Below are 144179 nucleotides of genomic sequence, written 5' to 3' on the forward strand. Positions count from 1 at the left end.
TAAGGCTGAGATAGACAGATTTTTGGTCTTTTGGAGAATCAGGGGATATGGGGAGCAGAAGGGAAAGTGGAGTTGAGATAGAAGATTAGCCATAATTGAATGGTGGAGCAGGCACGAGAGGCCGTATGGTCTACTCCTGCTCCTATTTCTTATGCTCTTAGGTTCTTAATTCCACTGTGGCCAACTAATTCCTATTCACTTCCATTGTAAGAAATTGCAATGTACCTACCAACACACTTCATGCAGAATCTGCAGCATTTTCAAAAGTTAGAACAATAGAGCATATGTAACTGAAACAACAAACGTACAGTGTTGAGGGTGGGGTGAAGGGGGGAGGGGGGAATCATGGCGTGAGTGTAGTTTTATGAGCCCTTGCTGCAAATGCAGAAACTAGCCCACCTGCAGCACATATTGGAAATTATAACTTCCCCATTGGCCAAAAAAGTACATGCCTGAATTTCTCATATGTTCATTCCCGGGCAAAGCTCTACTTCGAGAGCAGCATCTCATGATTTAGACATATTATGTATCTAAATAAAACCAGATGCAATCAAAGCTCCAAGGCAAACTGAAAGACATTGCGGCACCCTATTCATGCACATTCAACAAAAGAAAGCTCAATTCTTTCACCAGACAGACCTAAAGGTAGATGGTTACATATATCTGGCTCTCAAGAATAAGGATCTGAGCATAATCATAGAATCATTGAATCATAGAATGGCTACAGCACGAAGGAGTCCACTTGGCCTGTTGTGTGCCTGCTGGCTCTCTGTAAGAGCTACTCAGCTAATGCCACTCCCCTGCCATTATGCTGTAACCCTGCAATTTTTTCTCTTCAAATAATTATCAAATTCCGTTTTGAAAGCCACAACTGAATCTGCCTCCACCATACTCTCAGGCAGTGCATTCCAGATCCTAATCACTCACTGCGTAAAAATGTTTTTCCTCGTGTTGCTGCTGCTTCTTTTAGCAATCAACTGAAATCGGTGTCCTCTGATTCTCGACCCTTCCACCAATGGGAACAGTTTCTCCCTGTCTACCCTATCCAGATACCTTATGATTTTGAACATCTCTATCAAATCTCCTCTCAACCTTCTCTAAAAATAACAGCTCCAGCTTCTCCAATCAATCCACGTAACTGAAGTTATTCATCCCTGGAATAACCATTCTCATAAATCTTTTCTGCACCCTCTCCAATGCCTTCAAATCCTTCCTGAAGTATTGTGCCCAGAAAAGGACACAATACTCCAAAGAACAAAGAACAAAGAAAATTACAGCACAGGAACAGGCCCTTCGGCCCTCCAAGCCTGCGCCGATCCAGATCCTCTATCTAAACCTGTCGCCTATTTTCTAAGGGTCTGTATCTCTTTGCTTCCTGCCCATTTAGGGCAACACAGTGGCGCAGTGGTTAGCACCGCAGCCTCACAGCTCCAGCGACCCGGGTTCAATTCTGGGTACTGCCTGTGTGGAGTTTGCAAGTTCTCCCTGTGTCTGCGTGGGTTTCCTACGGGTGCTCCGGTTTCCTCCCACATGCCACAGACTTGCAGGTTGATAGGTAAATTGGCCATTATAAATTGCCCCTAGTGTAGGCAGGTGGTAGGGAAATATAGGGACAGGTGGGGATGTGGTAGGAATATGGAATTAGTGTAGGATTAGTATAAATGGGTGGTTGATGGTCGGCACAGACTCGGTGGGCCGAAGGGCCTGTTTCAGTGCTGTATCTCTAAACTAAACTAAACATTCCTGTATCTGTCTAGATACATCTTAAAAGACGCTATCGTGCCCGCGCCTACCACCTCCGCTGGCAATGCGTTCCAGGCACCCACCACCCTCTGCGCAAAGAACTTTCCACGCATATCCCCCCTAAACTTTTCCCCTCTCACTTTGAACTCGTGACCCCTAGTAATTGAATCCCCCACTCTGGGAAAAAGCTTCTTGCTATCCACCCTGTCTATACCTCTCATGATTTTGAACACCCAAATCAGGTCCCCCCTCAACCTCCGTCTTTCTAATGAAAATAATCCTAATCTACTCAACCTCTCTTCATAGCTAGCACCCTCCATACCAGGCAACATCCTGGTGAACCTCCTCTGCACCCTCTCCAAAGCATCCACATCCTTTTGGTAATGTGGCGACCAGAACTGCACGCAGTATTCCAAATGTGGCCGAACCAAAGTCTTATACAACTGTAACCTGACCTGCCAACTCTTGTACTCAATACCCCGTCCGATGAAGGAAAGCATGCCGTATGCCTTCTTGACCACTCTATTGACCTGCGTTGCCACCTTCAGGGAACAATGGACCTGAACACCCAAATCTCTCTGTACATCAATTTTCCCCAGGACTTTTCCATTTATTGTATAGTTCACTCTTGAATTGGATCTTCCAAAATGCATCACCTCGCATTTGCCCCTATTGAACTCCATCTGCTATTTCTCTGCCCAACTCTCCAATCTATCTATATTCTGCTGTATTCTCTGACAGTCCCCTTCACTATCTGCTACTCCACCAATCTTAGTGTTGTCTGCAAACTTGCTGATCAGACCACCTATACTTTCCTCCAAATCATTTATGTATATCACAAACAACAGTGGTCCCAGCACGGATCCCTGTGGAACACCACTGGTCACACGTCTCCATTTTGAGAAACTCCCTTCCACTGCTACTCTCTGTCTCCTGTTACCCAGCCAGTTCTTTATCCATCTAGCTAGTACACCCTGGACCCCATGCGACTTCACTTTCTCCATCAACCTACCATGGGGAACCTTATCAAACGCCTTACTGAAGTCCATGTATATGACATCTACAGCCCTTCCCTCATCAATCAACTTTGTCACTTCCTCAAAGAATTCTATTAAGTTGGTAAGACATGACCTTCCCTGCACAAAACCATGTTGCCTATCACTGATAAGCCCATTTTCTTCCAAATGGGAATCGATCCTATCCCTCAGTATCTTCTCCAGTTGAGGCTGAATCAGTATTTTGTAAAGGTTCATCATAACTTCTTTGCTTTTGTACTCCATGCCTCTATTTATAAATCCCAGGATCCCATATGCCATATTAATCACTTTCACAACCTGTCCTGCCACCATCAACAAATTGTGCACATTCACTCACAGATCCCTCTGCTCCTGCACCCCGTTTAGAATTGAATCCATTATTTTAGATTGCCTTCCTCGTCCTTCCTACTGAAATGAGTGACTTCACACTTCTCTGCATTAAATTTCATTTGCCATATGTCCACCCATTGCATCAGCCTGTCGATGTTCTCTTGAGGTCTATCACTATCCTGCTCAAGTTCACAATACTTCCAAGTTCTGTGTCATTTGCAAATTTTGAAATTGTGCCCTGTACAGTCAAGTCTAGGTCATTAATATAGAGCAAGAAAAACAGTGGCCTGAATGCTGACCCCTGGGGAACCCCACTATATATCTTCCTCCAGTCCAAAAAACAACCATTCATCAGTACCCTCTGTTTCCTTTCACTCAGCCAACTTCGTATCTGTGCTGCCACTGTCCGTGACTAGCCAGTTATATGACATATTATCATTCGACAGCAAGAAAAGGGACAATATAGATTTGTCTGTGATATTACCAAAAATACTGTTATATGGGGAGGTACTTACCTCTTGTTTTTTTTTCTCAGCTTATCCATTCCTTCTGTACCAATTCTCACTCCTGTCCACCTTCAAAATAAGAATTTCATCTCATTCAGATTTCTTCAGCAGACCTGGAAACCTCACCCAGTTTGACAGTGAATCATCTAGTTGTGGCAGCAGTACCTACAATAAGACCTTGGGAAAAGGTAGATAGGTGGGTCCTAAACAGGTTAGTATATTAATGACATAGGACCAGAAGGTTGATGGTATCACTCAAACAGTAACACTTATTTTTAATCTACCAATTTAGCAAGACATATACTGCACAGTGTTCGTGCATTTGCTGTTAAATGCAAGATCTGTGAGGTTGTATAACACAGCCCAATATTCTGTCGGACACCTTGTGGTTTACAGTCAGCATCCAGTTATCTGCAAGACTCAGCTATTTTGTGTCACCAAACTAGAAATCTTCAAACCAGCGATGCTGACAGCAAAGAAACAATATTAGAGATAATTGGGGCAATTTTAACTTGTCGAGTGGGGAACCCATGGGATCAGATGGAATGCTGATTTTATACTCTGCCCAATGGGGGTAATTTTAATCTATCACTCAAGTCAAGATGCTGATGGGATTGGCTGCAATGTTGTTTTGACACCCTGCCAGATTTTAATCTCCCACGAAGTCAACAAATAATATTGGATGGGGCATAAAACCAGCATTCTACCTGATCCCACAGTGCCCATTTCCCACTCTTTGACTTAGGTTACAATTACTCCAATGGCTCAAAATAATTTTTTTTTCAAATGCTTTAAATATCAAAAACTCTGGAGTATTGGCAAACATCACTTTCAGGGTTTGTGACATCACTGGAACCCCCATAATATGACACCGAGCTGTGGTGTTCTACTCTTACCAGTCCAGTATTTGATACTTAGTACACGTTGTGACTAAACATGAAGACATTTTTGAGCACATTTTAATGCCTGGAATTGTCGAGCAAATGCTTCTCTTGGCTTCCGAGCAGGCAGAAGAACAGTAGACGTCGCCCACTGGGGTGGGAATCCAAAAAAAAAGTCCCAAGTCAAGTAAAAATAGTTATTACTTTTAAAAAGCAATGCAGTCCAAGCGAGAAAGAAAATAACTATTACTAATGTTTTCAGGTTGCAATTGGTAAACCATTGTACTGCAAGTTACAGAAGTGACCTCTACATCAGCCTCTGTGTGATGTATTATGACACATTTTTTGCACATTTGTAACCTAAGTCAATGGCTTACTGATATAGCCCTAATGGTTCAAGTTTGTTTAATACCAATGTTGACGAAGACTGATTTCCTCATCCCAGCAATTTGCACATTTGGGAGCCTAATATGGAAAATTGGAACCTTTTTAACATCCATTCTGACTACCTCCGAGAATGAGCAGCCTTTTTAACTGCATCAAGCTGATAATAAATGCATGGGTAAGTACTTTTAAAAAGTATAGGCTTGCCTTCCTTTTCAAAATATTAATTTTGGTCTGTTATCAGATATCTGTGTAGTGCAGATTCGCTGGGGGTTACATCTGTGAAAGGATTCCCCTTTAGGACTTGTATGATGTCTGCATGAATTGGACTTATCGATGGAATTACCATCTGCTTAAAATTGTAACCAAATATTCAGCACTAAAATATCTGCATAAATGTACAGGTTATGCAAGGTAAATAACAGATTATTACTGGAAGACCTACTCAGAGCTATTGCTTATCAATGCACAACAGAACTACCAAGCAGCAAATTAACAAGGAGAATTGATACATGGGAACATGTTGTGCACACTGACCTTTGGAATATGGGAACACTGAAACAACAATGGGACTTGGTGGCAGAAATTCTCATTCTTCACATTTAAATATGCCCCTTTATTTGACATCAATTAAAGTTTTTTTAAAAAGGCATTGCAGAATGTAGTTTAACAAGAAAATTATTGATCAAATTCTCTATCCTTGAGTTTAGAAGGTCGGGGTGATCTAATGGAGGTATTTAAAATTATGAAAAGGATTCGGGTAGATACAGAGAAACTTTTTTCTCTGGTGAGAGAATCTTGTACAAGAATGCACAATCTTCCAATTAGAAATAGGTTATTTAGAAGCAAAACCAGGAAGGACTTTGGAAACGTAAAGGGGAGTGGAAATGTGGAACTTGTTCCCCAATGGTTGTGGGTGCCAAGACAATTAAAATTTTCAAGACTGTGACTGATAGACTTTTGTTGGGCAAGGGTATCAAGGAACTGAGAGCAAAGGTGGGTAAATGGAATTGAGGTGCAGATCAGTCATGATCTGATTGGTCTACTCCCATTTCCACATGTTACCAGTGGGCTTTAACATGTCCACTGCAAGTATTTTTAAAGACACTATAGGGTATATGTTTTATGGAGCTCCATGCAATCGATGCATATTGGAAATCACAGTGTGCCAGCCAATTTCCAAAAAACTGCAGCTCCAGGTGAAGCCACAAATCACCCTTATGCAAACATCTTTTGTTTCCCAGTTGGTAACACTCTTGCCTCAGCGCCAGCAGGTTTTGGGTTCAATTCCCAGTTGAGAGATCTGAGCACAAATCTAGGCTGACACTCCATTGCTGTCCTGAGGGAATGCTGCCCTGTCAAAGGTGCTGTCTTTTGAATGAGGCTTTAAACTGAGGCCTGGACTGTCTTCTCGGCACTTTTTTGAAAAACAGCAGGGGATTTCTTACAGGTATCCTAGCTAAGACTTATCCCTCAACCAATCCTCCTGGGAGACAGGAGATTGAGGGGAGATTTTATGGAGGTGCACAAGATTATGACTGGTTTAGGCAAGGTAGACAAAGAAAAGCTGTTCCCATTAACTAATCATACAAGGATTAGGGGACATAGATTGATGGTTTTGGGCAAGAGATATGGAGGGATGTGAGGAATAACTTTTTTACACAGCGAATGGTAATGACCTGGAAATCGCTGACTATGAGGGTGGTGGAGGTGGAGATGATCAATGATTTATAAAGAAAATTGGATGGGCACCTGAGGGAAATAAACTTACAGGGCCATGGGGATGGAATGGGGGAATGGGACTGACTGGATGGTCTAGAGAGTCAACATAGACTCAATGGGCTGAATGGCCTCCTTCTGTGCTATAATGACTCTATGGGCTGAATTTTATGCCACCCCAGCGGGTCGGATGGTGGCATGGGGGCGGATGGGGGCAGCATAAAATTGAGCAGAAGGCTCCAGGAGGACTTCCCGCCAGGCTCCCGTCTCTGGCCAACTTTACAGCGGTCGGGTGGGGGGAGGGAAAACGGCCCACCAGCCCGAGGCCAATCAAGGCCCTTAAGTGGCGACTTAATGGCCACTGACGGGCCCTCGCCTGCCTCTACGGGTATTTTACCCATGACAAGCGGACATTATGGGGACGTGAAAGGCCACCCTGCAATAGCTGCCAGCCTTTCTGCGTGCTGGGGGAGTGCCAACCCACCCCTGGGACTCAAGACACCCCTCCTCCCCCCAAATGACCACCCTAGCTTCACCAAGGCAAACTGATCCGCTTGGTGAGGCATGCCCAACTTACCTTCACTCCTGACTCCATGTCGTCGGCTGGGCTGCAGTCCCCGTAGTGGCCACCGCTCCTGGTGGCACTGCTGGGACTACGATCTGCCGGCCCATTGATTGAACGGCAGCTCAATGAGGGGGGACTTCCTCCCTTAAGCGGGTGGATGTCCCGCCTTGGGACAATTAAAGCCCGGGGACCCATAAAATGCGGGATAGATCTCCGGGCTAGATGGAAGCAGGTTTGCCACCGACTTTTAGGTAAAATCCAGCTCTATGACGCTATCTTTTAACTAGAATTTCTGTGCATTATCTCGGCTGTTTGTGGGAACTTGTTGTAGGCTAATTGGCGACCACATTTCCTACATTATGACAGTGACTGTATCCACCAAGTATTTCATTGGCTGTTTAAATGGAACTTTTAATCCTAAAATCATAGAACCAAATGAGGGGACCCTATGGCTCATTTAAATGGTTGGGGTGGACCACCCACCCTGATGATGTGGAGGAGGCGGGCTGCTCATTCCCGGCAATGGCGTCAGGCATCATTGCGCAGGTGCCAATGCCATTTTTAAAGGGCTTCGAGCCCTTCCATTTAACGTAAATTTTTAAAGCTGCAGTGAAATTGAAAAAATAAATAAATTTTTCCTGACCGTCTCCCATCCCCCCAATAACAATGGAAATAATAACCTGACCTCCCCCCCGACCTCCAAAACACTTACCTTGTGCTCCCGACCTTCCCGCGCAAAGTTCATCAACTTTAATCTTTACCCATCCCACCACCTCCTAGACCAATGACATTACTCTGACACTGCTCCCCCCCCCCCCACACTGAGAAACATATTTGCTGCCTCCTCCCCACCAGTGTTCCACCTTAGATCCCCGAAAGGGGATCCAAAGGTGCAGGAGTGCCGACCACCGGCACCAACGTGGCACCGGAACGGATGCGGGAGCGGGTAAGTCCTTTATTCCTTCACTTGCATTTTTAAAAATATGCAGATTTGGCTCCCGTCACCGAGTGGCGGGGCGACCGCCACGAGGCCTTGCCGCCATTGGCAATATCGGGCTGGGCCTTCCCGGCATCGAGGCCCATAGTGGGCCTCTGCCGGAGACGTTTTCCAGCCACCCCCCGCCATGACCCCCGATGTTGAGGGGGCTGTAAAATCCAGCCCATGGAGTTAATGATATACTGCAGAAGGAGGCCATTCAGTTTATCATGCCTGTGCTGGCTCTGTGAAAGAGCTATCCTATTAGTCCTATTACTTAGCTCTTTCCCCATTGTCCTGAAAGTGTTCCCCTTCAACTTTTTATCCAATTCCTTTTTGAAAGTTATTATTTATTGACTATGCTTGCACTACACTTTCAGGTAATGCATTCCAGGTCATAACAATTTACTGAGTAATGTTTTATTTTCCTCATATTGCCTGCAGCATTTTTGCCAATATCTTAAATCGGTGTCCTCTGGTTACCAACCCTTCTGACATTTGAAACAGTTTCTCCTTATTTACTCCATCAAAACTCTTCATGATTTTCAACAGTTCTATTCAATTTCCCCTTAACCTTCTCTGCTATAAGAACAACAAACCCAATTTCTCTGGTATCTCCACATAACTGAAGCATTTCATCCCTGGTACCCCAAATGTAACCCCACTATTTAAGAAAGGAGGGAAAGAGAAACCAGGGAACTACAGAGTTGTTAGCCTAACATCAGTAATAGGGAAAATGCTAGAATCTATTATAAAGGATGTGATAACTGGAGACTTAGAAAATAATGGTAGGATTGAGTCAACAGGATTTATGAAAGGGAAATCATGTTTGACCAACCTGTTAGAGCTATTTGAGGATGTAACTCGCAGAATAGATAAGGGGGAACAGTAGATGTGATGTATTTGGATTTTCAAAAGGCTCTCAATGAGCAAAATTAGAGCACATGGGATTGAGACTTGGTTAATGGACAGAAAACAGCAAGTAGGAATAAATGGGTCATTTTCTGGTTGGCAGACTGACTGGTGGGGTAACAGAAGGATCAGTGCTTGGGGCCCCAGCTATTCATAATCTATATCAACGATTTGGATGTGGGGGACCAAGTGTAATATTTCCAAGTTTGCTAATGACACAAAACTAGGCGGGAACGTGAGTTGTGAGGAGGATGCAAAAAGGCTTCCAGGGGAGGCGATGGCGTAGTGGTATTGTCACTGGACTAGTAACCCAGAGACCCAGGGTATTTCTCTGGGGACATGGGTTCAAATCCCACCACAGCAGAAGGTGGAATTTGAATTCAATTAATAAATCTGGAATTTAAAAAAAAAGCTCGTCCAATGATGGCCATGAAACCATTGTCGATTGTTGTAAAAACCCATCTGGTTCACTAATGTCCTTTAGGGAAGGAAATCTGCTGTCCTTACCTGGTCTGGCCTACATGTGACTCCAGACCCACAGCAATGTGGTTGACTCTTACATGCCCTCTGAAATGGCCTAGCAAGCCACTCAGTTAGGGCAATTAGGGATGAGCAATAAATGCTGGCCTAGCCAACGACGCCCACATCCCATGAATGAATAAATAAAAAAAAAGATAGGCTAAGTGAGTGGGCAAGTGCATGGCAGATGGAATATAATGCGGAAAAATGTGATGTTATCCACTTTGGCAGGAAAGAACAGAAATGCAGAGTATATCTTAAATGGTAAGAGATTGAGAAATGTTAATGTCCAAAGGGAACTGCCTTGTTCGTGAGTCACTGAGAGCAAGCAATTAGGAAGGCAGATGGTATGTTGGCATTTATTGCAAGAGAACCTGAGTACAGGAGTAAAGACGTCTTACTGTAATAAAGCATACAAAATTCTTACAGGGCGTGACAGGGTTAATGCAGGAAGGATGTTTTCCCTAGGTGGGGGTGTCTAGAACTAGGGCATACAGTCTCAGAATACGCGGTAGGCCACTTAGGACTGGGATGAGGAGGAATTTCTTCATTCAGAGGGTGGTGAATCTTTGGAATTCTCTACCTCAAAGGGCTGTGGAGGCTCAGTCACTATGTTCAAGACAGAGATCAATATATTTCTAGATGTTAAAGCAATCAAGGGATATGGGGATAATGTGAGAAAATGGCATTGAGGTAGAAGATCAGCCATGATCTAGTTGAATGGCGGAGCAGGCTCGAGGGGTCTGATGGCCTACTCCTGCTCCTATTTCCTATGCTCCTATGCACCATTTTGCTAAGTTTTCTCTGCACCCTTCCTAAAGTGTGGCTCAGAATTGACCAGAATACTCTATCTGGGCCCTAACCAGTAATTTATAAAGACTTAGTGTTACTATCTTGCTTTTGTACTCTATGCCTCTATTTATAAAGCTAAGGAACCAATTGGCCTTTTCAATAACCTTCTCAATCTGTACAACCACCTTCAAACACTTGTGCATATTTACCCCACTCTCTTTGTTCCGAAGAAGGGTCACTGACCCAAAATGTTAACTCTGCTTCTCTTTCCACAGATGCTGCCAGACCTGCTGAGTGGTTCCAGCATTTCTTGTTTTTATTTCAGATTTCCAGCATCCGCAGTATTTTGCTTTTATCTCTTTGTTCCTGCTCTCCCTTTAAAATTGCACCATTTAGTACATATTGTTTCTCCTCATTCTTTGGATCAAAATGCATTACTTCACACTTCTCTGTGTTAAACTGCATCTGCCATGTGTCTGCCCATTTCACCAGTCTGTCTCTGACCTCCCGAAGTCTGTTACTATCCTTCTCTCTTTTTACTACATTTTTGAGTTTTGTGTCATCTGCAAGCTTTGAAATTATGCCTTGTATACCCAAATCCAGGCCATTAATATATATATTAATATATCCCCCAGACGTTGGTTTTGGCCCAAAACCAACCTCTGGGGGATATCGATACACACTTCACTCCAGTCAGAAAACATCCACTCATCAATACTCTCTACTCTCTGGCCCTTAGCCAATTCTGTATCCATACAGCACTGTCCCTTTAATGCCATGTCTTTAATTTTGGGCATCCCAAAATTATGTAAAGTACTATATAAATGAAGCTTTCCTTTAGGTGAAGCAGAGTTAGAGGGTGGATTATTGGACCAAAATGAAGCAAGCGGAGAAAAGGGAGCAAAGAGAAAGGATGACAGAGAGTGAGGAGAAAAATAGATGAAATGTGAAAGATTTTTTTCCTTCACCTGCCCAAGGCAGTCAGCGTTTGGAGGTGGGTGGGGCTGGTGATTATCTCAGTGGTTGAGTGAAATAAATTTTCTCAGTGGAATAAAAACAGAAAATGCTGGCAATATTCTGCAGGCCAGGCAGCATCTGTGGAGGTAGAAACAGGCTTTTCGGGGTTGGGGGATTATGAAGTTGGAGGCCATGGAGGGAAGATTTCCAGAGGCGATGAGGCCAGCGACAGTCCTGGAGACAATGGCTTGATGTTTAGTAATGGGGACATGTTTAGGTGTAGCTAGGGGGAAGTGTGAGTGAGTCTCTGCTAGGTAGAGGTCAGTATGGCAGACAACAGCAACACCACCCTTGTTAGCAGGTTTGATAACAATGTTAGGGTTGGACCTGATAGAATGGAGTGCAGTAAGTTCAGAGGGAGAGAGGTTAGAGTGAGTGAGGGGAGCAGAAATATTGAGATGGTCGATGTCACCCTAGCAGTTCTCAATGAAAAGATCCTTCATTGTTTTTCGATTCTCTCAGTGGAGTTTTCCATCTGTTGTATTGGTAACAACTGATAACTAATGCACTTTATTCACTGTCTCCCATGTTTCACCGTTCCAAAAGCTTCCAATTTGTTAGTAGTTTTACTTTAGGCTATTTATCTCATCACATGTGGCTTCTAATTTTTTAAGATTTCTACTTGTTCTGATTTTTTAAAAATCCCTCAAACATATCTCAACTTTTCCTACTATCATGTTTTATGACTTTGACTTCAGCCAATTTCAACCACTTTCTTTTTCTACTGATTTGTAACAGTTTTTTCATTGCTACCTATTTCTTCAAACACTCACTGCCCCAATTTTAGAGAGATCTTTTAGAAAGATTTAGAGACCTCATTTTTTAAAGAAGCATACTACTCCGATTTGCAGCCTTCAATTTCTAGAAGCATTCATCTTTTACTGCTCCTCAATTCTTTCTGGCTTTGGTGCTCCGATTTCCTTTTTTTATTAAAAAAAAAGTACAGGTCACGTTCCACTCAAATCAGAAGGTGAGACTGTCACATAACCTTAGCTCTTCAGCAGCACACTTAACATTGGAAAGCCCCAATTATAGCTCTACCTATGGGTGTAACAGATTTTGCAGATAAATGTGGAGAATTTTACAAATAAAAGTGCCATAAAGAACAGTTGACAAGGTGATGGGGAGGGGGTGGTGAGTAGAGGGGAGTGGTAATTTTAACCACAGGTTGGGTAGAACGTTAAAGCTTTAAAAACCTCAACCTGCCCCCAACCCTCCTGAACCTGCCCACTTCTAGTTTTAATGGAGGCGGGACTGGGGGAGGATGACCACCCACTCCCACGAGGTGGAATGGCCACTTAAATATTATAATGAGGCTGCATTCTTCATATTTCACCCGTCTTCCAAGCTTAACCCTGGCTGACTAGGTTTCCCAGGCCTTGGAAAACCCAGCAGCTGAAAGGAGCCAATGTCTGCCTCAGGGAAAAGATAAGTGCCTTTATAGCACTGCATGTGGGCCAGAAGGAACGAGGGTACTTCCTCCAAGCCTACCAAGGTTGCCTTCTTTCCTGACCATCATTGGATCCCACCACCTCACCCTGCCATCAGAACCTATGCCCATCAGGATTTGGAATGATCCCAGGGATTGGGGTCCACTACCCCCAAGATTCAGACACCCCCAAAGCCCCACTAATGGAGCAGCCAGCTCTCTACCTGCTCCTGAGGCTGCAGCCTCCTCCAGAGTATTCCCCACCTGACAAAGAGAGCTCCCAGGGAGCCAAGCCTGTCAATCAGGCTGGCTTCTGGGTGGGAATCCTGCTAAAACTAAAAATGCACGCTGTGATATCAAAACTGCCCTGCATGTGGGGAAATCCAGACCGAACAAAACTCCCTGCTCCCCCTCTCCACCCCGCTTATGGAACCTGTCCCAGTCAATATCGGGGCCAGTTATTTGCAATGCATTTTGGAATGGGACTATTGTGACCCACCTCTAATTTTAATATAGTCAATTAGTTAAGTAAATAAGGTGGATGGAACTGGCTCTCAGAAACAATGGAGAAAGCTTTGTGCAGTATTAGTTGATGAGGAAGAGTTTTCCATTGCTTTTTCTCAATTGGTCTGGGTTTCTGTGTGTTCTTTTGCCTCTTGCCAGAGATTACATGGCTTTCAGGTAGGGCAGGAGTGTATGTATTTCAGTGCAGTTGTGTGGGGCAGGTTGGATGGACTCATTATTCCTTTGTTTGCATATAACTCATTAGCATGCATACATGAAATATTTCTATCCATGATTTGACTACCTTCATTAAAACAGGAATTTCAAATGGACTGATTAATGTGTATGAATAATAATACCCATGATCTCACTATTAGAATTGAAAGATACATTTCATACTCCTAGTGCTGATGCTCAGATGCAGCGCAAGTGAGATGTCCGGTTACAGCATTGCTGCCCTGAATCTGTGCTTCATATTATAACTACAACTCCCCATTGGTTTCTTGGGACCATAGAACTAACCCCAGAGTTCGAGACTGGTGGATTATATTGATGGTATATGTGAAAATAAGTCTTTCCTTCTGTTCTTGCAGTATGGACAAAATGAAGTGTCAAACAAAACCATCGACGAAAGTATGGACACCCAGTCTCTGTCAATAACAAAAACTGAAACTTTGATCATCGAACCATCGAAGGATGTTTTAGAGTCACAGAATAACATAATAATCAATGAAATGCTAGCGTCTCTGTCGGTATTAGAAGAGAAAGAGGCTACTGTGATCAAAAAGCATCGGGCCATGCGTCATGGCAACAAATTCATCCGAAGATTAAGTGAAGTCTTTGAGGTAATGTACAGATGACAAGTCAAAGATACCAATAGCCACTGTTACAGCCTCAGTGCGATTGTTAGGATTAAAACACATGAACTTCCCAGACCAATTTAAAGAATTACACAAGATTTCACATTTTATGACTTATTATAACAACTAAACTAAAAACTACCATTTGTAAGTAGCTCATACTCTAAATTACAGAGAAAGGTATTTACTTCATTTATTGGAACACTTGAAAACCTCCCACCACATTTAAATGTTGCACAATCCTCTTTGAAGTGAAATCTTTGTATCTAAAAGTCCCAAACTCCTCCCAGTTGTAATGGGTTGGATCTCCCAGACCTTCTCAAAGTCAATGTCCTCTTTGCTCACTTTTTCCAAGCACTTTCGACCTGGACTTCCATGAATAAGGCAATCTGTGCCACCCTCTTGGTCTTATCCTTCTCCACAAATCTCAACTTTCAAATCATGTTCAAGCCTTTGCAGCCTTTTGCTGTGTCAGTATCTTAAGAGCTGGTGCTACCTCTCTCTCTCCCCACTGAGGCCACCACTGCTGCTCTTTTATCTTGCAGTCTTCCTTACATCCCTCAGCTTTCTCAAAGTCTGTAGAATTTATCCAGAATAAGAAGATCAATAGTCATTTGTTTTTTCAATATATAGAGCGCACAAGTCTGGCCACAACAGAACCACCTGGGCCTTCCTTTATTTCCAGGTGTTATCAATTGCAATTCATATTTGCGTTTTCAGAGCCACTGGCTTCTTGTTTCCGATCTGAGAGTCTGGGAAAGCAAAACTCAATGTCTGTCAGGTGTTATAAACTTGCATTCTCTGCTTTTCAAAAGAGTCTTTGATCTTGGGTTCTTTGTTGTCCCAGTAACCAAGATTCCTGTCTTTTTTTAAGCAAACTTGGTATGAGGTCACATGTTTCCTCTGACTACATCTTACACTGCATTAAAAATCACAGTTTTCAAAACATAACCATACTACAAAGTCCTGTGTTCCTAACACCTCCCCCCCAAAATAGCAAATTCATTACCGTAGTAGTGATTTTTCTACAACATTGTCAGCATATATGTGACCATTTCCATTATCAATATTTTACACTGAACACAGGTGACAACAATATTTTATATCTCTGACTTGTCACCATTATACCCTTTCTTTAAATTCTGGATACAGGATCGGCAATTGCATTACCCTTTCCTGTAACATGTACAATCTTTATAGTAAATGCTTGTAACATTAAACTCCACTGAAATAATCTGATGTTCTTGGTCTTGAACTTCTCTAAAAACCTTAATGGATTATGTTTGGTGTAAACGGTTGTTTCCCCTTGGCCATTATTGACGTATAATTTGAAATGTTGAACATCCAATATGAGACCTAAAGCCTCCTTTTCAATAGTGGAGTACTTCATTTGTTTCTTATTTAGTTTTCTAGAGAAATAACTGACTGATCATTGAATAGCAGTATCATCATCCTGGAGTAACATTGCTCCTACTCCTGCATCACTGGCAGCACTAGCTCCTTTAAAGGGCTTTCCAAAATTTGCTGCCGCTATAACGGGTTCATTTATTAAAATGGCCTTTAATTTCTTAAATGCCATCTGTCAGGATTCTGTCCAATGGATCTTCATGCCCTTTTTAATAAATTTGTCGGTGGAGTTACTACTGTATTGAAATCATGATCGAACATCCGGTAGAACCCCCACATCCTAGGAATCGTAATATTTCCTTTTTTGTCTTGGGGACTGGAAAGTCTATTATCACCTGAACTTTAGCTTCCTGAGGCAACACTTGACCTTGACCCACTACATTCCCTAAATAGGTGACCTGAGCCTTGGAAAACTCATTCTTTGCGAAGTTTATTACCAACTTGGCTCTCTCAAGCCTGTTGAACAGAGCCTTTAAATGTTCAACATGATCTTCCCAGGTGTCACTGTATATTAACAGATCATCAAGGTACACAACACAATTGCTTAGACCAGCAATCATCGGGTTAGTCAATCTTCGAAATGCAGCTGGTGCATTTCTCATACTAAATGGCATGACCTTACACTGAAATAAGCCATCTGGGGTCACAAAGGCAGAAATTTCTTTAGCTTGATTGGTCAAGGGGACTTGCCAATATCCTTTCAGCAAATCAATCTTGATAATAGAGACTGAATTCCCCACTCAGTCAATACAATCCTCAAGTCATGGGATTGGATATGTGTCTGTTTTAGTTACTGAATTGACTTTCTGATAGTCAATACAAAATCTTTTGGAACCATCCAGCTTGATACTCGCACAACTAGAGAACTCCAGTACTCTGACCGGATTCAATTATATCATTCTTTAGCATATATTAAACCTCTTCTTTGGCCTGAGTCAATTTATAAGGATTGAGTCACTAAGGGTTCTGTTTAATGGGTGTAGCTGTTCTTATATCAACCTCATGAGTAGTTTGACCTGGCTTATCTCCACATACTGCTTTAAACTCTTTTAACAGCTCTGCTATGTCACTTTTATGTTGTTCAGAAAAATGGTGTAGAACTGCATCTAAACTTGCAACACTTCTGTCAGTTTCACCGCAGGGGTTCAGTCTAAGAATTCTCATTCTCTATCCCTTTGTCCAATTCATTGAAAATAAAACTACCTTTATCCTCTCCTTCAGCCATTTACTGGCTTGCGTGGAGCACGACGGTTCAACTATCTTTTCAACATATTCATGCGATACACCCTTTGACTTTTTCACCTGTCTGAGGCACTAACCAAATAGTACACTTCACCGAGTTTCCTCTTAATGAAGTAAGGTCCACTGAACCTAGCTTTCAATGGTTCCCCAGGTAAAGGCAACAGAACTAACACCTTGTCTCCATGTTGAAAACTATATGCCTTAGCTGTTCTATCTTCTTAGGATTTTGTCATTTGCTGAGAATTCTTTCGATGTTTTCTGGACATTTCACCCTAACGTGAGTCCATCTCAAAACTCTGACATATAACCTAAGAGGGTAATTTCCTCTCCCTGTGCTAAAAATCTCACCTTAATGAGCTTAAGGGGACCCCTAACCTCATGCCCATAGATCAATTCAAATGGATTGAAACCAGTGGATTCATTTGGTGTGTCCCTGATTGCAAATAATAAAAATGATATCCCTTTATTCCAATCATGAGGATTCTCAAAACAATAATCCTTTATCATACTCTTTAGGGTTTGGTGATACCTTTCCAAAATACCTTGTGACAGTAAGTGATAAGCGGACGGTTTAAGCTGTTTCACTCCCAGATTACACATGACCTCTTGAAATACCCCTGACATGAAATCTGACCCTTGGTCTGACTGAATTCTTTTGGCAATCCATATTGTTGCGACCAGGTGAGAAAGGTGTCTCGGGGTCCCTTTTCGCCTTCACCTGTCTTCGTCTTACTGTAACAGTGTTTAGTTTTAAACACACTGTGTTTTGAGCTCCCCCTTGGTGAATCCTTGTTCACCGCTTTCCAATTATAAGGCAAAGAAATGAGCACAAACAGGCTTTCTTAGGTTTTAAAGAAGAAAAGTGACATTTATTTAAACTTAATAAACTAATTTGGTTAGTTAACTAATTTGGTTAATGCCTACGGATACACGCCGTGCTCCATGCAAGCAAGCATATGTGATACGCACATGCAAATAGAGACAGAAAAGAGCAGAAGAAAAATAAAATGAAAAGGTTTGAGGCAATCTCTGAAGGGGGTTTGTTACTGTGCTTTGAGCTCACTGTAGAGTCCTTGATTGTAGGTAGTTCTGGCTTTTCGTTGGGGCTCAGTATTCTTCTTAAGCCTTTCTCTCTTGGGGTCTATATGTCTTCAATGGATTCGGAAGCTGGTGAGAGAGATGAGAGCAGACAGGAGAGAGGCCTTTTCCAGTCCAGGAGCAAAGAGCTTTCTCTCTTCAAACACAGTTTCTCCAAATTAAAACTCACCTAGTTGGCCAGCAGGTGATTACATGACCGACTGGTTTGACCAGGTCTCTTTTGTGTATTGGGACAAGGACCGGTTCCTTTCTTCCAACACTGCATGAAAAAAATGTCTTTCCAGCCAGGGGCTTGGCAACCCCTTGTAATAGACCTTCTTTCCTTCCCAGTAACAATTTTAAAATTTAATGTCCATGTGGCGAAATATATGTGCCTCATTCTTGGTAGGTGGGGGCCTGCGTGAAAATATCGAGTGAAACACTGAATTAACTGCTCAATCACAAATTTTGCTGTGATCTTTTTCAAGGATATTGCCTCTGGAAACTATAGTGTGTTGTTGTTGCAGTTGTAGCGTATCTAGAGCATGATTGAGAAAGTCTCGGAGTCTGGATAAGGTTAACTAATAACTCTTTTATTATTTGTACTCTCCTCAAGCCTCCTTAGCTAGCAGCCTTTGTGCTACTACTCTCTTCTTCCAAAGCCCATTACTATGTGACTGTTACATCATAACCCTTACAATGCGAGGAGCTGCTCTCACTGTCTCCATCCTTAGCCCATACATGTCCTTATACTACAGAAACCTAATGGACAAATCCATGATGGTGAGGAGAAACTTGTGACATGACTTAGTTTTGGGCAAGAGTGTGACACGATCCACAAGAACCCAAATAAAAGGTTAGTCAAAAGCAGATATCGGTATTAATGGGGCTGACTTCATTGAAGGCTGTGGCTTCCCAACCAGCTCACATGTATGGCATGTTCTGCAAAATTCAGCCACATCCTTATGCAAACCTGGTCAATAAAAATGCTGTCTTATCCTGAACTGAGTCTTCCGAATACCCATATGACCTGCCACTGGCATCTCATGGGCAATTCTCACAATTTCATGATGGTACCCCGGGGAACAACAACCCGATGAACTCTAACCCAATCCTCATCAGCGGACCTCTGAGGAGGTCCCGACTTTCACATTATTATGTCATTTTTGACTTTTTAACACTGAGGCCTTTTCAGCTTCTGCCTCAGAGCACCCCATTTGAGACAAACTTTTTAAGTCAGGGTCTTCCTGTTGTGTTTCAATCAAAGATGATCTGCTAAACAATTCACCATTGCTAGCCTTGGAGCCTTTTCATCAACATCCCCATTCAAAACCTTGAAAAAAGTTTCAGCCAACCAAACTCACAAATTGTCACCCACAACAACTGATTCTTTCTCATCACTAATCCTATGAGCCTGGGATCTTGTCACAATCTGGGAATATTCCAGGAAATTATTCCTGCAAAACTACAGTTTCAGCAACCTCAACTGGCTTTTCCAAAGCTACTGGAGACACCAATATCTTATCCCCAGCTAAATCTATCCATAACAACAAATCCATCCCTTCAACATGCAAATCAGGGAAGATTCCCACTGTTACAGGACTGGTGACTAAATCAGTAAATTGACCTTTTGCAATGGAACAGATAAATAACCTCTCTCAATTCTCCACACTATGACTTTTGCATTCATTGCACTACTTGGGGGAAATTTCATCCTTTGCTACCATTAATGATTGGGTTGCCCCTGTATCTCTAAGCAGCACAATCGGCTTGGTTGCCTCAAGTGACGAATAGGGGGACAACTTACCCTTGAACACAAAACTTTTATAACCTTCAGGGACCTGATCTATTTCATCAGCACCCAGGGGAGAGCACCTTTGCTCACTATTCAACATTGCCAAAGCCACTGGCTTGTCAGTAGTGCCACCTATTGGAGCATCCTTTTCAGGATAGGCTTTTGGTAAACTATCACAGCTACCAGTTTGCCTTTTAACTTCCAGCATTCTGATTTTATATGCCCTTGTTTATTACAAAAATAACACATTAGTCTTTTTGACTTTTGACTCAACCCTAGTCTCCTGGCTATCTTTCTTAGCACTCTAAGCATTGCCTGTATCCTCTCCTTTACTCTTTTTCCCACTAAAACCAAATCTCTTTTCATTATCAACATTCATACTCTCCAACTGCTCTATAACTATTGCTTCTGTGGGTCAATTTGTAATCATCTGCCATTGCTGTGGCTTTCCTTATTTTATCAACTTTATGTTCTTCCAGGTGGGAACTTATTCCTGAAGGGATACTAGTTTTAAATTCTTCATTTGGACTACTTCCCTAAAGCTTTCAAAGTCTTGCTCAATCCTGATTGGTCTATACCACTGATCAAATATCATTTCCTTCTCTCTAGCAAAATCCATAAATGTCTGATGCTGTTTTCTTTTTAAATTCCTAAATTTTTGTCTGTTAACCTCTGGTATCAATTCATAAGCGTTGAGAACTGCAGTTCTAATCATTTCATAGTCACTTGATTGTTCCATCAAAAGTATTGAACACCTCTAAAGTTTTTTTTCCACTAACACACTTTGCAATAAAATTGTCCAACTTTCATTTTGTCATTGCAACTTCATAACAATTTTTTATAGGGAAACAAAGTACATTTCAATTCCTTCCTTGCTGAGTTTAGGCACTAAGTGAATATTCCTCGCCAAATCAAAACCAGGAGCTAAATTTGATTCTTCCTCAAGCCTACCTGCCACTCCCTGTCCGCGTAATCCAAGATCTTTTCTTTGTCCAGTGCAAATTTCCTGGCTTCTCTTTCTTTTTGTAACTCTCTTTTTCTTTCTCTTCCCTTTCGAGTTCAAACCTTCTCATTTCAAGTTGTAATTGTCTTTCTTTTTCCTTTTCTTCCCTTTCCAATCTCAGCTTCTCTAACACAATTTTGGCTAGTTCCACTTGAACACTAGTGGGAACATCCTCTTCTTTTACCAGCTTCAAGCAAGGAAAGAATTCTCGGATAATCTCTGCTTCCTAGCAAAGGGGCTTATACTAACCCCCACTGTGCTGATATTGCTGCAAAATCGACCTTTCTCCACTTTTGCAAGATACTGAGACTCAGATCTTCTCTCTTAACAAATTATTGGTACTCATGTTGATTTCCCACTGAACGGAGCCAAAGTAACTGTGAAGTGTTGCTTTTTTAAAAATTCTATCAAATTCCAATGTGCCCACTTTACAGCCTCTGAATTTGTATCCCGGGTGAGCCCCCAATTTGTTATGATTGCAGTGAGCCTGTTAACATTAAAACACAAGATATTAGCGCCCCAGACCAATTTACATGACAAGATTTCACGTCTTAAGACCTATTATAACAACTAAACTAAAAACCACCATTAACTAACTAGTACTTTGTAAGTTGCTAATACTCCAAATTACAGAGAAAGATATTTTTTTCACTTATTAGAACACTTGAAGACCTCCCACCACATTTATATATTACACAGTCTTCCCTGAAGTGAAATCGTTGCAGCCAAACATCCCAATCTCGTTCGAGTTGCAATGGGTTGGACCTCCCAGACCTTCTCAAAGTCAATGTCCTCTTTGCTCACTTCTTCCTCGCACTTTCAATCTGGACGTCTATGGTTTCCTTGCTGGTCTTTTCCTTCTCTACAAATCTCAATTTTCAAATCAAGTTCAAGTCTTTGCAGCCTTTCGTTGTATCAGTGTTCTGAGAGCTGGTGTTCTCTCTCTCTCTCTACCTCCTGAGGCTTCCATCACTGATCCCTTCCTCGGTGGTGCCAGCTTCTCCTGGATGGTAAAATGAAGGCACGTGAGTGCTGCGCATCATTCTGAAGATTGGGAACGGATGGGAAGATCGCAGTGGATGACATGGTAATGTATGCAAATAGGTATTTAAAATATTTAAACCAGGGTCCCAATGCAGGGCTTCCCTAGCACTGGGAAGATCGGGCCTGGCAATCCTGTCATTGAGTTCCGTGGCGGCCACTATTGCTCTGATTCTCTGGCTCCTCCCCGCCACGAAACCTGATGTCCGGCTGGGAACAAAATCTGGCCCTTGGTGTGCGGTCATATGTTTCCTCTGACTCCATCTTACACACATTAAAAATCACATTTTTAAAATCATAATCAGGCTACAAAGTCCAGTGTTCATAACACCACACACTACCATTTAATTTGAACTATATATTTTCTCAGTATTGCATATTTATTTTACATCTATATTATATATATATATATATTTACTGGTGAAAATATTGGAAAGTAACCACATGATGGTCACTATTTGAAAGCTACTATTGAAAGGAAAGTTTAAGGCCACAGCTCTGGAGCAACCATGCCTTGCTGTTGATGACAATGTTTATAAAACTAAAAAGCACAATTGAAAGTGTATTTTTGACCTCATGTTAACTGAGTTCTAGATAATGGAATTATGTTTACTTAAGGCATTTAAAGTAGCCTTTGCTTCTGTTCTTGAAGCTACCTAGTAACGAGCGAGGAACAATTGAATTTCTGGACATCAGTGAAGAAGATATTATACCACCTCCTGAACCACGTCCTCAACCACCTCCTCAACCACCTCCTAAACCACCTCCTAAACCGCCTCCTGCACGTCCTGCATCACCTAAATTAACACAGCGGGACCAAAGGAGAGCCAACATCATCACTGAGATCATAAACTCGGAGAAGGAGTATGTCAAAAACCTACGTGACATCCATGAGGTATGATGTGGATGGCAAATGATAAGAAATAATACTCACTCGGTGCTGTTCAATTTGAGCACAAGGGGGGTAATTTCAGGAGCCTGTGCTTCTTCTCGGAAGTCTTGTTTGCTGGTAGCACAGCCTTGTAACATATGTCAATGTTTTCTAAACTCCGTAAAGAAGTATAGAAATATTTTCACTGATGCAGAGGGAAATGAAAGTTCAGGCCTAAATGGGACAAATGCAAGTTGTTGTTGTTAACATGGACTAGACCTAATTATGGGACAGCTTAATATTAGGCACAGATGCAATGAGGGTGTGGTTTCATTTATCTGGGAAAACAGGAAAGTCAGCTAAAAAGTCAAAATCAAAATGTGAGTGCATTTGGGTGAAATTATCAAAAAGATTAATATGGCAAAAGTTGAAGAAACAAGATCAGAAAAATCTTTTGTTACCCGAAGGTACTGTAGAAAGGAACCACACAATGGTCACCATTCTAAAGCCAATTTTGAAAGGATAGTTTAAAGTCCACTGCCTTGGAACAACCATCCCTTGCTTTTATCAAGAACATTTTATAAAAATTAAAGCACAAGTGAAAGTGTATTTTTTGACCTCATGTTAACTAAGTTCTAGATAATGGGACAAGTAGGCAAATTTGTAATTCTGTTAACTCTGGTCTGTTCTGGGTAATGAACCTAAATTTGTCATCTTCCAAACTGAAGAAATATAAATAGCAATTTGGTAGTACAGAACTTGAGTATTGCTGAAAATAGAGACATGTTGTCAAAGCTTTTCATCTTGCACTCATCGGGAAAATCTGCAGGATTACCAATGTAACGGAAAGCAACAACTTTATACTGTTTGAGAAGAGAGTGCTGATTGGTTGGCAAGTGAACTCTGATTGGTAGGGGCATTGCCATGGAGAATGCACCAGTTTATGGTGACTGACAGTTAACTGCCAAGCTTTGTTTGAAATTTAAACCAGGCAGCTTGACTCTGATTGGTCAAAGCATTGCCGTGAGGAATGAACCAGCGAATGGCTGTCACTTATTTTGTTTAGCTGAAACAGGTGCAATGTGTGTAAATGTTCTTTCTGTCTGCAAAGAACAGGGCCCTGTGTATTAATATATGTAGCTTCCAGTACACACAAATGCGCCACACTGCGAGCCCTACTGACAATCTTAAATTGGTTGTCAGCGTAATTCTTAGCGCACCAAGGATTATTTAACAAATGCTATCCAATCACGGAATCACATCTAATGTTGGGCACTGTGTTTTGAGTTTTGCAAGCACGGGCTGTTTGGGTATGGTCTGTACCTTGCCCGTTGCAAACAGCAGAAGGGACATGCGATTGGATATGATCCGCCAGTCTTTGGGACATACGGCCTATATACCTAGCATCACACTGGCATTGAAATTCATATTTGATAGGCAGAAAGTCTTTTTGGCTTGATAGCAAACATCACATGTGTTGCTACTGCATAGTAGCAGTGTGAAACACCTAGATTCACCTGTTGCTCAAATTTTTGGGCTTCTTTACGCTTCTAGGATAATCTGAGGTAGACTGGGCACTTTTCGGGGCCAAAAATGACAGCCATAGGCCTGTTTGCGCGATTTACAGTGAGAAATGATCTGATCAGGGTAGCCATTGTTACCCAGGATGCTTTTAATTTGCCCTATTTCAGCATCAAGCTTGCATGGTTATTTATTTATGATGAGGCCAATCTTGTAGCACGTGGAACTATAAGAATCCCAATGCGTGTATTGACCAGTGAAGGTAGGTTTGCAGCAGACCGTAGTAGAGAACCCCTTAGAAAATCAGCCCTTATCAGCAACCTTGTAAATAAGGCCTGAGCCATTTGCTCACCATGCAAGCATGATGCTGAAATAAGGCGAATCGCTCCTGCCCCCTCCCCACTGGAAGCACATTCACATCTTAGGAGGTCAGGAATTCAGGGGAAGAAGGTCAGGAACTTGTAGAGAGAAGGTCAGGAGCTCTGGGGGTGGTGGCAGGGGCTAGTGTGGGGGGAGAAGGCCTGGAACGGGAGGGGGGAGGTCAGGAACTAGGACAGGGTCAGGAACCCAGGGTTGGGGTGGGGGAGAAGGTCAGGAACTCGGGCGGGGGTGGGGTGGGGGTGGATGCGGGAGAAGGTCAGGAACTCGGGGATGGGGTGGGGGAAAAGGTCAGGAACTCAAGGGGGTGGGGGAGAAGGTCAGGAACACGATGGGGGGTAAGGTCAGGAACTTAGGGGAGGGGGGTGCAGGAGGTCAGGAACTGGGAGGGAGGTCAGGAACCCAGGGAGAGAAGGTCAGGAAGTCTGGGGTGGGAGGTAGTGCAGAAGGTCAGGAGCTCGGGGAGGTGGGGTTTTGGGGGAGGGGGGAGAAGGTTCGGAGCTCGGGGAGTTAGAGTACATAGCAAACAGTGGGCTGGGATAGGGGAAGAATGTGATCCATGTCTAAATGGGGGGGGGATGAGAGGGATAAATGATCCAGATGGGAAGACGGATCCCATTCTATCCCACTCTGATAGACCTGGATCATGTTCTCCACCCCCCTCACACACCATCACCACACCACCTCCAACCCATTTACACCTACACTACCTTTTGCCTCTCCTCCTCCTTCTAAACCTGGATCATGATTTTTACCATGAATGGCAGTGAGTTGATTTCCTGGGAACCTGAATGCCTCAACAGTATCTAATCCACCAATTAGGGTTTAAAATCTTTTATTTTACCATCCAAGGTCAACTATCATTACAATTGCAGCACTCTATGTAAAAGAGGATCTTCAAAAAGCTAACTACAGATCTATTTGGTGCATTCGACCATATTATCAATCGCACATGATTTGCACCTTCCTCAGTCATACTCTTCAATCATAGCAGCATTATGAGCTCTGAAGCCTGCTTCCGTATCTGACAATGATTGCATCATATTACACATTGCAGAAACCATGGGCTGAACTTTTAGGCCTCAATGGGGGAGGGCATGAAGGCAGGTGGGCAGGCAGATAAATTTGTGCCGCTGGCCGGCGAACCAGCTTGCAGGCTCCATCTCACCCCCAGGCCATTTTCCAGGAAGCAGAATGGGGGAAGGTGGGTAGTGGCAGGGCTAGCCAGAGAGCAGTTTAACTGCCTGGAGGTGGCCTCCTGATTGCAGACCGGGGGCCCAGCATTCTAGGCAGGCTTAGAGGCACCCTTGTATAAAAGCAAAATACTGCAGATGCTGGAAATCTGAAATAAAAACAAGAAATGCTGGAAATACTCAGCAGGTCTGGCAGCATCTGTGGAGAGAGAAGCAGAGTTAATGTTTCAGGTCAGTGACCCTTCATCAGAACTGACAGATATTAGAAATGTAAAGGGTTTTAAGCAAGTAAAGCGGGAGTGGGGCAAGAAATAACAAAACAGGTGTCGATAGGACAAGGTCACAGAGAATAAATGACCAGAAGGTATTGGAATAAAGGCAAATGGTATGTTAACGGTGTGCTGAAAGACAAAGTGTTCGTACAGAAAGAGTGTCAATTGACTGTAAAATGAACAGCCCTGGCTCCAAGCACAAACATTAAAAAAACAGCCAAGGCCCCAAACACTTCTTTCAGGTGGAGCAGCGATTTACTTGTACTTCTTTCAACAACTTTCACCGCTGCCTCAGCTTTTCCATTTGACTGGGGATAGTGTGCAGATGATGTGTAGTGCTGAATTTCCCAATTATTTGTGAAGCGTCTGAATGCTTCACTCGTGAACTGAGAGACATTGTTGCTCATCACAATGTCGGGAATGCCGTGGTGACTAAAATGTGCTTTCAGGTGTTCTATGATCTCACTGGTAGGCATTGACGGCAGCTGGGCTAACATTTAGTAGTCTAAATAGTGCTTAACTGTGACAAGATAATCAGTTCCAGTGAGAGTGAAGAGGTCTACCTCAAGCTTCATCCATGCTTTGTCTGGGATATAATGCGTCATGAGGGGCTGTTTATCTTGCTCAGCATGATGAACATTACACACACAGCATTGGCTGATGTGGTCCTTAATCTCATTGTTCATGTTTGGCCGATAGAGCACTTCTCTTGCCTTCCTCAGACTAGACTCAATTCCTTGATGGCTTGCATGGATGCACTTTGGCATCTCTTCTCTCATCTCTTTCAGGATAATGATGCTAATACCTTTGTACAAGATAACATCTTGGGCAGTGACTTCATCTCTGTATGCCCAATACTCTCTTACAAGAACAGGGCTGTTTTGGGGCCTCCCAGCTGCATTTTACTGCACACAGGCAATTAGCTGCCTGGCATTGGGGTCCTTGTCCCAGGACCAGGAGCAGCACTGCAGCCCAAGAAAGGAGATAAGTGGGGAAGGGTCGCCGGGGACAGTCAGGCAGGCCCCAGCAAATGGAGGGGGGAGGTGGGTTGTTGAGTGCAAGAGGGTGGGGTGGGGGGGGGTTGTTGGCGCAGCAGAAGCCTTTGCCGCTGGGGACCTCCGTGGGCCACAGATTGCCCAAGCAGGAGGCCCACCCCTCACAACACCTGCAGCAGGCTGCCTAGTTTTACTGGAAGACCATCCCACGTGATGGTGGCAAGCCCCGCTGCTGGCAAAATGCCAGTGTTGGTGAGATATGGCCCTTAAGTCACCATTAATTGGCCACATAAGGGCCTCAATTTGGCTCTGGGGAGAAGGTCGTTCTTGGCCTTCTGTGCCTCTGGCTAAACTGAATGGCATCAAAAAGGTGACAGGTACTCCACCTCCTGCCTTCCCTTGCAATTTTATTGGACTGCCACCTCCCTGCTCATCTCTTAGAGGGCTGATAAAAAATTCAGCCCAATGTCTCAGCTGGGTTGATGACTTCCAGAGCATGTTGTGCTGTTGCTTCTTGTTGAATCTGGAAGATTTCACATTCTGTACTAGCATCATCAACTTCCTTCAAAGGGAACGCAGCATGTTGGTGATATACATCTGCTTCCCTTGCTTGTTCTTCACTTCCAAGTGATATCTCTGCATATGAACTAACATCCTTGCAAATTGTCATGTAAGCCCCCACCAGCCAAGAATGAGGCACATATATTTCACCACATGGACATTAAAATTTAAAATTGTTGTTGTTAAGAAAAGAAGGCCTATTACAAGGGGTTGTCAAAGCCCTAGCTGGAAAGACATTTTTTCATACTAGCAGACAGTGTTGGAACAAAGGAACCAGTCCCTGCTCCAATACACAGAAGAGACCTGGCCAAACCAGCCGGTCACGTGACCGCCTGCTGGCCAACTAGGGGAGTTTTAAATTGGAGAAACAGTGTTGGAAGAAAGAAAGCTGTTTGCTCCTGGACTGGAAAAGACCTCTCTCCTGCTCTTATCTCTTTCTCATGGAACTGAAAACCACTGAAGACATATGAACCTCAAGAGAGAAAAGTCTCCTACAGTGAACAAGGTTTAAGAAGAATACTGGGCCCCAATGAAAAGCAGGATCTACCTTCAAGCAAGGACTTTACAGTAAGCTCGAAGCACAGTAACAAAAACCCCTCTTCAGAGATTGCCTCAAACCTCTCCACTATTTTTCTTCTACTCTTTTCTGTCTCTATTTGCATGCGCGTATCGCATTTGCATGCTAGTGTGGGGCGTGGCGTGTATCCGTAGGCATTAACCGAATTAGAGTTTAAGTTTTACTAAATTTCACTTTTCTTCTTTAAACTTAAGAAAGCCTGTTTGTGCTCATTTCTTTGTCTTATAATTGGAAAGTGGTGAACAAGGATTCACCAAAGGGGGAGTTCAAAACACAATGTGTTTAAAAACCCTATTACAATAAGACTGGGTGAACTGAGAAAGACCCCGAGACACCTTTCTCACCTGGTCGTAACACAAATGCTTTGGAGCAGATGGAACCGTTTGGAGAAAGATGCGTTGAAGAGGCTTATGGTCAGACTCTACCATCACTTTCTCTCGCCCAAACAGGTACTGGTTGAAATACTCAAAAGCAAAGACATCAGCAAGATACTCTTTCTCGATCTGTGCATAGCGTCGTTCATTTTGCATTAACGGTCTGGATGCAAACACAACTGGTCACCCTTGCTGCATGAGGATGGCTCCAAGTCCTGTTTCACTGGCTTCACACTGCAGGGTGACTTCCTCAAACGGCATCATAGTACCTCAGCACTGTCATCACTAGTTATGTGATGTGAGTGAAAGCTGCTTCTTGTTCTATGCCCCAATACTAATGAACATCCTTTGCAGTGAGTTTGCATAAAGCTTCACACTCTGACAACAGATTGGGCAAGAATAAATCCTACAAATTGTTGAACTGCCTTCACATCTGTTGGTTGCTGCATCTCTGTTACAGCTCACATCTTATCAGGGTCAGGGTGAAGTCCTTTCTCTGTGAGTACAAGCCCTATGTACCTGATTTCAGTCATCTTCAGCTGCAACCTTTTCTTATTCAGCTTCAGGTTCATCTGGTGAGCTCTCTCCAGCAGTCTCATTAGATTGTGATTATGGTCTGCGATGGCACCTTGAATCATATCTCCATATCCATAGACTAGAAGATCATCCATGATCAAAATGCCAAACAGCATGTGTAAACATCTATACCTCCCAAATGGTGTCCAGAAAGTATTCAGAAAGCTGCTGCTTTCATTCAACTTCACCTGCCAGTATCCATCCTTAGCATCTAAGATTGTAAAGACATTTGCCTTGGCAAGTGGAGGCAGAATCTCTGCAATGGTTGGTATAGGATAGTGAGATCTCTTCAAAGCTTTATTGAGGTCCTTTGGATCTAAACACACTCTCAACTTTCCAGGTTTTTTTCACTGCTACCATGCTGCTAATCCAGTCTGTAGGAGTTGTCACTTTCTTGATTACTCTCATCTTTTCAAGATCTTCTATCTTGTCTTTCAGGCAGGCCTCTGGGCAGCTGGAACTCTCCTTGGAAGATGCTGAGTTGGCTTCGAGATGATCTTCACCAGGAAGGCATTCAAGAGCTGTGAACACATCTTTGTAATCTGTCAGGATTTGTACAGCAGTCAATGGCTAGGTGTCATATGAAACACTACCAATCTCTTCTGTTACTTGAAGGATTACCAATCCAAGCTTTTGTCTTGTTTCAGCCGAGATGAGGGGGAGTTTGTTTCGTGTCCACTATCTGGAACTGAAGTTCTTCTTTCTTCCCATTGCATTTGACTCTCAGCTCAGTTTGTCCTCTTGGGGTGAGAATTGCTCCATCATAGAGCCTCAACTTTACCTTTGTTGGCTTCATATTTGGGTTACCATCTTGATCAATTTCACACAAGCATGCGAAGCTCATGATGTTGCACGTAGAACCAGTGTCTATCTGGCGCCTCACATCAGCTTGATACTCTCCTTCTGCAATCATCATTCCAACAGTCACAAACCACTTTCCACCTCAAGACTTGACGTTTTCAACATGTTCTAGTGTGTAGAGTGACTCGTAAGAATCATCGTCCGACATCTCTCCATTAACTATCTTTACAGGCTTGCTTTTCTTCTTTATAGCAAAACATTTGTGTGCAAAGTGGTTCAGCTTATTGCAGTTACAGCACTGCTTTCTCCATGCTGGACATGCTTCCTTTACCTTCTTGTGGTGTCCTCCACAGAATTCACATCCAGTACTCTGGCCTTGATCTTTCTGCAGGCCCTTCTGAAAGTTGTCCCTCCTTTTCATCATTGACTTGTGCTTGGAAGACTTGAACTGCCTCTCAGCATAGTGCACAGCCTCATCAGTTCTCCTATCAATACTCTTCATCTGTTAATTAGCCACCTCAGAGTTTCTGCATATGTCAATACCTTTTTTGAGAATAAGCCTCTCTTCTCAGCAGACATGGTCTCACCGCAGGATTTCTTGTTCCTAAGACAATCCTTTTTTTTATTCTTTCATGGGATGTGGGCATCACTGGCATGGCCTAATTGCCCTTGAACTGAGTGGCTTGCTAGGCCATTTCAGAGGGCAATTAAGAGTCAACCACATTTCTGTGGGTCTGGAGTCACATTTAGGCCAGACCAGGACAGCAGTTTCCTTTCCCTAAAGGACATTAGTGAACAAGATGGGTTTTTACGACAATTGATGATAGTTTCATGGCACCATTACTGAGACTAGCTTTCAATTCCAGATGTTTATTAATTAATTGAATTCAAATTCCACCAGCTACCAGGTGGGATTGAACCTGTGACCCCAAAGCATTAGCCTGGCTCTCTGGATTACCAATCCAGTGACATTGCCACTACACCACTGTCTCCCCCTAAATCCTATCTCTGATAAGATCATCCTTCAGTTGCCCAAACTCAGAAGACTAAGCTAGACGTCTCAGTACAGTAACATACTGATCAATATTCTCCATCTCTTCCTAAACTCTATGTTAAACACACAGCTTGATAAATGACATGAGAAGAGGGTTCAAAGTGGGACTTTAAGGCCTCCAAAATCTCCCAAGTCTTGCTTTTCTTCTCTTCAGTAAGATCTAGGATGTAATACAGCTTGTAAAGCTACTTCCCCACCAATGATAACAAGGTTGCTCCGCTTATCGGTTTGACTTTCTTGTCCAACTCTGTGGTAATCTCATAATTCTACAGCGGAGACTGGAAATATTGCCAATTCCTTTTCAAATCTCCTTTTATTTCCGTAGGAGCAGGTACTGGAAAATTTGAAGCCATAATGACTTACCCAGCTGTCCTGTGCAAAGTTGCAGAGAGGAGTTGTTTTCAATCTGAAACTTTCTCTGCTGAAACTCCATGGGGTCTAATTATTCTCTGACATTTTGCACATCTGCTGTCTGATATACAGCTATCAAAATCTTCTCAAATCCTAGCTATTCACTTCTAATAGCATGTTCCATGTGGTGCATAAAATGGCTGCTGTCAAAAACCTTTATTTTACACATCATGATGTCACAGGTCGTATATGTACAGCAAGCCAAAGTGTACAAAGATATTTATCCAAACACTTCTGACACCAATTTGCCCATAATGACGAGGTCCCATTGCCCCATTGAATTAATCCGCAGCAGGCAGCATCACAATACAGATTCCAGCCAAATTGTTGAGTGTGTCTTGTCCTCTAAGAGGAGCAATCAGAAATCTGGTCCAACCCACTTGTTTTGCAAATAAACACGACCCTTTCTGAAATAAAAGCAGAAAATGCTGGAAATACTCAGCAGGGGGTTCATTACAGCGGTGGCGAGTTAGGCGTTGGATAGCCATTGCTGCTGGGGGAGGTAGGGGGGTCCCTCCAACTGTGGAGAGTTAACGGGCTGAAATTTGTCAGCCCAGAAGAAGTCCCGCTGCTGGAGCCGTAAGTGGGAGCCGGCCTGCGCTAGAGGACAAGCGGACCTTGGGGTGACATTTTTCTGGTGGCAGCTGATTAAGAGGCTGCTGCCGGGGCTGCCATCCAATTGAGGATGGCGGCTTGCACCAACCCTCACCCCCCCCACCCTCTCCTCCCCACCCCCCAAGAGGGCCGGAAGCTCAGCTGCCTCGGTAGCACCACTGCTAGCAGTGGCCACTGCTGAGGCTGCAGCTCGAGGGAGAGGGCACCTCAATACTTGAAGACTTATAAATGTTTGTGAGGAACCCAGCGCCAGGCAGACAGGCAGGTCCTGGCAATTGGCGGGGGTTGTAGGGGGCGGGCAGCAGGGGGAGGAGGTTCATTGCAGTGGCGGTGAGTTAGGCATTGAATGTCATTGCTGCTGGGGTGTCCCTCCATGAGCCATGGAGCACCCATCAAGGATACCACCCCCCCCCACCCCACCCTGGAACCTGCTGGGAGACGGCCAGGTTTCATCTGGCGGTCTCTCAACATGGCGATGGGCCCTCCCGATGTGGGTAAAATGCCTGTGGGAGTGGGATGTGGTCCTGAATTAGACCCATAAGTGGCTCAATTGGCTACTTGCCAGGCAGCCATGCCACTAAGATTTCAGCCACTGGCAATATGATATGGCGGCGCAAAGACGTTGGGCTCCCCTCCCGATGCCTTGCTTCGCCATATTGCCAGCCCTCCCACCTCCCAGCCTGTTTCCAAAGGGCTGGGACAATTCAACTCAACTTTTCAAGTTGATGACCTTTCACCAGAACTGATGACCCTTTCTTACTCATGCATTTCCTGTGCAATTCAATGCTGTCCTGTTACTCAGTCTGTCTTCTTCATTCTCCAATGTGCCCTAAAGCTAAATACTCACCTTTCAAAGGGGCAGCTGTAGATTACTGTACAAGTTTTTCCTTCTTCTTCTTTGGCCTCCTTATCTTGAGAGACAATGGGTAAGCGCCTGGAGGTGGTCAATGGTGTGTGGAGCAGCGCCTGGAGTGGCTATAAAGGCCAATTCTAGAGTGACAGGCTCTTCCACAGGTGCTGCAGAAAAATTTGTTTGTCGGGGCTGCTACACAGTTGGCTCTCCCCTTGCGCTTCTGTCTTTTTTCCTGCCAACTGCTAAGTCTCTTCGACTCGCCACACTTTAACCCCACCTTTATGGGTGCCCGCCAGCTCTGGCAAACGCTGGCAACTGACTCCCTCGACTTGTGATCAATGTCACAGGATTTCATGCCGCGTTTGCAGACGCCTTTAAAGCGGAGACATGGACGGCCGGTGGGTCTGATACCAGTGGCGAGCTCGCTGTACAATGTGTCTTTGGGGATCCTGCCATCTTCCATGCGGCTCACATGGCCAAGTTTTTCCTTAATGGCCCTTTAAAGGTCTTAATGAGTTAAATAGGCCAATTCCAGCTTTTTTCTTTCTTAATTAAAAAATCCTGTTATATAGGGGTTGGAACATTCAGTTGTGCCAAACATAGAAAATGAGGGTGAAATCGGTCACTATTAGTCGTACAAAACTGGCAGAAAGCGAATCGATGGCCCGAGTTACTCTTTCCAGATTCACTATTAGTCTGTTTTGCACTGCCAATTTTACGCCCCTCCCCCCCCCTGACCAATGTGCCTGTTGACACTTTCTTTGAACATTGCACTTCGGTACCACAAACATTTGTTTTCCAACAAGGATTCTCATCTCTGCAGTCCTTTTAATTTGTAATTTTAAATGTGAATTGAGGTCTTCCTGCAAAGTGCAGTGAAACCAACAGGACCAAAACAACTGGCTGGCTGAATGTGTAAAGCAGTTCTCAAACTATTAAGCTAAATCAATCAGATAATCAGTTTCATAGATAATTCAACAAAGCCAATTGACATTTGGTAGGGAGTGTTAATATTCTGACTTAGCACCACTGGCAGGGTGTCGCACCTGGCGGGATCACATGTTGGACATGCACTGCATATGATTTTTTCGACTGTTTCAATGAATATTTGGAAAGACACGCGGAGCTCATGCCCAACTTGCCCCTGGTGGAATGGGCGGCAGTTTAAAGACGGAACATTAATGTGATGGTACTTAATTTTAGCTGTACTGCGACAGTAAGTGCAGGAAATATTCCTGCTGCCCTGAACTTCAGTTGAAACATTGCTATCCATTTCCCCCTTTTCACTCCAGGGTTACTACAAACAGTGTCAGAAAACAAAGGACTTATTCCCTCATGCCCGACTGAAAACCCTCTTTTCAAACATCGGGGACATTTACAAAATGCATAAGAGATTGCTTCAGAGTCTGGAGAAGAAGTACAAGGCAAAGCAACCACACTTGAGTGAGTTTGGCTCCTGTTTCCTTGATCAAGTGAGTGGTGGTGAGCTATACCAATTTTTTTTGACAAGTGTAAAATGCTCATAAATGAGAGGGACTCCAAGGGTGGCTACTGGAACTTTCAAATGAGTTGAAATTTAACTCATTTAACTCATTTAACCTTAACTCATTGTGGAAACATAAAAGTACAAAACAAGACAAACTTATTTGGGCAAAGACAAAATACTGCAGATGCTGGAAATCTGAAATATAAACAGTAAGTGCTGGAAATACTCAGCAGGTCAGACAGCAGCTCTGCAGAGAAACAACAGGTCAGTCTTTCGTCAGAACTGGCAAAAGTTAAGATGTAACAGATTTTAAACAAGTACAGGTGCAGGAAAATGGGGGAGGGGAGGAAAGAACAAAAGGGAAGGTCTGGGAGGAAGGCAGGAGTGATTTAAATAATAAAAAGGAACAATGGTGACAAGCAAAAGACCAGAAGGTTCCAGACTCAATATCGAACTCAACAATTTCCGGTCATAACCATTTCTCCTACTTTTATTGGCCAGCAATTGCTGGTAATGATAGTCCTCTAACTATTTATAGCTCCTCTCGACCCATTATTTGTTTCTTTACTTCTTCCATTATCACCCCCTTTTGCCTTACTCCATCATCCCTTTTGTTTTTTAATCACAGACGTTCCCTTTTGTTCATTCCTCCCCTTCCCCCTTTCTCTGCCTCTGCTGCTGCTTAGAACCTGATACATCTCAAACGTTAGCCCGTTCTGATGAAAGGTCATCGGTCTGAAATGTTAACTCTGTATCTCATCACCATAGATGCTGCCTGACCTGCTAAGTATTCCCAAAATTATTTGGGCATCAGGCCCATTGCTCCCACAGACCACATAAAATTTATTACAAATTCTTACTAACCCATTCAGTCTTCTGAGCAAGGCAAAATGTACGTGAAGCTCAAAGCCGTGTACAGTCTTTCCCTCGCTCCTGAACACGATCAAGTATAACTGCAGGATGTCAATCCCTACATGTCATGAAAAAGGTCCTCTCTTCTTCCTCCTCCTCTTCCATTGGTTTGTAATGCACGTATTAGGGATGTACCATCTTGATGTATAAATGCAAGTTGCTGTTGTTCCATGATATCAGATTATTAAAATGCACGTGCAATTGATAAACCCATCAGAATGCATCACATTAATACTGAGTGAGAAGTACATGTTATGCAGGTATTAAACTAGTATAAAGCATTCATATTTCATTAATCCAGCTACAGAATGTGAAATATTGGGAACTGAAGTACAGGTGGCCCTAGCAGTACAGCACTTCACTGAGGAAATATGCACCATTCTTTTGGATGGCATGAGGCAGTGTTGAAAGAATAAATCTCCAATAGCCAAATGATATTTCAAGCAGAGCAAATTGGTCTTGATGGGGTCATACACTGCATGATGTGTCAGGAACTGCTCAAAAGGATCTGACTTTGAGAGAAACAACAGCATCAGAACAGGCAGATAGGGATATGAGAATAATGAAGGCAATTATGAGTTACCTGCATATAACATGGATGTACATGATAACAAGCTACTGTCAATGATATATTGCTAAATAGCTTGAAAAGAGAATAGTAACCTGAATTAATCAAGTAACCTGTTCGAAATTAGCACAAAGGTAGCAATGAACATTCAAGTGAAGTAGCAGAAGAGGCCATAATTGGAGATAATTTGCGGATGACAAAGATAATTTCCTCACTGTGCATATGCAGAAAGAGTGAGATTACAAATTCAGTCAGGAATATCTTAGATGCATTGCTGGAAAGGTAAAGCAAATTGTTTTATACCATCCACAATGTGACAGAGACAACATTGCGGATTTACATATTCAGTGCAAAATGCACTGTTTGCATGCATGCTGTTCTGCTATTAGTAGAAAAAGGTGGGCATTCAACAGACACAGGAACCTACAGACTGGTGATGGTATTTCACAGATTCAAGCCTTCAATCAAGCCAAGGAGGTATTAATAAATCATAGATGGGAGCGTGTTACAAGGCATGTGTAATGGTGAAAATGGTGGCTCTGACTAAAATTCTGATTTGTACCATTTTGTTTACAGTTTATGATTAAGAAAGATTACATTCACCAAGCATGCGCAGTGATTGAGCACGACGACTGAAAATCACATGCACACTGCTGCAGAAGTATGAATAACACAGCCTTTATGCTCAATATGCCATCTCTCTTCACAAAGCAGCCAGTAAACAGTGCAAAGGGAGCTGGTCCTTCAAATATAGACCTAGCAGTACAGCATCCCACACCATCAACAGTAGCACACAAACACGCATCAAAGGATCTCAAGAGTGATTTTAAGGAGGGTCATAGAGTCACATATAGCATAGAAGGAGGCCATTCGGCCCATCAAGACCATGCCGGCTCTCTGTGAAGCAAGCCAGTCAGTCCCACTCTCTCTGCTCGATCCCCGTAGCTCTACAAGTTTATTTCCTTCAAGTGCCTATCCAATTTCCTCTTTAAATCATTGATTGTCTCCACTTCCACCATGCTCGGGGGCAACGAGTTCCAGGTCATTACCACTCACTGTGTAAAAAAGTTCTTCCTCACATTCCCCCTGCATCTCTTGCCCAAAACCTTCAATCTGTGTCCCCAGTGCTTGTACCATCAATTAATAGGAACAGCTTTTCCTTGTCTAACTTAATCTTATAAACCTGTAGCAAATCTCCCCTCCAATCTCCTTTGCTCTAAGGAGAACAGCCCCAGCTTTTCCAAACTAACCTTGTAACTAAAATCCTCCATCCCCGGAACCATTCTGGTAAAATTTCCTCTGCATCCTTTTAAGGAGCCTCACATCGTTCCTAAAGTGTGGTGACCAGAACAGGGCGCAATACTCTATTTGGGGCCCAACCAGAGCTTTATAAAGGTTCATCATAACTTCCCTGCTTCTGTACTCTATGCCTATATTAATGATACCCAAGATCCCATATGTTTTGCTAACCACTCTCTCAATATGTCCTCCCACCTTCAAAGATCTATGCACATCCATCCCCATGTCCCTCTGTCCCTGCACACGCTTTAGAACTGTGCCATTAAGTCTACATTGCCTCACCCTCTACCTTCTGCTAAAATGCATCAGCTTACACTTGTTTATATTAAATTCCATCTGTCATTGTCTGACCATTCTGCTAGCCTATGTCCTGTAGCAAGCAGTTTGTTGCATCCTCACTGTTTGCCACACCTGCAGGTTTGGTATCATTGGCAAATTTTGAAATTCTACTCTGTATTCTAAGATCCTCGTAATTTATATATAGCAAAAAAAGCAGTGGTCTTAGCACTGACCCTTGGGGAACACCACAGTCTACCATCCTCCAGTCTGAAAAACAATCATTTACCACAACTCGTTGGGCTGAATTTTATTAGCAGCCGCACTTCGCGGTGGGGCGCTTTGAACTCAGCAGCGTGCTCACACGGAGCGGCGGCCGCCGAGAAACCCGCAATATTACGCGTGGGGGCTCATTAGCATCACTGCAACACGCTCCCCCCCCCCCGCCTCATATTACGTGGGTAGAGGTGGGACATCCGACGCAGTGAGGGACCTTTTGATAGCTGTGCAACAGGTGCTGGGGCCTTATTTAAAGCACCCCAGCATCTGCTTCCTGACAACTGTCAAAAAAATACTTACCTCACTGTTGAAGAGTGGGGCTGCTGTTACTCTGGCAGCAAAGCAGAAAGTGCTGGAGAAGCAGGTCAGGCAGCTGGGACTGGCACAGGATGAAGGCATTCTGCCAGCTGCCTGGAAAGCAGGCACAGATTTGCATGAATCGTTTCTGGTGAAAACATACAAGCTGCACGTTGATTGAGTGGAAGCCCTTGCGGTTTACGTATTCAGCTGGTCACCCGGCGGGAGCCTTGATGGTCGCATAGGTGCAATATATGATCCCTTGCACCTGTGGGAATCCCGTGAAGGAGCAGAAACCAGTGGCCTGGCTTTCAGAGTCAGCCGTGAAGCGGATATAGTCACCAGCCCTCTGGAACAGGGCATTGGTGACCTTCCTGATGCAGTGGTGCTCTGCTGACTGTGTGGCCCCTCAAATGTCTCCGGTGGGCTCCTGAAATGATGCAGTGGTGTAAAGCCGCTGTCACTTTGAGGGCCACAGGAATAGGATGTCCCCCAAAGCCCCTGGGCTGCAGGTCATCATTGAACCTGCAATGGTGTGTGTCACTGCCTCTCTCGACATCAGCAGTTGCCTCTGACACTGGCTCTCTGACATCTGCAGATATGTCATGTGGGATCTGTAGAGGCATGGAGTTCTGGAGTAGAGAGCTCTCCTTGGGTGCTGCTGCTCTTGACCAGGGGCCTCTATGTGTGCTGCAACTGTCACTTGGTTTTGACTGCAGCGCATATGGATCCTCTCAAGAAGTGCATCAATGAACATAGGGTGAACGATCCCCATCTTCAAGTTGCAATTCAACTCGGTTCCTTCAATTCTTCGAAGGTTCCTGACAGGGCAAAGATTGATGTTGAGTGGTACATCAGGTGCTTCCATGCAGCAGCTATGTGGCATGGCAAGGCATTGCCCGCCTTAGCTCCCACTAAGAGTGGCACCGCATGATCACATAAAGATTGTACAAGCTGCATCGATTGGCCCACCAGGCATATAAGCTTCACACGCCTACAGTCTCTGGCACTCTCCCTACATACAAGGTGACTCGAGTGCCATTGCTGCTTCACTGACAGAGGCAATCAATGGCACAGAGCTGCCAACCTTCACGGAGGGTGGAATTGCAGTGGCTCCCTACACGTCTGCAGACGAGACCCCTGTAATCACCCCTCCCTCCTCCCTTCCAGTATGCAGAGTGAGACTCCTGAATATGTGGACTTATCTTCTCTGGCGAAAATTTCTGCTTCTGATGACCCGTTGGCTTTTTTGTTCGTGAAAGGGACAGCACATGACGGCCACCCGTTCAGCGTAAAATGTGGAAGTGTGGAGCAAGAGGCGGTGGGCTGCATAATCAGGAGAGGTAAGTTCCATTTTGGATATGGTAATTGGGGTAACGCCACCGAGTGGCGGGGAGAACCACACCAACGCACACACATGAGAAAAGACAGAGATTAAAATATACCATGCATTTAGGTCTTTTTGAAAAAAGTGTTCCATTTGAAACCTTGTTTGTTTTCCCGGGAGGAAAATTTAAATGATGCAGCCTTGTTCTTCCTTTTTCTCCTGGTTCCCAGGAATCAAACTTTAGAGAGTTTCAGGTGGACCGATGCTTTGCTGCAGGCTTCTTTGGTTAAATCTCGGTTATAGTCCAATGATGAAGATCCTGTTTCAATCTCTCAAATGGAGAGTTTTCGAAGGTCACCTTTTCATCTCTGCCTCTAGGTAGTTTTTTAAAAGATAGTATTCGACAGGATCCTCTTCGTGGCTAGAACAGATCTCTCTCAGCCTCCTGACTGCTGGCTTTCTGACTCCTGCTCTGCTTCCTGCCCAGAAAAGTTTTTTTTTAGAAATAAACCTTATCAGGTTTGGTTTCTGTCAGGTGATCAAAGTTTCTCTCCCCTGGTGTTTTCATAACGTGTCTCTGAATGTATCGCCGTTGTTAGACAATGGTGTTAGAATATTGCTGATCTTGATAGAGTGTTGTTTGGCCACACCTATTATCCTGAGTTTGAGTCTGGAAATTCTGAGGGCTGAATGTTATGGGCGGGGTCAGAAGCGGGGAGGTCCATAAATTCACGAAAGTTGGTGGGGGGCAGAGGGCCCATCTCTGCCCCATCACCAAGCAATTTTGCTGGGGGCGGGATAGGCCGACGACGGCCTTCCCACCCAGAGGCCAATTGAGGCCCTTAAGTGGCCTATTAGTGGCCATCTACGAACCTCTTCCCTCCGATGCTGGGATCTCATCTGCGTTTGGGTGGGGGGCTGCCTCTGCCACATGGGGATCTGTGGCTCATGGAGGACCCCCACTGGCAAAACATACAGCTCCATGGACCCCTCCCTCCCACTGTACTTCACAGCCACCCTTCCACCCCTCCTAGATGGGGCCTTCTGGATTGGCCCTGGTGACCCCAGGCTGAACCCTGCCTTTTCAGCCCAGTGCTGGGAGCCCTGCCTCCTCCACAAAATCCAGCCCTCTATGTATGTAAAGGTCATTGTTACTCCAACTGATTGAAAAAGGTAGCCATTAACATTGAATGGTCCATTAGTATTTATAATGTTTTCTTCAAGGCTGGTCCAGACATGATGATGGGTTCAATCTCCAGCAGTCACTATGTATATTTGCAGTACAGGAGTGGTCACCTGACCTATTACTTCGTTTTGACTTGTAGAAAAAGTGTGTCTATTTTGGGAGGTTAATTCCTCAGTTCATATTTATCGTTCATGATTGCATGAGCATGATACCTCCCCACAAAAAGGGAAAAAATGAATTCCTTGGTATTTCATTTTCTGTTGTTGTTTGTTGTTTTTAGAATTAATGAAAAGTAAAAACACATGATAACACACATCTACACATATTCATCACATGCATTCCTTAGATTTACTGTCACGAGCCTTTCACAGTTTACTGGTGGCACATTGTTTAAATTCTGGACAGTGCATCTGCAATGGCATTGTTTTTCCTAGCTATCTGTGTGATTTTCAAGTTAAACGACTCTAAGAGTAAACTCAAACAAAAACAAGAAATGCTGGATTCACTCAGCAGGTCTGGCAGCATCTGTGGAAAGAGAAGCAGAGTTAACGTTTCGGGTCAGTGACCCTTCCGAAGAAGGGTCACTGACCCGAAACGTTAACTCTGCTTCTCTTTCCACAGATGCTGCCAGACCTGCTGAGTGAATCCAGCATTTCTTGTTTTTGTTTCAGATTTCCAGCATCTGCAGTATTTTGCTTTTATCTAAGAGTAAACTCCATCTGACAGCCTGGCATTGTTAACTTTGAAGATTTCCAAGACGGTTAACGGGTTGTGGTCAGTTTATATCAGAATTTCCCTGTGTCCGTGTTTAACATAGACTTCCAAATGTTGAAGGCCGAACAGAAGTTTCAATGCTTCCTTTTCAATGGTGGAATATTTATGTTGATGTTTATTTAATTTCCTTGAAAAATAGCCAACTGACCTCTCGATGCCTGAGTCATCTTCTTGGCATCAGGCCGCTCCTGCTCCTACGTCGCTTGTGTCAATACCCACATTAAAGGATCTGTTAAAATTTGGGGCTGCCAATATAGGTTCATTTGTTAGAATTGCCCTTAACTTTTCAAAAGCCATCTGGCACTGTTCTGACAGCACTATCTTAGCACTTTTCTTTAATAAGTCAGTTAAGGGTTCAGCTAGGGTGCTGAAGTTGGGAAGAAACCGCACATTCCCAGGAATCACATTATTTCTCTCTTGGCCTTGAGAATGGGGAAATCTACCAGGGCTTGTACTTTTGCTGCCCTTGGCAACACTCGACCTTGGCCTACAATATCTCCTAAATAGGTCATTTTGGCTTTGGCGAACTTGCTTTTAGCTAATTTGGCCACTAGGTTAGCATTTTGTCGACCCTTAAATAGTGCTTTTGATGATCCCGAATGCAAAAAAAAGCTGAGATTTCTTTGGCTCGGATAGTAATGGGGACTTTTCAGTATTCTTTTAATGAATCAATTTTACTGATGGAGGCGGAGTTGCCTCTTGGTCGATACAGCCTTCAATTTGAGGAATGATTATGAGTCCGTTCATCTTACTGCATTAACTTTGCTGAATTTTATGTTGCCGCCGCTGTAATCGGCGGTGGCCGTAAAAATGCGGCAGCTCATTTACATGGCCAGGCAGACCACCCCGCCCTCCCGATGATGTGGAGGGGGCGGGTGATCCATCCCCAGCAACGGTGTCAGGTGCCACTGCGCAGGCGCTGACGCCATTTTTAAAGGGCTTCGAGCTCTACAGTAGAATTTAAATTTTAAAGGGACATTTGTTGGAAAAAATAAAATTTACTGATCTAGACCTTGTTCCACCCTACCCCAACAACCATGCACTTAATTCCTTGCCCTCTGCCCCCCCAAAATACTTACCTTGTGTACCTGACCCCCCCCAAAGTTGATAAACTTTTATCTTCAACCCCTTCCCACCATCCCCTCCACCAATCATATTAGTTTGACCCCACTCCCCCCCACTCCCGCACTGAAATACTTACCTGCTCCCTCCTCCCCACCAGTGTCCCGCATCAGATCTCTGAAATGGAGATCCGAAGGTGCAGGAGTGCCAGCCACCGGTGCCAATATTGGATGGGGATGGACGGCGGGAGCGGGTAGGACATTTATTCAGCCATTAACATTTATTTAAATATTCAGATTTACCTTCCGCTGCTGAGCGGCAGAGGGCCGCCATGAAGCATCGCCACCACCGGCAATATGGGGCCGGGCCTTCCCGTCGTTGAGGCCCCTGGCAGGCCTCTGCTGGAGGCTTTTTCTGCCCCCCACCCCCCGCCACAACCCCTGATGTCAGGGGTCTGTAAAATTCACCCCAGAGTCTTTTTGAGCTGCCAGATTTGGGGACTAGTATAATAGATGAGCTCCAGCTGCTCTGACTGTACTGAGAAGCTTTTTATGTTGCCTGATGCAACATAAATGAAATGCATGGAGTTCATTGATTGAAGATCTCAAACAGGTTTATTAACAACTAACAAGTATATACAGTGCAGAGCTATCTATTTACTGGACTTGCCTCTTGGTGTTACAGTAACAGGGTGAGTTTGGCTGGCAGTCACATGACTGTGTCAAGGTACTTGGTTCGTTAGCATACTAAGATCTTCAAGGGACATCACACAACATCCCCCTTCTTTCCAAAGATCAGTCTTGTATGCTAAAAGGAAAAATGTATGAAATTAGATAACATCAAAATTAATTACATAGTTATAGAGAAGATGAGCTTTGCATGTACAGAGGCTCAAAAGTCCATATATCATCTCGGTGGTTTGACAACTTGTGCTTGGGAATTTGTGTCTCATCTGTTGCTGTTCTTTCCGAAGTTTTCCCCTCTCTGCATTCAATTTCTGTTGCTCTGCCTTTAACCTGCTAACATACTCTGTTGCTTTTCTCAAGATGACCACTTTTGATGCCTTGTCATTCTTGGAAAGCTCCGGCATCTCATCTCGAAGAGCCAACAGACAATGCTTCAACTCATTCCTTCTCTGCCTCTTCAGGACATTGTGTGTCCTTCGCCTCTCCTCATCCTCTGCATCTGAAGGCTTGGGTCTCAAGGTCAAGGACTTGATGGGGGAAGAGTAATTGGCCTCATGGAGATACCTGTCCGTTCTGGCTCGTTGTGATGCTGGTGGTTCTCTAGAGAGCAGAAGTGAGGACGCGGTATAATTGTGCTGTTGCTGGGTTTCCAGGCTGCACCATTTGATGCTGGCCAGAGTCTGTGAGCGGGTTCCAGTCCTTGGAGATTTTGCCTTGACAATGCTCTCGTGGATAGTTATGATGTTAAGGTCCTTAAACACTGGTCGTCCTGCCACTGCTGGTCTGCTCATGTCTCTAGGTAGAACGTTTGTGGTTTCCATAGCTTGCCATAGCTGCATTGCATTGTTAATGTGCCACTGCACGGGATGGGTTACCCATTGTATGCAGATAATTTGGTAGTTGTCGGTTGTGTCATTGATCTCCAATGACTCCGGTACATATCTTTGAGGATTCGGACTGGTAGGATATTTGCACTAGCGCTGGTGTCAATCTTGACCTTGAGTGTATGTTTCCCAGCTTTCTTTGGGCATATGATGTTAATAGTGGCTAAAGCTTCCAGTTGCTTGACTTCGTCAATGTGATGTGTCAGGTTCACAATGTGGGATGCCGGTTCATCTTCTGACTGAGAATTACTTCTCTCTGGGTCTTGCCTTAGGTCTGCTTTACTGTGGACCTCATGTATCGGCTTGCATTTACGTAGGTCTCTGGCGTTTTCTTTGCGGCTGCTGCCCTAATGCCGCGCCTGTTGCTGGTTTGTTTGCTTCCTACCATGGCTTCTGGCTGCGTCTTTAGAGCCAAATTTCCTTGCATAGGCAGGTCCAGTGTCCTTTTGCACCGCACACCTTGCACAGGTCATGAAATGCAGGACAATTTTGCCGTGAGTGGGACAGACAGCACCTACCACCCATCTTGTTTGCTCTTTTCGACCTGGTTGTGGTGCCGATACAACTGGCTGCACCTAGTGTTTGCAGGTGTTGTTTCTAGCTACAATGACTTTGTATTTCCTGACATCCTCCAGCAGTGATCATTGTTGTCACCTTTATTTTTCCCCAAGAGGTCTTTCTGAAATGTTTCAATGGATACAATCACCAGCTCCAATATTCGGTCTGACAGCTCAGCTTCTGAAAAATTACCCTCGTTGCCCTTAGTTCGGCATCTACTGATGAACTGGTCTATTGATTCCTGTGGCTGTTGTCTGTCGGACATCAATTCCAGGCAGTGAATTCGGAAATTCCCTCTCGATTGGGGCTGATCTTCCAGCACTTTTCACATCTTTGCAGGATCTTTCTGGTCTTGTTCAGATGATGCAGACATATTGATTCTGTGCAATCCCTCATTTTCAATTGCTATCATCATTTTCTGGTTCTACAATTACTTGGTCTGTAAAGTATAACTGCATTCTTTGTTGCAACCGTTTGAACTCGGATAGGATACCCAAGGCTTTCCAGTTCATGCTGGGAAAATTGGTATCCATGTTCCCTCTGTTCTTTTGCTCTAAACCTTACTTTAGGACCTGATTCTGTGACGCTGTACTGCTTTTCCTTTTTAAAAAATCCTCTGCTCTGTAGACTGGCTGCTTTGATTGACAGCAGCAGGTGTTTAGCAGCGCTTGTCTGTTTATCTAGCGTTCAGCCTCTAGTCTGTCTGTTTATACAGCTGTGCAATAGGTATTTCAAGTGTTTTTTTTGCTAGAGTCTGTTTATACAAATCAATAGGCAATTCTTCATGCTTGAGTTGTTTTCTGAGTTTTTTTAAACTCTGGATGAGTGAATGAAAGCTCTTCACGCTGGAGTGATTTAATGGATTTCTTTCTATAGCTCTAGCTGCAAGCTGCATGAATGGAGGCTTCCCGCCTTTTCACTGTCGGGCGCCTCCTGTAATGGTGACGACCTAATCAGCCAGGGGGAGCCTTTGAAAGAATCAAACTGCATAAGATAGGGATTGGGTTCTCCCTTTTTTTTTTCTCTTACTGAGCCTTTAAAAAATCAACTTTGCAAGCACCTCAAAGCTTTTTTTGTTCAGTGGGGATTCTGACTCACCTGATCGCAGTGACCGATTTGCAGCCCGTCACTCAGCACTCTGCCCTCTACGGCTTGAAATAAGTGTTTTCTTCACTGTTTGAGCCAGTATTTCTTTGAAACTTTCTCTCTTTTAGCTGGAGGAAGGTAGATTTTTAAAGCTGTTTTCCTGTGGTCCTCAATCTTGGATCCTGTGTTCTCACCACAGCTGCCACCATGTAATGAGAAGCTTTATATGTTGTCTAATACAACAAAAGTGAGATGCACTTAGTTCAGTTGATTGAAAATCTCAAACAGGTATATTAACAGCTAAGTATATACAGTGCAGAGCTATCTATTTACAGGATTTGCCTCTTGGTGTTACAGTAGCAAAAAGGAAGGCTGGCAATCACATGACTGTGTCCTGGTACTTGGCTCATTAGCATGCTCACAGCTTAAAGGGACATCACTTTTAAAGGCAATCACAAAACACTGACTAGGTTCAATTAGATCATTGTCTAGCATATACTGTATTTCTTTGTGGACTTGAGCCAATTTATCGGGCTTAATCTCTATGGGTCTTGTTTTATAGGTGGGGTCTTTTCTACATCTACATCATGATTTGTTAAAGAGATATGACCAGGTTTGTCCCTCCAAACTTCCTCAAACTCTTTTAGCAGTGTCAGTAGGTCCTTTCTTTACTTGTCAGTCAAATAGTTAAACACAGTCTCTAGTCTTCCTAATGTTTCTGTGTTGTCCAATTTCATAGTAGAGGGTTCAATTTGGGAATTTTCTGTGTTCTCTTCTTCCCCTAGTTCTTCTTCACTATTGTTTCCTTCCTCCACTGTTCTCACTGCCTGCCATACATTCACTGCTTTGGCCTGTTCCCAATTGTAGTAATTCTTCAACATATTTATGTGGCACAGCCTTTGCTTCTTTCTCCAGTCTGGGATGTTAATCAGGTAATTTGCTTCACTGATCTTTTTCCCAACAATGTACAGGCCACTAAATCTTGCATTCAGGGGGTCGCTGTGTAATGGCAACAGTACCAGTACCTGTTCCCCTGGTTTAAATGCTCGGGCTTCAGGATTTGTGTTTGTCTGCATTTTGTTACGACAGGTGAGAAAGGCGCCTAGGGGTCTGTTACTAACTTCACCTGGCCTTATTGTAACAGGGTTTAATTTTAAGCACACTGTGTTTTGAGCCCCCGCCCCCTCACCCCCCCCCCCCCATACACTTTGTGAATCCTTATTCACAACTTTCCAATTACAAGGCAAAGAAATATGCATAAACAGGCTTTCTTTGGTTTAAAGAAGAAAAGTGAAATTTATTAAAACTTAGACTTAAACTTTAATACAGTTGATGCCTACGGATATACGACGTGCCCACGCTAGCATGCACATGTGATATACACATGCAGATAGGGACAGAAAAGAGAAGAAAAGATAAAGTGGAACAGTTTGAGGCAATTTCAGAAGAGTTTCTTGTTTACTGTTCTTCAAGCTCACCGTATAGTCCTATTGTAGGTAATTCTTGCTGTTTCGTTGGGGCCCAGTATTCTGCTTAAACCTTGTTCACGTAGGAGGCTTTTCTCTCTTTGAGGTTCATGTGTTTTCATAAGATTCTGTTCCCTGAGAGATGAGCAGGCAGACAGGAGAGGGTTCTGCTTCAGTTCCAGGAGCCAGGATTTTTGAGCTCAAATCCCTTGTTGGAAGTTCAATTCTCAACAGCCAGCTAGTCATGTGACTAAAACTGGTCTGACCACTTCTTCTATTGTTGTGGATTCTGTTATCTTAACGGTCAACCTGGAATGTTAGCTCCCCCCACCTTCAATGTCTGGTAATCAAAAGTTGGTTGAATGGGTCAGGAGATGGTCCTTTATCCCTTGTTATAACTCTGCTAGTTGCTATGCAAATATCTTTCCAGTCAGGGACTTGCAATTTTAAGTTTTAATGTTTGTGTGTGGTGAAATCTATGTGTACCTCAGTCTTGGCAGGTGGGGGGTTTGCCTGACACCTCCACACCCAAGGGAATGAAATGCAATTTGAAGAAAAATGTGCATTTCATTACAGGGTTTGAGAGAAATATAAGGTACTGAAAGAAAAACCATGCATTTCTCTCATTCATTTCCATTCATTCACCAATCTTAAAGCTTTTAAAATGGTCTTTTCTAGATGCCAGGGCAGCTTTAATTTTCCCTTTTTTTCGTAGGAGAGTTAGTAGTGGGCGGATCTATCGTGAACTCTGAGTCATGCAGACTTTCGACTTCAGGGGATGGGTGATTCCCTTTTCCTCTGACTGTGGGGCCCAGTCTTTGTTAATCTACCTTTTGTTCTCTGGGACACTCTTACCTGCAGGTATTTGTGCAGACTTAAATGCACTCTCCTGTGACATATCGACTAGGAGAGGCATCACCCTCACGGTTTCTGAGCCCCCTACATATCTCTCTTTGTCTCTGCAGGTTCCTGTAAATGCTGTTTGCAACTCTGGTGTGGTGCTTCTAGAGTCTGCATTTACATAGGAGGATGTGGGGTCTAACTTTTCACATTTCTCGGGGTTGGTTGCCTGGACAGTAGGTGTTTTTATCTGGGATTCGTCCCAGACTTCCTTTAACCTGCCCTTTTAGTCACTTTTTCCCCTTCTCTTTCTAAACTTTTGCCACCTGTGTGCCTGCCTGTCCCCTTTTGTTCTCGGCAGGGGACCCTTACAGTTCACCAGCCCTCTGCTGGCGGGTCCACCTAACATCGGTACAGGACTTAGGGGAGCAGGTTTCACTGTAGATTGGGGTTTCCCCTCAACCTGGCACATGTGGCAACTCCTGCAGTATTCCACCACATCTTTGTGGAGTTTTGGCTAGTCAAGCTGCTGTCTTATGCGGGCTTTGATCTTTTGTATACCGGCATGTACAGCCACTGTAGTCTCGTGGATCCTTCTTAACATTTCTCTCCGGTACTTCTGTGGCACCACTAACTGGTGAACAACTGCCCACTCATTGCTCTCAGATCTGTGAGAGGAACTCCATTTCCTCATCAGTACCTCATTCTTTAAATAGTAGCAGTCAGGGACTCCCTCTGCTTCACTTTCAGACTGGGCTGCCTGTGCTAACTCTCTCAATATTGGGTCGGCTCATTGAGCCTCACCTAGGGAAAATCCATTTAATTCATTCCCTGGCTCTTATAACTTTCCAAAGAAAGTTTTGGCCAGGCAGCCCTTATGGTCATCTGGCTGCGGTGTCAATGCAGTGTCCTCTGGGGGATCTGTTTTGACCATGGCCTGACCCGCTACACATTCAGGGAAACTGCAGGGAATTGTCTCCTGCCACTGCCCTGTCTCTCTGACCTCCTGCGGCCTTTCTTTCACTCCTGGGGGGGCTACCACCTTCACCCCCGCCAGATCATTACCTAGGAGCAAGTCAACCACGTCCTAAGGCAAACTAAGGACAATCCCTACGGTCACTAATCCTAAAACTAGGTTGCACTCCAGGTGTACCCAGTATACAGGTACAGGCATACACTGCCTTCCAATACCACTATTTTGGTGTTCACTGCACTCCCTGGGGGAAAAGTTAGGCCCTTTCCCAGTAAAAGGGATCTCGTTGCCTCTGTATCCCTGAGAATCACTATGGGCTTGCTTGCCCCACTCGAGGGGTATGGGGTTACTTTCCCTTCAAACACAAAACTCTGATAACCTTCAGGAATCCTATGAACTTTTCCTGTACCGGCCATAGTAAGCTTCCCGGGTTGCACTCTTGCTGCAGTTAAAGCCACAGCTTGTTCTGTGTTTTCCATCAGTGTCCCTTCTTCACTAATTTCCCCTTTAGTTTCCAGCAGTCAGCTTTTAAATGCCCTGCCTTACTACAAGGGAAGCACACAGATCTCCAGGTCTCACTCTTGCTCACAGCACCTTCCTTTTCGGCTGGAGGAGGACCCCTGGTGTCTCCTGCTTTCCTTTCTCATCCAGGACTGCCTGTGCAGATATCACCTTCCCACCCTTCATCCTTTTCGGATTTGTGGGTGTAATTAGGAAAGGTTCTCCCCTGGGAAACCGACATAAATTAAAGCAAAGCCATCAGCCAGAACGGCTGCTTGCCGGGCACTCTGAACCCACTGCTCCTCTACATGGATCTTTATGGAAAGTGGCAGACAGTTTTTAAATTCCTCTAACCGAATTAATTTTCTGAGAGTGTCATAGCTGAGCTGTATTTTAAGAGCCCTCAGCCACTGGTCAAAAGCCAGCTGCTTACTTCTTTCAAACTCCAGATAAGTTTAATTGGCTTGCTTTTTGAGGGTTCTAAACTTTTGGCGGTAGGTTTCAGGTACTAATTCAAATGCCCCGAGGATAGCATTTTTGGTCAGTTCATAATTTGATGAACTCTCATCTGGCAGCAAGGAATAAACCTCATAGGCTTTTCTTATTGCTTTGCAATAAGACAGACCGGGTCTCAGCTTGCTATTTTAGCTACCTTTCCAGTTTCTCAAACGACACAAAGAATGCTTCCACATCCTGCTCATTGAATTTTGGAATTAATTGAGCGAGTTTTAGCAATTTTGTACTCTGCCCTGAATTATACTCCTCCATATTGGCCATGCTTTCACTGGGGTTACTCTATTGCCCCCTAGTCAAGCCGCTTCAGCTCTTTCTTCTGATTCTTTCTGGAATATTCTTTCTCTCTCTCTCTCCTCTCTCTCTCTCTTCTCATTTACTTTTCTGTCTTTGTTTTTCTTCACTTTCCATCTGAAAGGCTCTTTCTTTCTCCCTTTCTCTTTCCTCAAATTCAAGTTTCCTTTGTTCCAATTGTATCTTTGCTAACACGACCCTGTCGGATTCTGCTTCTAACACTGCTTCAGCTTCTTCAGATTCAAGGAAAAAATGGTTGGCCACTAGCCTTAGAAGTTCAAACCTCCTAGCCTTGCCATGTACATGATCCCACGCTGCTCAGCCAATTTTCTCAACTCCTCCATAGACAGAGCTTTTAACTTATCCAAATTTACTTCACCCTGGCTTGGAGAGCTACTAGCTTCAGTTGCAGACATGTTAGTATTTAATCACACACAACCACAAGAAAACCTGTATTAATTTTGCTCTTTTTTGATTGGGAACAATTTGGCTTCCCATTTCTAATTTGTCTTTTTTGTCTGTGGGTAAAATTCCAGATGCTGGCACCCACATTTCTGTTATGACCAGGTGAGAAAGGTGTCGAGGGGTCTTTTACTGTCTTCACCTGGTCTTATCGTAACAGGGTTTAATTTTAAACACACTGTGTTTTGAGCCCTCCTTTGTGAATCATTGTTCACAACTTTCCAATTACAAGGCAAAGAAATATGCATAAACAGGCTTTCTTTGGTTTAAAGAAGAAAAGTGAAATTTATTAAAACTTAGACTTAAACTCTAATACAGTTGATGCCTACGGATATACGACGTGCCCACGCTAGCATGCACATGTGATATACACATGCAGATAGGGACAGAAAAGAGAAGAAAAGATAAAGTGGAACAGTTTGAGGCAAAAAAAGAACAAAGAAAAGAACAAAGAACAGTACAGCACAGGAACAGGCCATTCGGCCCGCCAAGCCTGTCTAAACTAAAACCTTCTGCACTTCCAGGGACCGTATCCCTCTATTCCCATCCTATTCATGTATTTGTCAAGATGCTTCTTAAACGTCGTTATCGTACCTACTTCCACCACCTCCCCCGGCAGCAAGTTCCAGGCACACACCATCCTCTGTGTAAAGAACTTGCCTCGCACATCCCCTCTAAACTTTGCCCCTCGCACCTTAAACCTATGTCCCCCAGTAACTGACTCTTCCACCCTGGGAAAAAGCTTCTGACTATCCACTCTATCCATGCCACTCATAACTTTGTGAACCTCTATTAGGTCGTCCCTCCACCTCCGTCGTTCCAGTGAAAACAATCCGAGTTTATCCAACCTCTCCTCATAGCTAATGCCCTCCAGACCAGGCAACATCCTGGTAAACCTCTTCTGTACCCTCTCCAAAGCCTCCACGTCCTTCTGGTAGTGTGGCGACCAGAATTGCACGCAATATTCTAAGTGTGGCCTAACTAAAGTTCTGTACAGCTGCAGCATGACTTGCCTACTTTTATACTCTACGCCCCGCCCGCTGAAGGCAAGCATGCCGTATGCCTTCTTGACTACCTTATCCACCTGCGTTGCCACTTTCAGTGACCTGTGGACCTGTACGCCCAGATCTCTCTGCCTGTCAATACTCCTAAGGCAATTTCAGAAGAGTTTCTTGTTTACTGTTCTTCGAGCTCACCGTATAGTCCTATTGTAGGTAATTCTTACTGTTTCGTTGGGGCCCAGTATTCTGCTTAAACCTTGTTCATGTAGGAGACTTTTCTCTCTTTGAGGTTCACGTGCTTTCACAAGATTTAGTTCCCTGAGAGATGAGCAGGCAGACAGGAAAGGGTTCTGCTTCAGTTCCAGGAACCAGGAGCTTTTTGAGCTCAAATCCTTTGTTGGAAGTTCAATTCTCAACAGCCAGCTAGTCATGTGACTAAAACTGGTCTGATCACTTCTTCTGTGTTTGTGGATTCTGCTATCTTAGCAGTCAATCTGGAATGCTAGCTCCCCCCACCTTCAACGTCTGGTAATCAAAAGTCCATTTTTGGTTGAATGGGTCAGGGCATCGTCCTTTGTCCCTTGTTATAACTCTGCTAGTTACTATGCAAATGTCTTTCCAGTCAGGTGCTTGCAATTTTAAGTTTTAATGTTCATGTGGTGAAATCATGTGTGCCTCAGTCCTGGCAGGTAGGGGGTTTGCCTGACAATTTACATGTTTTTCTCAGAGGCTTTAAGGTGTTCTTTCACCACAGCACAGGCTTTAGCATAATTTAGCACTGAGGTTTCCTCCCTTTGATCTAGAAATTTTTGTTGATCTACTTAAGGGACCTCATCTCTTGTCCATATAGCAATTCAAATGCACTAAAGCTGTTCGGTGAATCTCTGGTGGCGAACAGCAGAAAAGTGAACCCTTTATTCCAGTTGTGGAGGTACTCACAGTAATCGGCGCTGATCTTGCTTTTTGGGGTTTGCTGGTATTGTTCCAGAGCCACTTGTGATTGTGGGTTATATGCTGAAGATTTTAGCTGTTCGATACCAAGGCTATGTATGACTTCTTAGAATACCCTGGACATAAAATTACATCCTTGATCTGATTGGATCTCTTTGGGCAGTCCGTAGCATGTGAAAAACTGTGTCAGCCCCTTGACCACGGCTTTGGCTGTAATTTTTCTTCAGGGTATGGCCTCTGGGAATCAGGTGGCCATATCCATAATTGTTAGGAGTTATTGGAAACGTGTCCCAGTTTTGGATAAAAGTCCTACACAATCTACCAGAACGCTACTGAAGGGTTTTTTGAAAGCGGGTATGGGTATTAATGGAGCAGGCTTGATTGCACGTTGTTGTTTCCCAACCACTTGGCAGGTATGGCAGGTCTTACAAAATTTAACCACATCTTTGTGGAGATGAGGCCAATAAAAGTGTCGCCTGATCTGGGCCACACTTGCCCAGCCATTGGGGTTTCATGGGCAATCTTCAATATTTCCCTCTGATATTTGGGAGGAACTATAATTCGGTGGGCCACTGTCCACTCCTCCTCTGCAGGTCACTGTGGAGGTCTCCAATTTCTCATCACTACTCCATTTTTAAAGTAATAGAATTCAGGCACTCTTTCTGCCTCTGCCTCGGAACAGGTAGTCTGCGCTAAGCTTTTTAAATCAGGGTCTGCCTGCTGAGCTTCAATCAGGGAGGGCCTACTGTACACCTCCCTCTTCTCTCCCAAATCTCTGAAAAAACTTTCAGTCAGCCAGACCACTGGGTCATCTGGCTGCATTTCTGGTTCAGCTCTCCCTGGCTGAGCTTGCTTAGCCATGGAACTGGTTGCTACACAGTAAGGGAAGATTCCAGGGACTTCCTCCTGTAGCTGTTCCATCTCCTTGGCCTCATTTGGCCAGTTTAAGGCTACTGGGGAGGCTATCCACTCTACCTCCAAACAAATCATTACAGAATAGCAAATCTATTCCAGCCACAGGCAGATTAGGGACAATCCTTATTGTAATTGGTCCAGAGACTAGGTCACACTCTAAGTGGACCCAATATTGGGGTAAAAACATGAACCGCCTTCAATGACTTGCATCGGAACCTTTGCATTCTCCATGCTCTCTGCTGGGAAGGTTATGCCTTTATCCAGCATGAAGGATTGAGTGATTTCGGTATTCCTGCAGAGGAAAATTGATTTTCTGCCTCATTCGAGGGGTACAGGGACACCTTTTCATTTAAAACAAAATCCTGGTAACCCTCAGGAATTTAGTCTATTTCTACTGCTCCCATTCTTAGAGGGGTCACTCACTGTGGTTAGGGCCATGGTCTGATCTAACTTGCCACCTATTAGGGCACCCTTTCCTGGACTGGCCTTGTGAACCCCAACAAAACCCACTGGCTTCCCCTTTAATTTCCAGCAGTTGGCTTTCCCATGCCCTGCTTAACTGCAATGGGAACACACAGGCCTGTGGAAAGCATTCCTACTCTCTGCACTTTCTTTCCTGACTTGTGGAGAGCCTCCCGCATTCTCATGCTCCCTTTCACTAGCACCCCATGTTTTGTCACTATCCCACTTATTGTCCTTCCTGGACCTCTAAGGGTTATGATATAAGGATTTTCCCTGATAAAAGGTCTACGTGTAAATTTATAGTTGTCTGCCATTGCAGCGGCTTCTGTCACCCTTGTGACCTTTTGTTCCTTGATATGGCTCTTATTATTAACTGAATACTATTTTTCAATTCTTCTAATAGAATCACCTCCTGCAAATTCTCATATGAGCAGCTTTATTGAGTGATTGAAAACCATGTGTTTAACTCTCTCAAATACAATAAAGGTTTGAGCAGGTCTTTTCCTAGCATTTCTAAATTTTTGTTGCTATGCCTTAGGGACGAATATATAGGAATTTAAAATAGCAGTTTTAGTCTGTTCATAATCGAAAGAGTTTGCTTTTGACAATATGGAGTAAGCTTCACAAGCTTTCCCCACTAACTTGCCTTGTAAAAGCAGGGTCCAATATTCTTTTGGTCATTTTAACCTGATAGCAATTTTCTCAAAAGAGATAAAATACGATTTGACCTCATCCTCATTAAATGTTGGCACTAATCATGTCACATAGCATCAAAGCTTTGCTCCGAATTTGAATCGATATTTGAATTACTGGTGGCCTCCCCACCTTGCACTGTTGGCCTTTCTAACTCAGACTGTCTCACCTCTCTTTGCATTTCTCTTTGCATTTGTCTTTCCTCTTTTCCTTTTTCCTTTTGTGCCTCTCTGCTGCTTCTCTTTGCATCTGACACACTAATTCCAATTTTCACATGGCAAGGCCCCTTTCCACTTGAATTTTAGCTAGTATAACTTCATCAGTTTCAGGTTCCATGCCTGTTTCTTCTGGTTCTGGGGAAATTTTAAAATGACTAGCTAGATTTTTGAGGATCTGTTTTCCTTGCTTTTTGCCTTAAAGTTATTACCACCTGGGCAGCTACAGCTTTTAAGTCTTCAATATTTAATGAATTTAATGCCTCCTATGATACCTCTCCTTGTTCTACAAACGCTTTGGCGTTGAATGTGGCCATGTCTTAGGTGTTTTAGTACAGTAAAAATAATATGAGAAAACCTGCTGATTTTTTTTTACAATTTTAGGGATCAATTTTCATCCTGTTTTCAAATCAGTCGTTCAATCTGATGTTTCAAACTCCTGGCTCATGAGCCCCCAGTCTGTTACAGACGGTTGGAAAAGGTGGTTTCCCTTTTCACCTCTCAACTGACCACAGACAGTGGTTTTTTTTTTATTAGAATTGCATTTTAACCCTTGAGCATTTTAAGGGCCAATAAACAGACAAATAATAGGTTTTTTCATAGGCTGAAAGAAAGATTAAACAACCCCCACCCCCTCCAAATTCACAACTTTACCCAAAGACACATGCACACACCAGAAAAGATATAGATTAAAAGATAGCATGCATTAAGGTCTGGTGTTGTTTTAAAAAGAGTTTGTTGTGAAACCTTGTTTATTTTCCCAGGAGCAAAACTTAAACAATGCAGTCCTGTTCTTCCTTTTCCCCTGGTTCCCTGGAGACAAGCTTTGGAGAGCTTCAGGTGGACTGATGCTTTGCTGCAGATTTGTTTGGTTAAATTTCAGTTACAGACCGATGGTGAAGATTCTGTTTCAATCTCTCAGATGGGGAGTTTTCAAAGGTCACCTTTTCGTCTCTGCCTCTAGGTAGCATTTTATTAAAGATTGTATCAGGCAGGGTCCTCTTGACTGGAATAAATCTCTCTCAGCCTCCTGACTGCTGGCTTTCTGATTTCTGCTCTGCTTTTTGCTCAGAAGAGTCTTTTTTATAACAGAAAATCTTATCAGGCTTGGTTTCTGTCAGGTGACCAAAGTCCCCTGGTGTTTTCATAAAATGTCCATGAATGCGTGGCTAATGTCAGAAAATGGTGTTTCAATGTTGCTCATCTTGATAAAGTGGTTTCTGGTCACGCCAATTATCCTGAGTTTGAGTCTGGAGACTTTATGTCCGCAAAGGTCAGTGTTAGTTCAACTGGTTGAAAAAGGTAGCCATTAATACTGAATGGACTATTAGCAGTTCTAATTCTTACTTCAAGGCTGATCCAGGCATCACGATGTGTTCAGTCTCCAGCAGTCACTATACATATTTGCAGTATGGAAGAGGTCACCTGACCTCTTACTCCATTTTGTCTTTTAGCAAGTGTGACCATTTTTGGAGGTTAATTCATCAGTTCACTTTTATAGTTCATAATTGCTCCTTGCGTAAGCGTGACACTAAGCAGTGTAGGAACTGTCATAAAATATTCAGTTATCTATTTCTACAGTTCTCTTCTAGTCCAATTTTTATCTAGATCCATTTTTAAGGAATGAATTGACAGCTTTTCCTGAGAGATTGCTCTACACCATGAATAAAATCCACAGAGCAAAATCAAGATTTGTTAATTATGTACGATTCAAATTCATTTGGCTGCTTGTGACAACATTGTGGATGCATCTCAGTACTTTAAAGATCTGGATTATGTCTCCTGTCAATTTCCCAATGCAGACTAACAACTTGGGCTTTCTTCCAACACTCCTTTTGGGGTTCACAACAAAGATGCAGTTGCCATAAGCAGAGCTGTACCTCCTATGAGCTGAAATATGCAGCCTTCTGAATGTCATGCATGGGATATGATGGCACAAGTACAATTATTATTCTCTTATTACTGGACATCCATACATGTTATCCACCACATAGCCATGTCCACTCCAAAGGATAGAAAACACATTGTCCGAATCCATAGTTCATTCTAAAAATAAAATAAGTTTTATTCATTGACAAAAAATCAATATAGTATACAGCAAACAAGGAAATGCAATGTTTTAATTCCACAAAATCCAATCGTATCTGAAAATAACAATTCCTAGCTTCTTGTAGCAATTTCGATGGCCAGAATTTTTCGTTGGGCGGGAGGCCGTAAAGTCGATGGTGAGCCTGCCTCCGCCGGGCCTGGAGAGCCAGACCAGGTTTTTTCGCTCCCAGGCCTTTAATTAGTCTTGGGCAGGACCTCCACCTCCTTGAGGCAGGAAGTCCCACCTAATGGAGCTGCTGGCCAATCAGTGGGAGGGCAGCTCTTAGTCCCAGCAGTGCCACCGGGGGCGGTGGGCAGAGGTCTTCACGTGCCAGTTAATTGGCCACTTAAGGACCTTGATTGGTCTTGGGCGGGTGGGCAGGCTGTTTCTCACTGCTGCCGTCCTGTGTAAAATTGCAGCGGGGGTGGGAGGAGGTCAGGAACGGCCCCCCCACCTCCCACTCTGTTTTATGTATCCCCCCCCCACCAGCCCACTCATTTGGGAAGTGTAAAATTCCGACTGATATCTTTTTAACTGAATCTTCAACTTATTCATCTTACTTGCTAACAGGCATAGAAATAGGCACACAAAACATCAGAGATAGGCAGCAGGAGTGTTTGGCTAATTCTGCAACCTGTGTTTCCTTTGAACATAGCTCCCCACTTGGACCAGTAGGGTTGGAAATGTAACTTATAATACTTTGAAATCCAAATTATGAGCCAGCAAATCCTTTTAGACATACTAGGCCTTCAGGTGCAAACTACAAGGATTGATGATGGTCCAAAGGAAGAAAACACATTATACAATGCTATTCTCAACAATACTGGCAAGCAACATCACAGCAATACACATCCCAGAGGATGTCAGCCATTGTCCCAAAGGACCATAGGTATCTCTCCCCATTGGAGAGACAGCTGGTGGTGTATAGCTTGAGGGTCACCACTCCTCAAGTGTGGGGGCAAGGTGAGGAAGCAGGCCTCCATAAACTACAACAGCTGGCACAGGGATTGTACCTGTGCTGTTGACATTGTTCTGTCTCATACATGAGCGGTCTAGCCAACCAAGCTAACCAACCCCCCACTACCCCACCACACACCCCAGAGGCTGTAATTGGATTTTAAATGAGGTAACTGGGTTAGGTGAGGAAGAGCAAGTGCCAGAGCAGGAGCAGGCCACATGGCAGCCATTAATGGCCCTTTCTGAGTTATGGCAATACCATGAAATTGGGCAGCTACATAATGTTCCTTTGGCTGTCAACAGGAAAGGAGATGCGAGTGTTGGCCTTGCTGACCAGTCCATCAGTCATGTGTCTGATAAGCCACTGGCACTCAGCCCTGTGGTGCAGAGTGACTGTAGGTGTCCTTAGAGTTACGTAACATTGTTAGCACAGAGACAGGCTTCAGCCCAACTGGTCTGCATCAGTTCACAGCATAGCAATGCAATGGCCTCTCTGGTGACCCAGAGTCTGTTCTTGATTACAGCCAGATATAATTGGTGGTATAATTACAAATGCAGCTAGTATTACTCTAGTACCTGGCCTTGTTTTATCTTTCACCTCAAGCACTAAATATTGTAACTGGGGTATTTTAAAAGTATTGCACATCATTAACGTTAACTTGCCTTGCCAATCAGCATGGAGCTCTGCAGCTTGTATTTTAGACCCCTTGGGCGGATGTGAAATTCTAGCTTTTAATGTCCATAACATTTCAGTTATGGTTTACTATGATTTTGTTCTTTCTTTTTACATAGAAAACATAGAAACATAGAAAATAGGAGCAGGAGTAGGCCATTCGGCCCTTCAGGCCTGCTCTGCCATTCATAAAAGATCATGCCTCATCATCTAATTCAGTACCCTGTTCCCGCTTTCTCCCCATATCCCTTGATCTCTTTGGCATTAAGAAATATATCTATCTCCTTCTTGAATATATTTAATGACTTGGCCTGCACTGTCTTCTGCGGTAGAGAATTCCACAGGTTCACCACCCTCTGAGTGAAGAAATTTCTCCTCATCTCAGTTCTAAATTGCATACCCCGTATCCTGAGACTGTGACCCCTGGCTCTGGATCCCCAGCCATCGGGAACATCCTCTCTGCATCTAGCCTGTCTAGTCCTGTTAGAATTTTATAGGTTTCTATGAGATCCCCTTCATTCTTCTAAACTCTAGTGAATATAGGCCTAGTCGACCCAATCTCTCCTCATACGTCAATCCTGCCATCCCAGGAATCAGACTAGTAAATTTTCTTTGCACTACCTCCATGGCAAGAACATCCTTCCTCAGATAAGGAGACCAAAACAGCACACAATACTCCAGATGTGGTCTCACCAAGGCCCTGTATAACTGCAGTAAGACATCCTTGCTCCTGTACTCAAATCCTCTTGCAATGAAGGCCAACATACCATTGGCCTTCCTAACTGCTTCCTGCACCTGAATGCTTGCTTTCAGCGACTGGTGTATAAGGACGCCCAGGTGTCGTTGCATCTCCCCCTTTCCCAATCTATCACCATTCATATAATAATCTGCCTTTCTGTTTTTACAACCAAAGTGGATAACCTCACATTTATCCACGTTATACTGCATCTGCCATGCATCTGCCCACTCGCCGAACTTTTCCAAATCACATTGGAGCCTCTTTGCATCCTCCTCACAGCTCACATTCCACCACCCCCACAGCTTTGTGTTGTCTGCAAACTTGGAAATGTTACATTTAGTTCCCTCACTCAAGTCATTAATATGTATTAAGAATAGCTGGGGCCCAAGCACTGATCCCTGCGGTACCCCACTAGTCACTGCCTGTCACCTGGGAAAAGACCCGTTTATTCCTACTCTCTGTTTCCTGTCTGTCAACCAATTCTCAATCTATGCCAGTATATTACTCCCAATCCCATGTGCTTTAATTTTGCACACTAGCCTCTTATGTGGGACCTTATCAAATGCCTTCTGAAAATCCAAATACATCACTTCCACTGGTTCTCCCTTATCTATTCTAGTAGTTACATCCTCAAAAAACTCCAGTATTAGAATTTTTTTTTTAGAACATTACAGCGCAGTACAGGCCCTTCAGCCCTCGATGTTGCGCCGACCTGTGAAACCATCTGACCTACACTATTCCATTTTCATCCATATGTCTATCCAATGACCACTTAAATGCCCTTAAAGTTGGCGAGTCTACGACTGTTGCAGGCAGGGCGTTCCACGCCCCTACTACTCTCTGAGTAAAGAAACTACCTCTAATATCTGTCCTATATCTATCACCCCTCAACTTAAAGCTATGTCCCCTCGTGTTTGCCATCACCATCCGAGGAAAAAGACTCTCACTATCCACCCTATCTAACCCTCTGATTATCTTATATGTCTCTATTAAGTCACCTCTCCTCCTCCTTCTCTCCAACGAAAACAACCTCAAGTCCCTCAGCCTTTCCTCGTAAGACCTTCCCTCCATACCAGGCAACATCCTAGTAAATCTCCTCTGCACCCTTTCCAAAGCTTCCACATCCTTCCTATAATGCGGTGACCAGAACTGCACGCAATACTCCAGGTGCGGCCTCACCAGAGTTTTGTATAGCTGCAGCATGACCTCGTGGCTCCGAAACTCGATCCCCCTACTAATAAAAGCTAACACACCATATGCCTTCTTAACAGCCCTATTAACCTGGGTAGCAACTTTCAGGGATTTATGTACCTGGACACCAAGATCTCTCTGTTCATCTACACTACCAAGAATCTTCCCATTAGCCCAGTACTCTGCATTCCTGTTACTCCTTCCAAAGTGAATCACCTCACACTTTTCCGCATTAAACTCCATTTGCCATCTCTCAGCCCAGCTCTGCAGCCTATCTATGTCCCTCTGTACCCTACAACATCCTTCGGCACTATCCACAACTCCACCGACCTTCGTGTCATCCGCAAACTTACTAACCCATCTACACCCTCTTCCAGGTCATTTATAAAAATGACAAACAGCAGTGGCCCCAAAACAGATCCTTACGGTACACCACTAGTAACTAAACTCCAGGATGAACATTTGCCATCAACCACCACCCTCTGTCTTCTTTCAGCTAGCCAATTTCTGATCCAAAGCTCGAAATCACCTTCAACCCCATACTTCCGTATTTTCTGCAATAGCCTACCGTGGGGAACCTTATCAAACGCCTTATGCCTTACCAGTAGATTTGTTAAGCATGATTTCCCTTTCGTAAACCCATACTGACTTTGTCCAATCCCATTTGTGCTTTCCAGGTGTTCTGCTATCACATCCTTTATAATTACTCTAGGCATTTTCCCCACTACTGATGTAAGGCTAACTGGTCTGTAATTCCCTGTTTTTTCTCTCCCTCCTTTTTTAAATAGTAGGGTTACACTTGCTGCCCTCCAATTTGTAGGAACTGCTCCAGAGTCTATCCCTGGGGATTTGTCAGCCATTAACCCCATTAATCCCATTTTTCTGCATCATTCAGTTCTACCAAAGAGACCAAAGAATAATTGGGAAAAAAGAATCCAAAAATACGAGGAATCTCACCCTCTACCTCACAAACATCACCTAAATCTGAACCACTTCAGCTCATCTGCTGCTGAAACCATTATCCATGCATTTGTCACTTGCAGATTCAGCCAATATGGAATTGAGATTGGTAGCTCCTGTTGTTTGGGTGACAGGTGTGCTGTTTGGGAACCAAATTGGCGTCCATGACACATGCGCACCCTTATGGGGCAAGTTGCACCGATACCATATTGGTGAGGTGTTACGACTTAGGTGGGAGGAGTGACGGTTAATTCAGTCCCAGTTCTGCACAGGACACAACATATATTTAAATTTCCCCACTTAGCGAAACAATCATATACTCTACTTTTCCCCAGAATAAAGCACACCAACCAGGTTTCTTTAATAAACAAAATTACCTGTTTATTATAAACTAAGTGTTAACCAATAATGAAGTAAACCATACATACAAATTGAAATGATAAAACCCCTTGTGTATCCTAGCCCTCACACACACACACATATACACAACCGGTTAATGGGGAAAATAAAAGGGATTTTTCTTTACAGCTGTTACAAAGAAATAGAAGGAGTAAAAGAAAACACTTAGGCTGAAAAGAAGGTATGGAAGGAAGTCCTTTGTTTCAGTGAAGTGTCCCAAAGGTGGACAGCTATCAATGGGATCTTCCTAGAACAGTTCTTTCCAGGCGCTGTTGATGATCAGTTTGGGCAGGCTTCTAAGAAATGCAGCACAGAAAGCTCCAGTCAGGCTTTACAGCAGGAAGCAGCAACAAGGATTATCTTAGGACTTATAGCAGCAATGTAGCAGTAAAGGTTTCTTTAAATGCAGGAGGAAATAGTAAATACTCTTGATACAGGAATGCTTTTCAAGAGAGAAAGATATCATTTGTCTTCTCCTGGCAGGCATGCAGCAAGTGACTTTTCTGTAACAGTTCAAAATGAAACCAAAAACTGTTCAGAAGCAAGTTTCATGACAACCAGATATCTTGGCCTGTCACCTCTCTTCAAACCAAAACAACCCCTGCTGTTTTTATCTGAAAACAGATGCCTTCCAGTAAGAAACAAAAACAAGAAATGCTGGATTCACTCAGCAGGTCTGGCAGCATCTGTGGAAAGAGAAGCAGAGTTAACGTTTCGGGTCAGTGACCCTTCTTCGGAACCCGAAGAAGGGTCATTGACCCGAAACGTTAACTCTGCTTCTCTTTCCACAGATGCTGCCAGACCTGCTGAGTGAATCCAGCATTTCTTGTTTTTGTTTCAGATTTCCAGCATCCGCAGTATTTTGCTTTTATTTTTGCCTTCCAGTAAGACTTGTTTAATAGCCAACACCAGGAACCTCTGTTGACTTTTTTTTTTAAAAACCCACAAAGTTCAGTAATCTCTTTAAAATTCCAGATGAATCAGTGTCCATGGTTCAAATATAAGTTCTTAAAACATATTTTACAAAAGAAACAGAAGAAATCTCGTAACAGAGGGCATTCAAGCTTGAGCAATGAATTATGCTTGAAGTATGCAGAGGCGACAGATTATAATGTCAATCAGTGCGCAAGGCTGATTTGACGTCATGGGTACCCTTTGGACCTCAATGCTCCAGCTAATGACCTGTCTTAACCTCACACAGCTGGACACGTATTCAGCAGCAGGAAGGACCCCCGCTGGTTTATTCTATTATTGGTGATGTGCCTCCTGTTGTATCTTGACTCTGGCTCACTGGTAGGGTTCTTCATAAGAGTAAGCAGCAAGGTCTTCAGAGGGAAGCCCTTGTTTCCCAGGAGCTAGTCACTATGTGGAGGAGAGAACATTTGCAGGGAATGTGATTGCTGCGGAATGCATTAATCATGGCACCTCCCTGGATATCAAGTGCAGATATGCCTGATGACCTCCTGGTAGCCACAAACTAGCTGGACACTGAGGGAGTGGAATTGTTTGTGAATGATGAAGACCCCTGGCTGATCTGAGGGTGCCTTGATTGTCACATGCATGCAATCAACGACACCCTGCACTTGTGGGAATTTGGTCACTGCAGTGAAGCCAATGATCCTACGGGTTTGACTGGCCTCATCCATGGAAAAGTGCACATGATTGGCAGCCTTGGAAAACAAGGGCCAGCAGATAGCGAGATCCTGGAGATGTCTCCAGCAGCTCTCTGAAAGAAGACAGAGGAGAAGAAATTCAGGTTTGTGGTGACCTTGACCCCCACGGGCAATGTGTACCCACCTGGTCCACTGGGTAGGATGTATTGTTCCAGGAGGGTGCAGATATCAACAACACAACAATCTGCCTTGAAAGTTGAGCCGCCTGAGGGACTGTTGCTTTGCCATGTTAAGGAAGCTCATCCTCTGTCTGTAGACCCTGTGATGTGGTATGGCTTGCTTTGAGCTGGAGCTATCTGCCCATTCCTTCTGTCCTATGGAGTGACATGTATCGGCGGAGAAGGCAGCTGCTTTTGTTGTCATAGCTACTGCTGGTGCTGCTTATGCCATTGCAGCTGCTCCTGCTGCTCCCTATCAGAGGTACATAAGTTGCTCCCATGCTACAATGATGGAAGTTGAGATGAAGCTGAGTATACTCCAAGGCACTTGAAAATAACTCCAAAAAAGTTGAAATTGACACTCAAAGTAGTGATTTCAGGCTCACGTGACTAATCATGCAAGCATGTGCCTTTCACTGTGCCTAACCACAAGCCTCGTAATTTCAGTCTTTAACGTCTTCCTAGGATGTCAATTTCATTAAGCAATCCCTCCCTACTGCGCACTTATTTGGTATCCCTGGCGAGATGCAGAGAGCTAGGGGAACCCATGAGCTGGCTTTTAATGGCAGGGTTAAATTCCAAGTTAATTACCTATTTGAATACTTTAATGACTGCATGAGGCTGCCCTCTTGCCTACAAACCTCCCCATATCAAACCCGGAAGTGGGTGGGATCATGTTGGGTTCCCAATCTGGTGCCACTTTACGGGGATTTAACCCCACACCTGCACCTGCGCCCGCATCCCTTTGGCAGTTAAAATACTGCCCTTTCAGAGTAGAAGACACAAAGAGCATGCCAGAAACAGTGGGAACCATAGGGTCTAATGAGAGGGAGAAACCTATTTAATATTAGTAAGGAAAAAGTACTGGAGGAATTAATTGGACTGAAAGCCAGCAAATCGCCTGGACCTGATGACTTACATCCTATGGTTCTAAAAGAGGTAGCTGCAGAGATAGTAGATGTGCTGGTTGTGATCTTCCAAAATTCTCTGACTGATGTCAGGATAATTGGCCTGTAGTTCCCAGTTTTCTCTCTCCCTCCTTTCTGGAATAGCGGTGTTACATTTGCTCGCTTCCAATCCACTGGGACTATTCCAGAAAGGAGGGAGAGAGAAAACTGGGAACTACAGGCCAATTATCCTGACATCAGTCATCAGGAAAATCTGGAATCTCTTATTAAGAAGTGGTAACAGGGTACTGAGGAAATAATGAAGTTATTGGGCAGAGTCAACATGGTTTTATGAGAGTACGAGCCTGAGGAGAAATGGTGCTGGAGATGCAAAAAAGTGACAGCAGGGCTTAAGCAGGAGTCAGAGAGAGTGAGCCTGTGGGAGTCAGAGAGAGCGAGCCTGTGGGAGTCAGTGAGAGTCAGTGAGAGCGAGCCTGTGGGAGACAGTGGAACCCAGACAGAGTGAGCCTGTGGGAGTCAGAGAGAGCGATCCTGTGGGAGTTAGCGGGACTCAGAGAGAGCGAAGCTGTGGGAGTCAGCGGGAGTCAGAGAGAGCGAAGCTGTGGGAGTCAGCAGGAGTCAGAGAGAGCGAGCCTGTGGGAGTCAGCAGGACTCAGAGAGAGCGAGACTGTGGGAGTCAGTGGGAGTCAGAGAGAGCGAGCCTGTGGGAGTCAGCAGGACTCAGAGAGAGCGAGACTGTGGGAGTCAGTGGGAGTCAGAGAGAGCGAGCCTGTGGGAGTCAGCAGGACTCAGAGAGAGCGAGACTGTGGGAGTCAGTGGGAGTCAGAGAGAGCGAGCCTGTGGGAGTCAGGGGGACTCAGAGAGAGCGAGACTGTGGGAGTCAGTGGGAGTCAGAGAGAGCGAGCCTGTGGGAGTCAGGGGGACTCAGAGAGAGCGAAGCTGTGGGAGTCAGCGGGAGTCAGAGAGAGCGAGCCTGTGGGAGTCAGCAGGACTCAGAGAGAGTGAGCCTGTGGGAGTCAGTGGGAGTCAGAGAGAGCAAGCCTGTGGGAGTCAGCGGCACTCAGAGAGAGCGAGACTGTGGGAGTCAGTGGGAGTCAGAGAGAGCGAGCCTGTGGGAGCCAGCGGGACTCAGAGAGAGCGAGACTGTGGGAGTCAGGGGGACTCAGAGAGAGAGAGCCTGTGTGAGTCAGTGAGACTCAGAGAGGGTGAGTCTGTGGGTGTCAGTGGGAGTCAGAGAGAGCAAGATTGTGGGAGTCAGGGGGCCTCAGAGAGAGAGAGCCTGTGGGAGTCAGTGAGACTCAGAGAGGGTGAGTCTGTGGGTGTCAGTGGGTGTCAGAGAGAGCAAGATTGTGGGAGTCAGGGGGCCTCAGAGAGAGATAGCCTGTGGGTGTCAGTGGGAATCAGAGAGAGCGAGCCTGTGGGAGTCAGTGAGACTCAGAGAGGGTGAGTCTGTGGGTGTCAGTGGGAATCAGAGAGAGCGAGCCTGTGGAGTCAGTGAGACTCAGAGAGGGTGAGTCTGTGGGTGTCAGTGGGAATCAGAGAGAGCGAGCCTGTGGGAGTCAGTGAGACTCAGAGAGGGTGAGTCTGTGGGAGTCAGTGGGAGTCAGAGAGAGCGAGCCTGTGGGAGTCAGCGGGACTCAGAGAGAGCGAGACTGTGGGAGTCAGCAGGACTCAGAGAGAGAGAGCCTGTGGGAGTCAGTGAGACTCAGAGAGGGTGAGTCTGTGGGTGTCAGTGGGAGTCAGAGAGAGCGAGACTGTGGGAGCCAGCGGGACTCAGAGAGAGCGTCTGTGGGTGTCAGTGGGAGTCAGAGAGAGCGAGACTGTGGGAGTCAGCGGGACTCAGAGAAAGAGAGCCTGTGGAAGTCAGTGGGACTCAGAGAGAGCGAGACTGTAGGAGTCAGCAGGACTCAGAGAGAGAGAGCCTGTGGGAGTCAGTGAGACTCAGAGAGGGTGAGTCTGTGGGTGTCAGTGGGAGTCAGAGAGAGCGAGACTGTGGGAGCCAGCGGGACTCAGAGAGAGAGAGCCTGTGGGAGTCAGTGGGAATCAGAGAGAGCGAGACTGTGGGAGCCAGCAGGACTCAGAGAAAGAGAGCCTGTGGGAGTCACTGAGACAGAGAGGGTGAGTATGTAGGTGTCATTGGGAGTCAGAGAGAGCAAGACTGTGGGAGTCAGGGGAACTCAGAGAGGGTGAGTCTGTGGGTGTCAGTGGGAGTCAGAGAGAGCGAGCCTGTGGGTGTCAGTGAGACTCAGAGAGGGTGAGTCTGTGGGTGTCAGTGGGAGTCAGAGAGAGCGAAACTGTGGGAGTCAGCGGGACTCAGAGAAAGAGAGCCTGTGGGAGTCAGTGCGAGTCAGAGAGAGCGAGACTGTGGGAGTCAGCAGGAGTCAGAGAGAGCGAGCCTGTGGGAGTTAGCGGGACTCAGAGAGAGCGAGACTGTGGGAGTCAGTGAGACAGAGAGAGTGAGTCTGTGGGTGTCAGTGGGAGTCAGAGTGTGCGAGCATGTGGGAGTCAGCAGGACTCAGAGAGAGCGAGCCTGTGGGAGTCAGTGAGACAGAGAGGGTGAGTCTGTGGGTGTCAGTGGGAGTCAGAGAGAGCGAGCCTGTGGGAGTCAGTGGGACTCAGAGAGAGCGAGACTGCGGGAGTCAGCGGGACTTAGAGAGAGAGAGCCTGTGGGAGTCAGTGAGACTCAGAGAGGGTGAGTCTGTGGGTGTCAGTGGGAGTCAGAGAGAGCGAGCCTGTGGGAGTCAGCGGGACTCAGAGAAATAGAGCCTGTGGGAGTCAGTGGGACTCAGAGAGAGCGAGACAGTGGGAGTCAGCGGGACTCAGAGAGGGTGAGTCTGTGGGTGTCAGTGGGAGTCAGTGAGAGCGAGCCTGTGGGAGTCAGTGGGAGACAGAGAGAGCGAGACTGTGGGAGTCAGCGGGACTCAGAGAGGGTGTGTCTGTGGGTGTCAGTGGGAGTCAGAGAGAGCGAGCATGTGGGAGTCAGCGGGAGTCAGAGAGAGCGAGACTGTGGGAGTCAGTGAGTGCACTTTGAGAACAAAGCAATTAAAAAAGAATTCAAGGAAAAATGTTACAGGACAGCAGCTAGGTGATTGGTTGTTCAGAAAGCCTGGAGATGAGGAGTGTGTGGCTGAAAAGTTGAGGGACAGAGCCGCAGAATAGAGTGAGTGTGAGTATCAAGGAGCAATGCAAAAGAAAAACTATCATCAGCATGAACGGGTAAGTATAACAGTAAGTGAATTAATCAGAATATTAGCAAAGAGCAGATCTAGAGGCATTAACTAAAATGAGTACTTTAAACAAGGTATCAACTCGATTATAAAAGACGGAATAGAGCTTTTTTTAGACTATGGATGGGCATCTGAGACCTATTGCTTGCAATTCCTGTGCCACATGAGAACTTCAGGACATTCCATGTATCTTGGGGATCATATGTGTTGGAAGCATCTCCAGCTGCTTGAGCTTGAGCTCAGGATTTCCGAGTTTGAGAGGCAGCTGGAGTCACTGCGGAGCATCAGAGAACAGGAGAGTTTCCTGTACCTTATTTTCCAGGTGATGGCCACCCTATAGGCAGTAAGAGTTCAGGACAGCAGATGGCTGGCCATCCAGAAGAAAAGGTGGGAAAGCAAGCTTTGAGGAGGATGCAAAGAGTGTGCAAAGGGATATAGATAACTTAAGTGAGTGTGCAAAAAATTGGCAGATGGAGTATAATGTGGGAAAATGTGAGGTCGTCCACTTTGGCAGATAGAATAGAAAAGCAGAATATTATTTAACTGGAGAAAGACGGTAGAATGTTGCTGTACAGAGAGACTTTGGTAACTTGGTAAATGAATCACAAAAAGTTAGCATACAGTACAGCAAGTAATTAGGAAGGCAAATGATATGCTGGCCTTTATTGCAAGGGGAATGGAGTATAAAAGTAGGGAAGTCTTACTACAACTCTACAGGGCATTGGTGAGACTGCAGCTAGAGTACTGAACGCAGTCTTGGTCACCATATTTAAGGAGGGACATACTTGCATTGGAAGCAGTTCAGAGAAATTTCAGTAGACTGATTCCTAGATTGAGGGGTTTGTCTTACGAGGAAATGTTGAGCAGGTTGGGCTTGAACTCATTGGAGTTTAGAAGACTGAGAGGTGATTTTATTGAAACATATAAGATTCTGCGGGGGCTTCACAGTGCAGATCCTGAGAAGATGTTTCCCCTAGTGGGGGAATCTAGAACTAGTGAGCACAGTTTCAAATTAAGGGGTCTCCCATTTAAGACAGAAGTGAGGAGGAATTTCTTCTCTCAGAGGGTCAATAGTGTTTAGAATTCTCTTCCCCAGAAAGCAGTGGAGGCTGACTCATTGAATATATTCAAGGCTGAGTTAGACAGATATTTGATTGACAAGGGAGTCAAGGGTTATGGGGGGCCGGCAGGAAAGTAAAGTTAAGGCTGCAATCAGATCAGCCATGATCTTATTGAATGGTGGAGCAGGCTCGAGGGCCCGAATGGCCTACTCCTGCTTCTATTTCTTATGTTCTTACGAGGAGCAAATCTGCAGGGAAATCACAGAGATGTGGAAGAACTAGTGAGGGACTTTAATTAACCAGATATCGATTGGGATAATGCTAGAGTAAAGGGAAAGGAGAGGGAGGAATTTCTGAAATGTGTTCAGGAGAACTTCCTTGACTAGTATGTTCTTGGTCCAACTAGGAAGGAGACATTGCTGGATCTGGTGCTGGGAAATGAGGTGGGCCAAGTGGACCAGGTGTCTGTGGGAGAACACTTGGGTAAGAGTGATCAGCATATCATCATGTTTATATATAGAAGAACAAAGAACAATCCAAAGTAGAACTTCTAGGGAAGAGGCTAACCTCAATGGGATGAGACGAGATCTAGCCAGAGTAAAATGGAACCAAAGAATGACAGGAAAACGTGTCATTGAACAATGGGTGATCTTGAAGGAGGAGTTGTTTCAGGTACAGGCTTGGTACATTCCTTAAAGATGGAAAAGCAGGGAAACCAAAACCAGGCATCCTTGGATGACGCGGGAGATAGAATATGATGAAACAAAAAAAAGATGTATGATGCTAGTCAGGTGAATTCTTCAAGCAAGAACCAAGCCGAGTACAATAAGTTGAGAGGGGAAGTGAAGAGGAAAATAAGACTGGCAAAGACGGAATATAAAAATAGAATGTCATTTACTGTAAAAAGGAACCCAAAAATATTCTATCAGTATGTAAGTAATAAGTGGGTAGTAAGAGGCAGGGTGGGCCCTATTAGAACAAAGAACAGTACTGCACAGGAATGGGCCATTCGGCCCTCCAAGCCTGCGCCGATCTTGATGCCTGTTTAACCTAAAACCTTCTGTACTTCCGGGGACCGTATCCCTCTATTCCCAACCCATTCATGTATTTGTCAAGATGCTTCTTAAACGTCGTTATCGTACCTACTTCCACCACCTCCCCCGGCAGCAAGTTCCAGGCACTCACCACCCTCTGTGTAAAGAACTTGTCTCGCACATCCCCTCTAAACTTTGCCCCTCGCACCTTAAACCTATGTCCCCTAGTAACTGACTTCCACCCTGGGAAAAAGCTTCTGACTATCCACTCTGTCCATGCCACTCATAACTTTGTAAACCTCTATCATGTCGCCCCTCCACCTCCATCGTTCCAGTGAAAACAATCCAAGTTTATCCAACCTCTCCTCATAGCTAATGCCCTCCAGACCAGGCAACTTCCTGGTAAACCTCTTCTGTACCCTCTCCAAAGCTTCCACGTCCTTCTGGTAGTGTGGCGACCAGACAAATTGGTTGATATATACTTAGTGGTGCAGGGCAAGGCTAGAATACTTGATGAGTATCAATATCTACTAAGGAAATTGATGCTGACAAAACATTGGTAGAAGATGGTAGATGTAATGGATGGAGTGAAGATTGATAGGAAGGATGTATTGGAAAAGGTGGCTATGCTTAGAGTGGATAAGTCGCCTGGTCCAGATGGCTTGCACCACATGTAGCTAAAGGAAATGTGAGCAGAGATAGCGGAAAGGCTTCACCTAATCTATCAAACCTCCCTAGAGACGAGGGACGTACCAGTGGATTGGAGAGTGGCAAATGTGACACCCTTATTCAAGAAAGGGAGTAAGGACATTCCTCACAACTAGAGGCCAGTTAGTTTAATATCAGTAGTGGTCAGGTTTTAGAAGCAATAATCAGGGGAAAAAAATCAACAGACGCTTGGAAAAGTTTGAGTCAATTAAGGATAGCCAGCACAGATCATGCCTAACTAATTTAATAGAATTTTTTGATGAAGTAACAGAAAAGGTTACTGAAGGGAATGCAGTTGTCTATATGGATTTTAAGGATGCATTTGACAAAGTACCACTTAAAAGGCTGGTTACCAACACTGAAACTCTTTGAAGAAGAAAGATGTAGACTGTAGGAAGATATCAATGGACTAGTCAGGTGGGCGGAACAGTGACAGATGGAGTTCAATCTGGAGAAGTGTGAGGGAATGCGTTAGGGGAAGACTAACAAGTCAAGGGAATACACAACAAATGATAGGATACTGAGAAGTGTAGAGGAACGGAGGGACCTTGAACTGCATGTCCAAAGATCACTGAAGGTGGCTGGACAGGTAGATAAGTTGGTCAAGAAAGCATATGTGATGCTTGCCTTTATTAACTGAAGCATAGAATATAAGGGCTGGGAGGTTATGCTGAAACTGTATAAAACACTAGTTAGGCCACAGCTGGAGCACTGCATGCAATTCTGGTCACCACACTATATGAAAGATGTGATTGCACTGGAGTGGGTACAGAGGATATTTACGAGCATTTTGCCTGGACTGAAGAATTTTAGTTATGAGGAAAGATTGGATAGGCTAGGGTTGTTTTCTTTGGAACAGAGGAGGTGAGGGTAGACTTAACTGAAGTGTATAAAATTATGAGGGAGTCTAGAGAGATAGAGGGGATCGGAAGATCCTGTTCCTCTTGGTTGAGGGGTCCATAACAAGGGGACATAGATTTAAGGAAGAGGTAGGAGGTTTAGAGGGGATTCAAGGGGAAATTTTTCACCCAGAGGGTGGTGGGGATCTGGATCTCACTGACGGGATGGTAGAGGCAGAAACCCTCATAACCCTCAAAAAATATTTGGAGATGCACTTGAAGTGCAGGCAACCACAAGGTTACAGACCGAGAGCTGGAAAGTGGAATTAGGCTGGATGGTTACTTTTAGGTTGGCACAGTTATGATGAGCCAAATGGCCACCTTCTTTGCTGTAAAATTCTATGATTCTATGGAATAGGAGGGTCAGTGTCAGCTTGGATAAAAATTGGCTTAAGGACAGAAAACAGCAAATCATAAATGGTTGTTTATCAGACTGGAGGAAGGTAGACAGTGGTGTTCCCCAAGGTTCAATGCTATGAATACCACTTTTTTGATATATATAAATGACCTGGATATTGGAATACAGGGTAAAATTTCAAAATTTGCCGATGATACCAAACATGCTGGACAGTGGGGATGATACCAATTGACAGCAACAAGACATGGATAGATGTTAATGGTAGGTTAATTATGTTGTTAAAGATACACAAGTAAAGGGCATTGTTTAATTAAGTGCTTTGAGTGGATGTAAGGACAGCCTGCTGGGACATGGGAAAGGAAGGCAGGAGGCAGGAGGCAGGGGGCAGGGGTATGTAATGCTGCATTCTGTGAATAAACCCACGATCAAGAAAAGGATTTGTGTCCAGCCTCATTGTTCACCATTTGGTTTAGATCCATATAACAATAGACAAGAAGAATGGGCAGACAAGTGGCAGATGGAATACAGAAAAGTGTGAGGTGATGCATTTTGGCTTAAGGGATAGGGAGAGGTAATATTGGTAAATGGCACAGTTCTAAAGAGTGCACAAATACAAAGGCAACTGGGGCTTTTTAAAAATTCATTCATGGGATGTGGGCGTCATTGGCCAGGCCAGCATTTATTGCCCATCCCTAATTGCCCTTGAGAAGGTGGTGGTGAGCTGCCTTCTTGAACCGCTGCAGTCCATTTGGGGTTGGTATACCCACACTGCTGTTAAGAAGGGAGTTCCAGGATTTTGACCCAGCGACAGTGAAGGAACGGCGATATAGTTCCAAGTCAGGATGGTGTGTGACTTGGAGGGGAACATGCAGGTGGTGGTGTTCCCATGCATTCGCTGCCCTTGTCCTTCTAGTTAGTAGAGGTTGCGGGTTTGGAATGTGCTGTCTAAGGAGCCTTGGTGCATTGCTGCAGTGCATCTTGTAGATGGTACACACTGCTGCCACTGTGCATCGGTGGTGTAGGGAGTGAATGTCTGTAGATGGGGTGCCAATCAATCGGGCTGCTTTGTCCTGGATGGTGTCGAGCTTCTTGAGTGTTGTTGGAGCTGCACCCATCCAGGCAAGTGGAGAGTATTCCATCACACTCCTGACTTGTGCCTTGTAGTCAGGAGATGAGTTACTCGCCACAGGACTCCTAGCCTCAGACCTGCTCTTGTAGCCACAGTATTTATATGGCTACTCCAGTTCAGTTTCTGGTCAATGGTAGCCCCTAGTTTAGTTTTAGTTTAGTTTAGTTTAGTTTAGTTTAGTTTAGGATGTTGATAGTGGGGGATTCAGCGAGGGTAATGCCGCTGAATGTCAAGGGGAGATGGTTAGATTCTCTCTTGTTGGAGATGGTCATTGCCTGGCACTTGTGTGGCGCGAATGTTACTTGCCACTTATCAGCCCAAGCCTGGATATTGTCCAGGTCTTGCTGCATTTCTACACAGACTGCTTCAGTATCTGAGGAGTCACGTATGGTGCTGAACATTGTGCAATCATCAGCGAACATCCCCACTTTTGACCTTATGATTGAAGGAAGGTCATTGATGAAGCATCTGAAGATGGTTGGGCCTAGGACACTACCCTGAGGAACTTCTGCAGTGAGGTCCTGGAGCTGAGATGATTGACCTCCAACAACCACAACCATCCTGTGCATAGATCTTTAAATGTGGCAGGACATTGAGAGAGCAGTTAGTAAAGCATATGGGATCTTGGGCTTCATAAATCAAGGTATTGGGCTGAATTGTATTGGTGCACCGCAAATTACAGTGGCGTGCTTTGAAATTGACGGTCTTCCCATGTGCAGCGGCTGCCGCTGAGCCCCCGTGGTACTTTGCACGGGAGCTCATTTAAATGAAGGGGTGGAATGGCTCCCCCCAATGACGTAGAAGGGGCAGCTGATCCAACCCCGGCAATGGCGTCCGGCACAACCGCGCAGGCGCGGCGCCATTTTTAAAGGGCTTCAAGCCCTGCAGTAACATTTGAAATTTTAAAGGGACATTCATCTAAAATTTGTGTTTAAAAACTAAATAAATGCTGGAATCCCCTCTCCAAACCCCACCACCCCTCCTCCCCACAATGTTTGTTTTTGGGCGTATCCCATCCAAAATAAAATTTTTAAAGGGCTTCAAGCCCTGCAGTAACATTTGAAATTTTAAAGGGACATTCATCTAAAATTTGTGTTTAAAAACTAAATAAATGCTGGAATCCCCTCTCCAAACCCCACCACCCCTCCTCCCCACAATGTTTGTTTTTGGGCGTATCCCCTGAACCTCATTAGCTTTGCCCTTCAAACCCTTCCCACTATTCTCCCAGCCAATGAAGTAAATTTGCTCCATTCCTCCCCACCTCCCGACCTGAAAATTAAACTCCTCTCCCCTCCACACCAATGTCTCGCCTTGAATCCCCAAATGGGTATCGGAAGGCATGGGACTTCCAGCCACCGGCTGGAATATCGATGTGGGACGGCCGCCTAGGCCAGGTTAGTTAATGATCATGTATTTGCATAAGTTTTATTAAACAAGTGAAGGCATCGCCACACTGAGTCCTTGCCGCCACTGGTAAAAGGCGGCGGGGCCTTCTTGGTGTCCGGAGTTGTGGTGAGCCTCTCCCGGAAGAATTTTCCGGGTCCCACCGCCACAACCCCCGATGCGAATGCCTCATAAAATTCAGCCCATTGAGTACAAAAGCAGGGAATTTACGCTGAACCTTTGTAAATCTCTGGTTAGACCCCAACTAGAGTATTGCGCCCAGTTCTGGCCACCACACTTTCAGAAGGATGAGATGGTCCTTGAGAGGGTGCAGAGGAGATTTATCAGAATGGTTCCAGGGATGGGGGATTTTAGCTGCAATGTTAGGTTGGTGAAGCTGGGATTGTTCTCCTTGGAGCAAAGGAGATTGAGGGGAGATTTGATAGAGGTGTATAAGATTATGACAGGTTTTGATAAGGTAGCTAAAGAAAAGCTGTTTCCATTAGCTCATGGTACAAGGACCAGGGGCACAGTTTTAAGGTTTTGGGCAAGAGATGCAGGGGGATGTGAGGAAGAACTTTATTGCACAATGAGTGGTAATAATTTGGAACTCCCTGCCTACGAGGGTGGTGGAGACAATGACTGTAAAAGGAAATAGACTTGCAGGGCTGTGGAGATAGAATGGTGGAATGGATTGACTGGATTGCTCTACAGAGAGCTGGCATGGACTCAATGGGCTAAATGGCCTCCTGCTGTGCTCTTATGACTCTGTTTGACAAATTGATTGCAGAGCTTTTTGAGGATATAACTAGTAGGGTAGATAAAGGGAAGAGTGGAAGTAGTATATTTGGATTTTCAAAAGCATTTGTTAAGGTCCCACACAAAACTTGTTGCACAAAATTAAGGCTCATGGGGTTGTGGATGATACATTAGCATGGATGGATGATTGGTTAAAAGACAGAAAGCAGAAAATAGGGGCAAGATTTTCCCTGCGCGCTTCTGAATCCTGCTGTCAGAAGCGTGTACTGTGTGGGAAACAGTCACTCAGATTTTCCTTGGACTGGTTAATTAATAGCCAGAGGGCAGGCTCACTGTCTAATTAAGCACAGTGGGTGGGCTCTTGAAGCTGGAGAGGCAATCAGTGGCCTTCGAGCTTGAAAGCAGCAGCAGGATGCTATGGCAGGTAAGTGAGGCAGAGGGCGCTTCAAAATGGAGGCTCCCTCTCTCCAACCTTTTCAAAATTTAAATTAAAAATGGCCTTTGCAGCCAGGCCACCACTCTTGTTGGGGGGGAACCCCTCTATAGGGTGACCTGCAACTGCTGCTGCACCCAGGCAGGCAGAGAGGGCCTCTAAGCCTACCTGGAGTGCTGGCCTCCTAGTCTGCTCCCTTTAACACGTGTTTAACTGGATCAATTGGCTATCAGGAAATATGGGAAGGGATGGAGCCCGGAAACTGGCATGAAGGCTGGCATTGCAAAATTATGTGCCCGTTCACCTCCATTCCCAGCCCCGGCATCGACTAAAAATTCAGCCCTAGGAATAAGCATATCATTTTCAGGTTGGCAGGCGGCAGGCTATTAAGAGCGGGATGCCACAGGATCAGTGCTGGAGCCTCAGCTATTTACAATCTATATTGATGACTTAGATGAAGGAACCATATGTAATGTATACATGTTTGCTGACAATACAAAACTAGATGGAAAAATAAGCTGTGAGGAGGCCGCAAAGGACAGGATTTCACTGTGCGGATGGGAAATGGAAGTCATGATCGTTTCTGGGTTCTGAATCCACCCCTGGGGGAAACAGTCATTGGCCCCGAGTTTCACGGAGCGCCCCCTTAATTGGCATGAAGCTGTGTTTAGCAGCCAATTAGCGGCCGCGGGGGCAGGAACGGAGGCGGGACTGCTCAAGTGCAGGCCTGATTTAAACACACCACGGCAGCCATCACTGCAGCTGTCATTTGAGTGCTCTAACTTCAGCTTGGAAGAAACTGTATGGTGAGGAAATTGGAATGTCTCAGGAGAGACAGAGGCCTGGAACCCGGGCAGGGTAGTCCTTTGATTTATTGATGAGGACCTGGAAGTCCTCCTGGAGACCGTAGGGAGAGGAGGGAGGTTCTATTCCTGGAGGGTGGCAGGAAATGGATGGCCATCCAGATGAAGCAGCCTGGAAGGACATAGTTGATACATCAATAGAAGCTGTGTGTTCTGCAGAAGTTGGATCCAGTGCTGCAAAAAGTTCAATGACCTGATACACTTTGACAAGCTGAGTGGAAATGGCCAAGATTGCAGATGAGGAGGAAGTCAGCCATAGCAAGATGGCTATTTATGGTGGAGATGGTGATTAGAGAGAGCAACATGCTCATTAAGGGGGAGCCTTGTACTCCACCCTGCTTGACAGCAGACAGAACACTGAGTGGCATTGGGAAGTCTCTGCTCTCCAAGGTTAGCTCTCATGATCTCTTCTTGTGTCTCCCACGGATGCAGACGTCGAGGCAAGAAGACCATCTCCCTCACCATCACCAGGCCAAGAGCAGCAGCAACAAAGCTACAAAGAAGAACCATCACACCTTACATGTGCACCACCCATCAGCGCAGATACAGTCACCTTGGTGGGTCCTCGTGTGCGGTTAGATGGGGTGTCATTGGGTAAGCAGCACAGCACAAGTGTCTAGGAGGAGGTGCCAGAGGCAGAGACTGAGCTCCTCTGTCCATCTTCTGTGGGTAGTTCCCCTCAGAGGAGGAAGATGGACACAACGCTGATCAGCTGGGCACAGTTGCATGCCTCAGGAGTCACAGGAAGACCTAAACCAACTGAAGGAGATGTGCTCCAACATGTCAGAGTTCCCTGAGACAGTGCAGGGTTGTAGGCTGTGAATGGAGGAGTCCATCCAGCTCATGTGTGCCACAAAGGCTCAGTGCTTCGAGCGCATGAGCTCTTTCATTGAGAGAGTAGCAACCTCATGGAGAGCCATATGAGACAGGACCTGGAGTGCATGCAAGAACTACATAGTGACATACACAGGCTGCATGCCACACAATTTAGCATGGATCAGTCAGTGGCGCTGATGGTAGAGGGATATCTGGAGGAGATGCCAGTTGTGCCCCAGCTCCCCTCGAGGCATCCAAAACGCCAGCCAAAGGCTAAGGATGTCACTGAGGAGGATGAGGGTGCAACGTTTCACTGGGCACCATCATCATCTTCAGCCTTCTTGGCCCCTCTGATAGAGGGAGTAGCTGTGCAGCAGGGCCCTGTGATAGAGAATGCCCCTGCAATGATTCTGGTGCAGCAGCCTCTGGAGATGCCCCCACACCAAGGACAATCACCACGTGCATCTCAGCTGTAGGCAGACAAGTGAGCAGGCTGCTTCCACCTCCTCCAAGGCCACAAGGGAAGCACCCGGTTGCAGTGGCCAAGTGTGAAGGCCACTGTGTCATACAGGGCACTGAAAGGGTTGCTTGGGGTGTCGGCCTGTAACTGTGCACTGTTTTCCTTTATGAGCACAATGTAAATATTGACACTTGAAGTCCTCCTTTTATTAATGGTGGGACAAGAAACGAGGTATGAAGTGGTAAAGGAGAATAGGGGTTCATCAATGTTGATGGTGAAACTTCTGGGAAGATATTCATTCTTCATTAACGGTAAGAGTTTCCATGTTCCAGGCTGCGTCTTCAATGGAAGTGTTAGCACAGGCACCTCAGAGTGAGTTTCATACCATCCGGTTAATCCTGGATCAGAGGAGCTCAGTTGAAATGTGCCTGAATCAGATGATCCCTGATGTTTATGGCACCCTGACAAGACCTTCAAGCCCTGCCCTGGGCCTGGGCTCTTCCCTGTGCAGCCAGTGCACCTCGATGCTCTACATCTTCTTCCTCCACCTCCTCTTCTTCCTCTACCACGTTCTGCTCCTACGCTTCATCCAATGAGCCGTGTCCTTCCAGGATCTCACCGTCCTCAAGGTCCATACCTCTCTGGAGGGCCATGTTATGGAGCATGCAGCAGACAACCACAATGACTGAGACCCTTGCAGGAGGGTACTGAAGTGTGCCACCCGACTAGTCCAGGCACTGGAACCGCATCTACAGAAGCCGAATGGCCTGCTCAATGGTGGTCTTAGTGAGAAGATGTCTCCGGTTGTATCACCTCTGTGCTTCTGTCTGGTGCTCTTGTGGAGGAGTCACTAATCATATCTTCAAGGCATAACACTTGTCCCCTATAATGGGGACTGGAATGAAGATCTGAGACAATCTGGACTGGCAGAGGATGAAGGAGTCATGGAAGCTGTCAGGAAAGCAAGTGCACACATGGAGAAAGCTCTTCTTGTAGTTGCAGATCAGCTGAACATTGAGGGAGTGGAAGCCCTTCCTGTTGATGGATTTCACTGGCTAGTCACAGGGTCCTTGATGGCCACATTGGTGCAATTGATGATGCCCTACACATGGGGGAATCCAGCGAGGGTGGTGAAACTCACTGCCCTCTGTGTCTGTGAGGCTGCATCTGTCTAGAATTAAATGTACTGTCCAGCTCTGGCAAAGAGGGTATCAGTGATCTGTGAGATGGAGTGGTATATTGCCATTTGCGAGATGCCACCAAGGTCCACAACTGATCCTTGGAAGGAGCCAGAAGCGAAGAAGTTCAAGACCACAGTGACTTTGATGGCTACTGGCAGGGCATGGCGACCAGTGCTGCAAGATGTGAAGTCTTTGAAGATGAGGGCCCAGATGTCTGTGACTGTCTCCCTGGAGAGTCACAGTCTCCTGTAGCACTGGTTCTCGGTCATCTCCAGGTAACTCCGTCTTTATCAGTAAATTCTATGCTCAGGGTATGGCCTCCATGTCCTTCCTGCCCCTTGTCCCTGTCCCCTGCCCTCCTAATACCGGAGGTTCTGCCCTTCCTGAGGATGGTGTTGCTCCTCATCACCACTGGGCCCAAAGTCTGACAGTCGTGCCCTCATTGCCAGCTGCAGTCTTCCTTGTGCTCAGGTGGTTCCCCCTATTGTGTTTGGCAACCTTGCCCCCTCCTTTTATGCCCCCGTGATGTCAGGAGGGTGATGATCCCTTGCTCTGCCCAAGTGCTTCCTGCCCACTCCCCCTGCCACCTGCGCTGAGATGATGGCACCTATTTCCCAATGGCTGACTCCCCCTCTGCATCGTTCACCCTTTCATGGGGCCCATTTAATTCCTTAGGCCAGCCATGAGTGGCTCCCCACTGTGTGTCTGCCTCCATTCACCTGGTCTGGACAGACAGCGTGTGTAGCCCATGCGCCCTATGAAATTCAGAACATGCCATTTAACAATATCTCAATGGACTCTTAATGGATCGCATAGGATCTCATGGCTGCCCTCTCCTCACCCTGGTGAAATTCGTCGGTACGGGAAGGGCGTTGGGAAATCAGCATGCCCATCGACGCTGGTATTTTCAGCCGCGGTGGGACCTGAAAATTCGCCCAAAGTGTAAAGGGTTATAAATAGGTTAAGTGAGTGTGCAAGAAGGTGGCAGGTGGAGTACAATGTGGGAAAATGTGAGGTAATTTACTTTGTTGGAAGAATAGAAAAAACTGCATATTTTTAAAATGCCAATAAATTATTTAATGTTGAGATTCAGAGGGATTTGGGTGTCCATGTACAGGAAACACAGAAAGATACTCTGGTACAGCAGCAACTAGAAGGGCAAATGGTCTGTCGGCCTTCATTACAAGGGGTTGGAGTTATTGCTGCAATTGTACAGGGCTTTGGCTCAACCGCACCTGGAGTACTCTGTACAGTTTTGGAGGAAGGATATGCTTGTCTTAGAGGGGGTGCAACTGAAGTTCATCAGCTTGATTCCTCGGATGAAATGGTTGCCTTATGAGGAAAGATTGAGGAGAATGGACCTATATTCTCCGGAGTTTAGAAGAACGAGAGGTGATCTCATTGAAACACGGAAGATTCTGCATGGATTTAACAGGTGAGATGTAGAGAGGCTGTTTCGCCTGGCTGGAGAGTCCAGAACCGGGGCCATAGTCTCAGAATAAGGGGATGGTCATTTCAGACTGAGGTGAGGAGAAGTTTCTTCACTCAGAGGGATGTGAGTTTTTAGAATTCTTTACCCCAGAGGCAGTGGTTGTTCAGTGATTGAGTATATTCAAGGCTGAGATCTATAGATTATTGGATTCTAAGGGTATCAAGGGATATTGGGAACAGGCAGAAAAGTGGAGATGAGTTTTGGGTTGAGCCATGATCCTATTAAATGGTGGAGTAAGCTCAAAGGACTTTTTATGTTCTTATGTACTTATGAAGAATTTATCCGAGTGGAATATCAGTATTTGCAACCTCAAGTCCCCAACAGTCACTGACCATCACAGCAACTGCTTGACCACAATGCAAAAATAAAAGCCATCTCAAAATAAGCATTCCATACCAAATTTATAAATGAAATCAGTCCATATTTCACACAAAAGTCAACTAATCACCCTTGCGTATTCCCTTAGTGCCTGTCTTTCATGTGCATTTGTCTGTCCTAGTTCTCCTAAGCAGTGCTATCCTAGTGCCTGCAGCATGGCTGGTAGATGGCTGCTGACATTCAGTGGAGTACATTGCAAATGGGCTTGGAGCATGTGCTCAAGCAGCTCTGGCCCCAGAGGTCTTGGCTATGGACTGCTCCATCTCGGCATGGGCAGCAGCAACCTGAGCTGGCTGGCTGACCAGATCACTAGCAGTGGAGGGAGGACGAATGCTGTCTTCCTGATAGAGGACAGCAGGTTCGTGCTCCATGGAGCCACAGTCACTCTCACGGGGTAGGACCTCAGCAATCCTAATAATCTGTTGGAGGGCAGATTGCTGGTCTGCTGTGACACTCTGCAAGCCCCTGTGCACACTGTAATCCACAGCCATGATGGCAGCAGTCTGAGCTTACATGGCAGCAAGCTAACCCTGCATGACTTCAGTCTGATCTTCCATTACAGAACCCAGACTTCTGGTGGAGGCTGTTTGTGCTGCAATGGAAGCCGAGACATCAGACACTGCATCATGGTTGGGTCCAGAAGTATACTGATGGACTTGTCCACCACTTCCATTTTGGAAAAAATGGCTCCAAGCTCTGCCTAAAGGCCTGTACAAAGTTGGTTTTGGACTCCTCCATGCTCCTTGACACTGACCACAGGCCAATGCAGCGGAACCCAAGTGCAGCCTTGCCCTCCAGCATTATCCTTGGCTCCTCTCCTGGCTGCAGGCCACTCATGTCTGGTGCCTCACACCTTGCAGATCCCACCTTTATGCTATCCTCTAAATTACATGCAGTGTCAGTATCTGAGCAGTTGCTGCAAGTGTGAAATTGAATGATGTTTTTTCATCATCACCGTTGTCTTGCTGTTCCTCCACTGCCTGGCCAATGTTCAATTTTTGGGCATTTGAAAAGAGAAAGGCATAACGATAAGGCTGTGATGCAGGGAGTAGGGGAAAGTAAGAGGTTCACGTTTACGTCATCTCCAGCTTGTAAATCATAAAAGATTGTAGGTTGAGGAGGTGGTGGGATATGAGAAGGAAGCTTCAGTACAAGGATACAGTCATCTTCAATGGTTTCAGTTCCTCCACTGGCCATGGTCGCAGCATTAGGCATCCTAATAATAACCAGCACAATCTCCTCCATGGCAGTTAGGACATGCAGATGCGACTGTCCCCTTATGGTGACCTCCTGCTGCCTCTAGTTATGCACCAACATGCCCTGCAAGAGAGAGAAGTGTGTCAGTGAGTGTTGCGCTATCTGTTTGGTTGATTTGACTGCAATGTTTGAATGGCTGGCAGTGTGTGGGTGCTGTGAGATATGGGTGTGAGGCTTGTAGCAGTGTTCAGAGGACCATATCAAAGTTGGGTTTGTGTCCTAATTGTTTGAGATTGTTAGTAGGTGACTGATGAGGGTGTAGTGAATTAAGGAGTGTCTGAGGCTGGTGGTAAGATATGGCATTTGAAGATGCATCCACTAAACTTGACCACTTGTATGGTCATTGAATTTCTTGTGGCTCTGCATCAGGTCCTCGGGACTTGACTCTTGGCATTGATCTCTACAAGTATCAGCTCCCACTCCTTCTGATTGTGTCTGGAGGACCTCTGGCCCCCTGGGATACAGGACATCTCTCCTACTTTCCATCTCCTCCACCAAGGCCTCCAATGCAGCATCTGAAAACCTTGGAGTCTGCTCTCACCCATGTTGGGCCATTATTCAATGTTTCCCAGGTCAGATGTATTTCCTGTATGACTGCCAGCACCTGCTCCAGCCACAATACACTTCCTGTTAAGTGGTACCAGTTGGCTTTAATCAGTGGAGACTAGCTTTAACTAGTGCTAGCCACTCAGCATATTGGTCCCCATGCTCAGCCAATCAACAATATGATTAGTACTAATTGGACACTTCAATCACTTACAACAGTAGGTGGCATGGAGTTGGCGTTCTGCTTGTGTTGCAGCCAACAAGTGCAGGTAAATTGCACATCACAGTCCCTGCGTACTTTTTTGGGGGCTACTGAATTTAGCCCTCAGCTATTCCAATACTCTCCTGATTGGCCTCCCTTGCTCCACCCATACAAATTCACTTGAATTATTATTAACTAGTGCCATTCATCGATCTATTCTGTCCTTGCTACATTGGCTTGCTGTCCTCCAATTCTACATATTGCTGGGTATGGGTGTGTCCTGGTTATGTTACTTGAGTAGTAGTGTAGAGGCCTGGACTAATAATCCAAAGAATGCAAATTCAAGTCCTATCATGGCAGTTTGAGAATTTGCATTCAGTTCAAAAAATGCATTGGAAATGAAGACTGGTATCAGTAAAATAAAAGTGATTATGAAGCTATCAGATTATTATAAAAAATTGAACTGGCTGACTAATGTCCTTTAGAAAGGAAATGTGTATCCTTACCCACTTGGACCTGCATGCAACTCCAGTCCTACACCAATATGGTTGACTCTGAAGTGGCCTAGCAAGCCAGGGCAACTAGGAATGGACAATAAATGCTGGTCTTAAAAGTGATGCCTGCATTCTGAGAACTATTATCCATCTTTTTAAATCCCTCCATGATCTGGCTGCTCTAACCCCACTTGAAATTTGTTCCTCTGATCAACCCCTTGTGCACCCCATCCCTGCTTTTGGATTTTGTGCCTCCAGCCACCAGGCTTTGAAATTCTCTCCCCAAAAACCCTACACACTCCACCTCCCTTTCCATGTTTAAGACATTCCTTACAACCCAACTCTTTGACCAAGTTTCTGATCACCCTTCCTAATATATCCTCCCTTGGATCAGTGTCCTTTTTTTGATTGTGCCTTGGGGCATTTTTCTATGTTGAATGCATTACAAAAATGCAAGTTTTTATTGTAGTTTTCTGTGAATTACATGCAAATAACTGTGGCTGCTCGCATCTGAGTGGCTCTACTGATCTCCATTTCTTCTATTTATCACCTGTTGACATTTCTCTCTCTTTCTCTTTTCAGAGTAAAGGTTTCTTGCTGTATGCTGAATATTGCAAGAACCACGTCAATGCTCTTGAAGAATGGGCTAGACTCATCGTAGTAGAAAAATATGCTTATTTTTTTGAGGTCTGTCGATTGCATCAGCAGATGATGAGCCTCCCTCTTGATGGATTTCTGATAATGCCTGTGCAGAAGATCTGTAAATATCCATTACTGCTGATGGAGCTGCTTAAAGCCACCCTACCTGAGCACAGGTAAGTACTAAATCTGATGCCTATTGACTTCAGTTGGTGCCATGGTGTTGGTCTGCCCAAGGGCAAGTCGTTTGCTCTTTTTTCTACACTCAGGAGAGATGAGCATGACTAGGCAAGAGGGTATATGAGGTGGTTTCCTGTTCCTCAGACTGGAATGCGAATTGAACTCGCGCTGTTGACATTGTTCTGAACCACACGCTAGCCATCTAACCAACTGAACTACCCAGCCCCCAACTTCAGTCAGTAAGTGTTAAAAAAGGGACAAAACCAGTTATTACATGAACAGAATTGGAATACAGCAGGCCATTATTTGAATATGTGGAATGTGGATAATAATTAACAGATATTTCCCAACTGGAAGCTATATCTGTTATCCCATATAGTTTCACTAGTCACTTTGTTCATCATTGCAATAGGTTACAAAATAATAGTAGACTGTTATCCCACACAGTGAGTTCCCAACCTCAACCTTGCTTCACGGAGATGGAGCAATGGACCAGGCATTTCCCTGGAGGACAAGGAGGAAAATGGGAGTCACTTCAGGCTAGTCTTGAAAACCTATAATCACTTAGATCAAGAATGTTATTGGCACAGTCTTAAGAAAAGGCTCGGTGCCTCTTGCCTGGAAAAATGGTGCACAGAGAGAAGAGACCTAAAGATTAGACAATTAATACAGATTCATCTCATCGCTAATATTAATTGCTATCCACAGTATTTATTAGCAAACAAAAACACATTGATTGCCAGCTGGTTATGGAGGTTTATCCAGTGTGTAGCTGGGCCATGCAGACCACTATAGTTACAGATTTGATATCAGCTGACTTAACTGATCTCAGCTGGATTGGGAGCAAGAACTCTTCAATTGGCCTCAGTGCTATCAATTAGTGAGAGGAAAATCCCACTCCCGGAATTCCCACTTCTGATCACTATCCAGTGACTGTTCTAGGAGATGCACATGCATAGCTATCAGGTGAGGGCAAGGTTGAACTCAGTCATTGTGTCCCCACAGTTCAGTAGTCTGCTGACTTTCACTGTTTCTGCGTTAAAGCTCACAAGTTAATATTAATAATATGAGTGAAGCACTGAATGGTAACTAGCACTTATGGAACTGTACTTAGTAAAGAGTCAATGCCAACGGCAGAGAAAGGGAGGTAGATAAATTAAAATGCACATTATTTATGGCTGTCCTGTGCACTGCTTTGAACTCCAGCAGGCCATTAAGCTGAGACCCAGTACTTGTGCTGTGGGATCAATAGGTATGAGCACTGCAGCATAGCTGTTACCCTTTTCAAAATAAATGGGTTAACCACCACCTCTTACTAACAGAGAGGGAAGGCATTAAGTGTTCGTACCCATTATCCTACTGATTAATTTCAATACCACAATATTTTTAACTTGGGGGGAAATTTATGTAGCAACCTTAAACAGCAGGAAAAGCTTTTTTTCCGCAGCTAATTGAGTCAACTGAGAAAAGGCCAGAGACAAGGAAAAACATATCTTTTTTTTTAAATGCTGGAGGCAAGTTAAAACATAATGGTAAATTTTTAACTTCGCCACCCTGGGCAGTAGCCTGTCAAAGCAGATTAACGATCCATTTGTGGAATCAGTCTGACTTTCCTTCCATTGATTTCAGTGGTGTGAAATATCACTGGAAGGAAAATCAGGCAGGTTCTCTAATGGGTAAGCGCACAAGGGGTGAAGCCAAAAAATTACCCCATACGCTCATTGAAAGTAAAGAAAAAGCTATTTCATTTGCTACCCTTGGAAAAGGAGAAAATAGCACTAAATGATACCACTGGTCCACTTGGGAAATCAACACCAGGTTATACTTAAATAAAAGCAAAATACTACAGATACTGAAAATCTGAAATAAAAACAGAAAGTGCAGGAAATGCTCAGCATGTCAGGCAGCATCTACGAAGAGAGAAGCAGTGCTAACGTTTCAGGTCTGTGATCTTTCATCAGAACTGAAACATTAACTCTGCTTCCCTCTCCACATATGCTGCCTGACCTGCTGAGTATTTGAGCACTTTCTGTTTTTATACCAGGCTATACTATATCTGCATGCTTCCTTCCAGATGTATTGGTGCTGTTATAACACAAACAATGTTACTAATCATCTCCTCTTCATTCATAAAGGGATTACAGGAATGTGGAAGCTGCTGTAATTGGCATGAAGTCCGTCCTTAATGCAATTAATATTGAGAAGGGAGAGGATGAGATCGAAGATAAAATCTTAAGATTTCAGAAATCCATTTTAGATTGGCAGGTAAAAACTGGGCCAATTCAAGGACATGTTGTTGCTCCCTTTCTCTCTCTACCCTCCTTCCAAATCCCTCACACATTGACCATAAATTCTAGAACCTTTTTAAAGCATTGTCCTTTTAACAGAGATTTCAGTAGATAATTTATGTAAAATATGTCTCAATCAATATTGTTATATCTATGTTAAACCATGCAATTTGGCTTTTTTTTTCATTAAACAGTAAATGCACCATTTCCTCTCTTGCTGCTTTTCTCTCTTTGTCTGTTATGCCCCATATATAACACAATGGTTCCCAAAGGTGGTCAGAATGGCTTAGATGCAAGTCCATTGTGGCTGACTTTGCCCCAAATATTTTCCAAGACTTCGATTTATTGATGAATCCACAATTGCTAACCAGCTCTATTCGTTATCATCAGATTTCATCCTTGTGTGGGTTCTATCACTGTACTTGCAGTTTTCAGACCAGTGCAACATTATTAGGCATGTTATTCGGCCTGTTGACGCATCATTACAATAGTCTGCCACCTGCTGACACATTCAGCACAGCATATTCCCTCCCATCTCCTCACACGTTCAACAGAACAATCCTTGGTGATTTTCCAGAGAGAAAGCACAAATGTGCATTAAAAATTACAAATAAGACACCTGAATTTCTGGAGCAAACTGGTGTTCCTTAAACACAAAGAAAACTTTAAAAGGTCCACTTATCTGAAATTTCACACTTACAAGGATAGAAATTACTGTTGCGCTAATAGCAGGTGGATGCTAAGGAGACACATTTCCTCAGAACATCTCCTCGTCCATCACTGTTTATATGTTTAAATGGGGCTTCAGCTGAATTTCCATCCATTGCGGTAATTTAACCTGACAACCTGTTGTCCAATTGAGGAGCTAACCCGCCTAAAATAAATGAAAATAATGGCTCAGATTTTGCAGGGGTAATGCCAGCAAAACTGTAAACGTTGGCCATCATTATTCCACTGAAACTGACAGTAACTTCTGGCGTCTGCACGTGTACAGATTAACGTGAAAATCCACAAGTTGCTGTCAGTGATTCTACACTTCTCCAGAGGGTGCACTGTTTAGATCCCCCAGACTGCAATTAATTAGAAATCATTGAATTGACAAGACCTTCTGCTCTTACGCTGTGCGTCTTGCTTGAAAAAGTTATACATTGTTGAATGAGGTGTAAATAGGCTTTTACTGGTGTACTAATTTCAGAATTACTGCTAAACACCACCGCTGGCCCTGAGCAGCTAATTTTATGTTTGTGGAATGTCAAATTTCTCCATTATGTTCAAATAATGACACTTTTAAAAAAAATATATCATTTTTAAAAATGTGTTTATCTTTATTTTAGCATCTGTCTTAATCCAGCATAATAATTTATTTTGCTATCTGAAAATTTAAATTAAATGTGAAGGGTGTTAAGTGCTTTTAATTTGCTGGTTTGCTGTGTGTGAATGCTCCAACGTAATTGGTTGCTTACCTGCTTGCTGACATCAGTGCTGCTGCATACCAAAACATCTTGGTGCTGGTCGGGAAAGGAATGTCAGAGGTCGATAAATCTTTGTGGGCAGCTTTCTTTGAGGTCAACAGTGAGCGTTGTTTCTTCGCCGCTGACTGCAAAATTCGGGTCATTAAACCAACATTGAACATACATCCCCCAACGCCTGCTATAGGAATTTACACTCTTATAAAATGTGCAGTTGGTTATAATCTGTACCTAGCTTTTGTCCCACCTCTGAAGGCAAAATGAATGTGCATCGTACGTGGAAAAAAATTATAGTGAAGCTGCTTTTCATGAAACTTTTCTATTCTTAGGGTGAAGATCTTTCAGTCATTAGCACACAACTGATCCAACGTGGTGACCTAATTGTCGTTCCGCGCCCACATGCCAGAGCGAAACATTTTATGGCTTTTCTCCTGGACCATCAGATGATTTTATGCAAGAAGGTAAAGTCACAGTGAAGGGATTTAACATTTTGAATAATTGACATAAAAGAGTCCCACCATCAGTGCTACTTAAATAAAATTGATTTGATTTTGTTTTCTTACTTTCAGTTGAAAGCCAGTTATTTGGAGAATTAGATGAGAACAATAACTATAGGCAAGAACACAAAGGAATTAAGCTAACATTTATTTGCCCACAAACTCCCAGCCCTCCTACTGCCTTTTTTGTGATTTTACACCCACAGTCATGTCATCCGTGAAGAGCCCACAACCTGTCCCTCAATCACCTCCTGACCATCCATCTTCCCCCTCCTCAGTGATATCTTCATTTCAGACACTATCTCCATCTAATTCAAAGCATCAATTTCACCCACTGCTTAAAAAAACAACTCTCAGATATTCCTTGCTCTTCAACAACTGCTCCAAATCTAAGCTTTTGTTTTTTTCCAAATTTCCACAATGCCTTGTTGAATCCGTCTCTTTAGGCTTGCAACCTTCTAATCTAGTTTCTACCCCATTCCCATCACTGGAGTGCGGATCACATTATTTACACCTGAAACTATGGGCTGAATTTTCATGTTGGGATTGGGAAATGTAAGACAGGACTGTTTCCAGGTTCTGAACCCACCCCCTGGGGAAGCAGATTAAACACATGATTTTCGCGTGGGCAACCCTGAATTGGCTTCGGGTCAGGTTTAGTGACCGATTAGCAGCCGAAAGGACAGAAACGGAGGCGGGCCAAATGCAGCATGGGCCCAATTTTAACTCCCCATGGCATCCATTACTGTGGCTGCAGCCTTTGTGTTGAGGAAGCAAGCAGAATATTGCCAGGAGCCTTGGCCTGGACTGCAGTGTCCCATAATGTCACTGGAAAATCGAAGGCCTGGCACCTGGGTCAGGGCAGCCTCAGTTCTCAGAAAGTGACCTTGAAATCATCCTGGAGGCCATGAGGGAGAGGGGGGAGGTCCTTTTCTCTTTTCCATACAGACACTGGAAAGGAGGCTCTACCTGGAACAGCAGCAGGAGATGTTCTCCCACATGTTGGAGTTCCCTGAGGCAGTGCTGGGTCATGTACAAAGTATGGAGGAATCCACCCAGCTCACGTGCAACACAATGATTCAGGGCCATAAGCGCATGAGCTGCTCCATAAAAAGAGTGGCCAATCCCGTAGAGAGACATATCCATGCAGGAAATGCACACTGACGTCGACAGGATGCATGCCACATTTTGTGTGCCCTGGACCACTCAGTGGTGCTGGTGGTGCAGAGATGTTTGGTGTGGATGCCAGTTGTGCCCCAGCTGGTTCCTTTTTCAGCCATCCAGTGCGTTCAGCAAGGGCTTAGGATGTCGCAGAGGAGGATGAGGGTGCCACCCCACACAGGGAATCTTCATCATCTCGGTTACCTTGTCCCCTTTAACTGAGAGACCATCTGTGTGGCAGGGCCACTAAGTGACAGAGGCTGCCCCTGCAAGGATGCAGGTGCAGCAGCCTCTGGAGATGCCCCCAATGACACCTCCATGAGGAGGACAATCACCACATGCATCTCAGTTACAGGCATAGACAAGTAAGCAAGCTGTCTCTACTTCCTCCAAGCCAGAAGAAGAGAACTGTGTAAGAGTGGCCGAGGACGGAGGCCATCGCATTGAGTGGAGCACTGAGTGGGTCAGTAGGGTGTCTTGTTACTGTCTCTGTGCACTGCTTCCCTTTCTTAACATTGTATAAATAGTGACACTTCAAGCCACACATCTGAAACTCCTTTTATTGCTGGTGTGACAAGAAACATTGTATGAGGTGCTGAAGGAGATCAAGGTTTCCTGCACAATGAGGGCAAAGGCTCTGGCCAGATGCGCATTTGCCATTGGCGCTAAGAGTTTAGATGTTCCAGGCTGCATCTTCAGTGGAAATGCTGGCACAGGCAGCCCAGAGTGACTTGTATCCCATGCCCTTCATCCTGGGTCAGAGAGGCTTAGTTGAAACATCTCTGAATCAAATGATTGCTGACATTCATGGCATCCTGACGAAACTGTTGCACCCCACGCCGTGCCCAGCCACCTCCTTGTGCAACCGGAGCACCTCAATGTTCTGCATGTTCCCCCGCCACCTCCACTTCCTCCTCCTCTCCCATTTCCTGTTCCTCCCGTTCCCCCAATCAGTTATCGTGTTCCAGGACTTCACCATTCTTAAGGTCCACACCTCTCTGAAGGGCCATGTTATGGAGTGTGCAGCAGAACACTACAATGACAGAGACCCTTGCAGGACTGTATTGGAGGGCACCACCTGACTGGTCCAGGCACCTGAATTGCATCTTGAGAAGCCCGATGGCCTACTCAATGGTTGTCCTGACGAACAGATGGATTTGGTTGTATCACCTTTGTGCTTCTGTCTCTGGCTTTCATAGAGGGATGAGTAGCTATCTTTTCAAGGGACATCCGTTGTCCCCTAGGATCCATACACAGACTTTCGGAGTTGGAGTGAAGAGCTGCAGCAGCTTGGACTGACAGAGGATGAAGGAATCATGGCAGCTTCTATGAAAGCGAGTGCACACATGGAGGAAGCTCTTGTGGTCAGCTGAACATTGAGGGAGTGGAAACCCTTTCTGTTGATGAATCTGACTGACAGTCACTGGGTACCTTGATGGCCACGTGGGTGCAATCGATGATGTCCTGCACTTGGGGAATCCAGCGATGACCGCGAAATCCAACGCCCTCTGTCCATGCGAGGCCTCAACTGTCAGTCAAAAAAGGACGTCGGTGACCTGTGAGATGCAGTGATGCACTGCCGTTTGCGAGATGCCACCAAGGTCTGCAGCAGATCCTTGAAAGAAGAGAGGCGAAGAAGTTCAAGGCCACAGTGACTTTGATGGCTATTGGCAGGGCATTGCAACCAGTGCTGCAAGGTGAGAGGTCTTTGGCGATGAGGTCACAGATCTCTGTGGCTATCTGCCTGGAGGGTCACAGTCTCCTGTAGCACTGGGTCTCGGTCATCTCCAGGTAGCTCCGTCTTCGGGAGTAGATCCAATGCAGAGGGTATGAACTCCGTGTCTTCCTGCCCCTTGTTTCTTTCCTTTGCTCCCCCCCCGATGCCTGGTGCTCCACCCCATTTGCGGAGGGTGTTGCTCCTCATTGCCACTGGGCCCAAAATCTGAGTGTTGTGCCCCCATTGTCAGCTGCTGCCTTTTTATTTATTTATTTAGACACAGCACTGAAACAGGCCCTTCGGCCTACCGAGTTTGTGCTGACCAACAACCACCCATTTATACTAATCCTACATTAACCCCATATTCTCTACTACATCCCCACCATTCTCCTACCTACACTAGGGGCAATTTATAATGGCCAATTTACCTACCAACCTGCAAGTCTTTGGCTGTGGGAGGAAACCAGAGCACCCGGCGGAAACCCACGCAGACACAGGGAGAACTTGCATACTCCGCACAGGCAGTACCCAGAATTGAACCTGGGTCGCTGGAGCTGTGAGGCTGCGGTGCTAACCACTGCTCCACTGTTCCGCCTTCTTTGTGCTTAGCTGGTTGCTCAGTTATCCTTGGCTGCCGTGGCCCCTGCTCTTCTCCTGTGATGCCAGGAGGGTGATGACCAAGTGTTGCCCGGGCGCTGACTGTCCACTGGTTAAGGAAGCTAGGAAAAGGTAATTAATGATGGTATAAGTGCAATAGAGGGGGATGACCTAAATTCAGGAAACTAGAATATAGAAGCAGTTTGGAAAGAGATGAAAAATCATAAAGGCAAGAAGTCACGTGTGGGAGTGGTGTACAGGCCACATAGCATTAACCACACTGTAGGATGGGGTATAAAGGAAGAAATAATGGCAGCTTGTCAGAAAGATTCAGCGATAATTAACCTACATATAGACTGGAAAAATCAGATGGGTAGAGATAGCCTAGATGAGGAGTACGTAGAATGTAGGATAATTTCTTGGAACAGTACATTCTGGAGCCAACCAGAGAGCAGGCTATACCAGACCTGGTATTGTGCAACGAAATAGGATTAATTTATGACCTCATAGTTAAGGTGCCCCTAGGTAGCAGCGATCACACTATGATTGAATTTTACCTTCAGTTTGAGGGAGAGAAGAGTGGGTCCAAGACTAGTATTTTAAACTTAAATAAGAGCATGAAAGCAGAGCTAGCTAAAGTGAACTGGCAAATCAGGTTAAGGGATAGGTCAATAGGGATGCAGTGGCAGGCATTTAAGGGGATATTTCAGAATACACAGAATAGATACAATTCAACGAGAAAGAAAAATTCCAAGGGTGGGACCCACCATCAGTGGTTAACTAAAACAGTTAAAGATAATATCAAACTTAAAGAAAAAGCCTCTAATTGTGCAAAGATGGGAGGCAGGTCAGAAGATTGGACAGAATATAAAAAACAGCAAAGAATCTCTAAAAGATTGATAAGGAAGGTAAAATTAGAGTATAAGAGAAAGCTAGCTAGAAATATAAAGACAGATCGTAAGAGTTTCTATAGATATATAAAAAAGAAGACTTAATAAAGTGAGCGTTGGTCCTATAGAAAGTGAGTCTGGGGAATTAATAATGGATAATAAGGAGATGGCAGATGAATTGAACAGGTATTTTGCATCAGTCTTCACTACTGAGGATACAAGTAACATTCCAGTATTAGCTGTAAGTCAGGAAATGGAAGGGAGGGAGGAACTCAAGAAAATTACAATCATCAGGGAAGTGGCACTGAACAAATTGTTGGAGCTGTGGGCTGACAAGCCCCTGGGTCCTGATGGACTTCTTCTTAGGGTCCTAAAAGAAGTGGCTAGTGAGATAGTTGATGCGTTGGTTTTAATTTTCCAAAATTCCCTAGATTCGGGGAAAGTTCCGTTAGATTGGAAAATAGTGAATGTAACTCCTTTATTCAAAAAGGGGGGGGAGACTGAAAGCAGGAAACTACAGGCCAGTTAGCTTAACATCTGTCTTAGGAAAATATTAGAAGCTATTATTAAAGACATTTAGAAAAATTCAAGGTAATCAGGCAGAGTCAACATGGTTTTGTGAAAGGGAAATCATGTTGACCAATTTATTTGAGTTCTTTGAGGGAATTACATGTGCTGTGGATAAAGGGGATGTACTGTACTTAGATTTCCAGAAGGCATTTGATAAGGTGCAACATCAAAGGTTATTGCAGAAAATAAAAGCTCATCATCGAAGGCTAACATTTTGGCATGGATAGAAGATTGGCTGGCTAACAGGAAACAGAAAGTCGGCATAAATGGGCCATTTTCTGGTTGGCAAGATGTAACGAACGGTGTGCCACAGGGATCTGTGCTGGGCCTCAACTTTTTACAATTTATGTAAATGACTTTGATGAAGGGACTGAAGGTATGGTTGCTAAATTTGCTGATGACACAAAGATAGGTAGAAAAGTTACCTGTGAAGAGGACATAAGGGGGCTACAAAGGGATATAGATAGGTTATGTGAGTGGGCAACGAACTGGCAAATGGAGTATAATGTGGGAAAGTGGGAAATTATCCACTTTGGCAGGAAGTATAAAAAAGAAGCATATTATCTAAATGGTGAGAGATTGCAGAGCTCTGAGATGCAGAGGCATCTGAGTGTCCTAGTGCATGAATTGCAAAAGGTTAGTATGCAGGTATAGCATGTAATTAGGCAAGCTAATAGAATATTTTTGTTTATTGCGAGTGGAATTGAATACAAAAGTAGGGAGGTTTTGCTTCAGCTATACAGGCATTGGTGAATCACATCTGGAGTACTGTGTACAGTGCTGGTCTCCTTATTTAAGGAAGGATGTACTTGTGTTGGAGCAGTACAGAAAAGGTTTACTAGACCAATGCCTGGAATGGGCAGGCTGTCTTAAGAGGAAAGATTGGACAGGCTAGGCTTGTATCTGCTGGAATTTAGAAGAGTAAGAGGTAACTTGATTGAAACATATAAAATCCTGAGGGGTCTTGACAGGGTGGATGTGGAAAGGATATTTCCTCTTGTGGGAGAATCTAGAACTAGGGGTCACTGTTTAAAAATAAGGGGTCGCCCATTTAAGACAGAGATGAGGTGAAATTTTTTCTCTGAGGGTCGTGAGTCTTTAGAATTCTCTTCCTCAAAAGGCGATGGAAGCAGAGTTTTTGAATATTTTTAAGGCAGAGGTAGATAGATTCTTGATAAGCAAAGGGTGAAAGATTATTGGGGTAGGAGGAAACATGGAGTAATCAGTTCACCACTCATTCTTCTAAACTCTGGAGAATACAGGCCCAGTCTCCTCAATCTCTCCTTATAGGACAAATCTGCCATCCCATGAATCAGTCTGGTGAAACTTCTTGCACTTCCTCTTCGGCAAGTATATTTTTCCTTAGGTAAGGAGACCAAAACTGTACACAAGACTCTAGGTGTGGAATCACCAAGACTCTATACAATTGCAGCAAGACATCTTTACTCCTGTACTCAAATCCTCTTGTAATAAAGGCCGAAATACCATTTGCCTTCTTAATTGTTTGCTGTAACTGCATGTTAGCTTTCAGTGACTTATGAACAAGGACACTCAGGTCCCTTTGGACATCAACACTTCCCAATCTCACCATTTAAGAAATACTCTGCATTTCTGGCAATTGAGGCAGTCTCCCTGGTGGCCACATCAGGCTCAGCCCAAAGCAGGGATACTGCTTAACCTTGAAATGAGTTTCCTTCCTTGTAGCCTTTCCATTACAAAAACAGCATTTTCCACCTCAAGAAAACCACCAGTATCCACCCAACTATCCTCTCTTTGCTGTGAAACTAGAACCCATGCTGTTATCACCTTAAGGCTCAACTTCTGTAACATTCTTTGACCCAGCCTCCCAGAGTCCAAACTTCTATTAATTGTAAGTCCTTTGCAATGCCATTGTCCACCTTCTCACAAAAGCTTCATGTCTTCATTACCTCTGTCCTTACCAAACTCTAGCAAACTGACTCCAAGATGCCTGCCTTTATTTTCAAATCCCTCCACAGCTACAGCAATTCCCTTCAGCTGTTCATTCTGGCACATAGCCTCCACTCCTCTGACATCAGGTTATCCGCTCTGCTCATTCCACAAGCAATGCCTGATCTTCCAGCTTTAATGCTTCTGTTCTTTGGAACTCAAAATCCTTCTGCCGCTCTCCCACTTTGGAAAAATCTCTTTTTCTACTATGCTTTTGGCATCTGTCTAACTTTTCACATTCCATTGTTCCCTCTTGCTTCATCGCCATGGTTGTTACCTGTCCTGTCGTGCGCTGAGAATCATCTTTCTGTAAGCAATACGCTCCTTTGAAGTAAGTGGGCTGCTTATAGATAATATCTTTTAAAGAATTTACATGCCCATAGGGCCACCATTTTTAATCACTTTTTTGCAGCCTACTCTCACTGCCACCTACACAGTCTAGAAAACAAAACAAAACCATGCTCTTTTCTGAGAAAGATACTTTGGAGTATTTCCTAAATGGTGAGAAACTAAGAACCGTAGAAGAGCTAAGAGATTTGGGAGTCCAAGTACATAAATCATTTATAGCTGGTGAACTAAAGGTCATGAAAAGGTCTAATGGAATGGTGGCCTTTATCTCAATTCTTCAGTTGTCTAGAGCCTTTGACAGATCCCATCTGGAGTACTGCATTCAGTTTTGAGCTCCGCACCTTAGGAAAGAAATGCTGACCTTGGAGAGGGTGCAGTGCAGATTCACCAGAATGTTATCAACCTTAGAGGGTTAAATTATGAGACCATGTTGCATAAACTTGACATATTCTCTTAAATGTAGAAAATTGAGAGTCCTGTGAAGCTGTACCCACATATACTCCAATTGTTCCATTTATAATATATTTTTTAAATCGAAAATAATATTTTTCATTAAACAGGAAAAGTGATGAATGGGATGCTGATAGCAATCATAAACTTCTGCCATTTATGTGACAGCAAACCTATCATACCTGATTCCCAGAGCCCAAGTAGATAGGTAATTGTTTTAAAATTTATTCATTCACAGGACGTGGGCGCTGCTGGAAAGGCCAGTATTTATTGCCCATCCCTAATTGCCCTTGAGAAGATGGTGGTAAGCAGCCTTCTTCAACCACTGCAGTCCATGTAGTGAAGGTACACCTACAGTGCTGTTAGGGAGAGAGATCCAAGATTTTGACCCAGTAACAATGAAGGAACGGCGATACATTTCCAAATCAGGGTGGTGTGTAACTTGAAAGGGAACTTGCAGATGGTGGTGTACCCATTCATCTGCTGCCCTTGTCCTTCTAAGTGATAGAGGTCACGGGTTTAGAAGGTGCTGTCAAAGAACCTTGATGAATTGCTGCAGTCCATCTTGTAGGTGGTATCCACTGTAGCCATCCTGTGCTTGTAGTGGAGGGAGTGAATGTTTAAGGTCATGGTTGGGGTGCCAATCAAGCAGGCTGTTTCATCCTGGATGTTGTCAAGCTTTTTGAGTGTTGTTCAAGATGTACTCATCCAAGCAAGTGAAGAGTTTGCCAGGAGACTCCTGACTTGTGCCTTGTAGGTGCTGGAAAAGGAGGAGGTGAGTCACTCATACCCAGTCTCTGACCTGCAGGTTTAACCATAGTATTTATATAGTTAGTTTAGTTAATGCTCTGGTCAATGGTGATCCCCAGGATGTTGATGGGGAGGATTGTTGATGGTAATGCCATTGTCAACGGGAGGTGGCTAGATTTTCTCTTGTCGGAGATAGTCATTGCCTGGCACAAATGTTGCTTGCCACTTATCAGCCTGAGCTTAGATGTTGTCCAGGTCTTACTGCATGCATGTGCAATCTGCTTCATTATCTGACGAATTGCAAATGGAACTGAACACTGTGCAATCATCAGTCAACGTGCCCACTTTTGACCTTATGATGGAGGGAAGGGCAGTGATGAAGCAACTGAAGACGGTTGGGCCTGGGACACTGCCCTGAAGAACTCCTGCAGTGATGTCCTAGGACTGAGATGATTGGCCTCCAACCACCTCAACCATCTTCCTTGTGCTGGTATGACTCCAACCAGTGGAGAATTTCCCCCCCTGATTCCCATTAACTCCAATTTTGCTAGGGCTCCTTGGTCAAATGCTGCCTTGTTGTCAGGGCAGTTACTTTCACCTCACCTCTGGAATTCAGCTCTTTTGTTCATGTTTGGACCAAAGCTGTATTGGAGTCTGAAGCTGGATGGCCCTGGTGAACTCAAACTGAGCATTGATGAGCAGATTATTAGTGAGTGTTACTTGATGCCACTATTGATGACTCCTTCCACTACTTTGCTGATGATTGAGAGTAGGCTTAATGGGCCAGTAATTGGCGAGATTAGATCAGCCCTACTTTTTGTTGACAGATCATACCTGGGTAATTTTCCACTTTGCTGGGTAGATGCCAGTGTTGTATCTGGAACTCAATAGTTTGGCTAGAGGCACGACCAATTCTGCAGTATAAGTCTTTAGCATTACTCACTCAACCAGGGTTGGTCGGCTTTTTTGATGGTAATGTGGATTAAGGGATATGCCAGGCCTTGAGTTTACGGATTATGGTTGAGTACAATTCTGCAGTTGTTGATGGTCCATAGCACCTCATGAATACCCAGTTTTCAACTGCTAGATCTGTTCTGAATCTATTCCATTTAGCACAGTGGTAGTATCACACAACACTGTAGAGGAGGGTCGCAGTGTAAAGACTTTCCAAGGACTATATGGTGGTCACTCCTACCAATGCTGCCATGGATAGATGCATCTGTGACAAGTAGTTTGGTGGGGATGAGGTCAAGTAAGTTTTTCCCTCATGTTGGTTCTCTCACCACCTGCCGCAAGCCCAGCATTGGCAGATATGTCCATCAGGACCTAGCCATCTTGGCCATTAGTGGTGCTACTGAGCCACTCTTGGTAATGGATATTGAAGTTTCCCACCCAGATTATATTTTGTGTCTTTGCCTCAAGGCTTCTTCCAAGTGGTGTTCAACATATAGGACTATGTGTCCTTTCCCATGTTTGACTTGACGCAATGAAACTTCATGGGGTCCAGAGTCAATATTAAGGACTTCCAAGGTCACACCCTTCCGACTGTATACCTCTGTGTCATGACTTCTAGTGTCTCACTGGCAGGACAGACCCAGGAATGGTGATGGAGGAATCTAGGACAGTGACGGCAAGGTATGATGCTGGGAGTATGACAATGTCATTGTATCATTGGGCTTAACTAGTCTATGGGAGAGCTCACCCATATTTGCCACAAGTACTCAGATGCTAGTTAGGAAGACTGGGCTGGATGTGTTTTTGCCATGTCTAAATTCAATGCCAGGTGGTACATCCAGTTTTATTCTTATTGTATATTTTGTAGCAGTTTGATTCAAGAGTATCTTGAATTACGAGTCAAGCACATTACTGTAGATTTGGAGTCACATATAGGCCAAACCACAAAAGGACGCCATGTTTTCTTCTCTAAAGGACATTAGTGAACCAGTTGGGATTTTAAAACAATCTGATAGCTTCATGGTGAACATTACTAATATCATTTTATTCCCGATCTAATTAATTAACTGAATGCAAATTCAGGTTCTGCTATGGTGGGTTTTGAACTTGCATATCCAGATTGTTGGCCTAGGCCTCTGAAATACTAGTCTGCTATGCTACTGTACCTCCCAAGTAATGAATAGGAAACTGATCCCACATTTCAGAGAAGGAAAGAACTTACAACTATAGCATTTTTCACAACCTCAGGACATCCCAAAGCAATTAACAGCCAATGAAGTACTTTTTTTAAAGTGCAGGCACTGTTGTAATGTAGAAACAAGAAGGAGGAAATGTAGACGTGAAACAGTAATGAATACCTCATAACTGTCTTCAATAGAAATGCACAGTTGTGCAGAAGAAGAATAGGTTTAGTGCATGTGTTATGGCTGAGGAGTTTCCTCCAGGTTGAACTGTTCCAGTGCAAATTGCCCAAGGATCAGCCAAACCAATGCAAAAGATCAAGGAATATCAAGCACCAGCTATGGCCAGTGCAAATCAAAGTTCTGTGATCTTTTGCACTGGTTTAAAAAACATCACAATGAAAGTTGGCCCTGCCCATAAATCTGGCCGCACCCCCAGACTGAATTAATCAGTGTGACCTTTGAGGAGGCTCTTAAAATTAAGCTAGAAATTTACCACACAGAAGGAGGCCATTCAGCCCATCTTATCTGCCGCTCAGTTAAAGAGCTGCCAGCCTCCGATTGGCTGGCAGCTCTCAAAGGGGAGTGACTTCTGTTGCTAGGGTCCTTGATTCCATGGAAAACCTGCCGCTGTCTACTTAAGTGCCTAATTGGCACTCGATTCGGCGGGTCTCCCACAAAAGAGGCGGTGTGGGGTTCTCGGCAGTGCTTTCTCTGCAGGTTGTGATCCCCGTCGCCAGCATAAAATCCCGGCCTTTGTGTTTAAAAGTAAGTAGCACGGAGTCCAGTTCAACTGAGTACTGCTTTGACAGAGTATTTAAATCGGGGAATTTAGTGAGTGAGGAATTCAGTGTACTGAGGGAAAAGATGCTGTTCTGGATTTTACAAAACAAAGAGCAGTCCAAGTGAGGGAGTGGGAGACAGCAAGACCAAGAGCTGAAGTCTAAAGGCATTAATTAGGAAGCAGGAAGACATTTATCTATATTATAGAGAGAATCACTGGCACCAGGGGCGGTGGTGGCCAACCTGGTGGAGACTGAGTGCAGCGATTGAGGAGTTAAAGCAGGAAGGGATGGGGGCAGGGCAGGGAGGAAGAGAGCCACCAGGGAAATCTCCAATAACAAAAACAAAAATCTGCAAAACAGCTAGAGTGACTTCTCAACCAGGGAAGGAGCTGAGTGGTGAGTAGCTGGTAAGTGTTTCTAGATAATAGTCGAGAAAGTAAAGGCATAGCAGGGATCCTAAGCCCTGTGGAATGTAAATCCTGGGCCATGTGGGAAATCCTGGATGCTTCTCATGGCCTGGATGACCACATGTGCAGGAAGTGTCACTAGCTAGAGCACTTCGAGCTCTGGGTTTCAGCGCTTGAGCGGCTGCTGGAGTCACTACGGGGCATCTGCGCGTTTCATGGATAACACGTTTCTGGAGGTGGTCACCCAGCAGCTTAAAACTGTTGAGGCAGCTAAGGGAATGGGTGACTGCCAGAAGGACAAGGAGATCCAGGCAGGCAGGGCAGGGATTCCATGAGTGCATCTTGCTCTCCAACAGTATTCAGTTCTGAAAACTGGTGAGAGTGATGGTTCAGCTGGGGAATTCAGGCAGATCCAAGTCCATGGCACCATGAGTGGCTCAGCAATATATGAGAGAAGAAGAGTAGAAGGGCGATAGTGGTCGGAGATTCGATAATGAGGGGAACAGACAGGTGCTTCTGCGACCACAGATGTGACTCCAGGATGGTACATTGCCTCCCTGGTGCCAGGGTCAAGGATGTCACTGAGCAGCTGCAGGACATTCTGTCGGGGAGGGTGAACAGCCAGAAGTCATACTCCATATGGGCACCAATGACAGAGGCAAAAAGAGGGATGAGGTCCTGCAGGCAGAGTTTAGGGAGCTAGGAGAGAGATTGCAAAGCAGGACGTCAAAGCTTGTAATCTCCTGATTACTCCTGGTGTCACGTGCTAGAAGCAATGGGACTGCTTCAGGGGACATGGGATCTGTACAAGCCAGACTGGTTGCAGAGACAGTCAATGATTTCAAAATGAAATTAGATAAGCGCTTGAAAGAAATAAATTTACAGGGCTACAGGGATACAGAAGAGGAATAGAACTGACTGGATTGCTCTATGGAGAGCTGGCATACACTCGATGAACCGAATGGAGTTCTTCTGTGTCATAAATGACTCTATGACTTTTTGACGCTATGACACCTCAACAAGGCCAGGACTAATATCCTCATGTGGGGAGGTGGGGGCAGGGTTTGCTTGTGCTGTTGGGAAAGGTTTAAACTGGCTTGGCAGAGTGTGGAAATCTGAGAGTAGATTCAGAAGGGAAAGAAGAAAAGTTAGAAATGGAAGGCAGAAAATTAGTAAGCGTGTCTGAAAGGCTAGAAAATAGACAATAAGGGAGCTTGGCAATGCTTTGTTATAGCCAGGCGAGGAGGAGGTCACAAGGCTTCCTTCTTGCACTTCCTCAATTTTAACATAAACAGGGTTTACTCCTTTTTAAACAGTGGATGTGCTTAGCACTTCAGTGAGTGTTTTACCTTTGTTGTGATCGTAAAAGAACCAGACAGGTTTTTCTGAGTTTAAAGAAGAAAAAGCTGAATTTATTATACTTAATAATCTAAACCCGATCTAAAAAAAATAGCACACACACACACACACACACACACACACACACACACACACACACACACACACACACACACACACACACACACACACACACACACACACACACACACACACACACACACACACAATTACAGAGTAATGAAGAATAGATTTTGAGTTGGATTAGAGTCCAGAACAAATGAAAAAAAAAATACACAGTCTGTGGTGCCTGGTCGTTTACGTGGTCTTCCAGGTGAATTCATGATCCTGAAGTTCTGCGTTGATAGTTGCTCTTGGAGGCAGTTGAACAAAGGGCTTCATTCTTGGTTTCTTTGTCTTGGATCTAGCAACTGACAGCTCGGCTTTTCATGCCCCATCAGACTTTCTGAAGAGAGAGACAGCCTTTCTGGCTTCTGCACAGTTTGAGTCTCTGGCTTGTCTGCCTTGTCCAAGGGGAACTCCCAGCTTTCACAGAGATGGACAGATGGTCACATTGACTGTCTCAGTGTATTCTCTGGTACCTTCTAATGAGATTCAAGTTTCGGAATTTCAGTTTCTCAGGCCTCATGGTGTTAATGTTTACACCAGGCGGGGTTTGCCCTTTCATTGATAGTGTCCCAGGATGGCTTTGAATGTCTTGCTAATGAAAGAAATCTTAGGTAGCTCAATCAATAGGGCAAGCCATTGTTTTGGGTGCAAGCTAATCAGACATGTGTCTCCATTTGATGCCTTGGAATATGCAAAGTGTTCAAATTCAAATGGTGGCAGCCATTTTTAGCTGTAGCCAAGTCTTTGTAAAAGTTGTCTGTAATATTCCAGCTTTTTAAAAAAAGTTTAATGTAAGTTTCCAACTGATGAATTAAAAATCCTTATTTTGCACAGCATGTTTTCTTGACAACTTCAATGCAAGAAGTTTAGGGAATAAGGCAGGTGAGCTGAGAGCCCTGATTGACACGTAGGAGTATGATCTTATAGCTATTACTGATACATGGCTGAAAGAAGGGAGCGAATTGCAGCTCAACATTCCAGGTTACAGGGTTTTCAGATGAGATAGAGAGGGTGATAAAAAAGGAGAGTCTCAATTGATTATATTGATTAAAGAAACAATTATATGATACGGTAGAAAGATCATCAAATGAGGCCTTTTGGGTTGACGGAGGAACAAAAAAGAAAGGGCAATTATGCCACTGGGGGTGTACTATAGACCTCCCCACCACCACCACCCCCCCTCCCAAACAGTCAGAGGGAGATAGAACAAATATGTAGGCAAACCTCTGAGGAGTTCAAAAAGAATAGGGCAGCAATAGTGGGGGATTCAGCTACCTTAATATTAACTGGGATAGAATTAGTGTGAAAGGCACAGAGGAAGCAGAATTCTTAAAATACATTCAAGAGAACTTTTTATAGCTGGTATCTAGCAAGCCCAACAAGAGAGTGGGTGTTTCTGGACTGTTTTAGGGAATGGGGGGAGGTGGGAGGGTGGTGGTATCAGTTGGGGTGCACTTTGGTGGAAGTGATCATAATTCAGTTAGATTTAGGGTAGTTATGGAAAAGGACAAAGATAGACCAATAATAAAAGTTCTCAACAGGGGAAAAGCTAATATTATTAACCTGAGATGTGATTTAGCTAAACTGGAATGGAAACAGCTACTTGAAGGTAAGTCAGTGGCAGAACAGTGGAAGGCATTCAAGGAAGAGATAGTGAGGACACAGAACAATAATTGCGGCTAATTGCAACAGTGGCAGCAGGATGAAGCCCTTAATTGGGGATTAATTGCCCAGTTAAGGGCTTCAATTGGCAGTGGGTGGGAAGGCCATTCAGAGGCCTTCACGCCCTGGACTAAATTTTGGCAGAGGTGGGAAAGTGGCAGGAAACATGCCACCACCATCCCACTCAATGTTTTGCTCTCCCTGCCTCTCTCCTGGTGGAGAGCATAAAATTCCCCCCAAAGACACTAATAAATACACTTTTAAATCTTTTTAGACATTAAAAAATAATTAATTTACTATGAAACTGACTACTGTACTTTAACAAAACCAGTAAATGTATAGTTTTGTTAAAGCAATATCCAACGTTTTAAAATCGGGTTACTCAAAGGTGATGGATTAGTCACACCTGGACACTTTTATTAAAAATGCTTATTTTTTGAGATAAACCCAATTTCAGCTGTATCAATGAAACGTCAACAGGTTACCACTCTTTAATTTATCAAGGAATATTTTTAATGCAAAAAAGGAAAATAGACAATTACATTCCAAAATGCTGCCCAATTGGACTAGTTCATGGAATATTTTACAATTGGTGATATGCAAATAGATTTGACTGGAAACTTGAGCAAAATTTCAATTCAGAAAACCAACACAATTTTGTACTCAATGTGTGCCCGATTTGCTGATTGCTGTGAGATTAAAGTCAGATGATGACATGGTAGCTAAATGGATTAAAACCAATACTGTGCTTAATCAGGTGTGTTGTGGCATATTCCACAGGACCTGTTACGCCGTAACATGCTGTACTACAAAGAAAGGATTGACATAGACCAGCACATAGTGATGGATGTGGAAGATGGAAGGGAGGAAGAATTTGACTGCAAGGTCAAGAATGCTATCAAATTTAAAAGCAAGTTTGATGATGAGCCTAGCAAACTTTTATTTACAAAGAGTCTCGCAGACAAGCAGTTGTGGCTTCATGCCTTTGAGGAGGAGAGAAAAATATCTGAAGGCGAGAGAGATGCAGGTAAGTAGGTACATTTGTGATCAGGGATGGGGTGGGTGGGGGAAATCAATGTTTCTCATTTGAAATTTTTCCTTCCCTTCATGGAATATTAAAAGGAGCTCATATACCATAATTCAAAACACTAAGGGGAAACTGTCCTGTGGGCCCACATTAAAGCTTTCTGATAGTCACTACAACATTGGAGGTCACAGCATTGAGTGTTCCCCACTCTTAATTGGGTGGACATTTTCAAATGCTAGTGACAGGAATACATCATGTGACATTTTCCAGCCATCAATTGGGCACCAGGATCTCCTGCCCAGGAGGGTGATCTATGGCGACACTGTGCTGGCATGTGCCAGAATGATCTCCCCTTCCCCATCAAACTCTAAGAGGTCTTAAAGAATCTACAACAATTCAAAAATGCTCTTATCATTAACAGCATTTACAGATCTTTGCATTTCTTTCTCTGCATAACAAAGTTGCCTACTAGCTGAGCAGCTGTGTCTGAAACATAGGCAACACATCCAGCACCACAAAACTACTGGCAAAATGAAAAAGCCCCAGCACGAGCACATTCCATGTCATCTCCAACCACACCTCAGCTTGATCACTTACCAGTGCCAAAGTTGGAGTGCCAGAGGAGGCAGCTTGCTTAGAATTTGAAGCTTCCAGGCAGCTCTGCTCTTGGTTTAAGAGTGTATCATCCCCTACTGCAGTGGTTCTCAAACTGGGATCTGGAGTCTCCAGGGGTCTGCGACGCACGGCCAGCATTACAGGTGAGCAGCCGCCCATCCACCGTGGCCAAGGCTAAGCGAGTAAGCAGCAGCTGGAAGTGTGCTTTAGTTTAGAGATACAGCACTGAAACAGGCCCTTCGGCCCACCGAGTCTGTGCCGACCATCAACCACCCATTTATACTAATCCTACACTAACCCCATATTCCTACCACATCCCCACCTGTCCCTCCATTCCCCTACCACCTACCTATACTAGGGGCAATTTTTTATAATGGCCAATTTACCTATCAACCTGCAAGTCTTTGGCATGTGGGAGGAAACCGGAGCACCCGGAGGAAACCCACGCAGACACAGGGAGAACTTGCAAACTCCACACAGGCAGTACCCAGAATTGAACCCGGGTCACTGGAGCTGTGAGGCTGCGGTGCTAACCACTGCGCCACTGTGCCGCCCCCTGCTCCCCCTGCTCCTCTAGTGCTCTCTCCATGCTCCTGATCTTCCCAGATTCCTGCTTTCTTCATACTCTGTTTGCCCCGTTCTCCTGCTTTATCCATGCTCTGCTCACACTGTGCTCCTACTCTTCGTCTGCTCCCCTAGTGTTTTCTTGTGCTCTGTTCCCTCCATGTTCCTGCTCTCCCCAGTGCTCCTGCTCGCTCCAGAGTCCTTTTCTCTCCATGCTCCTACCCTCTCTGTGCTTCTGCTCTCCCCAGTGCTCCTGCTCACTCCGGAGTCCTTTTCTCTCCATGCTCCTACCCTCTCTGTGCTTCTGATCTCCCCAGTGCTCCTGCTCACTCCGGAGTCCTTCTCTCTCCATGCTCCTACCCTCTCTGTGCTTCTGATCTCCCCAGTGCTCCTGCTCACTCCGGAGTCCTTTTCTCTCCATGCTCCTACCCTTTCTGTGCTTCTGATCTCCCCAGTGCTCCTGCTCGCTCCGGAGTCCTTCTCTCTTCATGCTCCTACTCTCTCTGTGCTTCTGCTCTCCCCAGTGCTCCTGCTCACTCCGGAGTCCTTCTCTCTCCATGCTCCTACCCTCTCTGTGCTTCTGATCTCCCCAGTGCTCCTGCTCACTCCGGAGTCCTTTTCTCTCCATGCTCCTACCCTTTCTGTGCTTCTGATCTCCCCAGTGCTCCTGCTCGCTCCGGAGTCCTTCTCTCTTCATGCTCCTACTCTCTCTGTGCTTCTGCTCTCCCCAGTGCTCCTGCTCACTCCGGAGTCCTTCTCTCTCCATGCTCCTACCCTCTCTGTGCTTCTGCTCTCTCCATGCTCCTGCCAAGGACAGAAAAACTCTGTGGTGAGAAGGAGACACACCCATCTCACTGATATCTGTAAGTAAGCACCTGTTTTCTTAAAAGCATTATTAAAACACTCTTTAGATGCAGCACTTTCATCTTATGAGCATTATAATGTAGATGGGGTTCTGTGATTACTATTCCATTTGAAAAGTGGCGGGCAAGTCCAACCAAAAATGGTTGAAAACCACTGCCCTACTGCATCTCATAATGCTTTACAGCCCACCTTTCTACATTTGTTTGCTTGAATAAATTAAGAAGGCAGGGTTAAGTTTCCACTTTGGATGCAATTGGCAATTCCGGGCTCAAATTGTACCCAAAATTACACCTGTTTTGAGAAGTGTTTATTCCCCTGAGTTTCTACTCAAATTTATTTACATGTCCTTAAATGCATAATCTGTCACAAACCCCTGCAATTGGGCAGCTTTTTAAAACATATCTTTTTAAAAATTTTGCTGTAAAAAACTTCCTTGGTTTATTCAAGAGTGGTCATTTGGTAAGGTTTGATTAATATAGCTGAAAATGGGGGTTTCTCCCAAAAAAAGGCATTTTTAATCAGTAAGTTCACCACCTGCGAGCAATCTGATTTAAAATTACTGAAAGTGACTCATGAAAAGCAATAATGAGTACCTGAGTAGTTTAAAAAAAAAACACTCAAAACCTTTCAAAATGTACCTATTATTGAACTTGTGCTCAAAATTTGCAGCTTACTTTTTTGAGCCTCACTGAAGGCCTGCAAAGGAGGACAATTAGTGGAAACTCCCAGTCGTGATTAATTCACCTGGGGGGGGCGTGGCCAGTTTTGTGGGAAGGATCTGCTTAAAATGCAAAATTTTTAAAACTATCACAAAAAAAAATCATGGAAACTGGAGCTGCTGTGAACATAATTTGTACTTAAAATTCTGCGATCTTTTGCGGTGGTTACGCCAATATCAGAGAAATTGCATGAATATAAAAAGCACAATTGAGCAGAATCGTCAGGCCAGCATGTCTGGAATTTTCAATTTTGGAAACAATTCCTACTGAGAAGAACAAATAGCCATATTTGTTTTTATTTTAAAGCTAATTTTTAGGTTTTTAACTATTTTAGCCAGGTGCTTTTCTTTTTTGTATTTTGAAGCCATTTTTTAATTGAAAAATTGGCCCAAGATTATGGTTCCACATATTTTCCTGGCCATTGGCCAGCTACGCCCTCCAACTACCAAAGTTGTCATTCCCCTCTTATGTATTATTGGATTAATATTCTACAGAGATCCATAGATTAAGCACAAGTTTCTAAATTGGGTACTTTAAGTGTGCATAATCTTGTTTGACCTACTGTTCGTCAGTTACATCTGACCCTCTGATAATTGGCTGAATTAGCGTTTTAATCACTTTTCTGTATCTCACCAAAAGTCATCTTAACTGGATGTGGAGAATGCAAGCTTACAGCAATGGACTTGAGCTTGTGATCACCAGTGCTGATGTATCCTCAGATATACTAATATTCTCATATATGGAACAACTCCCACAAAAAACCACAGTGATTTTGTTGGAATCATCGCACATTTTAGGGCATTAAAGCTTCTTTAGGCTTGACTTTGGGCTGCAAACCTTGCATATTGTGCATCCGTATTGTAGTTAAATTTCAGATGTCCAATACGCTTGAAGAATTAATGAGCTGAGATTACATAATTATAAAAGAAATTAGTGAAAATGAAAGAACCACCCTGCTACTATCAGGCAGTAGTAACAACTTTGGCAATTTTTTTGGGATGGGCATGGTCAGTATGAGTGTGGAAAGGAGTTTGATATAGTCTTTGCAGCCTTAATTTAGAGAAGAGCTGGGAATCATAAATTGTACCCTCCAGTTGCCTAGGCAAATTTGGTCAAATATCTTGCAATATAATTGTCATGAAGAAACAGTCAAAAGGAGACATTTTACTTATGTCAGAATCAAGAGAAGTCAATTATCCACAGTCAAATGCAATAGTACACCATAACCAGACATTGGGCTGAATTTTGCAGCCACAGCGGGGCTCACGGTGCCGGGCCAAAAAGGCGGGGGGACTCCTGCCTCAGCCAGCTGTAGCCCCCCCCGGAGTGATTCTACACTGCCGGTCAATTAACAGCCTGGTGCCAGGATTTCTATCTCTTTAAAGACGAGGATACCCCCTTCTAAGAGCTGCCGGCCCTGTATCGGCAGTGCCACCAGGAGCAGTGGCCACTACCGGTACAGCAAGAGGGCTTGGACACAGGTCCAGCACTGGAGCCCGGATCCAAGGTAAGTGAGGCTGGGTTGCTAGGGGCAGACTGATAGGCCCTGGTGAGGGGGTGTGGGCAAGGTGTGTTTAGTGCAGGGGAGGATGGTTCAGGGAGGAGCAGGTTTTCCTCTCAGGGGCCCTCCAAGGGCCCCAGATTGCCACAGCCCCCCAAACCTGCAGGGAGGTCACCTTATTCAACCTATTCCTTCCCCAACAAAATTGCATTGCAATGGGAAGATGACGGACCCTCCGCACCCCCCACCCCCACCCCACCACCACCTCCTACGAACCTGCCTCAGGGGGGCTCATAAAATTCAACCCAGTAACATTGTAGTCAGGAATCCTTCTCAGCTAAAAGCAAAAATAATAAAAATGTAGCCAAGTAAAATGGCACACTTGAACTAAGGCTCAGAAGGCAATAATGTGGATATTCTGTTTTCTGTGAAATTCCTAATATTTCCCTTTCTTCCCCATCTCAGAAGACACCTGCTATTATGACTTTCCAGCACTGAACATTTCGACAGTCACACAGGAACAGTTGACCTTTTTGACTCAACCCAGCCGCAGGAAATCGAGCTTCTGGCGCAAATTCCAGCATAACCGATCAATAAATAAAGCATGAGCACACTATTCCAAGAAGCAGCTCATCAACTAGTTGCACTCAGCATGAACATTTGCTCAATGTGCTTACCAGCTTAGGCCACACTTCCGCATGACATAATGGTAATCTCAACAGGAAGTGGTGGCATGTTCTGTAACCAATGCACCTGCAGTGTGTAAGAGATTCATCTGTTCAGAGGAATTTTCTGCCTGTATCTTTAGAGAATATAGATTTTTATTGGACACTCCACTGCTTGTTCTTGTAAAATGCCATCATCAGGAAACAACAAAGCTACGATAAACAAGGTCATCCCAAGACTTGCACTTGTTTAGCATTCCTTTCATTGGAATCAAATACTGTATTGTGTTCAAATCTTTTGTGCCTAAATGTTACTTAATCAGGCAGTGAACTTAAATTGCAATTCCAAAGTCATTTTTCCAATTCTTCAGTATGAAAGGTCAAATGTATTGCACACAATGAACTCAAGTAGGATTCCTAAGCCGAAGATACAACTGGAACATTTTCTTGTCTTAATGGGAGATTATGTCAGTGATGCACAGAAGAAGTTGCTACTGTACTTAACTATGGGTTATTAAGTCTACAGGAGCGAAATTCAACTTCCACAAGGTCACAAAACAAGGGGCAGTGGATGGGCTGCACATTATACACCAACATTAATTTTCTTCTCTCTATTGACTTGAATGGATAGGTAAATGGGACCAGTCGTATAATGGATGCTAATTCATTATGGCCCAATCTGAGTTCAACCTCTTGCAAGTGTTTCTTTCTGATAAGTGGCACCCAGGCTTCAACACAATGGAAACATATAGTATAACGATCTCTCTTCTCTCTTGTAACCAGCTTCCCTGAGCCAAAAGAAGTTCACATGGTACAGCATTACACTCACAAATAACATTGTATAAAGAATGATGGTACCACACTAAAAACCTGTATTTATAAAAAGTTCCTTTAACATGGAAAAATATCTCAAAGAACTTCACAGAGGCAGAATGGAAAATCAAATCTAAGCTGCATAACAGATTAGAAAGCCCAACCATAGGCTTGGTCAGAGCTGGGTCTTAAGGAGGAGCGCTAAGGAAGAGAGGGTGATATGGAGGTGAAGGGTTTTAAAGAGGGAATTCTAGAGCATGGGGTGTAGGTGACAAGAGTTTGACACCCCACATTGCTGTGTGTTAATAGGTTTATATGGATTTTAAGAAAGCATTTGATAAGGTACCAAATAAAAGGTTGGTTAACAAAATTGAGGCTCATGGAATAGGAGGGTCAGTGTCCAATTGGATCAAAAATTGCCTTAAGGACAGAAAACAGCGAGTTGTAGTAAATAGTTGCTTTTCAGACTGAAGGGTGATAGACAGTGGTGTTCCCCAAGGGTCAGTGCTGGTATAACTGCTTCTTTTGCTATATATAAATGACTTGGATCTTGGAATACAGAGTAGAATCTCAAAATTTGGTGACACCAAACTTGGAGGTACGGCAAATGGTGAGGATAATATGAATCGCCTGCAACAGGACATAGATAGGCTAGCAGAATGGGCAGAGAGGTGGTAGATGGAATTTAATACTGATAAGTGTAAGCAGATGTATTTTGGCAGAAGGAATAGGAAGAGGCAATACATATTTAATGGCACAGTTCGAAAGCGTGTGCAGGAACAGAGGGACTTGGGGGTGCAGGTGCATAGATCTTTGAAGGTGACAGGACATATTGAGAGAATGGTTAGTAAAGCATATGGGATCTTGGGCTTCATAAACATAGACATTGAGTACAAAAGCCGGAAAGTTATGCTGAACCTTTATAAATCTCTGGATAATCCCCAACTGGAGTATTTTGTCCAGTTCTGGTCACCACACTTCAGAAAGGATGTGAGGGTCCTTATTAGAGTGCAAAGGAGATTTACCAGAATGGTTCCAGGGATGGAGGATTTTAGTTACAAGGTTAAGTTGGAAAAGCTGGGTTTGTTCTCCTTAGAAAAATAGAGATTGCAGGGAGATTTAAAGAAGTGTACAAGATTATGACAGGCTTAGATGAGTTAGAAAAGGAAAAACTGTTTCCATTAACAAATGGTTCAAGGACTATGATACACAAATTGAAGGTTTTGGGCAAAAGATGCAGGGGGAATATGAGGAAGCACTTTTTTACGCAGCGGGTGGTAATAACCTGGAACTCGCTGCCCCCAAGGGTGGTGGTAGCAGAGACGATCAATGACTTTAAGAGGAAATTGGATGGTCACCTGCGAGAAATAGACTTGCAGGGTTATGGGGATCAAACTGGGGAGTGGGACTGTCTGCATAGCTCAGTGGAGAGCCAGCATGGACTTCATGGGCCAAATGGCCTCCTTCTGTGCCAGAAATGGCTCTATGACTCTCTTAGCCAATCATATGATTTCTGTACATTGAATTTCTGTATTTGTACTTGCTAATTGGCTTTTCTGCTTTCCTTTCAATATTGAGCAATATACATACCTGAGATTTGTTTTATTGTACAGGTGTTTTACTTCAAAATTTATTGAAAATATGCCCGATTTATTTAATTACTTTTCATAAACCAAGTCCTCCATTCCACTCAATCATTCCAGTTTTTTTATGTATTCTTTCAATAACTGCAATATCCTTTTGTACTGTTGTGTACTGTAAAGTGTCTCACTATTGCAGCTCAACGTTGATCTTTTAATACGTCCTTAACATCTGACTTGCTTGACTCGCCACCAAGCATCTCAACTTATTGTCAATATAATAGGGACAACAGAGCTGGAGGTGGGGGCGGAGCAAGGGAAGGGGGATGTTCTACAGCTTTATTGCCATAGCTTTGGCTAGAGATTAGAAGAACCCCTATGGAAATAACGGAGACTTGGGTACACAGTTTCTGCAAGCTTCCGCATTGATTTGTAAGTGGCTGAACTTTCATCCATCCCCTTTGAAGGCAATAGATGGGCCAGAGACAGGTAACTCCATGAGCTGTTGGCTCCCAGTCCTGCTTTATCATCAGGAAACAGCATAGCACTGCTGGCTGACCTATCCAGTGAGGTGAGGTATACTGGCCTTTACAAGGATGTATGTGATCCCCACCAGCAGGTTTTAGGCCTAACAACTGGCCTGGACATCCCCCCAGCTAGAACTCTTTCTTAAAAAGAAATCCTTGGTTTAGCCCATGCTCCGGGAACAATTCTGTGATAACAGAAGGGATCAAACTAACACCCATTAGCCGGAGGAGCAGCCGAGGTTCCATGGCACTTTCAAGAAGGCAGCTCACCACCACCTTCTCATGGGCAATAAGGGATGGGCAATAAATGTTAGCCTGGCCAGCAATGCCCACATCCCATGAGGAAATAAAAAAAAAAAGCTCCTGGGAACCTTGGACACACTTGCAGGACAATCTTTTTATAGTAGCACATGAGCTGCACATTGATGGATTGGAAGACCTTATAGTTCACAAAGACTCCTGGGTGATCTTGGGGTGGCTTGATTGTCACATGTGGGCAGTCAATCACGCCTTGCATCTGTGAGAAGCCAGCCAGAACTGCAAAACCGAGCACCCATTCATTCTGACTGGCTTCACAGTGGCAAACATGGCATCGGTCACCTGTGTGATGCATTTTTGGACAGCTGATTGCAATATTCTTCAAGTACCTCATGCAGCTCCCTAGAATGAGCTTGTGGCAAAGAAGATGAGGGCAGTGGGTCCACTTGGCAGCAGGTCTTCTTCCAGTCGGTGGCAAATGTCTGCGAACACCTGGTAGGATACCCTGAGCCTCCTGAGGCACTGGTGTTCAGACCTCAGGGAAGTTGATCATTTGCTTTTCTACCCTTTGTTACAGGTATCACCTCGTGAGAGCTGCAGTGCTGTGATCATCCCCTCTCTCCCATGGCACCTGCTGTTGCTGTTAGTCATGCTTCTGTTGCCGATCCTCCTGTTGCTGGTGCTATTGCTACTTATCTTGGTCCTTAACTACAGTCCACGGTAAAGTAGCATAAATGGCATCTATGCTGATCTGATGTATGACAGATGGTAAGTGAAGATCAGATGCGCAAACTTCCAAAGTAGTGAAAGTCACCTCCACATACTGTGAGCAAAAGCCTTTCTCTTAGGCAAGGAAGCAGGTGTGAGGTCTCAATACTTAAGGCATCTTTTTGTCTGTCATTTATTCAGCCCCCTCAATTGTCACTGTTGTGCTCTGGCCTTGCTTTCATAGGAACAGAGCAGCAGGAGTGGCCATTCAGCCCATCGAGCTTTCCCCGCCATTCAATACGATCATGGCTGATTATCCACTTCAATGCCTTTTTCCCACACTATCCCCATATCCCCTTATGTTATTTGTATTTAGAGGGGTGGCGCAGTGGTTAGCACTGCAGCCTCACAGCTCCAGTGACCCAGGTTTGATTCTGGGTACTGCCTGTGCAGAGTTTGCAAGTTCTCCCTGTGACCGCGTGGGTTTCCGCCGGGTGCTCCAGTTTCCTCCCACAAGCCAAAGACTTGTAGGTTGATAGGTAAATTGGCCATTGTTAATTGCCCTGAGTGTTGGTAGGTGGTAGGGGAATTGAGTGGTAGGAATATGGGATTAATGTAGGATTAGTATAAATGGGTGGTTGATGGTCAGCACAGACTCAGTGGGCTGAAGGGCCTGTTTCAGTGCTGTATCTATAAATAAATAAATTAAAACTGTCAATCTCTGCTTTAAACATACTCAATGAGCTTTCACAGCTCTCTGGGGTAGAGAATTCCAAAGAGTCACAACCCTCTGAGTAAAGAAACTTCTCATCTTTGTCCTAAGTGGCTTCCCCTTTATTTTGTGTCCCTGCTTCTAGGCTTCCCAACCAGGGGAAACATCTTAGCTGCATCTACCCTGTCTATCCCTTGAAGTATTTTGTAGGTTTCAATGAGATCATCTCTCATTCTTCGAAACTCCAGAGAATACAGGCCCAGTTTCCCCAATCTCTCTTCATAGGACAGTCCTGCCATCCTGGGAATAAGTCTGGTGAATCTTCATTGCACTCCCTCTATGGCAATAATATCCTTACTGGTGAGTTTCAGAAAGCCCAGGAAACCAGTGCACCCATAGCTAGAACCACCTGTTAAAATAGCTCTTAATGATCCATTAGCATATTTAAATTGGCAACCTGCCTTTTCCAAGGGGATTTCCCACACACAGACAAACTCGCTGCAGTTAGATGTGGATGTTGGAAGGTAGGAGCTGACTTCCCAACGTGCTGTTAATTTCAATCCCCCACCTGCTCCCAAACCTACTCAATCTTCAAAGTTAAAATATCCCCACTACAGTCTCTCTACATTGCTTCCTGTGGTTTGCATGGCTTGGTCGGAGATGCTTTGGAGTAGATGTCATTGTTCTAATTTTACTGTTTTACTTTCCAGCCAGATATTTTTGGGATGAGGCATGAGATGGGGTCTGGGGAGGGGCGGGGAGGGGTTGGTGGGTGGTGGAGTGTAGGCAGATGGTTGATTGCACTTCACTTCGATTGTACATTGTGGCTCCACCATTTCTGCACTGAATTGTAAGGGACTGAACTTTCATCCACTCCTTTGAAAGAAAATGATGGGCCAGAGCCAGAGCTGTGCTTGCACAGGGCTGAGAATATCTGTTAAATGGAGTGGCTTGCTAGATAGAGTGCTGTACAGAATGACAATGGGAACTTGGTGAGAATGGGAATTCAGTACAGGGGGAAGGAGATGCTAAGTGCTTTAAATCAAGTGACAACAGTAAATACATGCATATCTATATATAGATCAGAAGAATGAATTGGATCTCAAAGGATAAAATTAAAATTAACTAAGTAGAAGACACCAACATTAAAGAGATCCAAATTACATTAAATAAAAGTATTATACTTAAATGTTGAAATAATAAATAGGAGTAAGGGGATAGTAAGAATATTTATATATATAATATATATAAAAATGTATATATAAAACATGAGAGATGTATATCAATATATAGTTGAGACTCTGTGCCATGTGGAAACTCTAAGATGCTTCAAGTGCCGAGGATAATCTTGTGGGCGGGAAATGCCTCCAGTTATTCTAATTTTGGCTCAGGGTTTCTAAGCTTGAGAAGAGGTTGGAGTCACTGCTGGGCATAAGTGGGGGGGGGTTGCTGAAAATTTCCAAAAGTATACATTCGAAGAGGTGATCACTCTGCAACTACAGAGAGTTCAGGAGAATAGTAAATGAGTGGCTATTCAGCAGGGCAGGAAGAGGCAGGCAGTGAAGGAATCTTCTGGGAATGTGGTACTCTGAAACACCTTGGAGGAGTGCAGTCTAAAGCACAGTGTGGGGCAAATGACTGAACAGAGAACACAACAAAGTGCGGAAATGCAATGGTCATACAGAATTCGATAGTCGGGGGGATTTCTGCAAACACTGTTGTGAGTCCTGCATGGTGTTTTGCCTCCCTCGTGTCAGGGTAAAGTACATCACTGACAGAGTGCAGAAAATTTTGAGGGAGTCAGTGGTGGGGGTGGGGTGGGGGGTGGCGGTGGGGTGAAAGGGAACAGGCTGTAGCTGTGGTCCATGTGTGAACCAATGACAAAGGAAGGAAAAGTGTTGAGGTCCTGCAATCAGAGTTTCAGGAGTTAGGAGGAAGTTAAAAAAGCAGGAACTCAAAAGCTAGTAATCTCTGGGTTACTCCGAGTGCCCCGAGCTAGTGAGCATAGTAACAGTAGGATACAACAGGCCAATGCATGGCTAGAGAAATGGTGCTGGAGGGAAAGCTTCGGATTTCTGGTGCATTGAGACCAGTTCTGAGGCATGAGGGACCTGTTCAAGGTGGACTGCGTGTAATTCAACAAAGTTGGGACCAATGTCCTCGCGGAAAGTTTTTTAGTGTGGCGGAGGGGTTAAACTCATTTTGCAGAAGGATGGCCACCAGGATGAAACATTGGAGAGAAGAAATAAGGTGCACAGAGGACTGGGGGAGGCAAATAGCACTAGAGTAAAGAATAATTCAAATGTAGGAAGGATCAGACAGGAGACAAATGAGGTGCAGTCTAAGATGGGTTTTTAAGATGGTTTCCATGTATGGAAATGTATATAGTGTGGCAAATAAGGTTGGTGAGCTGCTGGCACAAGTGGCCACATAGGATTATGGTATAGTTGTAACGACAGAAACTTGGCTTAAAGAAAAGGAGCATTGGGAACTTATTATTCCTGGCTACAAAGTATTTAGGAAAGATAGAGAAGGGGGGAGAAACAGAATGGGGTTGACAATTTTGATCAAAGGTACATGATCACACTGAGAAGGTTGATTAGTTTAGGTTTCAAAGACAGTTTATTTGGTTAAAATTAAGATACAATAGAGGAGTTATTTTGTTACTGGGTGTATACGATAGGCCGCCAAATAGTGGGAAGGAGATAAAGGAGCAAATTTACAGGCAAATTACAGAAAGATGCATGGACTACAGAGTAGTGATAATGGGGGACTTCAATTATCCTAGTATAGACTGGGATAGTTATAGTATAAAGAGCAAAGAGGGGAGAAATTCCTGAAACATGTGTAGAAGAATATCTTGATCAGTAATGTTTCCAGCCCAACAAGGAATGAAACATTGCTGGATCTAATTCTGGGGAATAAAGTGGGAGAAGTAGAGTATGTTTCAGAGGGGCGTATTTGGATAACAGTGATCATAATATCACCAGGTTTAGAATAGTTATGGAAAAGAAAAAGGTACAATCAAGCTTAAAATACTTAACTGGAACAGGTCTAACTTCAGTGAGTTGAAAAGGGATCTGGTCTAAGTGGATTGGGTCAAAACTTGATAGGAAAACAGTAATTCAACAATGAGAGGCCTTCAAAGAGTGGATGGTTTGAGTAGACATCTCCATGAGGCGAAAGGGAGTCCATCCAAAGCTAGAGCTTTCTGGATGGCTAAAGATTTAGAGGTTAAAATAAAATGGAAAAAGGAAGCGTATGACAATTGTAAGGTTAATAATACAGTAGAGAACCAAGCTGAATATAGAGAGTACAGAGGAGATTTAAAAAAGGAAATATGAGGGGCAAAGAGTGTGTATAAGAATAGATTAGCAACATAAAACAATATAAAACAGAACCCAAGAGTCTTTTATAAATGGAAATAGTAAAAGGAAGGGTGGAGCTGATAAGGCCTGAGGAGTTTTGTGGAGGCAGAGGGCATGGCTGAGGTAATAAGTATTGCATCTGTCTTCATTAGAGGAGAAGATGCTGACAATGTGGCAGTAAGGGAAGAGGCAATGGTAATATTCAACAGGATAAAAATGCATAAAGGGAATGTGTTCAAATGGCGGGCAGTCCTCAAAATAGAAAAGTCATCCAGTCCGGATGGAATGCATTTGGAGTTACTGAGAGAGGTAAGGGTGGAAATTATGGAGGCTCTGGCAATAATTGTTCAATCCACCTTGAATGTGGGGATGGTGTCAGAGGACTGAATGATGGCAACTGTTACACAACTGTTTAAAAAGGGAAGAGGGATAAACTCGGCAACTATAGGTCAACCACCCTAATGTCGTTGATGGGGAAACTATAATAACCCCAGACAATAATTCAGGACAAAATTAATGGGCATTTGGAAAAGTATAAGCAAATAAATGAAAATCAGCATAGATTTGTTAAAGGCAAATTGTGTTTAATTTGATCGAGTTCTTTGATAAAGTAATAGAGAGGGCTGACAATGTTAATGTGGTTGATGTTGTGTATATGGACTGCAGCAATGCACCAAGGCTCCTTCGACAGCACCTTCCAAACCCACGACCTCTACCAACTAGAAGGACAAGGGCAGCAAATACATGGGAACACCACCACCTGCAAGTTCCCCTCCAAGTCACACACAATCCTGACTTGGAACTATATCGCCGTTCCTTCACTGTCACTGGGTCAAAATCCTGGAACTCCCTTCCTAACAGCACTGTGGGTGTACCTACCCCACATGGACTGCAGCGGTTCAAGAAGGCAGCTCACCACCACCTTCTCAAGGGCAATTAGGGATGGGCAATAAATGCTGGCCTGGCCAGCGACGCCCACATCCTGTGAATGAATAAAAAAAAGTCTTGATGTTTCCTGGTCCAAATCTCAGAAACTTACATTTTTCGGTATTAAATTGAATCTACAATTTCTCTGTCCACTAATCCAGGTTGGCAAGATCCTTTTGAGTTTGTGTGCATTGATGTTCATTTGCTACTGCTCGCAATGTAGTATCAGGGCCCAATGTGGTTCTGAGGGAATCCAGAACAAGGACATACACTCTTAAAATTAGATCTTGGCCATTTGGAAATGAAACCAGGAAACGCTTTTTCACATAAATGGTAGAGGAAATCTTACATTCTATCCCCCAAAAATTGTGGATACTGAATTGATTGACATTTTCAAAATTGAGATGGATAGATTTTTGACAGGTAACGGTATTGACAGACATGGACCGAAGATAGGTAAATGAAGTTGAGGTACAGATCAGCTATGACTTGACTAAATGGAGAGCAGGCTCAAACAGCTGAATGGCCTACTCCTGTTCCTACATCCCTCTGAGCAGTACAAAAGTACAAGATATTCTTTACTGCATTTTTGCTCTTGATTGTAATCCTAAGCCACACCTGAACAGTAAGATTTATGCTCCCTCAATGTCTATATGGATGTTTGAATCACACCTACAAATGATACATGTCAAGGCATGCTAACCAGGGATTCTTTCATATTCAGACATAGAAACATAGAAAATAGGAGCAGGAGTAGGTCATTTGGTCCTTCGAGCCTGCTCCGCCATTCATTATGATCATGGCTGATCATCCAACTCAGTAGCCTGTTCCTGCTTTCGCCCCATACCCTTTGATCCCTTTAGACCCAATGTAATTTAGTCAATGCAATGTGACTGAATTGTTCAAAGGGGAAGGTTAGAATGGAATGCTGGTTTGTGGAATATAAGGAAAAGGTAGTATGTCCAAGAATGATGACAACTCTGAGCAAGCTGAGTACTGAAGCTCAGCAGATATAATGGCTAGGGAAGAATCAGGGTTCTCAGAGTAGACTTCGGGAGTACTGATGCAATATTTCTAATGCTTGGACTGGTTAAGGAGCTTAACCATACGAAGGTGGGCAAAACTGTGACTGGATGCTACACAGCCCTGTCACTGACAGATACTTCACAATAAAGTGCCATGAGAGGTAACCGGAATACAGGCTGAACAGAAGAAAGATGGCACCAAAGAACTAGGTACTTCCAGCAGGGAGGAAGGCATGAAGGAGAGTCATGGCCCCATTGCAGTGGGGTGGAAAATAATAGCAACAAAGTTAAAACAAAAGCAGAAGATTGGAAACCCAGAGCAGGCCAGTCAATATTTATAGGGAGAAAAGGGCAGGTTAACAGTTTGGACACTGCAGTTCAGGAATGGAAACTGAAGGATAAAGTGGCATTTTAACAGAATCAGAAAAAAGGAAGTGGCAGGAATGAAGAGAACAAATACTGCAGACACAAAAGGAAAATTAATGGGTGAATGACCTGCTTGGAATACATGCAGGAGATTAGTAGATGATATGAAAGATCGTCTCAGACAGGCAGACTTTAAAGAAACAATTGATGTGCAAATAGCTGAGACATTGCGAAACCCACTGAAGGGATAATGTGAGACAATAATAGAAAAGTAAAAGCAGAGAAATCCTGTAAATATGTGACTTCAATTGAAACTGAAATGAAATGCAGGAACTGGCTAAGATCTGAAGTTAGCATAGACAATGCTACTGAGGTATTGGTCCCAAAGTTTTCATTGAGCTTGGATGAAAGAGTGGCCCGACTTTTACTGGGCCATTTAGAGTGAGGTTGAAGGTGGGGGGTGGGCCGTAAAATGATGCGGGAAGGTGGGTGTGGCACACCCATCATCTTCCCACCACCATGCCAATGGCAGGGAAAGTGGTGGATGGCCCTCTGGCCCAGGACCCAATTGAGCCGCATGGGGAGACCTGGTGGTAGGGGCCCTCCCCTCCCTTGCCCTCCCCTCCCCTCCACACTTCATTAGAGCCTCCCTGACTGGCCCCAGAGCCCCCAGTTGCCACTTAACTGGTTGTGAGGGCACGTCCATCCATGTGTGCTCTTCTTCCAGGTACATTTCCACCACCGAAGGGTTGGCCCCACTCTGCCCACTTTCAGGCCCGGCAGCAGAACCCCCAACTGCCAGCACTAAATCTAACCCACAATGAGGCCAAAGAAAGAGAAGTCAGGGTGGAAATGTAAGAGGGCAGTTAAAAGTGGAGAGCCAATGAGAACTCAAGAGAATTTGCAGTCAGAACAGAGATGGTTCTCAAAGTGTCTGCATTTGTTCCAGAATATTGAGAAAATTAACAGCAAACTGTGACTGGTAACTATTGTTATGAGCAGGTGAGAAAGTTGTCTAGGGATCTTTTGTTGTCTTCACCTGGTCTTAGTGTAACAGAGTTTAATTTTAAACACACTGTTTTGCGCTCCCTTTTTTGTGAATCCTTGTTTAGTTTTCCAATTATAAGACAAATAAACCAATTCACACAGGCTTTCTCAGGTTTAAAGAAGAAAGATGACATGCCCACGCTAGCATGCACACACGATATACACATGCAGATAGGAGCAGAAAAGAGAAGAGGAAAATATAGTGGAAAGGGGTTTGAGGCAATATCTTGTTATGGTGCTTCGAGCTCACTGTAGTCCTTTTGTAAGTAGTCTTACTTTTTTGTTGGAGCCCAGTAGTCGTATTAACCTTGTTCACGTAGGAAACCTTTCTCTCTTTGTGTTTCACATGTTTTCGTAAGATTCAGTTCCGTGGGAAGGAGATGGGACAGGCAGACATGAGAGATAATTCTTGCTTCAGTTCGAGGAGAGATCTTTACTCCATGAGCACACGGCTTTGACTTCAAAATCCTCTGTTGGAAGTTCAAATTCTCTGCAACAGCCAGCTAGTCATGTGACTAAAACTGGTCAGACCACTACTTCTGTGCATTGGGGGAAGCAATGACTGGGTCCCCATTGTTCCGACACTGCTAGTACTATGTAAATGTCCTTTCAGTCGAGGCTTGCAATTTTAAGTTTTAATGTTCATGTGGCGGAATAATGTGTGCCTCAGTCTTGGTAGGTAGGGGGTTTGCCTGACACTATTTAAAGATAGAATCTCTTTGCTGTCTGTGAGAATACTTTAATGTAATTGGCTGCTTGCCAGATAAAGATAAATGAACTACTTTGTAGGGTCTATAAAATGGCAGTCATCCTTTGCATACCATAGGAACTTAGCCAAGCTTGATTGAAAGAGTGCTTCGCACATTATTTTTGCACAGTTGCATTTACAATCTATAGCTGCGTAGAGTTGCATTTAACCTCCTCTGACCACACTGTGTAAAGTACCAAAATTATTTAAAGAGCAGAGGGAGTAGTGGCCAATATTTAACCCTCAACCAACATCACTAAAATAGATTATCTGGTAATTACATCACCACTATTTGTGGGAACTTGTGCACAAATTGGCTGCCATATTTCTTACATTACAATAATGACTAGCCTTCAAAAGTACTTCATTGGCTGTAAAGCACTATGGGACAATCTGAGGTTGTGAAGGGCCCTATATAACAAGTTTTTTTTTCTGTTTAATGATTAAAAGAATGAAGATATCAGCTAAGCTATCTATCTTATTCTTCAGGCTATCCTTCAAACAACATAGAAGATGTATCAAAATGGTATGGAATCTAGGAGAAGGGTGAATCATGCTAAGAAGACCAAATTACAGCTGTCAAGATGGATCTGCAAAATCACTGTACTTTCCAAATTTAAACAGTGATGTTTACTAAATATGTGAACTGTATATCATGCTACTACTCTACAAAATATCATTGGAGAGATTGTCAGAAATCAAGAGCTCACGACTGCAAAAAAAAACCTAGAGGAGTATATAAAGTGCAGGGGTGAAATTAAAGAGGAAATTAATAAAACAAAGAGGGCATGTAAAAAAAATCAAGGAAAACCCAAACATATTTTATAAATTATATAAAGAGCAAGAGGACAACTAAGGAATGAGTAGGGCCTATTAGAGGCTAAAAAGGTAACATGTGTGGAGGCAGAAGATATGGGCAAAGTTCTTAATAAATACTTTGCATATGTCTTCAAGAGGGGGAATGATTCAGATATTGTAGTTAAGGGAAGGAGTGTAAAAATATTGCATGGATAAACATAGTGAGAGAAGAAATAATAAGGGATTTAGCATCTTTGAAAGCAGATAAATTGCCAGACCTGGATAAAATGTATCCCAGCCTGTTAAGAGAAGCAAGGAAGGAAATAGTGGAGGCTTTGGCTGGTATTTTACTATCCTCTCTGACTACAGGCATGGTGCTGGAGAACTGCAAGACTGCTTATGTTGTAACAGTGTTTAATAAGAGAGGGGGATATATGTAGTATAAGGGTTTGAAAGGGTTAATGTTTGAGACTGTTAGTAATACCTCCCACCATGATGATGTAAGAAATCACACATGATAGACTGGAGGGAGAAGCAGCATGAATTCAGAGGAGTCATACAGACTTATGCAAAACTATATTTAATATAGTTAAAATATAAAAAATGAGTTAAAATTACTGGACACTCAGCAATCTCTCCTAGCTAGACTAACCAAATTCACAAATGGTGGCAGATTAACCAAACATACAATATGATGAATAGCGGTGGTTCTTGCCATACAACATCCAGAAGAATTTGAAAAATACTTGAAAGAAAGCTGATCTGGAAAAAAGGCGCCAGAACTGCAGAGCTCTAGAAGAGGCTGTGAAAAAGATCCAGAGCTACTCCATGGATGGAAGAGGCATGGAGAGTCAGGGAATTGGTTTGTAGAGGCTTTCAGGCTGCACCTTAGGGGCGGGTGGTCTGCAGAAAAAAATACGGGTCCGACAATCGCAGGTTTTGAGTCGGAGAACCAAGCAACAGTTGGGGATCTGGTGAGCAACCCATAAAGAGGGTAAAAATTTATTCCTAACGGTACTAGGCAGGCGGCACCAGGAAAACCAAAAGTCCCTAGAGAGGGCGGATCCAAGGTTAGCGTCATCACACGTGGTGATCGCGAGGCAGAAAAAAAAGAGGCTGCAAATATTCAATACTCTAAGCGAAGGGAGTAAAAAGAGGATAGAAAAAACACTGCAAAACTGCATTGAAAGAAATAGTCTAGTGGCGAGATTTCACAGGGAGAAAGAGTAACCATAGTGGGATTCATCGCAAGGCTGAAGAGAGTGGAAAACTTCCGATACTGGAGGGAAATTTTAAAGAAAGTAAACTGCATATAAAGCCATGGATCTTAAATTCACAACACTAGAGAGGTTTGGACACCTGGAAGGACCAAATCAAATTCAAAATTGGTCATTCTGGAGAAAAAGATTTTTGAGGTACAGAACTGCTTCCAAATTAGACAGCCAATCTGAAGCAGAGTAAGTTAACACATTGCTGTATTCCATCAGAGCAATATATATTTCAAGACAAGGCATTAATGAGAAACCAGACAAACTTGAAGTTTTAAAAGCCTTTGATAGCTATTTCAACTGGACGAGCAAGAACAGAACAATCCTGACAAGTTGAGTGAGTGGGCAAATGCATGGCAGATGCAGTATAAGATTCTGGAAAGGGCAAAATTTAAAAGGGTCAAAAAACCAGGTGAAACAGTTGATGCTTTTATTAATGACCTTTACAGACTAGCAGAAGGAAGAAAGTGTGCAGACCTAAAAACAGGATTAATATGAAACTGCACGGTAGGTCCTGGAGAAGAACTGAACAATCCTGACAAGTTGAGTCAGTGGGCAAATGCATGGCATGGATAAATGTAAGGTTATCCACTTTGGTAGCAAAAACAGGAAGGCAGATTATTATCTGAATGGTTATAAACTGAGAGAGGGGAGTGTGCAACGAGACCTGGGTGTTCTCATACACCAGTCGCTGAAGGTAAAAAAGCCAAATGGTATGTTGGCCTTCATAGCGAGAGGATTCGAGTACAGAAGCAGGGATGTCCTCCTGCAATTATACAGGGCCTTGGTGAGGCCACACCTGGAATATTGTGTGCAGTTTTGGTCTCCTTACCTGAGGAAGGATGTTCTTGCTATAGAGGGAGTGCAGCGAATGTTTACCAGACTGATTCCTGCGATGGCGGGACTGACGTATGAGGAGAGATTGAGTCGGTTAGGATTATATTTGCTGGAGTTCAGAAGAGTGAGGGGGGATCTCATAGAAACCTATAAAATTCTAACAGGACTTGACAGGGTAGATGCAGGAAGGATGTTCCCAATGGTGGGGGAGTCCAGAACCAGGGGTCTTAGTCTAAGGATACGGGGTAAACCTTTCAGGACTGAGATGAGGAGAAATTACTTCACCCAGAGAGTGGCGAGCCTGTGGAATTCGCAACCACAGAAAGCAGTTGAGGCCAAAACATTGCATATTTTCAAGAAGGAGTTAGATATAGCTCTTGGTGCAAAAGGGATCAAAGGACGTGGGGGAAAGCGGGAACAGGTTACTGAGTTGGATGATCAGCCATGATCATAATGAATGGCGGAGCAGGCTCGACGGGTCGAATAGCCTACTCCTGCTCCTATTTTCTATGTTTCTGATAGGAGAAGAAAGAGCTTGGTTCAGGAAACTCCAGCCACAGTACAGTTCCTTAAGCACAGGACTGTAAAAGAAGCACCAGAAAATAAGGTACACTGGGGTGGGGGAAGTGCAAAAAGTCATGAAATCCTACCAGCACTGTGGCACTTCAGCTGTAAGAAAATAGGCCATTTTGGGACAACGTGCCAAAGTAAAATCTCTACTCCCACAGGTTTGAAAGAAAGTCAAGCAAAGAGCTGTTAATATAATTGAACAATCTCCATCAGGAGAGAAATCAGAACTTCCTTGGTGAGGTCAATGACCCTAATCATGCATTTTGGTCTGCAAATATATATGTCAATAGAAATTTCACCCATTTTAAACTGGGCACTGGAGCAAGTGTAACTATTTTATCAGACAATCAATTGGGTTATCAATGCATTACCTGCAACCAACAGAATTTCAGTTACATAGCCCAGGAGGGATTGACCTGAAAGTCCAGAGAAAACTACAGGCAACACTCCTGTACAAGGGAGAGCAGATATCAGAAACACTATGTTCTTCGGAATCAAGCATTTTCTCTAGAAGAGCTTATTTTCACCTTTATTTATTAAAAAAACAAAGATGTTAAGCAACAAGAATCCAGCAGTCACTTCCAAAAAGACTTTCCAAAATTATTTACTGGTCTAGGAAGACTGAAAGCTAAATACAGCATTAAGTTGTGAAAAGACACTAAACCTAACCTGTCTTTTCATGCCTTGGAAGATACCATACCCACTAATGAAGCAAGGCCAACATCAGCTAGAAGAGATGACCAGGAGAGGAGTCATTTCTCCTGTCACTTAACGTACAGAGTGGTGTTCAGGAATCGTTCCACTTCCAAAACCTAACGATACTTTTCACAATTGTGTAGACTTAACTCAACTTAAGGTGATAGCCAGAAAAGTTCATCCGATGTCCTCAGTAGATGAAAGCTTGACAAAGTTATCCAAAAGCACACAAGTTGTTCACAAAGCTTGAAACAAATAGTGGCTTTTGGCAAGTTCTGTTGGATAAGAAGTCAAGGTTATTTACAACCATCATTACTCCGTTTGGAAGACTTTGTTTTAATCATTCAACATTTGGAATATCAGCACCAGAAATCTTCCAAAGAACTATGTCGAACATTCTACAGGGCCTGAAAGGAGTAATATGCCATATGGATGATATCTTAGTTCATAGAGAATCCAGCGAAGAACATGACCTGAGGGTTAAAGCAGTTTTGAATCATCTACAAGAAGAAGTCCTGACACTTAATGAAAAGTGTGAATTTTCAAATGTCTATTCATTTCTTAGGACACATTGTCAGTAGCAATGCCAAAATGGCAGACCTGCAAAAGACAAGAACCATTAGCGGATTCCCACTTTCTACTTCTGTCCAAGATCTTCAACGATTCGTTGGAATGGTTAATCAATTGGGTAAACATTTTGCCAATCTAGGGCAAGTTACTGAACCCTTAAGACTATTAAGGCAAGCTCAAGCATAGTGTTGGGATGCACATCAGGAGGAAGCATTTCAAAGGATCAGGAGATGCTAATTTTACCAGATATCTTGGCGCATTGTAATCCCTCACTACTGACTACAATTGCAGCAGATGTCTCATCTACAGGGTTAGGGGCTGTCCTTTTCAAGAACAGCCAGATGAATGTTGAAGACTGGTTTAATATGTAACATGAGCATTGTCTGGGATTGAGACGTGGTACACAGTCATAGAGAAAGAAGCTCTCTCATGTGGGCTTGTGAGAAGTTCAGATTATATTATCGGGTGAAAGGTCATCATGAAGACAGTCTACTCCCAATCAGCAAATTGATGGAAGGGGTCATCAACAGTGCTATCAAGCAGCACTTGCTCAGCAATAACCTGCTCACTGAAGTTCAGTTTGTGTTCTGCCAGTGCCACTCAGCTCCTGACCTCATTACAGCCTTGGTCCAAACATGGACAAAAAGCTGAACTCTAGAGGTGAGGTGAGAATGACTGCCCTTGACACCAAGGCAGCATTTGATCGAGTATGGCATCAAGGAGCCTGAGCAAAACTGGAGTCAATGGAATCAGAGGGAAAACTCTCTGTTGGTTGGAGTCATCCTGATCACAAAGGAAGATGGTTGTGGTTGTTGGCGGTCAATCGTCTCAGTGCCAGGACATCACTGCAGGAGTTCCTCAGGGTAGTGTCCTAGGCCCAACCATCTTCAGTGCTTCTTCAATGACCTTCCCTCCATCATAAGTGGGAATGTTCACTGATTGCACAATGTTCAGTACCATTCGCGACTCCTCAGATACTGAAGCAGCCCGTGGCCAGATGCAGCAAGACCTGGACAACATCCAGGCTTCGGCTGATAAGTAGCAAGTAACATTCACACCACACAAGTGCCAGGCAATGACTATCTCAAACAAGAGAGAATCTAGCCATCTTCCCTTGATGTTCAAAGACATTACCATCACTGAATCCCCACTATCAACATCCTGGGGGTTACCATTGACCAGAAACTGAACTGGACCAGCCACATAAATGCTGTGGCACCAAAAGCAAGTCAGAGGCTGGGAATTCGGCGGTGAGCAATTCACCTCCTGTTTCCCCAATGCCAATTACAAGGCACAAGTCAGGAGTGTGATGGAATACTCTCCATTTGCCTGGATGGGTGCAGCTCCAACAACACTCAAGAGGCTCAACTCCAACCAGGACAAAGCAGCCCGCTTGATTGGTACACCACAACTTTCAACATTCATTCTCTCCTCCGCCGATGCACAGTGGCAGTCATGTGTACCGTATACAAGATGCACTGCAGCAACTCACCAAGGTGTCTTCGACAGCACCTTCCAAACCCATAACCTCTACCACCTAGAAGGACAAGGGCAGCAGATGCATGGAAACACCATCACCTGCAAGTTCCCCTCCAAACCACACACCATCCCGACTTGGAACTATTATTGCCATTCCTTCACTGTCACTGGGTCAAAATCCTGGAACTCCCTTCCTAACAGCACTGTGGCTATATGTATCCCACATGGACTGCAGCACTTCAAGAAGGCAGCACCACCTTCTCAAGGGCAATTAGGGATGGGCAATAAATGCTGGCCTAGCCAGACATCCCACGCACAAATAATAAACAAAAAAAAATTGGCACTCGATTTTTCACTGTGCCCAAACATTCCACTGAAGTTCACTGAACGATAGCTTGGAGACACTTTTTGGAGACTCATTTCCTGTCTCACTGTCGCTTTCACTTGGTTTGAAAATAAAAATGATGGCAATATTTTCCAAGTGAATGCAAAATAAATACTGGCACAGTCTATAAAAGGCTGTCTATTTACTATGAGCCCATATTGCGCTGCTGGAGTGGACCAATTTAATCCTGAGAGATTTCATCAGAGGCAGGAGGAAGAAATGGTTGAAAGTGATATATAGCCAGAAAGAGATCAGAAAGGTAACTTGTGTGTGGAGGCGGAAGACGTGGACATGTTTCCTGGCCAATACTTTGCATCCCCCTTCACAAAAGAGGGGGACGATGCAGACACTGTATTTAAGGATGAGGAATGTAAAATATTTGATGGTATAAACATAGCAGGAGAGGAAATAGTAAGAGGTTTAGCATCTTTGAAAGAGGATAAGTCACTAGACCTGGATGAAATGTATCCCAGGCTGTGGCAAGGAGCGAAGGTTCTGACCACCATTTTCCAGTCCTCTCTGGATGCAGGTGTGACGTCAAAGGACTGGAGGACTGCTGATCTTGTACTATTGTTTAAAAAGGGATGAAGGGCTCGTACAAGTAATTAATGGCAAATCAGCCTAGTCTTGGCAGTGGTAAAATTATTGGAAACAGTTCTGAGGGACAGTATTAATCATCATTTAGAAAAGCACGATTAATTGAGGACAGACAGCGTGGATTTGTTAAGGGAAAATCACAACTAACTTGATTGAATTTTTTGAGGAGGTAACAAGGAGAGTCAAGGAGAGTAGCATGTTTTATGTAATCTACATGGATTCTAGCAGACCAGTCAAAAGGTAAGAGTCCATGGGATCAAAGGGAAAATGGCCAGTTAGATCCAAAGTTAACTCTGTGGCAGGAGGCAAAGTGTAATGGTCGACGGGTGTTTTTGTGACTGGAAGGCTGCTTCTAATGGGGCTCTGCAGGCCTCAGTACTAGGTCCCTTCCTTTTTATGGTATATATATCAATGATTTAGACTTAAATGTAGGAAGCATGATTAACACGTTTTCAGACTTGGGGGTTCAGGTGCATAGATCTTTAAAATGCCATGAGCAAGTGCAGAAAATAATCAAAAAGGCTAATGGAATGCTAGCCTTTATATCTAGATGATTGGAGTATAATGACACAGAGGTTATGCTGCAGCTGTGCAAGACCCTGGTTAGACCCCACTTGGAGTACTGTGAGCAGTTCTGGGCACCATACCTTAGGAAGGATATATTGGCCTTGGAAGGAGTGCAATGTAGATTTACAAGAATGATACCTGGACTACAGGGGTTCAGTTACGAGGAGAAATTACACAAATTAGACCTGTTTTCGCTAGAATTTAGAAGGTTAAGGGGTGATCTGATTGAAGTCTTCAAGATATTAACAGGAAAAGACAGGCGAGATAAAGATAAACTACTTTCACTGGTTGAGATTCTAAAACTAGGGGGCATAGTCTAAAAATTAGGATCAGACCGTTCAGGAGAGATGTTAGGAAGCACTTCTTCACATAATGGGTGGTAGAGGTTTGGAACCCTCTCCCACAAACAGCAGTTGAAGCTAGAACAGTTGTTAATTTTAAATCTGAGATAGGTAGATTTTTGTTCAGCAAAGATATTAAGGGATATAGGCCAAATGCAGGTATATGGAGTTAGGCTGTGGATCAGCCATGATCTCATTGAATGGTGGGACAGGCTCAAGGGGCTGAATGGCCTACTCCTGTTCCTATCTTCCTATGCTCCTATAATACAAAAATTGATGATACAAAAAAATGTGGTTGATAGTGAGGAAGATATCAATGGACTGGTCAGGTGGGCTGTAAAGTGACAAACAGAGTTCGGTCTCGAGATGTGTCTGGTAATGCATTTGGGGAGGGAAACAAGACAAGGGACTATACAATAAATGGAAGAATACTGAGAAGTGTAGAGAAACAGAGGGGCTTTGGACTGCATGTCCACAGGTCCCTGAAGGAAGCAGGTAGATAAGGTGGTTAAGAAGGCATACAGGATACTTTCCTTTATTAACTGAGGCATAGAATATAAGAGCAGGGAGGCAATGCTAGAGCTGTATAAATTACTAGTTAGGCCACAGCTAGAGTACTGCGTACAGTTAGGAACTACATTACAGGAAGGGTGTCCTCGCACTAGACAGGGTACTGAGGATATTTATAAGGATGTTGCCAGGAATGGCGAATTTTAGCTATATGAGGGAATATTGGATAGGCTGGGGTTGTTTTCTTTGGAACAGATGAGGCTGAGGGTATATTAAATTAAGATTTACTAAGTTATGAATTGCCTAGATAGAGTGGACAGGAAGGACCTATTTCCCTTCGCACAGAGGTCAATGACCAGGGGGATAGATTTAAAGCAATTGGCAGAAGGGTCAGAGGGGAGTTCAGAAATATTTCCACGCATTGGGTGGGGTGGGGGGGGGGGGGGGTCTGGAACTCACTGCCTGAAAGGGTGGTAGAGGCAGAAACCCTCATCGCATTGAAAAAATACTTGGATATGCACTTGAAATGCTGTAATCCACAGGGCTATGGACCAAGAGCTGTGGAGCAGGATTAGGCTGGATCACTGGTTTTTCAGTCAGCTTAGATACAATGAGCAAATTGCTTCCTTCTGTGCTGCAAATTTTTTATTTCTACTTAAATGCTTTGCTACACTCTGATGTGTTTCACTTGCATTTGACAATTAAAATAATGAGAAGTAATGAACTTGTAGATCTGAAAATCGCCATACTTAAATCTTGTGTACAGCGTGCATTACAATTTAAAGGAGGTTGCACGGAGAAAAAATCATATGGGTTGAGTTAAGAATTAGGGAAAGGAATTAGAACAATTCTTATTGTACATTGTAGGCCACCCATCAATGGAGATGTGATAGAGGTGGTGATCTTCGGCATTTCAAAGAAATACGTGAAGAACAAAAGGGTGATATTGTTGAATGATTTTAACTGCACCAAAGTAGACTCAAATAGATGTAATGTACGTGGTCAAAGTGGAAAACACTTTTTAGAGTGAAGTCAGAGTTGAGATTAGAAGCGCTGAAAAAAGAATATATATAACACCTTTCACAACACAGAACATCCCAAAGCACTTTACAACCAATCAAGTACTTTTGAAGTGTAGTCACTGTTGTAATCAAGGAAACCCGGCAACCAATGTGCACACAACAAGCTTCCATAAGCAACAATGTGATAATGACCAGTTCATCTGTTTTTGTGATGTTGATTGAAGGATAAATATTGACCTGGACACCAGGGATAACACCCCTCTCTTCTTCAAATAGTTCTACAGAATATTTTATAGCTTGCTGATGGGGCAGTCAGGGCCTATGTTAAACTTCCAAAAGACAACACCTCCAACAGTACAACACTCCCTCAGTTACTGCACTGGAGTGCCACCTTGATTTTTGTGTACAAGTCCTGGAATGAGACTTGAACCCACAACCATCTCATTCAGAGGTGAGAGTGCATGGTAAAGAGAAATCGTGGTCACATGGCAGAAACCAGGGGTCTGATAGGGAGCTTAATAAAAGTATATGCTGGGCAGACAAAGGCAGAGAGACAGAGAGAGAGATTCCATCCGCTCCAGAGGAAGAAGAAAGACCCAGTAGCCAGTAGCACATTGGTGCAGTGGTGAGCACAACATCCTCATAGTTCCAGAGACCTGCGTTTGGTTCTGGGTACTGCCTCTGCAGAGTTTGCAAGTTCTCCCTGTGACTGTGTGGGTTTCCACCAGGTACTCTGGTTTCCTCCCGTAGACAACGACTTGCAGGTAAATTGGCCATTGTAAATTGCCCCTAGTGTAGGTAGGTGGTAGGAGAATTGAGGGAAGGTGGGGATGTGGTAGGGAATATGGGATTAATGTAGGATTAGTATTAATGGGTGGCTGATGGTCAGCACAGACTCGCTGGGTCAAAGGACCTGTTTCAGTGCTGTATCTCTCCATGACCCTGCCTAAACACATCATCTTTAAACTAGAAGTAGGCAGTGACTGGAAGTGGCCTTGAACTCCACACCTAGGAATTTGCACCAGGGTTTTTGACATTGAACTGTGATTGAGTTCCAACAAAACAAAGTCTGCAACAACACATTCACCTTCCTGAAACTTTTCAAGTTTTGTCTTCAGTGAACCAGGAAAAAGGAAAAACAGGCCTGCACTATTTTAAAAATACACCTTCACCACTGCCCCCACCCATCCCCGGGGAAGAAAGCTAGGTTTACGGTGAACTCTTTTTAAAACCATCGGACCTAAATGCATGTTATCTTTTAAATCCTATCTTTTCTTGTGTGCGTTTGAGCGTGGGTGAAGTTACGAATATTTTCGTCAATATTTTAGTAAACATTTATCTTTCTTTAAACCTACGAAATAACCCATCACACTTCTATTTGTTGACCATTAAAATGCTTAGGCATTAAAACACATTTCTAATAAAAATGCTGTCTTCGGTCAGTTGAGAGGTGAAAAAGGGAAACCATCCCTATCATAACCTGTCTGTAACAATTGTCTGATTTAGCTCTGGGAAATGAAATTGGGAAAACAACTAACATGATAATAAGAGAACAATTAGGAAATCATGAGCACAACTTAGCTACAGATTGCATTGGCTTAACCAGTTGTTTTAGGGGAGGTGGACATAGTGGTAATGTCACTGGACTATCAATCCAGAGCCTCAGGCTAATGGGGACATGGGTTTGAATCCCACCACGACAGCTCGTGAAATTTGAATTCAATTAATAAATCTGGAATTGAAAGCTAGTCTAATGGTGACCATGAAACCATTGTTGATTGTTGTAAAAACCCATCTGGTTCACTAATGTCCTTTAAGAAAGAAAATCTGCTATCCTTACCTGGTCTAGCCTACATGTGACTCCAGACCCACAGTAATGTGGTTGACTCTTAACTGCCCTCTGAAAAGGCCTAGTAAGTCACTTAATTTCTCAAGGGCAATTAGGGATGGGCAATAAATGCTGGCCTGGCCAGTGATGACCACATCCCTTGAGTGAAGAATTTTAAAAAATCAGGGAGCACGTGCATTCATTCTACTTGTTGCATCTTCATCCTTCCAAGTTTGATAAGCAATATCATTACTATTAAGACACCACCAATTAAATTCCTGTATCAGAGATGTTTCCATTTGATCCATCCAGGTGAGTCAGTATTAAGCAACCTGTGTCACAGACACAATAATGTGCAAACAAGTAAACAGGGTGCTGAAAGGGTGACTAAACTAGGAAACAGGTAAATTGGGCCTCAATGTGATGAAATTTATATTGTGTGTTTGCTGCATAAATTCTAACTGCTGATTGCCTCTTATGTGTCAACTGTCAGAAGGTCCGGATACAAACCTCAGAAACCAAGGGAAAACCCTTCTGCTGCCTCATTGACCTTGACCCATCAACTGCTGGCATAACATGAGGAGAATTATATACATCAAGAAAAAGGACAACTTGGTGAATGTGCCCAATCATTGGCACTGTTATCTTTTGGTGTGTAGGTATCCTCCCAGCATAGACAGATGGGATGAAGAGCTCCTCTCTCCCCAATAGGGGCAGCAGTATGCTTTGCACAGGCCGCAGAGACTCTGTGAGGTCAGAGCGACAGAAACTAAGCAATGCCAGCAAAGCATACAACCTGATTGGGACTCCTAATTACAATAGGTTGTGAACCCAGCACTCTACCTGCAACTGATTGAAAGCAATGATTAGTGATCTGCTAGCGAATACTTACAGCATTATGTCCAGGCCAACACCACAATAAAGCAACATGCATTGTACATAGGAATTCCTAGCTAATAAAAGACCACAGTCCATCCAGTTCACCTTCTACCATCCTGGTAGTCACATGATACAATAATAACGGAGTTGTTGACCAATCATAACAATCAATCTCTTGTAATTAGTCTAACAAAACCTCAGAAATGACACAAAGAAAACATCAGTGGTGGAAAGATTTGGGAAACAGGTGCAAAGCCACCTTTTTGCTTCCACTCATGCTATGCCAATCACTTACCATGTCTCAAATTACTCATACAATAGCCCAAAATGTTATTTTCTGAAAGAAATATGTCTAATTAGAAATAGTTTATCATGGTCATATAATCCTGTACCTTTAGAATCCTAAAAACTGCAACCATATCACTTCTCAACCTTCTCTTATCCAGTGACAACATAACCAATTTATGCCCAATAATCCTTCCTCATAATCCAATCCCCTCAATTATTCTGGGTGCTCGCTACCATACAGAAAGCAAGAAATATCTATTTGTTGTGTGCTGATAGGTTTATAAACCAATGAATGATCTTTATAGACATGCTAATTTCTACTTTGCAGTATTGAGTAATACATATGCTTAATGTTTTTTTTTGGCGTATAGGCATTTTACTTCAAAAACATTTTTTTAAGGAATCATTTTGGGGGATAAAAAGCATTGCTTTTTCTAAATTTACATTTAACATTTCAGTGATTCATTTTGACAAATGTTAAACTAGCTAATCCAATTTCAAGTTGATTTGTCTTAATTCTGAGTAATGTGATGTCTACTGGAGGGAACAAAGGTCTGGATTTTCATCCCCATATCGGGCGAGCATGGAGGCAGCAAGGCATGATAATTCATGCGTGGTGGATAGCCAATTCAGGGGCTTAAATATCCATTTAAGACTATTGTCAGAGGCTGACTGGAATTTTCTAGTTGACTTGCAGCCCCCCCCCCCCACCCCCCTGCCAAAGCGTCGGGGACTAGGCCAGCTGCGGGAGGTGGCCTCCCAGTGACAGACAGGCTTTGAGGCCCTCCCCGCCTTTTTGGCTACAGCTACGACCACAGGCCATCCTGCTTTAGAGAATGGAAAATGGAGGTACCTTCTCTCTCTTGACTGAACTACAGGCTTCATCTGCTTCTGAACTGGAGAGCCTCCTATTGGCCCTCCAGCTTCGAGAGCCCATCCACCATCCTTAATTGGACTCTATTTGGCCAATTTGGGGTATATCACTGTCAGGTGACTGGCAGGAAAACCCTATATGCCAAATGGGAAATATTAATTTCATTGGTTGGAAACTTACATTAGACTTTTAATGGGAAAATCCAACAAGTTAACTTTTAAAAAACTAGCCACGATGGCCACTGAAATTTACATTTGAAACACTAAGGGATTGAACTGGAGTTGAAGAGTCGAACAAAGCTCAGCCAGAAAAATGGCTTGCTCTAAGTGATTAAATTACTGAGAATGCCTTTATCAGCACGGTCGTCAAGGCCATTCCTGCCCATTCCCTCCAAGTGTGGATAGACACCCTGGGGCATGTACCAGCTTGAATTTCAAAGAAGATTCCAGAAAAAAACTCGTTAAAAACAAAGGGGTTTGATAGAACCATGTGACGCTTGTGCAGCTCTGAAGAAACAGTAAGTGTTGTCACACAGACAGCAGACAGGCAGTAACACAGCAGACAGCACACAGACAGCAGCGAAGCAGGCTCTCTCTCTCCCCAGAAAATATCAAGAGAAGATCCGGCTGTGACTGGGAAACCTCCCCCCACCCCACCCCCCACAAGCCTGCAGACTGCTACAACCAGCAACCAGGTGAAGAGAATCAACCACCCATTCGGCCTTCAGGAGCCCTGAGCAAAGCAAGCTAACTACCGTGCACGTGGCCCAGCAAGGTCTTCAAGGCTACAACTTCAGCTGAGAACTATTGGACTGACATAAATTCCATTTATTCCAGACTTTAATCCAACCACCAGATCGGTTTCCCTCTACCTTGGGATCGCAGAAGTGGCAGTCAGCAGGCGGACCTGGGATGAGGCGGATCCAGAGCGGGACCTACAGAAGAAAGAGAGGGGCCCGAGGCGTACACCTACCTTGGACCGGAGCAGCGGCAGTTGGCAGCTGGACCTGGGAGGAGGCGGATCTAGAGTGGGACCTGTATAAGAAAGAGTGGGGCCTGAGGCCTACGCCTACCTTGGATCGGAGCAACAGCAGTCGACAGGATCTCTCTCTGTGTCAACGCGCGCAGAATTTCAAAAGAGGGAACAAAGACTTATAGTGACATCACGGAAAATCTGTAAGCTGATTGGTTGAGTAAGTAACAGCTGTTGGTGCCTGTAAATAGCTTTAAAAAGATCAGGGGAGAGAAAGTTCTTTTCTGAAAAACCTCAAAACCTACCTTATAAGTGATAAGGTTAGTACTACTAAGGTGTGTTTTTTTTAATTAGTGTAATTTATTAATAATTACTGATTAGAATATTGTTGTTTGGACAGAGTGTGAGGCTGTGAGTTGGTGTGTGAGGGATTTCACTGACAAGGGGAAGGAGGTGCTCTTTTGATCTCTTTCTTTTCTGCCTTTTTGGCATGGTACAGGGGAGGAAGCTGATTGGCAAGTAACTAGCAAGCTATTCCGCTTATTACATTAGGAATAGTTAGTTTGCAAAGCTAAGTAATGGCAGGTCAGCTCAGCCAAATGGAATGTGCCTCCTGCACCATGTGTCCTTGACAAACACACCTGCAGCAAAAGTCATCGGCTGCAGAATCTTGAGCTCCGGGTTTCGGAACTCGAGCAGCAGCTGGAATCACTGTGGCACATCTGCGAAGCAGAGAACTACATGGCAGCACGTTTCAGGAGGTGGTCACACCCGGAGCTTAAGAGAGCACAGGCAGAGAGGGACTGGGTGGCTGCCAGACAGACAAGAAACTCGAGGCAGGTAGTGCAGGAGTCCCCGGAGGGCATCCCACTTTCTAACCGGTGTTCAGTTCCGAGTACCGATGGGAGAGAGGGTTCATCTGGAGAGTGCAGCAAGAGTCAATACCAGAGCGCCATGGGACAGCTGTGCAGGGAGGGAGGAGAAAGGACAAGAGAGAAATAATAATAGGGGATTCATAGAAACATAGAAAATAGGAGCAGGAGTGGACCATTTGGCCCTTCGAGCCTACTCCGCCATTCATTATGATCATGGCTGATCATCGAACCCAGTAGCCTGTTCCGGCTTTCGCCCCATACCCTTTGATCCCTTTAGACCCAAGAGCTATATCTAACTCCTTTTTGAAAACATTCAATGTTTTGGCCTCAATTGCTTTCTGTGGTTGCGAATACCACAGGCTCACCACTCTCTGGGTGAAGGAATGTCTCCTCATCTCAATCCTGAAAGGTTTACCCTGTATCCTTAGGCTATGACCCCTGGTTCTGGACTCCCCCACCATCGGGAACATCCTTCCTACATCTACCCTGTCAAGTCCTGTTAGAATTTTATAGGTTTCCATGAGATCTCCCCTCACTCTTCTGAACTCCAGCGAATATAACCCTAACCGACTCAATCTCTCCTCATACGTCAGTCCCGCCATCGCAGGAATCAGTCTGGTAAACCTTCGCTGCACTCCCTCTATAGCAAGAACATCCTTCCTCAGATAAGGAGACCAAAACTGCACACAATATTCCAGGTGTGGCCTCACCAAGGCCCTGTATAATTGCAGGAGGACATCCCTGCTCCTGTACTCGAATCCTCTCGCTATGAAGGCCAACATACCATTTGCCTTTTTTACCACCTGTTGGGCCTGCATGCTTACCTTCAGCGACGTGTGTATGAGAACACCCAGGTCTTGCTGCATATTCCCTTCTCTCAGTTTATAGCTAATCAGATAATAATCTGCCTTCCTGTTTTTGCTACCAAAGTGGATAACCTCACATTTATCTACATACTGCATCTGCCATGCATTAGCCCACTCACCCAACTTGTCCAAATCACCCTGAAGCCTCTCTGCATCCTCCTCACAACTCACCCTCCCGCCCAGTTTTGTGTCCTCTGCAAATTTGGAGATATTACATTTAGTTCCCTTGTCTAAAACATTAATGTATATTGTGAATAGCTGGGGTCCTAGCACCGACCCCTGCAGTACCCCACTAGTCACTGCCTGCCATTCGGAAAAAGACCCATTTATCCCTACTCTTTGTTTCCTGTCCGCCAACCAATTTTCTATCCATCACAATACACTACCCCCAATCTCATGCACTTTAATTTTACATGCTCATCTCTTATGTGGGACTTTGTCAAAAGCCTTCTGAAAGTCCAAATAAACAACATCCACTGGCTCCCCCTCATCAACTCTAACAGTTACAGCCTCAAAGAATTCTAGTAGATTTGTCAAGCATGATTTCCCTTTCGTAAATCCATGCTGACTCTGTCCGATTCTACCACTGTTCTCCAAGCGCTCTGCTATAAAATCTTTGATAATGGACTCTAGAATTTTCCCCACTACTGGTGGGGAAATTATAGACTGGTCTATAATTCACTGTTTTCTCTCTACCTCCCTTTTTAAATAGTGGGGTTACATTACCTACCCTCCAACCTGTAGGAACTGTTCCAGAGTCTATAGAATCTTGGAAGATGACCACCAATACATCCACTATTTCTAGGGCCACTTCCTTAAGTACTCTGGGATGCATACCATCAGGCCTTGGGGATTTATCGGCTTTCAATCCCATCAATTTCCCCAACACCATTTCTCTACTAATACTGATTTCTTTCAGTTCCTCTCTCTCACTAAACCCTGTGTTCCCCAACATTTCTGGTATGATATTTGTGTGCTCCTTTGTGAAGACAGACCAAAGTATGCATTTATTTGGTCAGCTATTTCTTTATTCCCCATAATAAATTCTCCTGTTTCTGACAGTAAGGGACATACATTTGTCTTCACCAATCTTTTTCTCTTCACATACCTATAGAAACTTTTACAGTCAGTTTTTATGTTGCCCCTTCTTAATCAATCCCTTGTTCCTCCATTGCTGAATTCTAAACTGCTCCCAATCCTCAGGTCTGTTGTTTTTCCTGGCAAATTTATATACCTCTTCCTTGAATCTAATGCTATCTCTAATTTCTCTTGTAAGCCATGGTTTAGCTACCTTTCCCATTTTACTTTTGCACCAGACAGGGATAAACAATTGTTGCAGTTCATCGATGCGCTCTTTACATGTTTGCCATTGCCTATCCACCGTCATCCTTTTAAGTAACATTTCCCAATCCGTCATGGCCAACTCGTGCCACATACCTACGAAGATTCAGGACCCTTGTCTCAGAATCAACTACATCACTCTCCATCTTGATGAAGAATTCGATCATATTATGGTCGCTTGTCCCCAAGAGGTCTCGCACCACTATATTTTCAATTATTCCTCTCTCATTACACAATACCCAGTCTAGGATGGCCTGTTCTCCAGTTGGTTCCTCAATGTATTGGTCCAGAAAATCATCCTGTATACACTCCAAGAATTCCTCCTCTGCAGTATTGTGACTAATTTGATTTGCCCAATCTATATGCAGATTAAAATCACCCATAATTACAGATGTTCCTTGATCACATGCATCTCTAATTTCCTGTTCAATGCCATTCCCAACATCACCACTAGTTTGGGGGTTTATATACAACCCCCTCTAACGTTTTTTGCCCCTTAGTGCTTCTCAGCGCTACCCATACAGATTCCACATCATCAGAGCTAATATCTTTCCTCACTATTGCAATAATCTCCTCTTTAACCAGCATGGCAACTCCACCGCCTTTTGCTTTTTGGCTGTGCTTCCTAAATACTGAATATCCCTAGATGTTCATTTCCCATCCCTGGTCACCTTGCAGCCATGTCTCCGTAATCCCAACTATATCATACCCGTTTACATCTATTTGCGTGATTAATTCATCCACTTTATTGCGAATGCTCCATGGATTAAGGCACAAAGCCTTAAGGCTTGTCTTTTTAACATTATTTGTTCTCTTCCCAATATTTTTCACTGTGTCCCTGTTTGATTCTGGCCCTCGATTTCTCTGCCTATCACTTTTCTTATTCCCCTTACTGTCTTTTGTTCTTGTCATTGATCCCCCATCCTCTGACTCCTTGCAAAGGTTCCCATCCCCCTGCCATTTTAGTTTAAACCCTCCCCAACCACTCTAGCAAATACTCCCCCTAGGACATCAGTCCCAGTCCTGCCCAGGTGTAACCTGTCCAATTTGTACTGGTCCCACCTCCCCCAAGACCGGTCCCAATGCCCCAGGAATCTAAAACTTTCCCCCTCACACCATCTCTTCAGCCATGTAATCATCCAATATATCCTGCTATTTCTACTCTGACTAGCACGTGGCACTGGTAGTAATCCTGAGATCACTACCTTTGAGGTCCTACTTTTCAACTTACTTCCTAGCTCCCTATATTCTGCTTTTAGGACCTCATCCTTTTCTTTTACCTATGACGTTTGTACCAGTGTGTATCACGACCACTGGCTGTTCACCCTCCCCTTCAGAATGTCCTGTAACCGCTCTGAGACATCCTTGACCCTGGCACCGGGAAAGCAACATATCATCCTGGAGTCTCTTTTGCAGCCACAGAAAAGCCTATCTAGTCCCCTTACAATTGAATCCCCCATAACTATCGCATTCCCACACTTTTTACTCCACTCCTATGCAGCAGAGCCAACCCTGGTGCAATGAATTGGGTTGTTGCTGCTTTACCCTGAGGGGCCATTCCCCCCATCAGTATCTAAAGCAGTATATCTGTTTTGCAGGGCAATAGCCACAGGAGATTCCTGCACTGCCTGCCTAGTCCTCTTGCTCTGCCTGGTGGTCACCCATTCCCCTCCTGCTTGTGGAGTCTGAGCCTGTGGTGTGACCACCTCTCTATACATGCTATCCACGACACTCTCCGCCTCGCGGATGCTGCACAGTAGCCCCAGCTGCTGCTCCAGCTCTGAAACCGGGGCTTCCGGGAGCTGCATCTGGACACACTTCCTGCACACATGCTGGTCCCGGGCACTGGAATTGTTCCAAAGAACAAACAAAAAACAAAGAACAGTACAGCACAGGAACAGGCCATTCGGCCCTCCAAGCCTGCGCCGATCTTGATGCCTGCCTAAACTAAAACCTTCTGCACTTCCGGGGTCCGTAACGCTCTATTCCCATCCTATTCATGTATTTGTCAAGATGCCTCTTAAACGTATCTCTGGTACCTGCTTCCACCACCTCCCCCGGCAACAAGTTCCAGGCACTCACCACCCTCTATGTAAAGAACTTGCCTCGCACATCCCCTCTAAACTTTGCCCCTCTCACCTTAAACCTACGTCCCCTAGTAACTGACTCTTCCACCCTGGGAAAATGCTTCTGACTATCCACTCTGTCCATGCCGCTTATAACTTTGTAAACCTCTATCATGTCGCCCCTCCACCTCCGTCATTCCAGTGAAAACAATCCAAGTTTATCCAACCTCTCCTCATAGCTAATGCCCTCCAGACCAGGCAACATCCTGGTAAACCTCTTCTGGACCCTCTCCAAAGCCTCCACATTCTTCTGGTAGTGTGGCGACCAGAATTGCACGCAATATTCTAAGTGTGGCCTAACTAAAGTTCTGTACAGCTGCAGTATGACTTGCCTATTTTTATACTCTATGCCCCGACCTATGAAGGCAAGCATGCCGTATGCCTTCTTGACTACCTTATCCACCTGCGTTGCCACTTTCAGTGACCAGTGGACCTGTACGCCCAGATCTCTCTGCCTGTCAATACTCCTAAGGGTTCTGCCATTTACTGTATACTTCCCACCTGCATTAGACTTTCCAAAATGCATTACCTCACATTTGTCCGAATTAAACTCCATCTGCCATTTCTCCGTCCAAGTCTCCAACCGATCTATATCCTGCTGTATCCTCTGACAATCCTCATCACTGTCCACAACTCCACCAACCTTTGTGTCGTCCGCAAACTTACTAATCAGACCGGCTACATTTTCCTCCAAATCATTTATATATACTACAAACAGCAAAGGTCCCAGCACTGATCCCTGCGGAACACCACTAGTCACATCCCTCCATTCAGAAAAGCACCCTTCCACTACTACCCTCTGTCTTCTATGACCGAGCCAGTTCTGTATCCATCTTGCCAGCTCCCCTCTGATCCCATGTGACTTCACCTTTTGTATCAGTCTGCCATGAGGGACCTTGTCAAAGGCTTTACTGAAGTCCATATAGATAACATCCACTGCCCTTCCTTCATCAATCATCTTTGTCACTTCCTCAAAAAACTCAATCAAATTAGTGAGACACGATCTCCCCTTCACAAAACCATGCTGCCTCTCGCTAATAAGTCCATTTGTTTCCAAATGGGAGTAAATCCTGTCCCGAAGAATCCCCTCTAATAATTTCCCTACCACTGACGTAAGGCTCACCGGCCTATAATTTCCTGGATTATCCTTGCTACCCTTCTTAAACAAAGGAACAACATTGGCTATTCTCCAGTCCTCTGGGACCTCACCTGTAGCCAATGAGGATGCAAAGATTTCTGTCAAGGCCCCAGCAATTTCTTCCCTTGCCTCCCTCAGTATTCTGGGGTAGATCCCATCAGGCCCTGGGGACTTATCTATCTTGATGCTTTGCGAGACACCCAACACCTCCTCCTTTTTGATAATGAGATGACTGAGACTATCTACACTCCCTTCCCTATGCTCATCATCCACCAAGTCCTTCTCCTTGGTGAATACAGATGCAAAGTACTCATTTAGTACCTCGCCCATTTCCTCTGGCTCCACACATAGATTCCGTTCTCTGTCCTTGAGTGGGCCAACCCTTTCCCTGGTTACCCTCTTGCTCTTTATATACGTATTTCCGGCTTCCGACATGGAGCATGAGGAGCACACCACTTAATGTCCAATAATATCAGTTACTCTAGTGCCCTTCTTCCCTGGTCCTTGTTACTACAGAACTCCCTAAAAAAAAACTCTACTTACTCTATTTGAAATAAACTTTAAACTTTTAAACTTTTCTTACCTGAGATACTTACCCAGCTATTTAGAGCTATTCCCTAACAGCAGTGATTCACCAACCAATCACCTTGCAGCTCTCCTGTGACATCACTGTTAGCTTTTTTTTTTCTTTTTTTCAAAACTCCGGCGCGCTGGAAGAGATCCGACTGCTTTCTGCTCCCAGAAGGTAAGAGACTGGGCCTTGATCCTCGGGTTCGATTTATCGGCTCCGCTCTCGGCGTTCTCCCCACAGGTCCGCTCCGCTCCACTCCCAGATTCTACAGTTAGGGGAACAGATAGGTATTTCTGTGGTTGCAGACATGATTCCAGGATGGTATGTTGCCTTCCTGGTGCAAGCGTCATGGATATCACCGAGCAACTACAGGGCATTCTGGAGAGCGAGGGTGCACAGCCAGAGGTCATGGTCCACATTGGTACCAATGATGTAGGAAGAAAGAGGGATGAGGTCCTGCAGGCTGAGTTTAGGGAGTTGGGAATGAGGTTAGCAAGCAGGACCTCAAAGATAGTAATCTCCAGATTACTCCCAAGGCCATGGCTAGTGAGTATAGGAATAAAAAAATACACCAGACGAATGCGTGGCTGGAGAGATGGTGCAGGAGAGAGGGCTTCAGATTTCTGGGGCATTGGGACCGGTTCTGGGGAAGGTGGGACCTGTACAAGCCAGACGGTCTGCTCCTGAATAGGATTGGGACAAATATCCTTGCAAGAAGGTTTACTAGTGTTATTGGGGATGGTTTAAAATTATTTGGCAGGGGGATGGGAACCTGAGTGCAGTTTCAGATAGGATAATTTCAGGGCAGGGAACAGGAGGCAGAAAATTTACGAGTGACTCTGAAAGACAGAAGAAGCAAAGGTTAAAGAGTGTGCAGCACAGGAATTTGTCAGTGTTAAAGGGTATTATTTAAAAGCAAGGAGTGTAGTAAAAAAAGACGATGAACTGAGGGCACAGATAGGCACATGGCATCACCATATTGTTGCTATAAAGGAAACTTGGCTCAGAGAGGGGCAAGAATGGCTGCTCAATATCCCTGGATATAGAGTTTTCAGGCGGGATAGAGAGGGAGATAAAAAAGGAGGGGGTGTAACATTATTAGCTAAGGAATCAATAACAGCCCTGAGGAAGAATGAATCATCAAATGAGGCCATATGGGTGGAGCTCAAAAATAAAAAAGGGGCAGCCACACTACTACACTACTAGGAGTGTACTAAAGACCTCCAAATAGTGAGAGGGAGATAGAAAAACAAATATATAGGCAAATTTCTGAGTGCAAAAACTATAGGGCAATAATAGTTGGGGATTTCAACTACCCTAATATCAACTGGGATGGAAACAGTTTGAAGGGCACAAAGGGGACAAAATTCTTGAACTGCATTCAAGAGAACTTTTTTGCCAGCATGTAACAAGCCCAATGAGAGGGGGCACAATTCTAGATTTAGTCTTCAGTAATGAAGCTGGGCAAGTGGAGGAAGTAACAGTGAGTGACCATTTTTGAGATAGTGACCATAATACAGTAAGTTTTAGCATAATCATGGAAAATGACAAAGATAAAACAGGAGTAAAAGTTCTAAATTGGG

At 44.2% G+C, this 144179-nt stretch overlaps 1 protein-coding gene across 1 annotated transcript; it reads left to right on the top strand.

The window, feature by feature from the left end:
• Positions 1-21831: 21831 nt before the first annotated feature.
• On the top strand, positions 21832-104562 carry LOC137375015 (rho guanine nucleotide exchange factor 9-like). The gene is made up of 8 exons (XM_068041640.1): positions 21832-21918; positions 22392-22634; positions 34084-34263; positions 83767-83999; positions 86139-86268; positions 88090-88221; positions 103945-104191; positions 104462-104562. Exons 1-8 carry the CDS (start codon positions 21832-21834, stop codon positions 104560-104562), a joined length of 1353 nt encoding a protein of 450 aa, XP_067897741.1.
• The last annotated feature ends 39617 nt before the right edge of the window (positions 104563-144179 follow it).

This window comes from Heterodontus francisci, chromosome 11, assembly GCF_036365525.1.
Source record: "Heterodontus francisci isolate sHetFra1 chromosome 11, sHetFra1.hap1, whole genome shotgun sequence".
Classification (NCBI taxonomy): Eukaryota; Metazoa; Chordata; class Chondrichthyes; order Heterodontiformes; family Heterodontidae; genus Heterodontus; species Heterodontus francisci.

Excerpts from the sequence above, each read along its gene's own strand:
- LOC137375015 (XM_068041640.1), top strand. The coding sequence starts at position 21,832 with ATGCAGGGCTTCCCTAGCACTGGGAAGATCGGGCCTGGCAATCCTGTC. Across the intron at positions 21,919-22,391 it reads ACTATTGCTCTGATTCTCTG|CTACCTAGTAACGAGCGAGG; the intron begins GCTCCTCCCCGC and ends CTGTTCTTGAAG. Across the intron at positions 84,000-86,138 it reads GCCACCCTACCTGAGCACAG|GGATTACAGGAATGTGGAAG; the intron begins GTAAGTACTAAA and ends TCATTCATAAAG.